The sequence below is a fragment of the Sorex fumeus genome, unplaced genomic scaffold (genome assembly GCF_029834395.1).
Source record: "Sorex fumeus unplaced genomic scaffold, SorFum_2.1 ptg000063l, whole genome shotgun sequence".
Classification (NCBI taxonomy): domain Eukaryota; kingdom Metazoa; phylum Chordata; class Mammalia; order Eulipotyphla; family Soricidae; genus Sorex; species Sorex fumeus.
In genome coordinates this window covers 43722123-43848531 of record NW_026606120.1, presented here as the reverse complement: position 1 = coordinate 43848531, position 126409 = coordinate 43722123, and the positions used below count along the sequence as shown (strand labels likewise).

The window sequence follows — 126409 nt, the reverse complement described above, 5'->3', positions numbered from 1 at the left end:
ATGCCCTGTAGATACCAGGCCCTACAAAGTCACCTTTAAAGGAAGGAGGGAGAGAAGGGTTCTCTTAGGGGTGGGGTCCATTGACCTACTCCAAGAAGCATCCTCTTGGTGCAGCAGGGAGGGAGGGAACTCAGTATCAGGAGCACATATACACTGACAGTCTTGTATCTCAGAGATGCTCTCTCTGCACCCCAGACACACATTTGTCCTAGCCCAGGAGAGCTGAGTAGCTGCCCTGTCAGAGACGCTGTGGTGGGGCCTTCCTGCCTCCAGGAGAGACATGAAACAATGGGCTCCTTCCAGTTAACCAACTATAGATCAGTTAGGTCAGTGGTTTCTACCCTTTTCCACCCACCAACCAATAGTAGTCAAGTTGAAAATCACTGCTCTAGTCCAGAGTTTTTTATTATTACTGCTGTGGTTTTGGTTTGGGGGGGTCACACTTCATGATGCACAGGACTTACTCTTGGTTCTCTGCTCATAAATCTCTCCTGAAGTGCTCAGGGGATCATATGTGGTGTCAGGGATCAAACTGGGGTTGGCCAGATACAAAGTAAGTATCCTTAACCCCTCCCACTTCAGAGTTCTTAAATTTTTACTCCAATGGTGACTCCTATTCACCTGAGAAATGCAACATGAACCAACACTGCCAGAAAGGCCTCAGATTCATTACATGGTTGATTTTAAATTAACTTTTGGTTGTTGCATGTTCAGAAAACTCATTGTTGAGTCTTTTCGAATACACACCCCTCCCATTCTGTTACATGACCCCAAATGAGGTCACATAAATTTTTAAAAAATTATTATTAGTGAAACACCAGGAGGTACAGTTGTAGACTTACAAATTTTTGTGCTTGGGTTTCAATTACACAATTATCAAGTACCCATCCCTCCACCAGTGCCCATTCTCCATCACCACTGATCCCAGTATCCCTCCCACCCTCCATTCCCCCATCCCACCCTGCCACTGTGGCAGGGCATTCCCTTTTGTTCTCTCTCTCTCCTTTTAGGTGCTGTGGTTTTCAAAAGAGGCATTGAGAGGCAATCATGTTTGGTCTATAGTCTACTTTCAGCATGCATCTCCCATCCTGGGAGGATCCTCCCAACACCCTTTATTTGGTGCTCCCTTCTCTAGCTGAGCTACCTTTTCCCCTAATATGGGTCATGTAACTTTTTTAAAATCTTTTAAAATAAATGTTCTAAGCTAGAGCATGGGGAGAGGGTATGGGAGGGAACCTGGGAACATTTGGTGGAGGGTTGCTGATGCTGATGCTGACCAGTGCTAAGACATTGTATGCCTAAAAATAACTTTGTAAATCATAGTGCTATAATAAAATTGTTTTAATTTAATAAAAATAAAATAAATTTGTCTATAACTTATTATCAAGTATACTTGTGTAGCTAGGGTCATGTAAATATTTCTTGGTTGAAAAGAGGTGGTGAAAATCTTTAAAGAGGACTTACTCCCAATCCTCTTTAAGCTTTTCCATGAAATTGAAATATCAAAAACACTTCAAAAGAGTTTCTATGAAGCAAATATTACCCTGATACCAAAAGCAGACAGAGATACCACAAAGAAAGAGAATTACAGGCCGATATCCCTGATGAACACAGATGCAAAGATCCTCAACAAACTACTAGCAAATAGAATCCAACTACTCATCAAAAAGATCATACACCATGACCAAGTAGGATTCATCCCATGGATGCAAAGATGGTTTAACGTTCAGAAATCAATCAACATAATTCATCATATCAACAAAAGAAAAGATAAAAACCATATGATCATACCAATAGATGCAGAGAAAACATTTGACAATATCCAGCACTCCTTTATGATGAAAACTCTAGCCAAAATGGGTATAGAGGGGACTTTCCTCAACATAGTTAAAGCCATCTACCACAAGCCTACAGCCAGTATCATCCTCAATGGGGAAAAACTGAGAGCCTTCCCTCTAAGATCAGGGATGAGACAAGGATGCCCACTCTCTCCATTGCTGTTTAATATAGTACTGGAAGTACTTGCAATAGCAATTAGACAAGAAAAAGATATTAAGGGCATTCAGGTAGGAAAGGGAGAAATCAAGCTCTCACTATTTGCAGATGATATGATACTATACTTAGAGGACCCTATAACCTCCACCAAGAAACTCCTAGAAACAATAGACTTGTATAGTAAAGTTACTGGCTATAAAATCAATACCCAAAAGTCCATGGCTTTCCTATACGCAAACAGTAAGAGAGAAGAAAGCTACATGAAAAAAACAATCCCGTTCACAATTGTGCCCCAGAAAATCAAGTACCTAGGAATCAGCTTAACTAAGGAAGTAAAGGACCTGTACAAAGAAAACTACTTCAGGAAATAAAAGAGGACATGAGGAAATGGAAAGATATCCCCTGCTCATGGGTCGGGAGAGTTAACATTGTCAAAATGGCAATACTTCCCAAAGCATTGTACAAATTCAATGCAATCCCTATAAGGATACCCATGACATTCTTCAAAGAAATGGAGCAAACACTCCTGAAATTCATATGGAACAATAAGCCCCCACGAATAACTAAAGCAATTCTTGGGAAAAAGAAAATGGGAGGAATCAACCTCCCTAACTTCAAACTCTACTACAAAGCAGTAATAATTAAAACAGCATGGTATTGGAACAAAGGCAGAGTTGCAGACCAATGGAACAGGATTGAATACACTGACATCTCCCCTCAATCATATGATCATCTAATCTTTGATAAAGGTGCAAGAAATGTGAAGTGGAGTAAGGAACTCTTTAACAAATGGTGCTGGCAAAACTGGATGGCTACATGCAAAAAATGGGCTCAGAACTCTGCCTAACTCCATGTACAAAAGTAAGATCAAAATGGATTAAAGACCTCAACATCAGACCGGAAACCATAAGGTACATTGAAGACAAAGTTGGCAAAACCCTCCATGATGTTGAAGCTAAGGATATCTTCAAAGATGTCACACCACTGGCCGAGCAAGTGAAAACAGAGATAGATAAATGGAACTATCTTAAACTAAGAAGCTTCTGCACCTCCAAAGAAACAGTGACCAAAATACAAAGACAGTCTACAGAATTGGAAAGGATATTCACCGAATACACATCTAACAAGGGGTTGTTATCAAGGATATACAAAATACTGGTTGAACTTCACAAGAAGAAAACATCCAACCCCATCAAAAAATGGGTCAATGAAATGAACAGAAACTTTCTCAAAGAAGAAATCCGAATGGCAAAAAAAGCACATGAGAAAATGCTCTACATCATTAATCATCAGGGAGATGCAGATCAAAACCACAATGAGATATCATCTCACACCTCAGAGACTGGCCCACATCCAAAAGAACAAAAGCAATCGATGCTGGCGCGGATGTGGCGAGAAAGGGATACTCCTTCACTGTTGGTGGGAATGCCGACTGGTTCAGCCCTTTTGGAAAACAGTATGGACCATTCTTAAGAAATTAGAAATTGAGCTCCCATTTGACCCAGCAATACCACTCCTGGGAATATATCCCAGAGAGGCAAAAATGTATAGTCAAAGTGACATCTGCATTTGTTTGTTCATTGCAGCACTCTTTACAATAGCCAGAATCTGGAAAAAACCTGAGTGCGCAAGAACAGATGACTGGTTAAAGAAACTTTGGTACATTTACACAATGGCGTACTATGTAGCTGTTAGAAAAGATGAAGTCATGAATTTTACATACAAATGGTACCACATGGAAAGTATCATGCTAAGCGAAATGAGTCAGAATGAGGGGGATAGACATAAACGATTTCATTCATCTGGGGGACATAAAATAACAAAATAGGAGATTAATACCCAAGAATAGCTGAGATCAACACCAGGAGGATTACTCCATAGCTTAGAGGCCAGCCGGGTATTCTAGGGGAAAGAGCAGTTCAGATAGAGAAGGGAGCACCAAATAAAGGGTGTTTGGAGGATCCTCCCAGGAGGGGAGATGCATGTTGAAAGTAGACTATGAACTGAACATGTTTGCCACTCAATGCCTCTTTTGCTGACCACAACACCCAAAAGGAGAGAGAGAACAAAAGGGAATACCCTGCCACAGAGGCAGGGTGGGGGTGGGGTGGGGGGGATATTATCCATGGTGGTGGAAAATGGGCACTGGTGGAGGGATGGGTATTTGATCATTGTATGACCGAAACCCAAGCACAAAGATTTGTAAATCTACAACTCTACCCCATGGTGCTTCACTAATAATAAAAAAAAAAGAAAGTAGACTATGGACTGAACATGATTGCCACTCAATGCCTCTTTTGCAGACCACAACACCCAAAAGGAGAGAGAGACCAAAAGGGAATACCCTGCCACAGAGGCAGGGTGGGATGGGGGGATGGGTGTGGGAGGGATACGGGGATCCATGGTGGTGGAAAATGGGCACTGGTGGAGGGATGGGTACTTGATCAGTGTATAATCAAAACCCAAGCACAAAAATTTGCAAATCTACAACTGTACCTCATGGTGTTTCACTAATAAAAATTAATAAAAAAAAAAAAGAAAAGAAAAGAAAAGAGGTGGTGACTGTATAGGACAATAGAAAGCAAGGACAATAAGAAACAAGAGCCAGGAGGGCTGGTCCATAGTTGGAAACTTGCTGCAGTGGGGTGGGGGTAGGGGGCAGTTAGGATAGATAAGGAACCACTATGAAATGATAGTTGGAAATGATCACTCTGGACAAGAAATGAATGGTGAAAGGAGGTAAAGGGACAAACATAATAACCTCTCAGTACCTGTAATGCAAACCATTCCAAAAGGAAAGAGAGAGAGAGAGAGAGAGAGAGAGAGAGAGAGTCTGCTACAGAGGCAGGCTGGAGAGGGCAGGGGCGGGGGGGGGTGGTCAGGGGGCCTAGAAGGGATACTGGGGACATTGGTGATAGGACATGTACACTAGTGAAGAGAAGAGTTTGGAACATGGTATAATCATAAGCAACTTTATAACTATATATCACTGTGACTCAATTAAAAATTTAAAAATAAAAGTGGTAGCAAGTGGGCAGTTTGAGGAGATCTATCTCAGACCACACTTCCTGAGGAAGATCTCCAAGGAAAGCAAGAAGCCTTGAATTCAGGACTCTTTCTGGCCCAGGAATGGGTTACCCTGCTCCCAAATTTTATTCTGCCATGCAACCTGGCTCCAATGTGAAGTTTGGGCCTTTGGAGTCAGACTGAGGTGAGACCCAAGCAATACTTTTATTGGCTGTGTGCCATTGTCCTAGACTCAGTTATCTTATCTATAGAGTTAATAATAGCTTTTCATAGGCTGTTAGGAAGCTTATAGCATAACACACATCAAGAACTTTAGATAAATACTCAATATTTCCTACTGGTAGTATTTCTCCTCTATATCCACTTGCTGTGGTCTGACCATGGCTTACTTCACATTTAGCCATCTGGTCAACCAGCCCTTGGGCTCTTCTACTGGGACTGTCTCATAAAAGGACCAAATCCCTGGCCTTGATAACAAAGACCCAATAGTTCCATGACTCAGCATCTCATTCTACACTCCACAGACATTAACATTAACACAAACTGGCTTAACTTGGGAATTGAGCCCTCTTCTGATCATTGTTCTTGAGCTCTGTCATAATGCAGAGAATAGAAAACTTTTGTAAAGGGCCAACTAGTACATATTTGAGGCTATTCCGACTACTTGGTCTCTGTTGTAGCCACTCAACTCCACACTACAATATAAAGGCATCCCTGGACAACAGCACAATGAATGGCCATGTTGAGGTCCAATAAAGAGATGTTTACAAAAACAGGTACCAGGTCAAATTTGGATCATGGCCCATAGTTTTCTGAGTATGATAGGTATATAAATATACAAAGGAATACCCTTACCATGATAAAGGGTGACCAGAGGCTCTTAGTGCACACACACACACACACATACACACACTCATGTGCATTCATATGCATGTACATACTCACAGATCACACAGAACTAAATAGCTATGACAGCACACTGATTAGCATAGAGTTCACATTTAATATTATTTATTTATTTATTTGATGAATGACATGACAGATGGAACATGAAAGCAGGAATACTGCAGGGGAGCAGAACTACGAGTCACTACAGGATTATGTCTTCATTACAAATGAAAGATGATTTTAAAAATTCTTGCCATATGTCTTAGGGACATGCTTCTATGCTTTAATTGGAACAATAATGGAGGATAATATTTTTGTAGCTTTGATGTATCATACTAAATGATGCAGTCATTCTGGTAAAACCGGGTTCTGGAAGAGTTGGGATTGAAGTCCACCACCCCATTTGATGAAGAACAAATGACACCTCCTGCTCCAGACCACCCTGGACAGGTTAACAAAGCTAAAAGGGTTTCAGCAATTTATGCCAAAAGAAGTGTTTTGTTTTTAAAAGTGTTCTCTTACTGTCATTTGCCTTTACTGCCAGTAATACAAAACCAAAGAAAATGCAACAATATCATGTCTATGTCCTACTAGAGATATCACACAGTATTTGATAAAGTGAGTAGGAACATAAAAGCAAGGTCATTTTCTCGGAGGAAATTGCCCTGGGGACAGTGTGACTGGGTGAACCCCTCTCCTCATTCACCAAATGAGGCTCCCCCGATCACACACATACATCTGCCCACTATAATCTAGGGGAGTGCTGGCAGCGGAGGGCACTGGGCTTCCCAGCACTAGACCCTAGGAACATGGTATATCATAAGACCCAATAGAGCTGAGAGCCCCCTAAATGAGGCGGTGTCCTTCACTTCTCCCCTAAGGTAGCAGGGTCCTTGAAGAGCTCAGCATCTTCTGGCTTGAGGGACCCTGCAAAGTGCCTCATCTGAACTTCCTCCGGCTGAGCAGGTTGTCTTTCTCGGGCACTCGTATCTCTTAAAAGAGGAACGAGGGCAAAGTTCTTCCAGTTTCTCCCTGAAACTGAAAAGTAAAGCATCATTACTCCATGTAGGTATCAAAACAAACATACTAATTCAATGTTCCTATCAATCTCTAGAGAAAAGGAGACCTCAGAAGGCTCCTTTCCTGAGGCACACAGATGTGTACCATCTCTTCCCTCGTCTGCTCAAGAAGCCTCATCTACATCTACTATGTTCTCCTCTTGCCCAACCTGACTTTTGATTTGATGTTGGCCTCTCAGCCTTCATTTCCTTCTTGCCCACAGACCCACACTGTGTCATGTGAGTGACACCACCTCAACTTAGCTCTAGTGTGACCAACTCTAACCCTAGATTTAGGATTTGTGGTCCAGGTTCCATCAAGAGAAGCATGCTTTGAGAACAATGCCAAGGAACAAGGATGACACCAAAGGAAGTCTTCAAATGTGAGCAAAAACACTAGAAAGACTTTGAGATGACTTGTTTGTCTCCCTGATAGCCACCGCTAGTCTCCTGGTTAAATGACCTCTAGATAAATGACAGAGAACAGGGAAAGCTAAGCCTGCTTTCCTCTCACTTTCCAGAGCCCCAGTTAGTCAGGCCCTCAGACCTTACATCTATATTTCCGAGAAATACACACCTCTCACCCCCAGGCAACAATTCTAGCCCCTCTGCTGTGTCCAACACTGAATACATCTCAAAGGTGTCAGGAATACTCAAAGCTGTCCCCCCTGGGGCTTTTACAGCAGAACACTGCAAGTTCTCAGCTTTTCCCAGGTGGAAGGCTGCTATTGGCCTATCTCCCAGCCCAAGTCTGATACCAGGCACCAAAAGCTGAAGAAGAATCCCTTGGGGAGCCTGGAATTAGAAGTTTCCCGGAGGATTCCATGGGGACACAGGTCAGGTTCTCACTGAGATATCATTCTGGCTAGCTGAATGGTTGGAACACCCATCCTCTGCTCTGCCTGATCCGGTGCCTCCAACCCAGGAGGAACATGCAATCAATATCCACTGCCCACAGTCTCAATGCCAGTGCTCTACCTGGCTGTTTACTGACCACTTTTCTCCTATTTTTCTCATGCATTCTCTCACCCCTCCCCATCACATGCACATGGTTATGGGAATTACCTGTCTATACATCACTCAAGTTTCCACTGATACAAAATTGTAGAAAATAATAAAAATTCTTGGAAAGATACACTGTGTAATTATAAATGTGAAGTCAGAAAACCTCTGATCATCTCCTACCCTCAGCCTAAGTAATATGAAATTATGCATCCCTATCATTGGTGCAATTAATTCATCTTTATTAATAATTATCCTTTACAAATGTCACAGCGAATGTGCAATGTTGTAAATAGCCAACAATGCCATGAAAAAACATAGTATAAATCAAATTCAAAATGAAACAGCAAATCCTCTGGAAAATGGAAGATTTCATGAAATCAGTAAGAGTGATGGTGGAAAGCTGCTCAAATCATATACAAAGCCATCTTCACCTGGCTCTAAGGTGACCTTAGGCCAGGCAGTCCTTGAACATATAATATTGCACAAAGAGCGCTTCCAAGGACACACATGGTGAAATCACAAAATGGCAGGAGGCCCATGGGAAACTGATAAGGCCTTTGAATTTTTTTCCAAAAATAAAATCTCTTGATGAAATAGATTTCTACTTTCTGATGAACTCAGTACTGGGCTAGTTATCCTCCTGTAAATAACCATACAACTGAACAAAATACATGCAGCAGTGTTTGGGGGCATAACAGCAAACAAATATGCAACTTATTTAGATAAGTGACAAATTGCAAAGTGAGCTTATTACAAATTACAGAATCGCCCTACTTGTTTTGTTTAGGGACAATTTCTCTAACTGCAGCACAGTGTGGAGCTACACAGAGTTGGAGTCCAAGCAGAGCAAGCCGATGTATCTGAGATAAGGAAGACAATATTAGACTTAGGGGAAGCTGAAGTAGCTAGAGTCATTGGGACAGTGTCTGAGTCAGAGGCACCATTTCATGGTAATGGGAGTTCCTGCTGCATTTGGTGGCCATACAAATGTGTGTTCCTCAGCTGATAGACAGGGAACGAGTTTCAAACAGATGACCGGACAATAATCAACAGTCTTTATTTCCAATTCCATAGACTAGATAGAGGGAACCGCTATGGACCTCCACCAGAGTTTCCTCTGGCTTCACCCTGCCCAGGCATAGCCATAGCACAGCAGGTAAGGTGTTTATTTACCTTACATACGGCTGACCGGGGTTTGAGTCCTTCATCCCTCTCAGAGAGCCTGGCAAGCTACCGAGAGTATCCCACCTGCATGGCAGAGCCTGGCAAACTCCCCATGGTGCATTTGATATGCCAAAAACAGTAACAACAAGTCTCATAAGTTGTTGTGAGACGTTACTGGTGCCCAGTCGAGCAAATTGATGAGCAACAGGAGGACAGTGCTACAGTGCTACAGATATAGGGGAGAGCAACCACTAGAGAGTGTAGGGGGGAGGGGAGAAAGGGGACAATGCTAGGCTGGGAAATAAAGCAGGGGAAGTGTGGCACAAAGGAAAAGTTTAATAGAGGCACAGGGACTTGTGAGTATTGATAGGGAGTCCATGAGCCATGGAATGGGTGAAACAAAGGGTGGCAGGTAATTCAATTAACATAACCTCCTAATAAGGGGAACAGACCTGAGCCAAGCCAAACTGCTCATCAGAGAGGAGCACTGTAGCACTGTAGCACTGTCTTCCCGTTGTTCATCGACTTTCTCGAGAGGGCACCAGTAACATCTCCATTGTGAGATTTGTTACTGTTTTTGGAATATCGAATACGCCATGGGTAGCTTGCTAGGCTTTGCCATGCAGGCGGAATACTCTCAGTAGCTTGCCGGGCTCTCTGAGAGGGGCAGAGGAATCAAACCTAGGTCGACCATGTGCAAGGGCAAACACCCTACCTGCTATGCTATCGCTCCGGCCCATAGAGGTGCAATGATCACAAATTAAGAGGAGCTGGACCCCCTTTTGGTACTGTTCTTTGTCTCTAAAGCAATGTCTCCAGAACTCTCTCATCTCCAAGGAGAACCCCCAGGTGTATAATCAACAGGGCAGCATTGCACAGATGGTTTGAGAGCAGTACCAGCAGGGAATAGCAATAGGACAGGGCACAGGGAAGGAAGGAAGGAAGGAAGGAAGGAAGGAAGGAAGGAAGGAAGGAAGGAAGGAAGGAAGGAAGGAAGGAAGGAAGGTAGTTACCCAGGTAAAGGGCCCAGGATGCTCCATGCCCTAGGCTGAGCTGGGCTCTGTGTGCACAGGGGAAGACTACAGAGGCTTACCAGAGAGTAGCTACAATGGGTGTTGGACAGAGATCTTATAAGTTTAACAATATTTGAAGATACTGGAGGAATATTGGAGGTTCAGCTCAGTTAGAAAGGAGAGTCCCTAACACCCTCTTTCAACTCTGAAGATCGAGCTAAAATGTCAGTTACTTTACACACCCTCAAGTCAGGTGTATTCAGGTCTCACTTTGACAAAGCCTAAAATCCAATCCTGTAAAACACTCAAAGGAAGGGCTGGAGAGACAGTACAATGGTAAGGCATTTGCCTTGCACATGGTGGACCCCGGGTTTTGATCCCCAGTATCCCATATGCTTCCCTGAGCAACGTCAGCAGTAATTTCTGAGTGTACAGCCAAGAGTAATCCCTGAGCATTTTGCCAGGTGTGGCCCTCCCCATGGGGGAAAAAATGGAAACACTTTGAAGGTTAATTCCCATAAATCTGGTGGGATTTGGCAACTGCCTCAGTGTTTCTGCACATCAACCATTAAAGATTTACAAGTACAGGCCTGAGAGTTGGATCAATAAGCTGAGGCCATGGTGTGCATGCAGGAGGCCTGGGTTCAGTCCTAAGCACATCATTATCCCCTGAGCACAGAACTGGAAGTACTCCCTGAGCACCACCAGCTGTGACCCAAAATAAAAAAAAAATTACAACTAAGCTTATACAAATTCAAGGTGATTCATCAGTAACTAGGCTGCCAATTAGGACAGAGACTCTCAACAGATTATCTATAATGCTCAGAATACAATTAAAAGTTATTAAGCATGCCAAGAAACAGGGAAATGTTACTCACAGTCAATTAAAAAAAAAGCAGGGATGTGGGATGTGGATCAACAGTAGATGTGGATCAACAGTAGATGTGGATCAACAGGGATGTGGGATGTGGATCAACAGCCTTGCATGCGTGAGGCCCTGGGTTTGATCCCCAGAGCTGCAAAAAGAAAGGGAACGGGGTGGGGGGAAGCGGAAGGCTAAAAGCAACAGACTCCAAGATAAAACCAGACATTGGATTTATCAAGCAGGAAATTTAAAGAATTATTTATAAATTATTATAATAGACTGAAGAAGCCAAAGGCAAAAGTGATTTGAATGAGGGAACAACTAAGGAATCATGGGAGGGAAATAAAATCTGGGTTTTTTTATAATTTCTAAGTGTTTTTAAAAATTCTTCAAACACAATTTTTGAAATGTAATATTCTCTTGGTGCACTTGCTAACAGTTTAGAGATGAACTTAGAAAGGATCAGTAAAATGAAGAGATATCAGGAGTAGAAATTATCAAATTTGAAAAACTCTGAGGAAAAAATAACAAAACCTCAAAAACCTGTGTAATGATATTAAATGGAATGGTATAGCAAGTGTAGCTCTAAAAGGAAAAGCAAACTTAATGGTCAAAAAAACGAACAGTCTTCCCCATGAGATCAGGCAGCAGGCACAGATAAACAATTTCACCACTCTTGTTCAATTTAGTCAATATAGTTCAATATAGTCTTAGAAATTCTCAACATAGCAGTTAGGCAAGTAAACATAAATCAAAAGGATCCAAACTGGAAAGGAAGAAGTCAAACAAGCACTATTTGCAGATGACCTAATATTAAGTATAGAAGACTCTAAAAACTTCACTATAGAACTCTTTAAAAAAAATAAAACAGTACAGCAAAGTATCAGGCTACAAAAATAATGAATAAAAATATGTTTCACTTATGTATGCTCATAATTAAATAGAAGAGATAGAGATTTTAAAGTCAATATCATTTAAAATGATAAAATAACAAATTTCTGGGAATCTACAAAGGGTGTGAAAAACCAATAATATAAAAACTTCAACTTCCTTGTGAAAGAAATAGCAGAGGATTCCAGGAAATGGAAAAATTCTATGTTCATGGATTAGAAGAATCAATATTGTCAAAATGTCTATCCTACTCAAAGCATTATAAGGATGCAATGCAATTCCCATAAAAATTCCAACGACATTCTTCAAGGAACTAGAATGAACATTAAAATTTTTATGGAAGCATAAAATCCTACAAATAGCCAAAGCCATTCTGAAAAAAAAAATGAAGAAGTTGGGGTGTATCGCGTTTCCTGACTTTAAACTATATTATAAGGCAATAGTAATCAAAAAAGTATGGTATTGGGCTAAGAATAGGCTGACAGACCAATGAATTAGAAATGAAATCACAGTGATATGTCCTCAGGTACATGGAAAGTTAATCTATGACAAAAGAATTGGGTCTATGAAATAAAACAAGGAAAGCCTCTTGAACAAAAGGTGCTGGGAAAACTGTACAACTAGTTAGAAAAATAAAATTGGATTCATATCTCACACCACATACAAAAATGAATTAAAAATAGATCAAAGACCTGGAGGTTATACCAGCAATCATAAAATCGAGGAAAACATAGGCAGAGCTCTCCAAAAGTGTTTTCTATGACCTGAGTTCACTGGCAAAGGGAACAAAAACAAATATAAGCAAGTGGTCTATATGAAGTTGAAAAATTTCTGCATGGAAAAATAAATAAGCCAGCGTGATAGTACCAGCAGGTAAGGTGTTTGTCTTTTAGGGGCCAACCCAGGTTCAATCCCCAGCATCCCATATGGTCCCCCAAGTTCCTCCAGGAGTACTCTCTGAGTACAGGTACATGAGTAAGCCCTGAGTACTGCCAGGTGTGGTCCAAAAACAAAACAAAACTGAAAACAACAAGTGTTTGTGGGGATGTGACCAAAAAAGGAACTCTCATTCACTGCTGATGGGAATGTAACCTGGACCAGCCTCAAAATCTTTTTTGGAGATTCCTCAAAAAAGTAGGTAAAGAGCTCCCATTTGACCCACTTCTCTCATATGTAGATATCTACTTCCAAAACACAAAAGCATTGATTCAAAAAGCTCTATGCACACCTATATTCACTGCAGCTCTTAGTTCAATAGCCAGGATATGGAAGCAACCCAAATGTACAAAAACCGATGCATGGATGTGGCAGTTATATACAATGCAATACTATGCAACCACAGATATGCCAAACACAGTAACAACAAGTCTCACAATGGAGATGTTACTGGGCCCCCTAGAGCAAATCGATGAAAAACGGGAGGACAGTGCTATTATTTATTGGATGTGACACCAAAGAACAGGCAACAAAATGTAAAGAAATGATATATCAGGCTTTATCAAAATTTAAAAGTTTTGTACAAATGGACTTTATGGAAAGAGTAAAAAACAACTCACAGAAGAATATACTTACAAACCATATATCTGATATAGAATTAGAGTCTAAAATATATAAAGAACTATTACAGCAAAAAATGTAATGAACAAATGATCTGAAGAGGTATTTCTCCAAAATACATCTATAAATGGCTGTTCAGGAAGCGTGAACTCTGACATTACGTGGTATCCAGAGCACTGCCTGGTATTAGCCTGGAGCACCACCAGATTGTATTTCAAAAGTGGTTCAAATGGGTCTGGAAAGGTGTTTCGAGTGCTAGAGCAAATGTCTCCCAGAGGAAAAGGTATCTCAGATAGAGAAGGGAACACCAAGTAAAGGGTGTTGGGAGGATCTGCCCAGGATGGGAGATGCATGCTGAAAGTAGACTATAGACCGAACATGATTGTCATCCAATACCTCTTTTGCAAATCACAACGCTCAAAAGGAGAGAGAGAACAAAAGGGAATTCCCTGCGACAGAGGCGGGGCGGGATGGCGGGGATAGGAGGGGTGGTGGAAGGGGGGTGGTGGGAGGGATACTGGAATCATTGGTGGTGGACAATGGGCACTGGTGGAGGGATGGGTACTCAATCGTTGCATAACTGAAACCCAAGCACAAAAAATTTATGTCTACAACTGTACCTCATGGTTTTTCACTAATGAAAAATAAAAAAAATAAAATTAAAAAATGTCTCCCAGATATGAGATCCTAGGTTTGATCCCTATGCTGCCAGGTGTGGTCCTGGTAGCCCAAAGCACCACACTACTAGGTGTGGGCCCATAACAACCTAAAAGATGGTCAAAATAGCAAATTTTATGTTCAGTACACTCTACCATATTTTTTGTTTTTATTTTTGTTTGGGGGCCACACTTGGCAATGCTCAGGACTTACTACTAGCTCTGTGTTCAGGGATCAATCCTGATGGGTTCAGGAGACCCATGCAGGGTGCCAGGAATCAAACTCGGGTCAACAACATGCAAGGCAAGCACCCTTCTTGAGATTAGCACCAGGCTTCACTCTATCACATTTTAAAAAGAAACAAAAACAAAGACAGTGCAGGAATATAACTACAGCTCAGGACACAGTCAATATCCACTAGGTTTGTTTCCTTTATAAGTAAATGTAGTCAGGTAGACCTTTAATCTGATAACTCCTGCTGATTGATTGCCAGTAACCTTTTATTGTGGGGGGTAGGGGAAGGGTGGGCACACCTGGTGTGCTCAGGGCTTACTCCTGGCTCTGCACTCAGGAATCACTCCTGGTGGGCTCAGGGAACCGTATGGGTTGCCGAGATCAAACCCAGGTGCGCTTTGTGCAAGGCAAGCGCCCTACCTGTTTTACGATCACTCTGACCCCAATTGCCAGTAACTGTTAACGAACTCTTGTCTGTAGTGGTTTTTCACGGGGCTTTTCTGCTGTAACTCTCTCACCCATCCTTCCTCTGCCTGTCCATGCGCCCACACAACTGAGGGTCATGTGACCCTATTTGTGTCCGTGATGTAAGGAATAGGACAGAGACACAGGACTGCTGCCCAGGTGGCAAATGTGGGCTGAGTTGCCTCCTCTAGGGCACTGCAGACAGGTGCCTGGACCAGGACACTGGCAGGCAGCAGCTATGAGCACATACAAGCATGCAGGAGATTGTGGGGGTGGGTGGGGGAGAGACACTTCCAGCACCCAGGCTGTGGGGACAGAAAGGTCTGCAAGAAGCCGGGGACCCCAAGGCTTCACTAGCCCAACATCATGTCACCTCCATGTCATGGTCCCCTTCCCTCACAACTCACCTCTGCCTGAGCGTAGGGAGAAGCTCAGGGTGCGCTTGACGCCCTCACAGTTGCCTGGGTCTTCATTGATGATGCCCACATTGTTGTTCCAGGTAGTCCAGTTCACCTCGTCCACCCTGCAGGGCAAGGCAGAGTGGGAGCAGGCAGCAGGCCACAAAGGTGCCATGGCCTGCTTCCAGGTCCAGGGCTTGGCCCCACTGAAGGGGAGATAAGGACGAAGGCCACAGTGGTAAGGAAGAGACAGAGGGCGGCCTGCTTAGGGGGTACTGGCCCCTGCAGGCTGTTCTTGAATCAGACTGTGGTGCCCCAAGCCTTTCGATATGAATCTTTGGTTCTGACCTGGAGAACTGGAAGATCATTCTGGAGAGCTCAATTCCTAGTGGTTCCCCTGTGTCTGCAATCAAGCCTGCCACTACAGCTGGCTCCAGGCAGGTCTCCAGTTCCATGTTAAGCCCTGCCATTGCCCCTGAATTTAGAGCTGGCTCTAGAGCTCTGAAGTGAGTTCTCTGTACCCACAAGCAGCTCCGGGGTGTTCCCAATGCTCACAATTAGCTCTGCACTGGATTCTGAAACCCACAGCTGGCCGGAGGTAGGTCCCTGGGCCTGGAGTTGAACCCCAGAGCTCCCCAAGCTTGTACTCCCTCATGGAGGTTACCTGAAGCACCACCGGTAGTCATCCTTGCCGTCAGGTGTGTATCCCACCTGCAACAGCTTGCCTGAGCGGAAGGCCCGCCTCATGCTCTTAAGGAAGCTCTTCTCCGTGTCCAGGATGGTGATGGCTCTCTGTGGAAGGCAGGGGGTGCCTTCACTGACTGGCTCTGGCTGCCAGAATGCCCCTCTCCAAGCTCTTCCACCCCTAGCACCTCTGAGCTGATCCCGCGGTTTCATTACGCTGCTGGTTGCTGAATGCAGCTCTCAGGGCCTGCCTCATAGTAGCTGATCCCTTAAATCTAGGGTAAGAGTCCCATCCCAGATCAAAGTTCTCTGAGGTAGGCATTCCCTGGAGTTGAGCTCTCTGCCTCCTGCCTCAGACCAGCCCCAGTCAAAATTAGTGGCTCTGAACATTAATTGATGGTGAAACCCCATCAGAAGGGTCAGAAAAGTGTCAACAAAAGGAGAGGCTGGTGCCCAACCCCCCAAGCTCATAGTGCTTCCTGCCCCGTCCCCCTATCCTTCCAGGTTGCCCGTACCCAACTGGGTAAGGCAGTAACAGAGCAACTCAAGCCTCCTGCCGCTCAGCCCCCAGCAACTGACCCACCTGCAGCTTCCATATGTTCTTGCTTTCCTGCGCAATCTTGTTGACAGTTTCGCCCATGAGGGCAATGAGCATGTTGAGCAGGAGAATGTAAGTGAGGATCACGTAAGCCAGCAGCAAGATGATGAAAACAGCCTTGAAGTTATAGTTCTCGGTGAACTCCAGGTCCCCCATGCCAATGGTGAACTTGAAAAGCTCCAGGCATGTGAAGTACAGGCTGTTGTAGTTGCTGTCGGGGGGCCGGCATCCTCGCCTGGGCAACGGGAAGTCTGACACCACTGAGGTATTCTTCCCATCTTCAATCAGCGTCACCACAGCTGCAGAGCAGGGGGTGGAGGAGAGCCACAGGGGATCCAAGACCCTCTCCCAAACACCCTCCCACCTACTCCCCCTGACCCCACAAGATGGGTCTTAGCAGGAAAGCTCAACCAGGAGGTGCCTTTGCAGAAATTTTTATTTAATATGTTGACAATACTACTAACAGTCACGGTCACGGTCACGGTCCTCCTGTTGTTCATCCATTTGCTCGAGCGGGCCCAGTAACGTCTCCATTGGAGACTTTGTTGTTACTATGTTTGGCATATCGAATAGGTCACGGGGAGCTTACCAGGCTCTGCCGTGCAGGCGAGATACTCTCGGTAGCTTGCCGGGCTCTCCAAGAGGGGCGGAGGAATCAAACTCGGGTCGGCCAAGTTGGCTGCGTGCAAGGCAAACGCCCTACCGCTGTGCTATCTCTCGAGCCCAATACTACTAACATTTGTATTAATTGAGCCAGATCCACGGGGCAGGAGAGAAAGTATGGATAACATACAGCTGACCCGGGTGCGATCATATGGCCCCAAAGCCTGCTAGAAGTGAGCCCTCAGCACAGAGCCACAAATAAGTCCTGAGCACTTCCAGGGTGTGGCTCAAAATCAAAACAAAAAGGCCACCTCCAATGTGAGCCACTGATGGTACATACCCCCATCAACATTTGAAGAGGCATTGCCTTATCAAACTATCAGGATCATCAGAAGATACTTTGGTACAACATAAACTTTACCATTAAAAAATTAAAATGAATATAAATGTGCAATGTGAATGCAGGCTTGGTATAGTACGTGATGTGCCTAAACTTGCTTGTCAGTCCTGGACAAGGGCCACACTTGCTGAGAAGCTCAGAGCAAAGGGGCCTCTCCCCAAATTCCACACCCTTCTTTGGACAAGCGGTCTGATGCCCAAAAGCTTCCATAGAAATTGTGCCTCCCTAGTTCTCCCTAGTGCCTCCTAGTTTACATCCAGAAAATGGCATAACCCTCTTGGTCTAACCCCTTCCTTCAGACCAGGTGCCAGAGCTGTGTGGAAACAGTAATAATGAGCTGATCGTGTTTGCAACTTACTCCCAAACTGTTGCTTATTTGTTTTGAAGAATGGGGTTGGCAAGCGCCCAGTGACAGATGAGTGAATAAAGAAACTATGGTACATATAAACAGAATGGAATAGAGTTCAGCTCAAAGAGAAGATGAACTCTTTCAGTTCACTGCAACTTGTATGGAACTAGACAGTGTCATATTAAATGGGGTGAATCAGAAGGAGGAAGTCAAATACCTGATGATCTCACTCACACATGGAGTATAAAGAAACAAGTAAGGGAATGGACAATGGCCAATGAAAGCAAACCCCAAACTGTTGCCAACAGAACTCACTGCCAAGCAGTGGGGGGAGGGGCGGAGACGATGGGTGAGGGTGGCAGCCAAAAAGATCCCTCAGGACAATGGAAATGTGTATTGGCACTCTGGTGGTGAGTGTAGTACAGTAATATTGAAGGCCTAAGACAAATGAATAATACTATTTCAAACCATAACATCGAAATTTAAATTTTTTATTTAATTTTTAATAATTTTTTAATTAAAATATGGGGGTGATGTTGAGGGAACATGTTTTTAAAACACAAAATTAGGGATCTGGGCAATAGCTCAAAAGACTGGAGAACATGCTTTAGATGCAGGAGACCTGGCTTAATCCACTGCCCTGCAGGACACCCCCAGCATTGCTAAGTGCCACCAACCCAGAAGTACCTTTTAAGCACTGCTGGGGATGGGATAACAATACATACATAATTAGGGTCCAGGGATAGCTCAGAAGGAGAATACCTGCCTACAAACAGAAGACCAAGACTTCAATACCCAGCCCCACCTCACATGCACCCAGCATGATCCTAGCAGCTCTGCCATTTGGGATTCCAAGAACCATAACCAAGTATTGGTGTAATCCCCAGTACCCTGCAGCCAAAGGTTTGCTGAAGTATGAGAAGTCTGGCAAGCAGCACAACTAAAGCATGCAAATACCACAACCGAGTGTACAACCTGAACTAGCAATGTGTCTGTGAGAAACGTCACAACTCAAGAGTCATGAGCACACATGCAGTTGCCACAACTACATGGGCATCCCCTGGCATGCCCACAAACTAGTGTGTGCAAGCCCCAATCATAACAACAACAAAAGTCAGAAAGGAAGGCCTAATTTCATTTAAATGTAAAAATTAGGGAGTGTGACTATAGAGGAGTTACCTAGACTATTCCTGAAACCTTTATGAAAGTCTGAAATTATGTCCAAATTCAAAGTTAAAAATAAATGATCCAGGGACCAGAGAGAAAGGTAAATGCCTAAGGAGCTTGCCTTGTACACGGCTGGTCCAGGTTCCATCTCAGAATCCCATTTGGTCCCCCAAGCCCCACCAGGAATGATCCTTAAGCACATTGCCAGGAGAAAACCCTGAGCACATCTGGGCATGGCCCAAAAACAGAATAAATAAGTAAATTATAAATTTAAATAAATGGCCTAAAATGTCACTATCCTACAAGCAAAGTGTACTTTGTCCCTCAAAAATTACTCCAACATTTTCTGAGTCACATTTCCAGGTTCCCTTACTCTCTCCAGTGTGTCCCTTGTCCATCTTCTCTTTCACCTCAGACGACCCCCACCCCACCCCCAATCCCTGCAGAGACCTCTGGAAGCTGAAGTTAACAGAAAGTCAGCCTTCCACCAGTCCCAAAAGTTCATTACCTGTGGAAAACCCGAACAAGAATACGAGGTAGACAAACATGAAGCGACACAGGTCTCTCAGGATCATCTGCAAGGGAGAGCAGGCCTATGAGAACCAAGGCTAGGCCCAGGAGGGCCATAAGGCAATCCAGCATTGCTGACCTTAGCAGTCCCTCTAGAGCCCAAGTAGAATCAGAGAGCATGCACAGGGTCTTGGCTCCTTGGCTCTCAATGTCCTGTGGGAGTAACTGTTCAGTTCCCCACCCAGCCTTTGTTCTGATGGGTGAGAAGGGCCTGTATGTAGACAGGGAGTCAAGTTTCAGGTGAGCCCTCAAGCCTGGCTCAAGGCCAGGTTGTCCTATTCATGGGAGATTCACTGGGAAAGTGGGTGATGAATGAAGTCTGCACCTATCCAGACAATTCTGAGGATGGACAGAAGTTATGCGACCCTGACCCCATGCAGACATAAGTCAACAGACTGGAATCCACATGGAACCCACCTTCTCAATCATGACAGCATAGATGCCCATCTGCTGGAAGCCACGGGTGTAGTAGAGCATGTTGGTCCAGCCCATGGCCAGGGAGAACACCATGGAGGCCACATACTCCTTGCAGCGGCTGAAGTACAGTACCACAGTTCCCAGCATAAACAGTGACTGCACAAAGCTGAAGGTGGAAGGACAGGAAGCTTAGTGTAAGGGCATGTCGGAGCCAGGCACCCCTTCAGAAATGGAGGCCCCACCCAGCTGCCTGGATCTGTCCTCAGAAGCCCCAAGCCAGGGTAGGTGCTGGGTCAGCATGGGAGCAACGTCACTCCCAAGATTGGAGGGTAGGAGTGCAAAATCTTATTCTTTACACATCACAGGTATAAATATCAGGCAAGAACAGCTAGACCACATATATGTGTATTATATTTCATGCATGGAAGAGTTAGAGGGGAAAACAGGAGGAACGCTGACACTGGTGTTGGGATTGGAATTGTAACATTGTATTACTGAAATTTTACTGTCAAAAACTTTGAAAATCACAGTGCCTAAAATGTAAATTTAAATAAAAGTGTAAATAATAATAATTATAATGGAAAAAATCAGAAATGAAATACTGAAGAACAGGTGCTGTAACCCCAATAACCTCTCTGCCTTGTCTCCAGAAATGGCCTCATTGGACAAAAGAAATTCTAGGAGACCAAGAAAGTCTAGGAGATCAAGCTGTGAGAAGGGACAGGTCATGCTCCCTAAAAATCAACAGGTAGGCCTGCAGCTCATACCCTCAAACTAGGACCACAGCCTTGGGGAAATGTGCCTCAGTGTCTGAGTCCATTGGGGCTGCCTGAGAGGAAGGCCTAAGCAGAGTGGAGGAAATTGGCACCATCCTAGCAAGGGGCCTGCTCAGTGCTCCCCTCTTTACCCATTCACCTCACATCATTTGTTCATCAAAGCCTCCTCCTCAGGGAACCCAGCTGTGTTCCCACCACAGGCCCTGCCTACCACCTCTCCTCCTCTCTGCATGAGGAGCCACGTGCTGACATGAGTCTATCAATGAAGCGGCCCATTAACTGAGTTCTGTGGCCAAGGAAAAGTCTTCCTCTGCCTTTGTAGAATCTCGGACCAAACAAGAACTGATGGTAGCTGACGTAGGTAAAAGGTTGCTGGGTGGCAAATAAAGTCCCCTGGAATCTGGAGAGCAGGGGAAACAGAGACTATGTTAGCAGACACAAAAAAGTCAAATCTGAAGCCAGCAGAGGGGAAAGTTTAGAGCTAACTCTGCATCAAGAGGTTTCCAAATGCTCCGCGATGCTTGAGGGCAGGTGAAGGACCAAAAAATATGGCAGAGTGGAGGTTTTACCTCTGAAAAAGATCAAATACAGGCATTTGGACCCAACGAAAGTGTCGCTGCATGATTTAAAAAGTAATTATGTTGAGGAGGTATGGTGCCGCCAGCAGGTCAGTCTGTACCTGTGAGGCGAGTGCATCAGCAGCCTCATGGCACCTTCAGACTTCCAGATACCCCAAAATTGCTGCTTTGCCTTTGGCCAGACCCCAAAAACTTGGAGCAAAGTTTACCAAGAAAGTAAACGGCCAAAAGTTAAGTATGTGGGAAACACACCCACAAACCACCTCCGGCTCAGCTTTATAATTAGAGGCATGGCCTCTCTTGTTCCTGATTGAACTGCTTAATGGCCATGATCCCAGAGACTCAGAAACAAATCTCGAAACCCAGCGGCTTTTGGCAGAAATGCGTCCGGTCCCTGCAGTAGGTTACCGGTGATGGGCCACTCAAGGTGGGAATAGATTTCACGCCTTGGCCTGTTCCCCTGGGCGGCCCGGTGGCCGCCATCCTTCAGAAGCCACTGGACAGTCAGGTTTGGGCCTCCAGTGACAAGACACGCAGGGCCTCACGGGATGTGGGGGGAGCCGGACCCGTCCTCTCCACCCCAACGAGACCCCACGTCATCGCCCATGAACGGCCTCTCTGGCTCCTAATCAAGCTGCTTAATGGCCATGATCCCAGATACTCAGAAACAAATCTCGAAATTCAGCAGCTTTTGGCAGAAATGCAGCCAGACCCCGCAGTAGGTTACTGTTGCTGGGCCACCCCAGGGGGGAAAGGGTGCTATCCCTCCACCTGCTTCCCCCTGGCGGCTCGGTGGCCATCATCCTCCAGAGGCCATTGGGCAGTCAGGCTTGGGCCCGCAGTAGCGAAATTGGTTGAGCCTTACGGGATGGGGGTGGAGCCGGGCCTGTACTCCCCACCCCAATGAGACCCCAAGTCATCGCCCACGAACAACCTCTCTGGCTTCTGATCAAGCTGCTTAATGACCATGATCCCAGAGACTCAGAAACAAATCTTGAAACCCAGCGGCTTTTGGCAGAAATGCGGCCGGACCCCACAGTAGGTTACTGTCGCTGGGCCACCCCAGGGAGGAAAGGGTGTTGTCCCTCCACCTGCTCCCCATTGGAGGCTTGGTGGCCGTCATCCTCCAGAGGCCACTGGACAGTCAGGTCTGGGCCCGCAGTGATGAAACTTGTTGGGCCTCACAGGATGGGGGTGAGGCCAGTCCTGGTCTCCCCGTCCCAACAAGACCCCAAGTCATTGCCCACGATTGGCCTCTCTGGCTCCTGATCAAGCTGCTCAAGGGCCATGATCCCAGAGACTCAGGAGCAAATCTCGAAACCCAGTGGCTTTTGGCAGAAATCCCTCCAGATTTAGTGTTAAAATTTGGAATTTCAAAATCACTGGCTCTACTGCAGCCACGGGACATCATATGTTATTCATAACCAGCAATAGAACACAAATTGTCTACTGTTGCCTTTTCAGCAGATCTAAGTGTTGGGCTAAAATCTCAAATAATAATGGTGGGTCTGGTGACAAAATATTGAATGTGATCAAAGTAGAGAGAGAGTAATGTGGAAATAATCTGCCCCACAGGTAGGGGGAGGGCGTGGGATGGGGGTATACTGGGGTTTTTGGTGGTGGAGAATGGGCACTGGTGAAGGTACGGGTGTTTCATTGTATGACCAAGACTTAGACCCGAAAGCTTTGTAACTGCTCTCACGGTGATTCAATAAATAAAATTATAAAAAATGAAAAAAAGTAAGGTGGAGCTCATGCACAATTCAATCAGCTAATCAGTGGCTGAATAAATAGCAGTACTCCTACATTAAAAAAAGAAAAAAATAATAATTATGTTGTTAATGTGCTATATAGATTACAGAAAGTCCTCTTCTCTATTTAGTTCTCAGAAACTAGAGGACAGACTGCTTCCCTCCAGTGAAAAATTGTTCTCCCTGATATCTCACAAAAGCAGGAAGAATTCATTAGATTGACTTTAGATAGTCTCTAATGAACAACTTGTCTAGGCCAGCCTATAGTAAAGTTCAATATTTAAAAACCTCATTCACACACTAAAAGCTTCCAAGCAGCTTTTCAGCTCATCACTATTAATTAGACTTCAGAGATTTCCAGTTATCCTGAAAATAACCTCTTACATGAAAGAGAGAAAAACAAAGGGGGAAACAATACCTTGAAAAGAAAGTCTATGCAAAAAAAAAAAAAAAAAAGTCACGGTCCTCCCGTTGTTCATCGATTTGCTCAAGCAGGCCCAGTAACGCCTCCATCGTGAGACTTGTTGTTACTGTGTTTGGCATATCCAATACGTCACGGGTAGCTTGCCAGGCTCTGCAGTGCGGGCGAGATATTCTCAGTAGCTTGCTGGGCTCTCCGAGATGGGCAGAGGAATCGAACTCGGGTCGGCCATATTGGCTGCGTGCAAGGCAAATGCCCTACTGCTGTGCTATCACTCCAGCCCCAGTGGGTAGGGCGTTTGCCTTGCACACGGCCTACCCGGGTTCAATTCCCAGCATCCCATATGGTCCCCTGAGCACCACCAGAAGTGATTTCTGAGTGCATAAGCCAGGAGTGACCCCTGTGCATCGCCAGGTGTGACCCCAAAAGCAAAAAAAAAAAAAACTTATAAATTATGTAATTAAAAAAAAACTTCAAAAAAAGTCTATGCAAAATTATCTTAATGGCTTAGAGGGACATGGGGCTGGAGCGATAGCACAGCAGGTAGGGCGTTTGCCTTGCACGCAGCCAACATGGTCGACACGGGTTTGATTCCCAGCATCCCATATGGTCCCCTGAGCACTGACAGGAGCAATTTCTGAGTGCATGAGCCAGGAGTAACCCCTGAGCATCGCCAGGTGTGACCCAAAAAGAAAAAAAATAGCTTAGAGGGACAAAAGAAAATATTACATCCATGAGCCAACAATGGGAGGCTAGTGACAAGGAATAGACAGAATTTTCAAAAGAACATTTAAAAACATGATATCAGACCCAAGAGATAGCTCAATTAATTGAGGACAGGGTTTGTATGCAGGAGGCCAGGGTTTGATCCCTGGCATCAAACCCTGGCCTCCTGTAATCCCCTGAGCACCACCAGGAGCATTTCCAAGCACAGAACCAGAAGTCATCCCCAAGATGTGTTCCCCCAAAAAATAAAATATCAGAAATAATAAACTAGAGGAGCTGGAGAGATAATACAACAGATAGGATGTTTGCCTTGCATGCAACCAATTTAGGATTGATCCCCAGCACCGCATATGGTCTCCTGAGCTCTGCCAGGAGTAATTCCTGAGCACAGAGCCAGGAATAAGTCCTGAGCACCACTAGATGTGGCCCAAAAACTAATAATAATAATAACAACAAATAATAATAATAACCAACTAGGGGGCAAGGAGGTATCTCGGTGGCAGAGCAAACATTTTGCAGGTATGAAACCCTGGGTTTTATCCCCTAAAACAAAAAAGTATCAATATCAATGAAATAATAATAATTTAAAAGGTTATAACTAAAGTTAATTTAAACCTCTCATAAAAAAATCCAGTGTTAAAGAAATAGATCAAGGGCTGGAGCAATAGTACAGCTGGTGAGCATTTGCTTTGCATGCAGCTTCCCCAGAACTCCATATGGTCCCTCGAGCCCCACCAAGAGTGATCCCTCCATGCAGAACAAGGAGTAAGCCCTAAAAACTGCCACATGTCCAGGTATGGCTCAAAAACCAATAGATAAAAAGATAGATTACATGTGAGAAAAATACAAGAACTTGTTTAAGACTAGCTCAGAGATCAACACATAAATCCACAGAGACCCAGAAGAGATAGCAAAAAAAAAAAAATTCAAGGGAAAAAAAATTTCAAGCAAACACTCCAAAATTAAAGGACATAAATTTTCATACTAGAAAAGCCCGCTAAATCCCCAGAATATTCTGGGCAGAGCACTGAAGTGGTAGAATTCACACTCTGCATTCATGTGTTCCCAAGTTTGATCCCTTATATACACATGTACCCCAACCCTCAGCACCTCTTGGGCTGAAACCACCAGGCCCAAACCACCACACTGAATATGACAATGACAGCCTAGGCCTCTGAGCACTGGAGAGGTTCCTATTTTACAATTTACATCAAGCAGGACACATTATTACATTTTAGGAAAGCAGGAACAAAAAGAAGAAACTATAGATAACCAACAGAAAAATAAAAACATAACTTAAGAGAGGATGGATCTATCCTCATGGATCTATCACATCTTCCAGAAGGGCAATGGAGAAGATTATCCATGACTTCTACTCGGATCTCTTCGATAGCCACTTCCACCTGCCCACGTACCAATTTTCACAGGATGGATATGTCATTCCCAACTTTCTCCCTTCCAAAATCTGACACACCATTTCATCGGTAAAGAAGTAAACAGCACCCGGCCCAGACAGGATCAGACCTAAACACCTGAAGAACCTGCCATCAGTACTCATCAATACACTGGCTCGGCTCTTCACACGCTACCTGTCTGAATGCAAGGTTCCGTCCCAGTGGAAAATTAGCAGGACTGTTCTACTGTACAAGAAGGAAGACATCCATGACATTGGCAACTATCACCCGATCTGCCTGTTGTCTGTAAGCTATTCACTCGAGTCATCCTGAATAGGATTGGCAGAACACTAGATGAAGGACAACCATGCAAGCAACCATGCCGAGTTCCAAAAAGGATTCAGAACAATCGACAATATCCACATAGTAACCAAGCTCATTGAGGTTTCTCGGGAGTTCAAGATGCCACTCTAGCGTTCATTGATTTAAAGGCCTTTGATTCTGTTGAGACTGAAGCAGTCATCGAAGGCCTAGCAAAACAGGGTGTTCAAACTCAATACATCAGGATCCTCCGTGAGCTTTATTATGGATTCACTACCAGGATCTCACTATTCTACAAGAAAGTGATCATCATCGACGTCAAGGGAGGGGTTCAGCAGGGTGATACCATTTCACCGAAACTCTTCAGTGCCACCCTCAAGAACTTCATGCGACGACTGGAATGGGAAGGAATAGGAGTGAAGTTAGACGGTCGGCAACTACACCACCTCCACTTCGCTGATGACATCGTTCTTATAACACCAAACATCAGCCAAGCGGCACAAATGCTGGCTGACTTCGACTGTGAGTGTGGAAAGGTCGGACTGCAGCTGAATCTCACGAAGACAATGTTCATGAGAAACGGACTTGTTCCTGACGTTCCATTCGCACTCAATGGAATGAACATCTCTGAATGCAACAGTTATGTGTACCTAGGTCGAGAACTCAACATGATGAATGACCTGGCACCTAAAATGTGCAGGAGGAAGAGAGTGACTTGGAATGCCTTCAGGAGCATCAAAGAAATAGCTAAGAGAACGAAGAAGCTCCGGCTCTGGACACATCTCTTCGATTCCACTGTTCTTCCTGCATTAACATACGCCTCAGAGACCTGGGCCCTACGAAAACAGGATGAGAACTCTATTCAGGTCTCCCAAAGAGGAATCGAAAGAGCTATGCTTGGAGTATCACACCTCACTCAAGTGAGAGAAAGAATCCAGAGTTCCAATCTCTGTCAACGATCAAGAATCAGGGACGCTGTCTCATTTGCCAAGGCATCAAAAATCAGATGGGCTGGACACGTAATGTGATTTGGAGATGACCACTGGACTAGAGCCGTTACCTACTGGATTCCACGGGACGTCAAAAGATCGCCTGGCCGCCTACCTACAAGATAGTCAGACTTCTTTGTCAAGACCCTGAACAATCGATTTGATGCTCTTTGTGTTCCTGGAACGAGCAGATGCCATTGGGCTACACTAGCATGCAACAGGGACAAGTGGAGACATTACTGGCACCCTCTCAAGCAAATTGATGAGTAATGGGATGTCAAGTGATCGAGTGAACTTAAAAGAGGATATAAAATAAGAATGGCTTTGGACTTGCCATATTTAATACTAGAACCAAGGCAATAATGGAGAAATAACTTCAAATTTTTTCTTTGGTCATTTTGAGGGTCACATCCAGAAGTGCTCTAGGCTTATTTTCAGCTCTAAACTCACTTCTGGTGGGAATAGGGGGATCATATGCGATGTTGAGCTCAAAACACAGATTGGTCACATGCAAAGCAAATGCTCTACCCAATACACTATTACTCCAGGCCCATATATCTTAAAATTTTTTAAAGAATTGTCCACCCAGGTTGGAGCTATAGTACAGCAGCTAGGGCATTTTGCCTTGCACACGCTTGACCCAGGTTCAATCCCTAACATCCTGTATGGTCCCCTGAGCATCACCAGGAGTAATTCCTGAGTACAGAGCCAGGAGTAACTCCTGAGTATCACTGGGTGTGACCCAAAAAGCCAAAAAAAGAAAAAAGAATTGTCTACCCAACCAAACTCAATCAAAATATTAAGTTATGGTACATCTTTCAGAGATACCAGAATCTAAAGAAAATTAATTTCACTTTTCCCTACTATGTACTTCCTTTTGGGGGGTGAGAATGCCCCCAGTTTAAAAGAGGAGGAGGAGAGATAGAGAGAGAGAGAGAGAGAGAGAGAGTAAACCAGAAAAAGAAGAGATGATGATAGTGTTCAAAAAAAAGAGTCCATTTAAGTGCATTAATGGCCATGATCCAGAGACTCACAAATGAATCTCGGAACCAAGAAGCTTGATGCAGAGTTTTCTTTGGACCCCAATTATTTAAAATTTTATTTTATTTTATTTTATTTTTATGTAGGAGTACTGCTATTTATTCAGCCACTGATTAGCTGATTGAATTGGACATGAACTCCACCTTACTTTTTTTCATAATTTTATTTATTTTTTTTTCTTCTTATATTTATTTGTTGAATCACTGTGGGAAAAGTTACTAAGCTTTCAGGTTTAAGTCTCGGTCATACAATGATCAAACAAACACCTTTCCCTTCACCAGTACTCATTTTTCACCACCAAGAAACCCAATATACCCCCCTCCCACCCCTCCCAAAGCCTGTGAGGCAGATGATTTCTACTAAACTCTTCTCTACATTGATTACATTCATTATTTCAAACAAAAGATGCAGCATTATTGTTTAGAATTCCCCCACCACAATAAAAATGGCAGAAAAGGCATTGTGAAATACTTTGTTTTCTATAGCTGGTTATAAGAATCATATAATGTCACACGGCCGCGATTTTGAATTTCTGCAAAGAGCCAGATAATTACGAGATTGGTTTCTGTGCGTCTGGTATTATGGCTGTGCCGGAGAGCCGCTCGTGGGGGGCAACTTGTGACCTCGGTAGGGCATGAAGGACGAGCCGGAACCACCCCCCTTCCCATGAGACTGCAGTTGCCCCATCACTGCTGGCTCATACCTGGCTTTCCAATAAGCTGAGGTGGTGGCTACCTTGCTGCGGGGGGAGGAGGGGAGGCAGAAGGGAGCAACACCCTTTCCCTCCCGGGGAGGTATGGCACCGTAGTTTAATGCATGGTCCATTCACTTTTCTGCTGCAATTGCCGGGCTCTGGATTAAGTCCTTTTGCCTCTTGAGCCATGGCCGTGCTGGAGAGCCGCTTGTGGGGGGGCAACTCGTGACCTCGGTAGGGCATGAAGGATGAGCCGGTACTGCCCCCCTTCCAATGAGACTGCAGTTGCCCCATCACCGCCGGCTCATACCTGGCTTTTCAATAAGCTCTGAGACGGTGGCCACCATGTATGCAGTCCAGATGCATTTCTGCCAAAAGTCGCTGGGTTTTGAGATTTGTTTCTGAGTCTCTGGGGTCGTGACGTTAAGCAGCTTGATCAGGAGCCAGAGAGGCATTTTGTATGCAGCGACTCAGGGTCTCGTTGAGATGGGGAGGAAAGGGCCAGTTCCAACCCCATCTGGTGAGGTCCCATGTGTCTCGTCACTGCAGGCCCAAACCTGACTGTCCAGTGGCCTCTGGAGGATGGCGGTCACCAGGCCACCAGGGGGAACAGGCCAAGGCACGAAATCTATTCCCACCTGGAGTGGTCCAGTGCCAGTAGCCTACTGCAGGAACAGGACGCATTTCTGCCAAAAGCCTTTGGGTTCTGAGATTCGTTTCTGAGTCTCTGGGATCATGGCTGTTAAACAGTTCGATCAGGAACCAAAGAGGTCATGCCTCCAATTATATAGCTGAGCCAGAGGTGGTTTGTGGGTGTGTCTCCCACATACCTAACTTTTGGTTATTTACCTTCTTAGTAAACTTTGCCCCAAGTTTTTGGGGTCTGGCCAAAGGCACAGCAGCAATTTTGGGGTATCTGAAAGTCTGACGGTGCCATCAGGCTGCTGATGCACTCACCTCACAGGTAGAGATTGACCTGCTGGTGGCACCATACTCCCTCAATTATTTAAAATTTTAGAATTCCAGGAGCGTGTGGCAGCTTTCACAGCTGCGTGACATCTCATGCTATTCATAACAAGAAATACAAAATAAATTATCTAGCATCTTACTGTGAGGCAGGTTTTAGTGGTGATGGAAAAATTTGAAATAATGGTGAAAATTTGAAATATCGAATATAGCCTGCCCACAGGGCAGAGTCTGGCAAACTCCCCGTGGCGCACCAAATATGCCAAATACCAGTAACAATGATGGGTCTCATTCTCCTAAAAAGCCTTGAATATAATCTCAGGGCTAGGATGAAAGAGACGTTACTGGGGCCTGCTCGAGGCAATCGACGATTAACAGGATGATGAATGAAATGAATGAATGAATGGTGGTAGGAAGATGTAATGGTGGTGGGATTGGTGTTGAAATATTGAATGTAATCAATTATTGTGAATAACTTTATGAAAATAAAATTTTTTTAAAAAAGTAAAAAAAGAGCTAACCCAAAAGAGAAGAGAAAAAGGGCTGGAGAGATAGTACAGTGGTTAGGATATTTGCTTTATATGTGGTCAATCTGGGTTGCTCTCCAGTACCCAATATAGTCCCCTGGACCCCATTAGGACTGTTCCCTGAGTGCAGAGCCAGAAGTAAGTCCTAGAACACTAGGTGTGGCCCAAAAACCAGAGAGAGAGAGAGAGAGAGATTCTAAGGAGCAAGAGAAGGATGGCATTTAGAGTGTAGGAGAAACAGAAAGCAAGACAATTTATTAAAAAGCTTGATTATAAATAATTCATAGGTATCCAGAATATAAATCCTGAATCCTTAATAAAACAAAAATTATTTAAGGGAGGGGTTTGGATCACACCCAGTGGATCTCAGGGACATTCCTGGTTCTGTGCTCAGGAGTGTCTTCTGGTGGTGCTCGAAGGATGATGCTAGGGATTTATATGAACCAAGGTCAGCTACATAAAAGGCAACTGACTTAACCCTTGTACTATCCAGCACACAAAAATAATTTGAAACCATGTTGAAAGACGAAAGGATGGGAAGCAAAGGAAAGTCAGTTAAAAGGTGTTAAATCTTCATCAACCACACAAATGTCAGAAGAAATAGCTAGAAGAGCAGATAGACAGCAGTTGTCCCTAAGAAGGGACATAGGGAATGGGAAGAGATGACCAGGGAGCTCTAAGCCTTTTATTACTCCTAAATTTTTAATCCAAAAGACATTGTGAGAATGTTAAAAAGAAATTTAACATTTAAGCATATTGGCATAGCACTATATTGGAGAACAATGCTTTCTTATAAAACAAATCAGCAAACCTTATCAATATGTGCTTGACTCAACCCTTTGGGGATAATAGGTTAATATCTCAATATTATAGTGAAATGATGGGGATTGTTAGTTTTAGGAACACACTAACCACAGTAGAATAAGAAAGTAACTCCAGTTCCATTTCCCGGGAAAGAAGAGCAAGGCCTAAGTATAAAGAAGATTGAGAATCAGAGCAAGGACCATGAGTACAGGTTTCAGGAGAAGGATCCTGTCTCATCTGAAAGCCAGTTGGAACTCTTTGCCCTGACTAATTTTATGCAGAAAGGAAATACCTGTGATATCCATGTTATCTTTAAGTTGTGTGAGTTGGGAGGGGTTACATTAAAATTGTTTAATATTAAGGCACCATGAGTTATAAAGTTATTCATCATTCAGTTTTAGGTGTACAGTGTTCTAATCACAACCATTAGGGTTGACTTCCCTCCACTAATGTCCCTTTGTTCCTTCACAGCCCCAGAAGTTGTGTTTTGGCTTGTCTGTCTTCCCTGAAAGTAGAGATTTCTAAGATTTTGAATACACACCCTCAAGCAGGGGGATAATGAGGTAATGGGGGTATCAATTCAGCTAATATCTGGAGCTATTTTTAATTGTTAGTGTGGAAAGGTCGGACTACAGCTGAATCTCACGAAGACAATGTTCATGAGAAACGGTCTCGTTCCTGGTGTTCCATCCGCTCTCAATGGAATGAACATCTCCGAATGCAACAGTTATGTGTACCTAGGTCTAGAACTCAACATGACGAATGACCTGGCACCTAAAATGCGCAGGAGGAAGAGAGTGGCTTGGAATGCCTTCAGGAGCATCAAAGAAATAGCTAAGAGGACAAAGAAGCTCTGGCTCTGGCACAACTCTTTGATTCCACTGTTCTTCCTGAATTAACATACTCTTCAGAGACCTGGGCCCTACAAAAACAGGATGAGAATGCTATTCGGGTCTCCCAAAGAGGAATCAAAAGAGCTATGCTTGGAGTATCACTCTTCACTCAAGTGAGAGAAAGATCCAGAGTTCTCTGTTGATGATCTCTGTTGACGATCAAGAATCAGGGACGCTGTCTCGTTTGCCAAGGCATCAAAAATCAGATGGGCCGGACACGTAATGTGATTTGGAGACGACCACTGGACTAGAGCTGTTACCTACTGGATTCCATGGGACGTCAAAAGATCGCCTGGCCGCCCACCTACGAGATAGTCAGACTTCTTTGTCAAGACCCTGAACAATTGGTTTGAGGCTCTTTGTGTTCCTGGAGCGAGTAGATGCCATTGGGCTATACTAGCACATGACAGGGATGAATGGGGACATTACTGGCACCCACTCGAGCAAGTCAATGAGTAAGGGGATGTCAACTGAAGTGATCAAGTGATTTTAATTGTTAAGTCAGGAAAATAGGGAAAGGGCAATTGGTATCTAGTGAGTAGAGATAAGAAATTCTGCTAAACATTTAACAATGTACAAGACAGCATCCCTCCATCAAAGATTTATGCAGTCCAGGATCTGGAACAATAGACAGTGGGTCTCGTCTTACATGCACCTTAAGTGGGTTTGATCCCCAACATCCCATATGGTCCCCCAAGCCCCATCAGGAATGATCTCTGAACATAGAGCTAGGAGTAAGTCCTAAGCTCTGGGTGTGACCCCAAAACAATAACAAAAAAAAAATCATGCAGTCCAAAATGCCCATAAAGCTGAAAAAACCTCTGCTCTAAGATTGAAAATTTCTTTAAGACAGGAACCAAGTCTATTTTATTTCAATATTCCAGTGCCAACTCAGTGAATTGCAGATGGATAAGGAAAATGAATGAGGAATATATAACTCAGACTCAACACCCCAAGAGTCTGGGAATGGGTCTGTCATTCCCCAATATCTAGTGAATATCTGGCACAAGGTGAACCCTCTGTGTCCATTTACCCACCAAACTCTTAATGAACAATTAACAACTAATCACATGTCTGTTAGGCCTAGACCATGCTAAAAGATGCTCTCTACTACTGAGGCAGAAAAGTCCAAACATCACTTACAATAGAATCTCACTGTAGCTGTCCACAAACAAGGATTTCAGTGACGGCCGCCTCTGCAGAAAATACTGAATCTGCAGGTAAAGAGAGTAAAAGGAAAAATAATTAAGAGTGGTTAATGGTGAGCAAGCACACAGAATGCTTTCTAAACAGCAGCACTACAGCATGAATGCCCAGATGCTTATGAGGATGAGCAGGGGACTGGCTAGTGGGGAAATGCTATGTAACTGAGTCAGGAGAAATTCTGTAAACTACAAAGTGGAAAGACATACCTAGAAGCAAAAACAGAAAAGGAAATCCAAAACATTTATCAATTGTTTGGTTTGAATGATGGGATTGGGCTATTTTTTCTTCTTTTTAATTTGTGCTTTTATCCCTCATTTCCTTCAAGCACGGATTACAGTAAAAACCAATAGGCACTCTCCATGATAGGAACTTACCAGATGAACATTCTGGGACCCACTGAATTCTCCTAGACACACACTTCTTCCTCTCCCTCCCTCTGGTTAATCCTGTGTTGACCAGGCTTGCTTTCTGCATCCTGCCCTACCTGCTGTGACTTTGGACTTTGTGATATCATCACTGTGCATGCAAAAATAAAGAGAATTGTTTATGTGAAGAAAGTCTGACCATCTGAAAAAAAACTCCATAAAGGGAAGATAGTGAGAAAAAATCATGGTGGGGTATAGTTCAGATCAAAAAGATTTGGAAGGAAAGCACAATAATCTCAAAATCTGCGCTCAGATTTCTAACTCATCTATTGATAGTTGGTCCCCTATGCGAAGAGACTGACTGGGAATGTAGTTCAGATGTGGGAGGATTTGTGTTCAATCCCTAGGGTCACAAAAATTATATAGCTGGGTCCTTTGAACTCGCTCCAGGAACAGCATTTTAGCTGGGAATGTAGCTCCACAGTAGAGCCCAGGCTTTACACGTCTAAGGCTCTGCATTAGATCTCTGGCACCTGCTGATCTATTTGAAGACTAGCCTAGGAATATGTATTATGAGTTTTCTGTTAAAATTGTTCCAATATATGCAGATTTATTTTATTATTCTTTTTTCCAACTTAATAAATATTTATCTTTATTTGGTAGAATAGATATATAACTTCTACCATTTTAACCATTTTTTTAAAATTTTTATTAGTGAAACACCATGAAGTACAGTTGTAGATTTACAAATTTTTGTGCTTAGGTTTCAATTATACAATGATCAAACACCCATCCCTCCACCAGTGCCCATTTTCCACCACCACGGGTCCCAGTATCCCTCCCACCCCCCACCCCCCCCCCCATTCCACCCTGCCTCTGTGGCAGGTATTCCCTTTTGTTCTCTCTCCCAGGATGGGAGAAGCATGCTGAAAGTAGACTATAGACCAAATATTTTATTATTCTTAACTGCAATGAATTATTTCCATTTATTAATCAGTCATGGGTCAAGATCCAGTCCCTTAATAGGCATCCCCTCTTCTTCTGTAATGAGTTGTCATGTATAAACCCTGACTCTGGGCCTGTGGGAATCCACTAAGCAGGACCGCCACCCCCAATCTCTGAAAGTCTGAGAAAGCCTGAGATCCCGCCTCCTCACCTGTACCCTCTCCACCACTGAGCAGGGCCACTGCCTGTCCAGTGAGTTCAGGTGTGAGGGCGCACCCAGTTAGCCTCATGACTTCTTCATACAATGGCAGCAGAAACTCACAACATGGAAAGAAGTGCTTACCCCTCGGAAAAAAAAGTAGACTCCCCCCAACACTGAAAGAATCTCTCCAACGACTCGGAAATAGTCTTCAACGGTGTGTTTCAGTTCAAAGGGAGGCTGCAAGGTGCAGAGAAGTTAGTGATGCTGCTCCTTAGTTCCAGCATTGGTTTGACAAGCACTGAGCAGGTACGCAGCCCTGAGAGGGAGTCCCAACTCCTGTCTGGGAGGCTCCGCCTCAGTCCAGGGAGACACAAATAAAGACAAGACATTACTAGAGGGATACCTGCCAGGAGGCCACATTGTGGGAGCTGGTTCCCAAAGTGGCAGCCTCCAGGGCCAAACAGAGCATCCTTCCAGCATCATGCTGTCTCCATGCTGCAGGGAGCATGAGGGCAGAAGTGCGGGCACACTAACAACCCCAAACCATGAGTTTCCTACTGCTTCCATAGTCCCTGCCTAGCCTAGCCTCCCAAGGCTGTCAAGGTTTCTACAAATGTGGAGGGAGAAACATTACACACACACACACACACACACACACACACACACACACACACACACTTTCAGCCATCATCAACTGGATTCCTTCAAGCTGACATTTGACACTGCATGAGCTCTACTGTACCAGCTTCTCTTCTTAGCGCTTTTCTTGTTTATCTTAAAACCAAGTTGCTAAATAACCTTACTAGGTGAATAGAAATCATGTTTCACCTTGGAAAGTTGAATTTTTTTAAAACTCAATTTGATGCACAAGGCACCCTGGAAATAAAGGCAGCATATTCACTGTTTGGGTATTGAATGGAAAAAAAAATTTGGGAAACTCATGCATGGTTCATGACTCCTGGCAGAGGAAAAATCTGGTCTCAAGTTTATCTGATGGCTGACCCAGGGTCTGACCCAGAAGAAGCATTCCAAACTTTATGTCCTTGATAACCTTTCGGTATCTGTATTGCAAACCATAATGCTCAAAAGCAGAAAGAGAGTTTGGGGGAAATTGTCTGCCATGGAGGCAGGGGGAGGATGGGAAAAGGGGGTATACTGGGGAGATTAGTAGTGGGGAATGTGCACTGGCAGAGGGATGGGTGTTTGATCATTGTATGATTGTAACTCAAACATAAAACCTTGTAACTGTACCTCACAGTGATTTAATAAAAAATTTTAATATATAAATAAATAAATAAAACTTTTTGTCCAGACTTGGAGAGGTAGTACAGTGGGAAAGTCACTTGCCTTTCATGTGGTTGACCTGGGTTTGATCCACAGCACTACATATGGCCCCCTGAGCACTGCCAGGAGTGATCTCTGAGCACAGACCCAGAGGAAAGCCCTGAGCACCACCTGATGCAGCCAAAACAATAAAAACATCTTTATGGCCAGGATAGAAATTAGGAGCAAATGAGAGAACCAATAGGGGACAGGCACGATTTCCTACTGTCCCATGATGCTCTGGACATCTGGTGCAGGGGACAGTTGCATCGTGACCTCTCATTCCCTAGTCCTCTCTGACCTAATGCTTCCCCTTTTCATTCAGTGACTGAATACACTTAGCCTAACACAATCCTGAGGCTGAGGGACTAGCTAATGGGGAAATGAGAACTGGACTGAGAACAGCAGAGACATCGGTCACTGGGGTGACCTGAGGAAAGGCCAGTGCTGGGCAGACTGGGACCTCCTGAGGACCCTTCCTTGTCTCCAGAGAGTTGGAGGTCCAGGGCTCAGCCTAAATCTGGAGACTCAGGTCCTTCACCTCTTCCCTATTCCTCCAAGCCCTGAGCCCAGAACCTCACCAAGCCTTCCACAGGCCTGTAGTAGGCTGCTGTGGTGAAGATGATCATGTACAAGCAGTAGACAAAAAAGTTGAAGTAGAAGATGCGCTTGACAAATCGGTCCCATTTGTCCTGTAGGAGTCGGTTCAGTGGCTCCACCAAGAGCATGTCATGGCGATTCTGAGGGGAGCAAACAGAAGTATTTAAAAAAAAATGCTTTAAAAGTAGGGCCAGATGGGACTGGAGCAATAGCACAGCAGGTAGGGCGTTTGCCTTGCATGCGGCCAACCCGGGTTCGATTCCCAGCATCCCATATGGTCCCCTGAGCACCGTGAGGGGTAATCCCTGAGCGCAGAGCCAGGAGTAACCCCAGTGCATTGCCGGGTATGACCCAAAAGGCAAAAAAAAGAAAAAAGTAGGGCCAGAGTGATAGCACAGTGGATAGGGCACTTGCCTTGCATGTGGCTGACCTGAATTCGATCTCTGGCACAACATATGATCTCTCCGAGCCTCACCAAGAGTGATCTCTAATCACAGAGTCAGGAGTAAGCCCTGAGCGCTGCCAGGTGTGTCCCCACTCCCACCCTCCTCACCCAAAAGAAAAATAGAATTTAAAACAATAAGATTAAATAATTGGTTTGGGAAAGGGAGAGGTGAGTCTCACTTCCCCACTAGGAACCAGCTTGCATGCCCACACTCACACCCTCATATTCACCCACCATACCTGGTCCAGGCTTGGGGGGTCGCAGGCCCAAAGCGCAGGCCCAGGCTCTTACAGAGAACAGACAAGGAATGAAAGTGGACCAGCAACCATGAGTGCCTGCTGACTCTTAGGGGCTCACAACTCTTGCCCAACACTCTATGCCCATTATCTCTAACACCTGTCCCAAGAGCCTCATCCTTTTTATTCCCTCAATAATGGAAGGAGGCCAATCTAGGCACAGCCAGCCAGGCATGAGGCCACTCGAGAGAAGATGGAGGCAGGCAGAGAAGGGTTCTTGGGATCCTAATATCTCCCATTTCCAGCTCTCATCCTTCCGGCAAGGTAGATGATTACCTACACAAGAGTTAAGAGAATCAAGAAGTCTTTTTGGAGTGGGCGAACAGAGTGCCTGGAATAGCACCATTTCGTGTACGGTTTAGGGTCAAAGGAGATCTTAGTTAAAATTCAAGCATCTCTTGGGGCTGGAGCAATAGCACAGCGGGTAGGGCATTTGCCTTGCATGCATCCGACCCAGGTTCCATTCCCAGCATCCCATTTGGTCCCCCAAGCACCGCCAGGAGTAATTCCTGAGTGCAGAGCCAGGAGTAACCCCTGAGGTTTGCTGGGTGTGATCCAAAAAGCAAAAAAATAATAATAATAATAATAATAAAATAAAATTCAAGCATCTCTTGGGTGGATGAACCCAAATCATGTCATTTAGCTTTTCTAGGCCAGTGAACCCAAGCCACACCTGCAGCCCAATCTACCCCAGCAATGCCTCTGCTGAGTGTCTTGGGGGGAGGGGCGTGGGGGGCAGGAGTTGGGGGCAGTGCCATATCCAGTGATGCTCAGGGGTTACTCCTGGATCTGTGCTCAGGGATTGTTCCTGGCACTGCTTAGATGGACCATATGGGATGCAGGGATGGATCCCCGGTCAGCCATGTATAAGGCAAAAGCCTCCCCACTATACTATTGCACTGGTCCTTCAGTGTCTTCTTGAATACCTTCAGGAATGAAAAACTCCCTGATGCCTCAAGAAACCTATAGAGAAACTCTAACTGTGGGGAAGACTTACTCTCTGGAGAAGATTTGTTCTTCTTTCTGCCAGGCATGTGGCTCTTACTCAGGGCCCCCAAACTGCACCCTAGCCCCCTGAGAGCCTTCAGAGATGCAACAATGGCAGCCATGAACCAAGGCCTTTTTCTTGCCTCAAGTACCTCAGTTCTTTTTGAGGCCATTTCCTATCTGGACCTACCTGGCTCCCTACTCTAAGCCAGAGGTCTGGATTCAGCACAGCAGCCAGATGGGTACAGACAAGGAAAAGCACAGCAAGGCCCTCCCACCCCTGGACTCTGTGTGGGACACAGCACAGAAGCTCCTTATCACCCAGAGCACAGACTCAAGGTCCCAGGTTGATCTCAGGGACTCAGAGCATCACTTTAGAAAAAGAACAAGAGGGAACCAGAGAGATAGTACAGCAGGTAGGGAGTTTGCCTTGTACACAGCTAATCCAGGTTCAATCCCTGGCACCCCTTTTGGTCCCCTGAGCCCACTAGGAGTGATCCGTGAGCACAAAACCCAGAGTAAGCCCTGAGCATTGCAGGATGTGGCCCAAAAATAAGAAAAAGAAAGGGAGGGAGGGAGGCAGAGAGAGAGGAAGGAAGGAAGGAAGGAAGGAAGGAAGGAAGGAAGGAAGGAAGGAAGGAAGGACAAGAGGAACAGGGGATGAGGCTTTGTCATGACACAGTCTCCTATGTGTCCCATGTATGAGGTCCTGATTCTCAGGGACTGCTTCTGGCTCAGTGCTCAGGGGTCACTCCTGGTGTTGTTCAGGACACCGTAATGGTGCCAGGAATTGAATCTAGGGCTAAACATGCAAAGAACGTGCTCTGGCCCTTTGGGTCATCTCTCTGGTCCTGGGGACATCATTTGATACCTATTGTGTGACTAAAGTATTCAGAGAGAATAAATGAGATATGAGCCATCAGGCCTCAGCGCCAGGCAGCAAGTTTTCATTGACAAAAGGACAGACACTCTGACAAAGATAGTTGGAAAGTTGGAAATGATCACTCTGGATAAGAACTGTTGCTGAAAAGAGGTAAAGGAACAAACATGATAACCTGTCTGTACATATATTGCAAACCATAATGCCCAAAAGGGGGGAGAGGAGAGAGAGAGAGAGAGAGAGAGAGAGAGAGAGAGAGAGAGAAGAAAAGTGCCTGCCACAGAGGCAGTCTGAGGGGACGGGGGTGGCAGTAGCAGTAGGGAAACGAGGCACATTGGTGGTGGGAAAGGGACACTGGTGGGGGAATGGGTGTTGGAGCATTGTATGACTGAAACCCAACCATGAACCACTTTGTAACTGTGGGTCTCACGGTGATTCAATAAAAACAAATAAATTTGAAATTTTTTTAAAAGGATAGGGGGTGGGGGCACTGGGGTACAGAGGAACAGGAACCCTCCTGAGCCCAGCGTACTCACAGGTGTGTCGCTGCTGCTGTAGGCAATCACCTCCAACACCGAGTTGTTCTCACAAGTGTCAATACAGGACAGGTCGTAGAGCGAGGAATGGACAGGCCCGTAGGCCCACTCGGTAAACTTCCTGGACAGGTGCCTACACTCTGGCTCCCGGATCTCCCTCTGCAGAATGTAAGCCAGAACCTGCCCGGGGTGGGGGTGGAGGTCAGTCCTGAGCCCAGTCACAGGCTTAGTACTCACCCAGCAAACACCACCCCCCTCCCAACACCTCGGCTCAGGGAATACCTCTGCTTCCCAGACCAGGAGAAAGCCCACCCAGGTATCCAGGGGGCCCACCCCACGCAGGTGCATTCGGATCTAGCTGCTCACTTCCTCAAACCCCAGCTACACCCCCATCAGATCCCTGATAGATCATCCCCGTGCCCCTGCTCCCCATCCTCGTGGTAAGGGACTGCAGTGATTTATTCTAGAAAACCTCAAGTCAGACGAAAATGAAAAAGGAAATCCAAGAAAAAAGCAAACAAAAGTCCCAGGCTCCTCATCCTCAGAGGTTCAGTAGGAACAGACACAAGCTTTCAAAATCCCCCCCCCCCTCGGAAGAAGACATCTCCGGCCCTCCATTTCCCACTGCCTCACCCACCAGAAACCTTCTGTGGCTGGACATCAGCCACGGGCTGTGTTTGGGCGTGAGCTGGCCCTACCCAGACTCTCCCCTCAGTAGAAAGCAGACCACAGGGGAAGGGCTGGGACAAGGAAGGATACACTGTGACAATGGTGAGGGAGATGGTCATTCTGGGCAGGGTGTGGAGCTTGAATGTGCTATGAATCCTATCAGTAACAGAACCATAAACGACAGTGCCTAAATATTTGTTAAGTGTGGTGTTTGAATTGTGTCCATGAGAAACCATTTTAATAGTACTATAAACCCCCCCAAATTCTTTTAATTTAAAAAGTGTCTGTCCCACAACACCCAAAAGGAGAGAGAACAAAAGGGAATGCCCTGCCACAGAGGCAGGGTGGGATGGGGGGATGGGTGTGGGAGGGATACTGGGATCCAGGGTGGTGGAAAATGGGCACTGGTGGAGGGATGGGTGTACTTGATCATTGTATAATTGAAACCCAAGCACAAAAAATTGTACCTCATGGTGTTTCACTAATAATAAGTGTCTGTCAGAGAGAGAGAGAGAGAGAGAGAGAGAGAGAGAAAGAGAGAAGTGTCTGCCATAGAGGCAGGCAGTGGGTGGAGGTTGGGGGGTGATGGGAGGGAACCTGGGGCACTGGCGCTGGGAAATGTACCCTGGTGGAGGGGATGGGTGCTGGAATACTGTATGACTAAAATCCAATCACGAACAGCTTTGTAAGCATCTATCTCATAGTGATTCAATTTAAAAAAGTTCTAAAAGAAAATCTCTGTCGTAGAGGCAGACAGGGGGGTGGGGGGAAGGAAACTGTGGACATTGGCGATGAAAGCAGACTCTAATGAAGGGATAGGTGTAGAAACTCTGTATGCCTGAAACTCACTTATGAATAACTTTGTAATCACAGTGTCTTACGAATTTTTTTAAAAAACAGGGGCCATAGAGCTAAGACCGTGGGTAGGACACTGGCTTTGTACGTGGCCAACCTGGGTTCATCCCCAGCATCCCATACGGTCCCCTGAGCCCACCAGGAGTAATTCCTAAGTGCAGAGCCAAGAGTAACCCCTGAACACCATTGGGTGTGACCCAAAACATATGAACCAGAAAAAAATATTTTGATAAGATTAAACTAAAAGATTTTCAAGGCAAACAAAACTCTCCCCTTTGGGAGCCTTGGAGCCTCCCTAGACCCCGAAGCCCCCTCATACCCCAATCTTCCCGCTCCTGGCAGCCAGAGACAGCGGCGTCAGCCCCTTCTTGTTGGTGAGCTCCTCCAGCTTCAGCGTAGGGTGGAGCTTGGCCCCCAGGATCAAGATCTCGTTGTACATGCTCGTCACAAACTTGGTGTTGTCGGCCGTGTTGTCAGCCACCTCCACCAGCGCGTGCAGCACTGTGTTGCCCACAGAGTCCTTGGCACTGATGTCTGCCCGCTGCCAGGAGTTCTGCAGCAGGAACTTCACGATGCCCAGCTGGTTGGTGCATGCAGCCAGGGAGAGAGGCAGCTCACCTGCGGCATAGGGTGGGCCTCAGGCAGCAACTGTGCAGATCACCCACCCACCCCCACCAGCTCCTTCTGTCTCTGTCCCACACTGCCACCTTCAGACTCATCGAAGAGCTGCACAGGAGGCCTGAGGGATGATTCGAAGGGCTGGAGGCCCCGGTTCCATCTCCAGGCCAACATGGTCCCTCAGCACTGCCGAGAGCCGCCCCAGCCGTAACCCGGAGCACCACCAGGTGTGATCCCCAAAGAAACAAAGAAAGGCTGAGGGACTGCCTCCACATTGTCTCCTACCAAAATAGAAGCCAGGTCGCCCTTTGGTTTGCTTGAAGAAGTCACCGTTGGCTGCAGCCTGGACATCTGCCCCGTTCTCCACCAGGAGTGTCACCAGAGCCATGTTCCGCCGTTCGATGGCAATGTGCAGCGCCGTCTGGCCTGTGGGGATGCATGTTGTGGGCCTGGTGCTCCCAGGCCCGCGGGGGTCCCACATGGAAGGTGCTAGATCATCCCCCAGGAGGCCAAGTCAGGATTCTCAAAGGAAGCCTGGCAGGTCCAGACACCCCTGGGAACAAACTGAGAACTTGAAGGGATCAAACTCACCCAAAGGCAAGAGCAGAGAAAGAGCCCAGACTTTAAGGGGTAAAGGACACCATGGCAGCAGAGGGTGGACCCAGGGGAAACTGAGCCAGCAGGGGGTGGCTAGACCCTGGGACCAGGGGCTTCACCCAGAGGCGCCAGTGTCCTCCTGGTGGTGGGCCCTGGCAAGCCGCCCCCTCACCCCTGTAGTAGCTATCCGTGTAGCTGGCGTTGACAAACTCCTTCAGACTGTTGGTCTGCCGGGCGATCTCCAGGAGCAGGGGGATGGTGTCGTTCTGCCCATCGTGCAGGTTTAGCATGGCTTTCAGCAGACAGGTCTTCCCCGTCTCCGGGTCTGCAACATAAAAGGGGTCAGAGCCGGTGCCAGAGCCCAGCCATCCCAGGGAGCCACTCTCTCGAGGCCACCTTTGAACTCGCTGTCCATGAGGTGCTTCTTGCTCCTCTGCAGGAAGAGCAGCAGGTTCTCCAGCTCCTCACAGTTATTCTGGGCCACCGCTTCAAAGATCTTCCTGCGATCATAGAGCTGGAAGTTCTTGGTCCCCGCGTGGATCGAATTCTGGGGCAGCAGCCTGTGGGCCAGAAAACACCTTCATCTCACACTCTGCTCTTCCCACCAGCCCCCAGGTCTTCAGAACTCATCAGTGAGTGTAAACCTCAAGGCAAAGCAAAAAAAAAAAAAGAAAGAAAGAAAGAAAAAGCAGGATGCAAAAGTTACCTCTCCATCCAGCTGAGCATCTGGGCATCTGATGTAACAGGATGGTGAATGTACCACCATTATGGCCCCACCCTTTATGGGGACCCCTTGCCACCACCATTTCCTCTGTTACCCAGCCTGCTCTTGACTCAGGACCTATCTCAGGCCCTGGGACTGCAGAAACAGCAGCTGGGAGCAGACACAGTCTGAGCACTGGATAGCCTCTGCTAAATAAAAGGCTCCTGAGGACAGGGAGATGCTCAAAGGACTAGACCAGCCGACTCAGATGCTCTCTGGCTCCTGGGCTTCAGGACTGTCAGGCACCACAGGGATTGCCGTGGCTGGAATCTTAACCAACTGAACTAGAGATAGCAGTCCAGCTCCAGACATGCTTACCTGGAGTAGGTGGGGCCATCTGTAGACCTCTGGATGATGATAGCAGGACTGATTCTTATGGTCGGGCAGGATGCCAACTTGCCTTCTTCAGGTGAACAGTCCATGGCAGAAGCCCCCTCCCAGTCACATTTCCCAAATCGCTGGCTCTGGTTCTTGGGGAAGATGTGGGGATTGTTTGTAGCTGGCCTGGAGTTGGGGTCTCCATCCATAGAGTCTGGGCAGGAGTCCTCTTGGGGCTGGTCCTCAGATTCTTCAAAGTCTGAACTCTCCCATTTCTTCATCCTTGCAAGACCCTCGATGGCCCAAGAGACAGCCTGCAGGTAGCCACGAAGATGAGGTTCATTCCCAGTTAGAACCCTGCTTGACCTGAACCCCTGTCTGTTCTCAGGCAAAGAGCCCTGTAAACAAGACACCTCAGAGCATCTACTGCTGCTTCCCCTAGCTCTCCAGAATAGAACTTTTTAGAGGCGCTGTTCCTTCAACCCAAGAGACCCAGGAAACTGGAGAGATAGAGCAGGATTAAGGCATTTGCCTTGCACATGCCACCCTTGTTCGATCCTTGCATCACACATGGTCCTCCAAGCACCGCCAGGAGTGATCCCTGAGCACAGTGCCAGGAGTAAGCCCTGAGCACTGCTGGGTGTGACCCACAGTCACAAATTCAAAAAACAAACAAGAGATCCCGGAAGTTAACAGGTTTAGCAGCCCCTCTGGGCATCAACCTCCAGGCAGGGGCAGTAGTCTGATTTCAAGAGATTCAAATGGATTGCTTCCATCCTTTCTTCCTTCTTTCCTTCCTTCCTTCCTTCCATCCTTTCTTTCTTTCCCTTTATTTCTTTTTTCTCTTTCTTCCTTCCTTTCTTTCTTTCTTTCTTTCTTTTGTTTCTTGGTTGGGGAGAGGTGGGGGGAGTGGAGACACACTTGGCAATGCTCAGAGGTTCCTTAGGTACTCAGGAATCATTCCTGGCAGTGCTCAGGGGACCATATGGAATTCTGGAGATCCATCCCCCCGGTGAGTTGCATGCAAAGCAAGTGCCCTACCTGCTGTGCTATCACTCTGGCCCCTGATTGCTTCTTTTCATGGACCTAAGTAATTTCATTTGCAGAGTGGAATGAAAGCCCTTCTTGAAATGAGAACAAGAGAAACAGTGGGAGTGGCAGTTGTTGGTTATGCACGCAGGAAGGAACCCAGAGAACAGCTCAGCCCCAAGAGCCAGCAGTGAACACCCTCAGCAGGATGGCTGGCAGAGACCAGCTCGCTTACAGCCCACACTTCCCAGGCCAACTGTGAACCAGGAATTCCTTGTCAGCCATAAGCCAGAGGCCTTTGCCTTCAACCTGACTGCTGCAACCACTAGAGCTAAGAGGATATTTCTTTTTTTCTTTTGCACATTTTTCAGTTTTGTGACATTTTACATATCTTTATGGTTTTGTGGAATTAGTATATTCCAAGCATCTCTTAAATTTTGAAGTGATTTGGGGCTGCTAGACCTTCGTGGCCAGCACATGGGGAGATAGGAGGAAGCTAGCGCTAGCAATCTGGTGTTGATACTATTTCCACTCCCTTCCTAATCTCACCTCCTACCCTTCCCACCATATGTGGGGAAGTATCCATCTGTCCCACACTTCAGGGGCTATTGCCTCCTTATGATCTCCACCTGGGGTGCCTTTCTTCCTTCTGCTCTAACCCAAATCCTACCACCTCTCACATGTCCCTCTTCCACAAATCTTCCCATGACCCTAACTCTCGGAGTGGCCCCAATTAACGTTCCCCACCCCCATCCCTGATGCCATCAGAGCACAGTGTACATTGTACAAGGCTAAACTCTTTCCTCTCTTTCTTTTTTCTCTCTCTTCTCTCTCTCTCTCTCTCTCTCTCTCTCTCTCTCTCTCTCTCTCTCTCTCTCTCTCTCTTTCCTTCATGTGCTATTCCTTCCTCCTGGATCCAAGTCTGATTCATCTCTTTATGGATTAAAGTATGTTTTCTTTTTATAGTAAAATAACCCCACCCATCTCCCATCTGAAGAGGCAAGTGACTGTCAGGTATAGGATATTTGCACATCATTTGCCTGAGAAGGGGGTAATGTCAAGAATATATAAAGAACTGTGGAGCTAGAGAGATAGTATATAGCAGGTAGAGAGCTTACCTTATATGCAGCCAACCTAGGTTCAATGCCGACAGCCTGTATGGTCCCCAAGCACCACCAGGAGTAATTTGAGTGCAGGGTCAAAAGTAACCAATGAGCATCACCAAGTGTGACCCAAAAACAATACAAAACAAAAGAATATACAACAAACTCCTACAAGTCAACAACAAAAACAAATAACACTGTCCAAAAATAGGCAGAAGATCTCAACAGGCAAATTTTTCCAAAGAAGGGGATAAGGCACACTAACAAATATTTGCCATCTCTTATTATTAGGGAAATGCCAGTCAAAGCCACCAGAGATACCACCTCACACCTAAGAGAATGAACTGGGTGTGGAGGGATAGAGGTCCTGGACATTACTGGTGGAAATGTAGATATATGGAGCTCTATGAAAAACAGTATGGAGATTGTTTGAAAAAAACTAGCAGAGAAATGCCATATGATCCTAAAGCCAGAGAGATAGTACAGCGAGTAGGCAGTTTGCCTTGCGCACAGCTGACCTGGATTCAATCCCCAGCATCCCATATGGTCCCCTCCAAGATCTGCCAGGGGTAATTCCTCAATGCAGGGTCAGGAGTAACCCCTGAGCACACCATATGATTCAGCAAATACCTCTCCTAGGTATTAACTGAAGAATAGGAAAATACTAGCTTTTTTAAAAAGATGTTTGCACCTCTATGTTCATAGCTGCATTATTTACAACCAGCCAAGACATGGAATGCCCTTCACCAAATGACTAGACAAGGACACTGTGATATATATCCTTTGTGGAATGGTACTTGAATTGTTGAAAGGTTAAATCATGCTTTATTCAACAACAGGGATAGAACATGAAGTGGTTGTGCTCAGAGAACTAAGTCAGACTGTGAAAGCATCAGGTGGTTTTACTTATATGTAGACTATAAATGAAGTCAACCCCCCCATAACAAATCATGCTCAGATGTCAAGAAAAATGTGGAGGTCATGAGAGAAGAGAGTTGCAGGTGAAAGGGATGAACACGGGAGATCAATTGAACATTGAGCATTAGAACATTGGTGGAGGGTGCAGCAAGAACAAACACACAGATAGGGCTCTAAAGCTGGACTCCTGAAATCCACAAAGTATTGCAAACCAATCTTAAATCAATACAATTTGATCTATCAAAAAATGCTAATTATTTTGTGAGGAATGAGAGAAATCAGATACAGACCCTCCTCATTCCTATTTCTGAAGGAAATTGAGGACATTAATGTTCTAGCCCTGGCTGACTTCCAGAAAACAGCCTTCCGTAGTGCTGGAGGCCTTTCTTTCAAGGCACATCTGTTTCGTGAGAAAGGTCAAGCAGTGAACACTCAGAGCACATGGCCAGGGTACAATATGCCCCAGATCCCTGGAACATAGATGAGGCAGCCCCAACGCTCCTGGCCCTGTGAACAGGACTGAGAAACCAACCATCAGCCTTCCAGCTCCCTTCCTCTTCTGTTTTCATAAGCCTGAGTCTAGCTCTGCTGTGTCTATCAGTGTGAAGTCTTTCTGGAAACCTAGACACTCCCCACCCACTCATCCCATCAACCAACACCTATCCACTGGGTCCACTAAGGGCCCAGTGCCATGCTGGGGACACAGAGAGGGCCCAAAACCCACCCGAGACAGAAATCAGGTGTTGGCTGGGGCTGAGGCTTCAGGAGGTGGCAAATGCTAAAGAAGATGATGACTGTCAGCCTCCAGTGCCAAGGAGCAGACTTGCGGGCATCATGGCATGGACACTAGAACGCCATAAGGAGCATCAGAAGTAGTCTGGCCACTAGAGTGGTCTGCACTGGGATGAGGACTTCCTGTGCAGGACTGTTCCTAGCCTGGGAAGCCTGTGGGCATTTGAAAGGAGGTTGCGAAGGGCACAATTCATTGACCTATTAGAATCTGTGCTGTGCAAAGGCCTTTCAAGCATTCACTCCTTTCGTTTTCATAATCAGGAAGGAGACAATGAGCAATGACATGGCTTGCAGAGGCCACAAGATTTTTTTTTTATTTGTTTGGGGACCACACCAGGTGATGCCCGGGGATTACTCCTGGCTCTACACTTAGGATCACTTCTGGCAGTGCTTGGGGTACCATATGGGATGCTGGGGATCAATTCCAGGTTGGCTACATGCAAAGCCACAGGTTGCTCAGAAGTGGTCCCTGGGCTGGCTCTCAGGCGTCCTGTTCCATTGCACCCCCAGTAGTCAGCCATCTCTCTAAAGGCTCAGCACTTCTCAGTGAAATCAACACCAGGCCTCACACCAGCCTCAGACTGGGCCTTCCTAGCTCTTGGGCTTGGCAGGTGGGGGCAATCTTTTTCTGATCAGAAGCCCCAGCTCTGGGAGACAAGGCAGTGTGACGACTCAGTAGTAGAACATTTGCTTTGCACATGTAAGGCCCTGGATCCAATCCTTGGCGCTGCAAAGATCATTAATTTTATAAAATGGAAAACAGAAGCTAGAAGCTCCAGTCCTATAAGACACTCCCGAAACAAGCATACTAGGAAGCTCAAAATCCACCATAAAAATAAGACCTGTTCTTAGCCCAACAAGAGGGCACTGATGTATCAGAAATCATCAGTGGTATTCTTTCTTGGCAGCCTTGCCTCCTGCTCTTTGGTCAGATTTGACGTAACCCAGTCAGGATGAAACAGCCCACACAGTATCTTCATACATTCAATCAACAAATCCTAATCCGGGGCTGGAGCAATAGCACAGCAGATAGGGCTTTTGCCTTGCATGCAGCTGATCTGGGTTCGATTCCCAGCATCCCACATGGTCCCCTGAGCACCACCAGGAGTAATTCCTGAGTGCAGAGCCATGAGTAACCCCTGTGTATTGCCAGGTATGACCCCCCCCAAAAAAAACCCTAATCCGTACTGCATGCCCTGCACCTAACTCTACTGAAACCCAACTTTCAAAGGTGAAAGTCCTGGGAAGGTGGGGTTGGCAGAGCAGCATAGTTAGTTCATCTCTGCCAGACCTGGGCTATGCCCAGTGTGTGAGTCTGAGAGCAATGCAACTGCCACAGGGGAACATTTGGCAGTGCTGGGCAATCCATGGTTGGGTATCTGATGGAGACAGTGATTTTGGCTTATCCAAGAGACATAAGCTCATCAATCTAGGGAGAAGGACAGTCTTGAGGAAATGACTCTGTCCAGCAATGACCTGGTTTGACCCATGGGTCCCATTCAACCCCAGAGTCAGAAGAGACACTGCCCATGCCCTTAGAGAAGGCACATCTTCACCCCAACACACAGGCGAAACACCCTGTCCCACTCTGTCCAAAGTAACCAGCCTTGTTGCCTGACCCAGCCCTGATCATTCTCATACCCTAGCAGCAGTAAAAAGCTGGGAGGCTCCCCGCCTAGGAATGAAAAAGCCACTTGAACTCCACGGAGAATGGAGTGCGGACAAGAACTGAGCACTCCTGCCCCAACCCACTGCTCCTTTACTCCAGAGACCAACATGCTCCATCCTCCATAGCAGTCACAGCCTCTTCACCCCAGACCAACTCTGTGCAAGGCATTATCACCAGTAAGAGCAGCCTCCACCATCACCTCCCAAGTGGGTCCCATCAGCCAGGTGTGGCGCTTCCCCAGAACGGTGAGGCAGACACTGCTCTCCATACTCCCAGTTTTCTGATGGGATAACTGAGGGTCTGAGAGGTGAGTTGAATCGCCACCTCCGGAATGAAGCTGGACCCTAGCTTGACCGGTTCACTCTGCCATTCTAAAAGCTCGTCTGCTCTGGCCACCCGGAAATAAAAGCGAACTCACCAGCAAGCAGCAGGGACAAACCCCAGACCCAGCAGGAGCCTGTGCACTTGAAAGCTGTTGGACTTGAAGGCAGAGTTGGGCTGGTGCAGGGAGAAGAGGGACCCCAGGCTCCGTGAGGGTCCTCGGCCCCTCCTGGCCGGCCACTGGGCAGCGTCAGGGCAGGGCTGTGGGCATAGCAGCACTGAAGGAAAATGCCTTCAGCAAAGGAAGCAGCTGCTAACGCTGCGGCTCTGATTCCCAAAGGATCCCAAAGCTTTTCCCATCATTTTTGCCCTTTTTCAGAAACCACTTAGCCAACTGCCCCTCCTCCACCCGTGCCAGGGCCACAAGGCACTTAGCCAGACACAGCCCACAGCCAGCCCACTCTGGTACCTCATCTCTGTGAGTAGGAGCGTGCCTCTCAGACCTCCCAAACCCACCACCCCAGAGACAGGGCGGGCTGGAGAAGTCACTCAACGAAAAGCACTTCCACAACCAGAGAGGCAAACCCCAGTGCCCTGAAACCGCGGCTTTCCAAATGCAGAAGACTCTGGAATCACAGGTCACCCCCTCACTCAGCTCTGCTCTGGCTTCTTGGGACTGGCGTGGTCACCAGTTCTGTGCAGCCTCGAGAACCAGTTCTCTTGGACCTCGCCTTCCTGGTGTGCCCAAAACTGGGGGGGGTGGGTAGGGGGCTGGGACTGGGCCAAGAGATTTCTGCCAATCCCAGCCTTTCTCAAACTGGGGTTCCTCATGGAATCAGAACACAGAAAATTATAAGCGGCCGTTTCCTTCCCTCTACTGCCTTGAGCCTAATGCACAGGAGAAAAACCTACTTTTTCACAAGGCCTAATCCACCCCACCCCCCAGAACACTTGGCTAAGAAAAGCTGCCAGGTGTTTGTGGATACGCATTCAGGCTGCAGCCCCAACGGCCCCACAGGATCCACTCCAGAGCCACCCACGAGAACCCCCCAAAACTCCAACAGGCCCCAGAGCAGACAGCAGCCCCAAGCCAGGAAAGCCGATCAGAGCCCTGCCTGGTACCACTGACAAGCTCCGACCCCCAGGTCAGGCACGGACTCAGCAGTTCACAGACCCACTCTTCCGGCCATACGAGCAGGCCGGGCAGTGAGACAGAGACTGTCAGTCATGGATGTGGAAAAGGACACCGAGGAATGAGAGGAAGGCAGGGTCAGGCCTGGTGTGGCAAGGAAGTCAGGCCCATCCCATCCTGCCACACCACACCCCTGCTTGCTCGGCTTGTTTCCTTCCCTTCCCTTCCCTTCCCTTCCCTTCCCTTCCCTTCCCTTCCCTTCCCTTCCCTTCCCTTCCCTTCCCATTCCCTTCCCATTCCCTTCCCATTCCCTTCCCATTCCCTCCCCTACACTCCTCCTCTCTCCCTATCTCTCACTCTCCCTTTCATGGTGGGGTCACTATTGCTATGATCAGAGGTCACACACTTGGCTGTGGTACCTGCTCATTTGGAGAGGACACACGTGTCATCGTGGTGATGGGGATCCCAAACAAGAGAGCCCATGTGGCCATGGGAATCACATTTGACATGTGGTGGGGTGTGGGGGGTTGAAGTCACAGTCTCATGCTAGCAAGGCAAGTGCTCCACCACTGAGCCCTCCCGGGTCTTTGAGCAGCATTTTATTTTATTTTGTTTGAAGAGGAAAAGGTTTGGGGCCACACCCAGCTATGCTTAGGGTTTACTCTTTTTTTTTTTTTTTGCTTTTTGGGTCACACCCAGTGAAACTCGGGGGTTACTCCTGGCTCTGTACTCAGGAATTACTCCTGGTGGTGCTGGGGGACCATATGGGATGCTGGGGATCAAACCCAGATTGGCCGCGTGCAAGACAAACACCCTACCCGCTGTACTGTCACTCTAGCCCCTTAGGGTTTACTCATGACTCAGCTCAGGAATCACTCCTAGAGGGTTTGGGGAACCATATAGGGTACCAGGAATCGAATCTGGGTTGGCCACATGCAAGGTAAGTGCCTTGCTGCACTGCTGCTCTGGTCCCAGGACAACTTTTTATACATGTGCCATTTTATATGTGCCATTTTAGTTTTCATTCATGTGCAATTTGAAATTATTCTTCAATTTTGTTACAGAGATATAAAACTTATAACTTAAACTTTATTGCTTGAACCATTATTTAAGTGCCAGGTTCAAGAGCATCAAGTCCATTCACAAGCCTGTGCACCCAGTACTACCATCCACTGCCAGAACGCTTTCCATTGTGCAGGTGTGAACCTCTGTGTCCATTAAACACAAAATCTCCAATCTCAATCTTCTTTTGTCTCTCTGAATTTGACTATTCTCAGAACATGATATTAGTGTAATCCTACAGGGTCAATACACAGCCTCGTGTCTTCCAACTCATCCACCCTGTAGCATATGTCAGAATCCTCCTTTCGAATGCAAATACTATCACATTGCACACACGCACCACATTCTCCTTCTCCATTTATCCACTGAAAGATACTTCCACGGCTTCCAGCTTTGGGCCACTACAAATATTGCTGCAATAAACCTGGGTACACAAAGGAGTTCCTGCTTTCAATTCCCTTGGATACCTACCCCGAATGGGATTGCTGGCTTATGGAATGCTTTCTTCTTCATTATGCAGCAATCTGTTTGCTCTATATTTTTTAACTCAGCAGTAGTAATTTCTCCACTAACAGGCCCCTTCCAACCCTGTGGGCTAAGGCTGCCTTAGAGAGCATCTGGGTCTGAAGTCTGTGACCTGCAGCCACCAGCCCAGGGACAGCCCTTCACTCACACAGGCCTGGACCAGCCCCACTCTCACTGAGGGCAGTGCTCAGACAGAGGCAGGAAATCTCTGAGAAAGACATGGAGAGAAGGAGCTGGACCAGGAGCAACATCCAGAAAAGGGGAGGGCTGCTCCTCCGCACCCGTAGCCTCCCTTCCAGGTGCTTTCTGCTTCCAGCAAGCAACACGTAGTACCTTGAGTCAAAAGAACCATCGGGTGCTGGTAGCACTGCAAGAGCCTTCAATGCACTGTAGGAAGAATCCTAACGCATCTCCTCTGATAGCTCCTTCCCACACTGCCTCTCCCCCCAGGCCTCCCCTACATAAAGGGGCTCCCCAGGACCAGGCTGTGGGCCTGACCTCCACCTGCCCCTCTCAGTAACTCTCACCCCTTCTAGGATCCATCTGATATTTCCAAGCCAACTCAGGTGTCCAGTACAGCCCCCTCTCCATGAACTCCTTCCCTGCTTCCCTGAACCTCAAAGCGAAAGGCACACCGTCCTTCCTCCTAGCACCCTCAGATCATCCCCTCTTCGTCTCTGCCTATGAAGAGATCCACTTCCTTCTAGTCACCAGAGTAGCTGATTCTGTCATCCGCACCTTCACCACTGTCATTGCTTTCTGGTCTAAATTTCTGAGGCTCAGAGCCAGACTTCCTTGCAGTTGGCAGCCACGGATGGCCCCTGAAAAGTTCAGCACCTGCCAAAAGCCCACCGCCTCCCAAATCACAATCCCAGACACCATCCGTGATCAGGTACCAAATGAGGTATAATCTTGGCCTGGACCCCAAGTTCACAGCTCCAGTTCCCCATTACCTAGGCCACGGCTTTTTCTACTTTTTTGCATTCATGACTGATGCCATTTCTCATGGGAAATTTTTATGCAAACCCAGGAACATCAAATAGATTTTACAACTCAAGTATTTACCAGTAAGTCAAAAATGTATCAAATTTTTCTCGCTGGAGTGATAGCACAGTGAGTAGGGCGTTTGCCTTGCATGCTGCCGACCAAGTTTCGATTTCCAGCATCCCGTATGGTCCCCCGAGCACTGCCAGGAGCGATTCCTGAGTGCAGAGCCAGGAATAAACCCTGCACATCGCAGGGTGTGACCCAAAAAGAAAAACAAATTCTCAACCCCATATTTAGTTACATGTCCCCAATTTGGGGTTGCCACCCCCAGTTTAAGCAGCTTAGATTTGGGGCTGGAGAGATAGCACAGCGGGTAGGGCATTTGCCTTGCACGCGGCCGACTCGGGTTCGATTCCCAGCATCCCATATGGTCCCCCAAGCACCGCCATGAGTAACTCCTGAGTGCAGAGCCAGGAGTAACCCCTGTGCATCGCCAGGTGTGACTCAAAAAGAAAAAAAAAGCTTAGATTTGGGGTTAGGGCTCAATGATACAGACCTTAACTTAGGATATATGTGAGGTCCTGGGTTTCAATAGAAGAATTCAATAGAGGAGAAAAAAAGGCAGCTCAGACCTTAACAGGCTCATAGAACCTGCCTCCACTTCCCCCTCTACCCTCGGGGCCTGCACCATTCACCTCATTAACCTCTTTCAGACCCCAGTGAGGATCCTGTGGATGCTGAGATTCTAGCTTTCAAAACATTTTTGTTATTGTTGTTGCATGGGTTTTTATTTGGGGGATTTTTGGAGCCACAACTAGTGGTGATCAGGGCTTACTACTGGCTGTACTCAGGAATCACTCCTGATAGTACTTAGGATGCCGGAGATTGAACCTGGGTTGGCCACATGCAAAGCAAGCACTGTCCACTGTAATCTCTCTCTGGACCCAGATGTCCGTTTCAAATTCTCCCTCCTCACACAGCCCCCCTGCCTCAGTCCCTGTGGCCTGACAAATATTCTTTACAACAGAAGCAGCAGCAGATGTCACACTAGCTAAAACTTGCTGCTGTCCTCAGGCTGGAACAATAGTACAACAGGTAGGACAACCTTGCACATGGCCAACCAAGCCAGGTTCAATCCCCAACCAAGCCAGGTTTAATCCCATATGTCCCCTGCACAGAGCCAGGAGAAAGTCCTAAGCATTGCCAGTTTTGGCCCCAAAACCAAAAGAAAATAATAACGTATAAAAATTGCCATCTTATAACTTGAATCAGCAGAGGAACACAGGCATGAGGGTCCTGGGGCTGAGATCTCCAAGCCTGCTTGGATCAGGACTGGGCCTCCTCCACCCAGATCCCCCATCTTCTAGTAGGTAAGGTGTCACACCCACCAACTTCCCCCAGCACCAGGTAATCCCATCAATGTCCAAGACCCAGAGACTATAAAACCCAGCTCCCAGAAGCGAATGCAGCTGTGTGACATCTTATTATCTAGTTCTTACTCTGGAGAACCCGGCAGGCTACTGAAAGCATTCTGCCCACACAGCAGAGTCTGGCAAACTCCCCGTGGTGTACTCAATATGCCAAAAGCCAGTAACAATGATGGGTCTCATTCTCCTGACCCTGAAAGAACCTTGAATATGGCACTTTTTTAAAAAAATCTCAGGGCTAGGACAAAGGAGACATTACTGGGGCCTGCTTGAGGCAATCGATGAACAACAGGATGGTCGTGATCGTAATCTTATAACTTTGGATTTAATAAATAAAATACTATCTGTATCGATATTTGTCTCTGTCTTAGGCTTCAGCCAGTCCACAAAATATTTCTCCTGTTTCCCGTCAGCAGAGCTAACAAATTTTCCTGAAAGCAGCTGCTCTAAGCTACAGAAATTTCAACCTGTTTCTTCCTGTGGCGACTAGTACATGTGACCACAATGACAGTATGGAAGTGGTATTTGTGGAGCACACACAAGGTAGCAGGTTCTGACATAGCAACCTTAAATATGTTCTCTCATCTTTTGTTGTTGTTGTTGTTGTTGTTGCTTTTTGGGTCACACCTGGCGATGCACAGGGGCTACTGCTGGCTCATGCACTCAAGAATTACTCCTGGCGGTGCTCAGGGGACCATATGGGAAGCAGGGAATCAAATCTGGGTTGGCAACGTGCAAGGCAAACACCCTACCCGCTGTGCTATCATCACTCCAGCCCCATGTTCTCCCATCTGAGTGCTACTTTGTCCCCATTTCTCAGTGAAAGTAAAGCCTCAGCAGGCTACATGACCTGCGAGCCTCATCGGAGCTTCTCAAACTCGGCTTGACTACCCAGTGTTGTATCTTGTTTTGGAGGTTTCCATGGCCCTGGGGTGACTGGGGGTTCCCCTGCCCTATCCTGGCAGGGTAAATACTGATGGGTCTGGCTTTCTCTGCACAGCCAGTTTCTCCTCCAGCTTACCTTACAGAAACGGGGCTGGGGGACGAGACTGCAGCTTTGGGCATCGCTGACATCAATGTGATATTGAAACAGGCTGCTCCGTGCTGTGCTCATTATCATTCCTTGTAAGTAGATGGTGCTGTAAAGATGATTTCTGCGATGGGTGCCTCTCCGAGCTCAGCTCTGACAGCATAAGCAGAAGAGGGTGGGCCAAGTGTGAGCAGGAACACACAGTATCACTCATGGCCACAGTTCCAGTCACCACCAGGGGGCACAGTAACTTAACCTGAGCCCTTGACCCGGCAAACAGAGCCCAATTTATTATTTTCATCCACCTGGGCTCCTCACAGATTTGAAGTTAAACATCCCAGCATAGCTAAAGTCCAGCAGACTCCTGTTGATATCGGTGGACCCCACGGATGGCTTATGTGAGGCGGGGAGGAGAGAGACAATCACTTTCCCCCGATCCACCTCTGCCACCCGGAGACCCAACTGGGAAGACTAAGACTGATAGAGTCTGCGATGAGCCCCTGCTCCACATGGGCCCGAGCCCTCCCTGCCCCCCCCCCCAGCCCCACCAGGTGGCCATCAAGCCACATTTGATATTCACTCAGTGTTCGTGCTACCTGATTTCTCAGGGAGCCACAGACTCAGGTTGAAATGAGAAATTACTCTTTGCAAGAAAGGAAAGTCAGTCCCAGACCAAATCCAAGGTTACCGGGTTACCAGGTTCTTGTCTCACCTTGCAGAAAAGAATTTCAGGAGTAGACGAGCAGTGAAGTAGAACAGATTTTATTTGGAGGTTTTTGAAGGTGAGGAGGGAGGGAAAGCGAGAGAGTAACAAGCTCAAGGGAGAATGTGGGCTTCTCCAAAAGTGGAGAGAGCCCCTACATACATCCCAGCATTAGATATGAAAGCATGAAAGTGCACATCTCAAGAAGGGAGATGCAGGGCTGGAGCAATAGCACAGCAGGTAGGGCATTTGCCTTGCATGCGGCCAACCCAGGTTCGATTCCCAGCATCCCATGTGGTCCCCTAAGCACCGCCAGGGGTAATTCCTGAGTGCAGAGTCAGGAGTAACCCCTGAGCATCGCTAGGTGTGACCCAAAAAGCAAAATAAATAAATAAACATTGCAATTTAAAAAAAGAGAGATGCAAGCAATACATGAGCTTGGCCACGTGGACTCATATGCGTGCCCTCCCTTTGTTCAAGGTGACTTTTATAGGGTTTTCCCAAGCTGCCCCCACATGGGGCTTTCTAGCTAGATAAGAGTCCTTTGCTAGAGCTGTTGCTAAGCGGGTAGAGTTGGGAGTGGTTGTCTTTGAAACTCCTTTTCTTGACCTTTGCTCCTTAAGGATCTTTCTTGGAGGGTTGGTCCATCCTTCTCTGGTCTGGGCTAGCTGAGGGTTAATCAGATTAAAGGAAAGAATTGAGGGTCCTCCAGTAATTTCCTTCAGGCCCTTTCTGTAGGGAGGGGTCCAGTCTCCTCAAGGTCGGCTGCTGGAGGTCTTTCAGGTCTTCCTTTATGTATCTACAAGGTGGGTCAGACTTAGGACTGGTGATTTTATTACTTCCAGAAGTTTCACTGCTATGATGTGTGTGTGGGGAGAGGGGGCTTCCCTAACCTACCTGCCTATATTACCGTGTGCTGAAAAGACCTGATTACCAAAGTCAGGAACCGTCAGCCTGGAACATCTGGAGGAACGAGGGGTGTCAGGCTCGGTGGTGCCAGCCCCAGGACGAGCAGTTCAGCTCTCAAGTGTCTACAACTCATCCAAAGACAGTGACAACTTGTCTTGAGCTTTTTTGGGTTTTGGTTGTTGGGCCACACCTGGCTATGCTCAGTGCTTTCTCCTGGCCCTGTGCTCAGGGATCACTCACGGCAAGACTCAGGGGACCATATGCAGGTCCAGGGGTGGAACACGGGTTGGCCATGTGCAAGGCAAGTGCCTTACCCACATCTCCCCTCTTGAGATGTGTACTTTCATGCTTTCATATCTATGTTGGGATGTGTGTAGAAGCTCTCTCTCTCCACCCTTGGTGAAGTCCGCGTTCTCTCTTGTGCATGTCACTCACTTTCCCTTCCTCCTTCTCTTCATAGCTTCCAAATAAAATCTGTTTCCTTCATTGTCTGTCTACTCCTAAAATTCCTTTCTGCAAGGAGAGACAAGAACCCAGTAATCCTGGGTCCTGGGTGGTAGAGGCGGATTGGGAGAAAGTGACCGTCTTTCTCCTCCCTGCTTCACATAAGTCATCCGTGGGGCCCACTGACATCAGGTAGAGCAGACTGTCTGAGGCAGGAGGGATGGGGCATCCACTCTGCTCCAGACCGCTGAGTTCTGCTCTGCAGAGCTTGGCCAGAGCGGGGACAGGGAGCGGAGAAGCAGTGGGAAGTCAAGGTCTGTAGTCAAAGTGGCAGGACAGATCAGGCGCTGGCTGCCTGCCTTTGGGTGGATCTCTGAAGCTCTAGGCCTGCCTTTATCCACCAAATAGTCGAGACACTGGCCCTGCCTGCTCTGCAGGGCTTTTCTGGGGATTAGAAAGGTTAGGGCAGAACGATAGCACAGCCGGTACGGCCTTTGCCTTGCACACGTCCGACCCGGGTTCAATACCTTTGTCCCTCTCAGGGAGCTCGACAAGCTTCTGAGACTCTCCCGCCCGCATGGCCTGGCAAGCTATCCATGACGTATTCTATATGCCAAAAACAGTAACAACAAGTCTCACAATGGAGACGTTACTGGTGCCCGCTTGAGCAACTTGATGAACAACAGGAGGACAGTACTACAGTGCTACAGTGGGAGTGAATGTGAGCCAGTAAAGCTTCAGGCCAGCATAAGAGATCATTGTTCTTGCTGTTATTATGTCAGGATAAGAATCACTTTTGCAGACTACTGAGCTGCATCCGGCCATTAGCTGGAGGGTCTAATTGTTTTTTTAATGGAAAAAAAAGCAAGATTTGCTTAATGTTTCATAAGTCATGAGTCATGCAAGTGCGCGTCTCTGTACTAAAAAACTCTCGCTCTCACAAATGTGGTGTGTGCACGGAATTGTGGCTGAGGGCAGAGACCAAGCATGCCCCTCGAGGCACTTCTCAAACTCACAGGAACTCTACTGCACTTCACCATACCCAGCAGCCACCTGCCGGGCACACATGAAACCTCTTGGGCACAGTATCAATTGTGGCTGCAGTGAACAGGATAAACTGTTTTATTTGTATTTTTATGGGGGAGGAAAGTTGAGCCACACCCCGCCCTTCATGCTCAGCGACAATTCCTGGCTCTGAGGTCAGGTCTGTATACCTGGCAATACTCAGGGGACCATATGTGGTGTCAGGGGTTAAAACCTGCTCGCTCTTGGGGCTGAAGCGATAGCACAGCGGGTAGGGTGTTTGCCTCGCATGTGGCCGACCCGGGTTCGAATCCCAGCATCCCATATGGTCCCCTGAGCACCGCCAGGAGTCAGGAGTAATTCCTGAGTGCAGAGCCAGGAGTAACCCCTGAGCATCGCTGGGTGTGACCCAAAACGCAAACAAAACAAAACAAAACAAAAAAATCCTGCTCGCGCTCTCTCTCTCTTCCCTCTCCTTCCCTCTCTCTCCTCTCTCCCCTCTCTCTCTGAGTCTGAACCTAGCATGGAAACAAACCACCTCCAAATCTCAGTGGCTTTAGCTATATCTAGCAGTGTTACTCTGTTGCACTCTGTAAGGCTCTCTGGTGAGGGGCTGCATTACTTCGCCCTCATGGGGAACCCCTACTGACAGGGTCTGTACTCTCAGACATCACAAGTCACTGTGCAAAGGAAAGAGAGGATGGTAAATCTCTCACTAGCACCCCCAAAGTCTTCTACACATCCATGAAACACACTTTTGTTTGCATTTAGGCCAAATCTGGTGAGAAAATACAAGCGTGCCTCATGCTTATGAGATCAGGACATTGGGACTGTCCCTAGTGCTAGTGGGCATAGATAGTACAATGGCCAAATACAACAGGAGTCCCTTGATGTGCATGCTGGTCTCAAGCTCTCTCTTTTTTTCTTTTTCTGTGTTTTGGGTGACCCCGGCAGTGCTCAGGACTGACTCCTGGCTCTGTGCTCAAAGATCAGTGCTCAGGGGAAACTTATGGGATCCTGGGAATCAAACCTGGAGTGGCTTCAAGCGAAGCAAGTGCCCTCTATGCTGTACTATTGCTCCAGCCCCTCAGACTCTTATTGGAACCCCTGCTCTAAGTGGTTTGTGGCTAAAGGCTGGGAAATGCAGCCCTACAGCTTCAAGTTCCTGCAACCCATGCATACTAGAAACTGCAGCAGAATTGTGCCCTGACAAGCCCACAAAAGGTGAGGGAGGCTCCAGCACTGGAGGCTGAAAGGACTTCTGGTCTGGAGAGAGAGCAGAGAGCCCTGATGCACTGTCTGGGCTGCCCAGGTTTGCAGGGACTAACCACCAGTTCCTAATCCTTTACCCTATAGACTCCAAACACTGCATCAGAGAGTGCAGCACGCACAGCCTCATGAATTCAAACCGGGGTCAGCGATATGCAAGGATTTAAACCTTGGTTTCTGCAGGCCACTTCCTCCTGATGGACTGAGCTGTTAGCAGTTTTTCAGGGGGTGAAAGAGGTACAGGAGTGGGGGCTGTTCTTCCATCAAGCCTTCCTCAACTCTTCTGAAACAGTGTATTTTAACTCATTCTGACCCAGAGAAAAATTCTGTAATTTCCCTGAATGATCTGTCACTTGTCCCCATGTGACTGCCAGGGGCAAGGCTCTCCCACTGAATAACTTACAATCTATCCTCCCAGCCCTCCCTCTCTCTACAGCTGTGCTGTAACCTGTAGTCTTCTGGGAACAGAGAGGCTCTGACTTACTAAAAAGACACTCAGCTGCTCTTTAAGCCTGGAGTCCCCCTTGGACACTATCTAGCTTGCTTGTCTTTATGTTTCTTTGGGTTTTTTCCACTCTGGAGAAGCCATTGTGCAACACAATTTTTTTTTTCACTCTTTCTAAGTAAGCTCCATTCAATAAAAATGACCTTGCTTCCCTAGAAAATAAAACTTTTTAAAGAAAAAGAATTAAGTAAAGGAACATAATCTGGAAACAACAGCTTTATGATCTGAAGTCAATCAGCATAGTCAAGAAGATATATTTAAGAATTTTCAACAATCACATAATTGATAAAGTGACCACAGACAAAGAGACAAAATGTCAGTTTCCCAAACAATCCTCCTACTTCCCAGTTGCCTCCAAGTCAGGCCTGCCTGGCCTGGGGTGAGGGTAGGTCCTCCCTGTCCTTGGACATCCCTAACAAGGTGCCCTGAGATGTCATCTCAAATAGGAAGTTTTCACAAGCCCGAGACAAGGAGTCTATAAGGCCTGCCCCAGAGAAAGAGCTGGAGATTAAGGGTTCTGGGGAATTCAGTTGGCCACACCGTCTGGCAGGAGCATGCCCTGTAGCAAAGCTTCACATGAACCTGCAGGAACAAAAGCCCACTTCTGCACAGACACACTCCGGGAAAAGGGTCCTACTGGACACGGGGCAGGCAGCATCCCTCCCCCTTTGCTGGCCACACCTTCCTTCACTGCTTTGTGCCTTCAAGTGAGCTATATTATAAGGATCAAGAGCAGCCAGAGTACTGCTGGGTTTCCTTGGGTGGGGGACAGGGAAGTACACACATGAGGTTGCATCTTTTTTTTTCTTTTGGGTCACACCCGGAGATTCACAGGGGCTACTCCTGGCTCATGTACTCAGGAATTACTCCTGGCAGTGCTCGGGGGACCATATGGGATGCTGGGAATCGAACCCAGGTCAGCCGCATGCAAGGTAAATACCCTGCCCACTGTGCTATTGCTCCAGCACTGAGGTTGCATCTTTGTGGGCCCATACAAGCCAGCCTGTTTCATGGGCCTTGGGTCATCTGCTGTCCGAGCTATCTGGAAGGGGAGAATGAGATGGCAAAGGGCTACATACTCCCACCCAGGTTGGAAGAAATTTTCCAACAGTCCTAAGTATAAGATTCATGTCCTAAAAATAACAATTGATGCAAAGTCTAGCTATAGAGGAAGGAATGGCTGAGATTTTTTTTTCCTTCACTTGGAGCCTTACAACCACCAGATATTGGTGTCTAGAATCCCTCCTTTTCTTCATTTTGTCTGTAGGAGAATCACCGGATAGCCTGCTGACTGAGACGCTGGGAACCAGAACCCCTCTTCTTTTTTTCCACTCTATCTTCTTCCTACAACTACACTAGCAACCAGCTCCAAAGTGAGTGTCTTTCAGGAGGTAATGATATAAGATCTGATTGGTGTTTCCTGGCTGCAAAATTAAAGTCTTCTCTCAGAATGGGTTCTTGTTCAAGAGGGCACGCCATTGGAAACAGGCATTTAAAGCTGTCCACAGAGCCAGCTACGAGGTTGATCCCAAATCATGTCAGGAATGTTCATTTCATAAACATGTTCATTTGATAAAAATCTGCATCAATCCTTTGGCCAAAGAATCTATTGTCTAAATCTTTTCCTGCTTGTGGTTTCTTTGGAGCATGGTCAGAGCTGCCCCCGTGGCTGCATCCACATCCTGCCCAAAAGACACTGGGATAGGGAAAGCTCTCTGCACCTCCTGCTTCAGCACCTCGTTCCGAGATAGTGCACTTCCACTCCCAATAACCCGTTCCACACCCCACTCTTTGAGCTGCTGAAAGGGAAGCATTGAGTGCAGGTTCTGGATGATGCCTCGGCACAGCGCCCGGGTCACGTGCCCCAGGGAGAGGTCAGAGGAGGAGATTCTGGTCACAGAGGCCAGCTGGTCAGGCAGATGCCTCTCACCCAGCACTGTCGGGGTGATGGTTAGGTGGGTATCTCTCTGCTGTGCAGCCGCCTGGATCATGCGTGAATACACAGTGGACTCTTCAACATGCAGACCTGCCAGGGACACAGACATGTGTCAGCTCATGCAACCCCGTGAAGCTGGGTGAGGCAGTACAGAACTCCCAAGGAGTGGGGAAAGGTGTCTTTGCTCTTCTTTCTGTTTAGGGTGGAGCAATCCTTTCTGGTAGCTGGCTGCTTCCAGGTTCAGGGTCTTGTACAGTCTGGCTGGCTAGCCATGCTCTGCCCCAGAGCCCAGCCAGCTCTCTCGATGCAGGCCCTTATCCAGACATCTGGAGAGATGTAAAAACTGTTATACTGAAGGGACGGGATGGTTGGGTTTATAGAATGGTAGCACTCTGACCATACCACTGCAACACTGCAAAGGAACCTGTGGTCCTGAAAGAGCCAAATGCAACACACTGATCAATATATATCATGACTTAATGATCAATGCACATCAGTACAATACATACTTATTAGATGTGTCATAGAAATCCCAGGACTACAGGACTGCCCACTCCTGTGGCAGAGGCTGACAACCACCAATCCAAATGCTTTTCACATTTGAAAACAAACCACTTAGTGATCTTAATAAAATTCAGCTGAGAAAGATCCTGAACTTCCATAACTGTTATCGGCTCCAGAGGAAGTCACTCTGCTGACTTAAGGTCCATCGTTTTAAGAAGGGTCTAGATCAGTACTTACCAACACCAAAAAGTATCAGAGTCACCTGAGGAACCAGAAAGACAGTGCAAAAGACCAGTTGTATACTTTGCATGCAGGAGATCTGGGTTTGAGTCCAAAACACAGTCCCTCGGGCTGTGGGTAGGACTGAAAAAGTTGCAGCACAAGGTGCAACCCCCAAGCACTGAGAAGGGAGCAGCCCCACTGAGAACCCCTGAGTACATCCCCCAAACACAAAAGATCAAAAATGACACCTAGGTATATATCTGAAGAACATGAAAACACTAACTCAAAAAGATATATGCACCTCTGAAGTTGATGGGTCCCCGTAGGTGGCTTATGTGAAGCAGAGAGGAAAGAGATGGTCATTTTCCCCTGATCCACCTGTGCCACCCCAGGACTAGCTGGGACTGATAAATCCTGTGGATGAGCCCCAGGAAGCACAGGCCAGAGCCCTGCCAGCCCCGCTAGGTGGCCATCGAGCCACACCTGATGCCCTCTTGACCTCTAGGCGTAGGAGCTGATCCCCACCATCTGATTTCTCCATGGATTCAGGCTGGAGTGAGGAATTGTTCTTGCAGGAAAGGAAAGACAGATCTAGCTCTTACCCAGGTCTTCCAGGTCATCGTCCTATCTCACAGAAAAGAAAAGGAGATAAACAGTGAAGTAAAAATAAGATTTTATTTGGAGGGTTTTAGGAACAGGAATGGAGAGAAAAGGGAGGGGAATAACACGTTCAAGAGAGAATGTGGGCTTTTCCAGAGATGGAGAGAGGTTCAGTACACTCTCAAGAGGGGATATGCAGGCAATACATGTGCTCAGGCAACACATGTGCTCAGTCACATGAGTACAAGCAGCACATGGGCTCGGGCAGCAGATGTAGGCACTTCCTTTGTTCAAGGTGACTTGTGTTGGGGTTTTCCCAAGCTGCCCCATATGGTGCGTCTATCTAAGTAAGAGTCCATTGCTAGGGTGAATGCCAAGGGGTAGAGTTGGGAGTGGTTGATCGTCCTCTGAAATTCCTTTCCTAGCCTTTGTTTCTGCCTGAGCTTCTCTCCAAGGGGAGTCCACCCTTCTCTGGGCCCATGAGGTGAAGTCTCATCAGGCTCTTGAGCTCTTTGTACCTTAGAGGCTATTGGTTTTATTACTCACCAAGAATTTCATTACCCTAGGGGCCCTTTTCTATCCACCCACCTACATCAAAACCAAATACTTTACTGCCCTCAGTAGGATGTTATAAGTTGCCAAGGATCCATTCCATGGACTTAGAACCACAGACAATCAGAGTTTGGGGAACATGGAAGTGAAAGGTTAAAGAACAGTGGAGGAATATAGCTGGGAAGCAGGTTGCTCTCCTGGGGTGGACTCACCACATTCTGCAATGCAGCCCTTACATGGCACTTAGTATGGACTGGACACTATCCTAAGTGCTTCACTGTGTTAAGTCATTTAATCTTCACAGTCCTTCAAAGTAAGACGGGGGGCTGGAGTGATAGTACAGCAGGTAGGGCACTTGCCTTGCACATGGCCGACCAGGGTTCAATATTCAGCATTCCATCTGGTCCCTCAAGCGCGCCAAAAGTGATCCCTGTGCACAGAGCCAGGAGGAAGCCCTGAGCACTGTGGGCTATGATCCCAAAAACCAAACATAAATAAATAAGTGATATAGGACAATTTCTCCTTCCAGATGAGAGAAGAGATGTTAAGGAATCTGCCCAAAGTGTCAAAGAAGCAACAGAAAACCTAAGCAGCCAGATGGGACTCCCTACTCTGATCTACTACAGGAAGATGGAAATTGTTTTCAAACCTGAGGAAGACAAAGCAAACCTTAGGGACCCTGAGTGGAACAAGTTTTAGGGGGGGTGTTTTGAAGGGGTTGTCCTGTTTTCTGGGGTGCTACACCCAGCAGTTTTCAAAGGCCACTCCATGCTTGGTGCTGGAGAATCGCTTCTGGTGCTCAGGGGACTATGAGAAGCCTGGGATCAAATCCAGGCCTCCCTCATGCGGAGCACGCACACTAGCCTTCTGAGTGAGTGCTCAGGCCCCAGGAGGCTTGTTATACTTTAATATTTTCATATCTGATTGTTAAATGGAATATTTTTATCTAAGTAAATTTTATTCTACTTATATCTAGCTATTTTTTCAAATGACATTTCATAATAGGTTGTCACATGAAATATTAACCTTCAAGATTGTGTTTCATAGAAATCAAAGCAATGGAAAATGCAAAAGCCTTTTCTTTTAGAAAGGATATTCCAGAGAAACGTCTCTCAAAGTTAAGAGACTTCGGTTGCTTTAGTTTCTTCAAAGCACTGGCCAATTCTGTAAACAATGGATAGACCTAATCTCCACAAGAGGATTGCCTGGAAGTTCTTGGAATTGGTTGTGCATCTTGGAAACCTTTTCTGATGCAAGGCAACAATATAAGAGTTCCCTTTTTCCACTAGCGTGTTCCAAGATTCCAGCCAGAGACAGAATGCCTCTCAAATCCCAACATCTGGGGCTGGAGCGGGTAGGGCATTTGCCTTACATGTGGCCGACTCGGGTTCCATTCCCAGGATCCCATATGGTCCCCCAAGCATTGCCAGAAGTAATTCCTGAGTGCATGAGCCAGGAGTAACCCCGAGCATCGCTGGGTGTGAGTCAAAAAGAAAAAAAAAATCCTAACATCTGAATGACCAACATTGATCTGCAACTCTCGGCCTACACCACCAGCGTGAGCATCCCACATGACTTGTGCTGCCTGTGCTGAACCACTTGACTATGTTGGACTCTTTCTGGAAAAGTCTGATTCTGAGCTGCTACAGGGTGACCAGCATATATACAGGGTGAAGGTCCATAATTTCTCTGGTCCTCTATGGCTGAGAAACTTCATATCTACCTTCCGGATGTGGAAAAGGACCCTCACCTGGAAGGATGATTCACGTTTCCTTCTAACTGCAGAACAGAAGTGGCCTGACCCCTCTCCCCGGGGTTAATGGAGAGAGCATTCAGGCACTGCAGTTTCTAGGCACCAAGAAAGAGAATCAGGAACTACTTGCCAATATATGCCTTAAGGATTTCTAAACACTGTGAAAGTACCCAGGAGTCTTATTACTCATTTATGCTTGATCATTTTTATTTTTAGCTGTCTGTGGTCACCAGAAGGAAACCTCAAATGCAAGGGACTCAGGAATATATCAACAAAGAAAGAAAGAAAGAGGGCTGGAGAAATAGTATAGAGGACTGGACATTTGCATCGCACACAGCGAACTTGGGTTCAGTCCCTGTCAATCCATAGGGTCCCCAAGGCCTGCCAGGAGTGATCCCAGAGCAAAGAGCCAGGAGGAAGCCCTGAGCATGCACAGTTAAGGTGAGGGAGAAAGCTACCCCTTTGGAGGAGGAGGAGGAGGAGAGAGAGAGAGAAAGAGAGAGAAAGAGAGAGAGAGAGAGAGAGAGAGAGAGAGAGAGAAGGCAGCTCTTAAGATGAGAGGGAAGTCTTTAAGCTCAGATCCCAAAGGAAGGAAGGAATATGCTGAAACTGGCTGGGGCTGTAATATGAATCTAAAAGCTGCAACACTGGGGCCTGAGCGATAGCATAGCCTGGGTAGGGCGTTTGCCTTGCACGCAGCCAACCTGGGTTTGATCCCCGGCATCCCATGTGGTCCCCCAAGTACCGCCAGGAGTAATTCCTGAGTGCAGAGCCAGGAATAACCCGTGAGCATCGCTGGGTGTAACCCAAAAAGAAAAAAAAATAGCTGCAACACTGTATTCAACTCCAAGATACTGTCAGGTAGGCGGGGAAGGGTGGGAGGGCAGAGGGCATGGGTGCTCTTCTCTTTATACTTACCCAGATCTGCCATCCACTCAACCAGCATGTGGACAAAAGTGGCCAGCACATTGCCCCCATTGAGTGATGCTGCCACTGCCAGGTAGGTTCTGTTGAAGTACGGGAAATAGGCAACAGGAGAAGCAGGGTCTGGAGTCTGCGCTGGCTGGAATCCTGGTGGCATGGAGGCCGCTAGCTGCACTGAGGTGCTGATGTTGAGAACTGCAGTCGAGGGAAGGCAGAGGTTAGTTAGGTTTGTTGGGGTGACTTGGAGGTCACAGGTCACCACCAGTCAGGGGGAAGAGTGTGCTTGTTTTGAGTATGTGCCCACAAATACCTTGCCACTATTGCCAAGAGATGGAATTTAACTCCCTTTGTCTCATGGAACCTTCCTCCCCTTTCCTCTGTGAGCAGGCCATGACCTGCTCTAACAGAGAAAACACAGCAGAAGAGACAGTGTGTGGCTTTGGAAACCAGGTCAGAAATGCAGCACAGCTTCTCTTGGGTCACATACGGGGTAAAGTGGGGACAACAGCGAGGAGGGATGGCAGGTGGCAGCCTCAAGCCACCCTATGGAAAAGCCCATGCCCAAGGAGCTAAGGCTTCCTGAGAGAGGCAGTCAAATTCCCAGATGAGGGAAGGCCGGGAATGGTCAACAATCTCCTGAGGGGCCTTGGGCCAGACTATCACACCCAGATTCCTGACTCTCAGAGATTGTATGGGAAAAACAAAAAGCGGGAAGGTCATGGTGTGAGATAATGAGCATTTGTTGTTTGGAGCTACCAAGTGTTAGGGTGATTTGCTCTAAAAAACTATTGACAGAGTTAAGACCTCAGCCATGGTGTTAAATTCACTGAGGAGGTTTCATTGGTTCAGCACAGTCCCACCTCGTCACACCCAAGGTGTTCCTGACCTCCCCCCAGACCTATACACCAGGCTGATTTTCCTCCTCGGGACAGAGGCTAGGGCCTTCCAACTGTTCCAGGAGTCCTTTCGCCACTGCTCACAGGATCTGACCCAAAAGTCTGCTCTCGCAATTCACTTGGGCCAAACTGAGGCCGCCGTTCTCTTTCCTTCCTATGGGAGAGCAAAAGCAAGTCTCAGAAGGCCCATAACCTCTTCTCCTTGCCCCACCGAGCCTGTCACCACAACTAAGACAATGACAAGAGCTAATGAGTACCATCAGGTGTGCTCCCCACCCACCAAAGTTTTTATTTAAGAGCCAGGAAGTTAATCCAGTGGTGAGAGCTGCATGCTTCACCCACATGGGACCCAAGTTCAATCCCCAGCACCGCACGGCCCCCAAGTACCACAGGATGTGGTACTGTTGGCCCCAACACAGCTGGGCTCAAGCAGCACTGCCACTGACCATAGCACTGAAACGTGCAGTCCCGCTGTCCAAGCATCTCCAGGAATAGCTCTCAGGGTCCCTGAGCATGGCTACGAGACACTCCCCTCAAGTCTTTTTATTATATATGTACAAACAATATTGGCAGAAATTCACCTTTCCCCGCCTTATCTTGAATTAAGAGGAATTACTATCAACAATCAAAAAAGCAGGTCCTTGGGGCTGGAGCAATAGCACAGTGGGTAGGGTGTTTGCCTTGCACGCGGCCGACCCGGGTTCGATTCCCAGCATCCCATATGGTCCCCTGAGCACCACCAGGGGTAATTCCTGAGTGCAGAGCCAGGAGTAACCCCTGTGTGTCGTCAGGTGTGACTCAAAAAATCCAAAAAAAAAAAAAAGCAGGTCCTTGAGATAGCTCAAAAAGAAAACTCCAGCTTCACATGCTGGAGTCTCTAGAGAATAGCCACCAAGCACCACTAAATGTGGCAAAAAAAAAAAAAAAAACTAAACTGAACAACAAAAACAAAATAAAACCTAGAATTGCAACACTGCAAATCTTAATTTTTAATATAGCGATTATTTTGTTTATTCACTTATTTATCTGAATTATTGCCAGTGGTGCTTGGGGGACGCTGTGATGCTGAAGATCAAACCTGGGGCTCCCACATGCAAAGTGTGTGCTCAGTCCTTTGAGCCAGATTCAAATTTTTTAACTCAAGGCTGAACTGTGATAATTCTAAGGGATGCAATGAATTCTTGGAATCTTTGATAACAAGGAGGAGGTCTCCCAAAGTGGATTCTTTCCAGAGCCGGAGAGATAGTACAGCAGGTAGAGTACACATCTTGCACATGGCCATCTCAAGTCTAATCCCCGGCACGACATACAGTCACCCAAACCTTTCCAGGAGTGATTCTTGAGCATAGGGCCAGGAGTAAGCCATGAGGACTGCTGGGTGTGGCCCCCCAAATCAAAAATATGGGGTAGCAGGGGGCAGGTAGGGGACAGGAGTCCTGGACACATGGGCAGTGTAGAGCTGTGGCATGTCTATAGATCTGAGTCACAGAACCAATACGACTGAACGCAGAAGATCCAAACTTCAAATAAAAATGCCTGTCAAGGAGGAGGGCTAGTGTGTAGGGGGGAACCTGGGGACATTGGTAGAGGGAAGTTGAAATTGGTGATGGGATTAGTGCTGGAACATTTTATGCCTGAAACTCTGCTGTGAATAACAATAAGTCATTTTACCTCAATAAAAGAAAAAAAATTTAAAAACAAGAAGCAAACTTTCTCAGCCAGGCTGCCTTCAGAGTCAGCTGGAGATGTATCCTGCAAATGCCCTGCCCAGGCAGGCAAGCCCAGATCCTTCCAGGTGCCAGACCACATGACACCCCGCCCACAGGGCATGTCCAGCCTGCCATCTGTTTCTATCCAGCCGGTCTCTAAAAATGGCTTTTATATTTTCAAATAATTGTATTGCTAAGATACAGTTCACATAAATTCACCATAAAATACAGTGCATTAAAGTGCACAGCTATTGACCGGAGAGATAGTACAGTAGGTAGGGCGCTTACCTTGCACACAGCAGCCCCATGTTCTGATCCCTGCCATCCCGGACAGTCCCCTGAGCCTTCCAGGAGTGATTCCTAATTAAAGAGTCAGGAGCAACCCCCTCAACACCGCTGGGTGTGTGGCCCCTTAAACACTAACTAAATAAATAATAAAAAGTACGATAAAGTGCATGGCTCAGAGACCAGAGAGATAGCACAGTGGGTAGGGCACTTGCCTTACAGGAAACTGACCAGGTTTGATTCTCAGCATTCCATATAGTCCCCTGAACTCCACCAGGAATGATCCCTGAGCGCAGAGCTGGGAATAAGTCCTGAGTGACCACCAAACTCAAAATAATAATAATAATAATAATAATAATAATAATAATAATAAAGTGCACAGCTCAGGGGTTTTCAGTCTGGAATGGGCATCCATCACCATCCTCTATATCAAGAACATGTTCGAGCTCCAGAAAGAAACTACACTGTCCAACTACAACACCCAAAAGGAGAGAGAGAACAAAAGGGAATACCCTGCCACAGAGGCAGGATGGAATGGGGAGATGGGGGGTGGGAGGGATACTGGGACCCGTGGTGATGTAAAATGGGCACTGGGGGAGGGATGGGTTTTTGATCGTTGTATAATCGAAACCCAAGCACAAAAATTTGTAAGTCTACAACTGTACCTCATGGTGTTTCACTAATAAAAATAAATAAATAAATAATAAAAGAAACTACACTGAGCTCCACTCCTGAGCTCTAAGAACCATTCATTTGCTCCTTATTCTAGACATTTCACAGAAGCGGAATCCAATCTGTGGCACTTTTGCAACAAGACTGTTTCTGCTTTCATTCTTGCTCACACAGTGTGGCATTTACTAGTAATTTGTTCCTTTGTGGCTAAACTTTGATAAACATTTCCTTCATTGCTAGGAATTTAGGTTGTTTCCACTTCCTGACAATTATAAAAAATGCTGCTGGAAATTTTTGTGTGAACATGTTTTGGGTTGTTTTTTTTTTCTCGGTTATCTCGAGCAGGATTGAGAGAACTGAAAAACCTCTGAGTGGGATTGTTGGATATGGTAACTCCGTGGTTAATATTTGAGGAAAGGCCAAAAGACAAGGCACTGTGCATGTCCTGTAGCATGTTCTTATGTCTTCTGCAGGAGTGTCTTGGGGGCTGGATACATCTGGCAGCACTGAGGACTGCTCTAAGCTCTGTGCTCGAGACTGGCTCCTGGCAACCTTTGGGGGCCAGACAACACCTGGGATTGCCAAACCCAGGGCCCCCACATGCAAAGCACGTGCTGTAGTCCAGTGTTCTTCAACCTTTGCACCTGTCTGCAGACTGGTCTGTAGACAGGCGGTTAGAACCACTGCAGCAGACTGGTCGTTTGCAACTCTCTACACCTGTACACCACCACCAGTAGATAGGCTGGTGGTTGAGGACCACTGCTCTAACCCTTGAGCTGTCTCCCAGTCCATCTTATATCTTTATCTTATCTAAAAATAAGCTATATTTTATGTTACATTTCAAAACATGAAAATTATGTGAATTTTACATGGTTAGGTCCATAAAGTTGCCTTAGGACACAGCCCTGGCCATTCATTCATGTACTGGCTTTGGTTGCTTCCATGTTCCATCCTAGTTAAGCAGTTTCAACTGAAATCATACCGTCAACAAAACCTAAACCAGCTGACCCTTTATAGGATGTTTGCCATGTCCTGTCCTGTACTGTTGCCTCAGCCTAGCTAGAACGCTTCCCACAAACACAGAAGACAGTCTATATTTGTAATAAGATCTGATGAAATTTTCATTGACACCCTATAATAATGCATACCTTATTTCACTTATTAACTTGGCCACAGAATTACACAAAACCCAGCCTACTAAAGAGCCATTCCTCCACCTGACCCCGACCCTAGAAAAAACATAAACCTCGATGAAGGACAGAATATGCCCTCAAGAATTATAAACTCCTGGGGACGAGAGCAATAGTATAGCAGGTAAAGGTGCCTGCCTTGCATGTGGTAGACCAGGTTCAATCCCCAACATCCCATATGGTCCCTCCAACACCGCCAGGAGTAATTCCTGAGCACAGAGTGAGGAGTAACCCTAACAATCACTGGGTGTAGGCTAAAACCGAAAAAAAAATTTACTTTGTAAACTCCTGGAGCAGAGGATGAGGTTATATTTCATCTTCATAAAATAACTGTATACAGATTGCTACAGCTATTGTCTGTGCCCTCAGCCCCTCACACAGAGTTGGAGCTTAAGGGGCTCTGGTAAACATCTCAGGAGTGAACAAAGATTTACCTGCATCTGTCCTACAGGTCATACAGGAATAGACGGAGGCCTGGAGATCACCCAGGGCCACACCCACTGGAGTGCCCTGGGGGATTTCAAACCAGGTGCTGGAAGTTCTGCCTGCAACACTGCCGGGCTCAGAGATGTCAGGGAGCAGGTGGACAGGAAAGCCTGAGGCCCTCAGTCTGAAAGGCAGAAATGGACACCACATTTAGCCCCTGCTGGGGTTTCCGCTCTTTGTCATTTCCAGAAAACACAGCAAAAGAGAAGTTCTCAAGGATGCACAGAGAAAGGGGAAACCAACTTTAGTATTTCCACTGAGGGATCTCTTGGATACTTTTAAAATCAAGAACCATAGGCATGAATTGGTCTGGGATTTTAGGGGCCAAGGGAGCCCACAGGCCAAAGAGGGCAGAGGGTGGGCACTGTGGTGTCAGGGATTTCCCAGGCCAACCTGCATATCCCCAATCCCAGGAGATGCAGGACTTCTAGGGCTGTTCCCAGGGATGCTTGGAAGACCATATGTGCGGGAATCAAATCAGGATCAGCAGCAGTCACCTTAAGGCATGCACTATCTCTCCAGCCCTGCAGGCTTAGATTATTTAAAAGAGAGAAAACTGACTTTCAAACATTTGAGATTGACCTGACAGGGAAGAAAACAAGCAGCTTAAGCAAGGGTCATTGGAAAGGATTAGGTAAAAGGGAGATATCAGCATTCAGCTTCTGGTGTTCCAAGGAAAATATTTTTCAAAGGGAGACAGTGGGCATTTCAGTGCAAACTTACTATTGGTTAGTACAAAACAAACCAAAGTTAAACTCTAGCTTTGGGACAAATACCAAATACCTTGACCACTCAGAGTTAGTGAACAATGGGCTACCAATTTTATAAAACATGCTAGAAAGTCCTTTACCTGAACTACCAGGAGTTTATTACACAACTCAGAATTTAGGCCCTGAAGGAAGTGAACTTATAGGACACCAGACTCTGGACCTGAAAAGGTAAATGATTATTTAAAAAGTACTTCAAAGACATCCTTCAGCCTACACCTTGCATTCCTTACTCTTACTTTAAAATATATTAAAGAACAAGAGTCCTTCTTTGAAGTCCATCGACTGGACCTGGGGCCACAGAGGCCGAGGGAGACTGCTCCGAGGGTGGCCGGCTGTGGCAGTGGAGTAGGATGGCATGAAGTGGGTGGTGGCACCCCTCCCCAGGGGCTGCCCAGCAAGAACAACTGGAACAGACAGGACACAATTAGAAGCTGATCCCTGACCTCTGGGGGATCCTCTCTGATCCCTACTAGGAAAGCCTGCCTGAAGCTCTCATTCAGAGATTCTGCTCTTCAACCGGAGCCTGCCTGTATGCTCATACTTACATCTCCAGGTTCCAGCTCTGCGTCTGAGTGTTGAAATAGCCCCAGCTAGCGGCGTTCTGGTCGGACATCAGAGGTTTTGGCAAGCCACAGAGCATGGCAACCACGTAGTCATGGATGGTGCCAGCTGCATCATAAGACTTCAGGAACTCTGGGCTGTTTTTCATACCAAAAAGAGTTCAACAGGATCTAATATAGACTTCAAAGCATTGCTACTGCTAGTGATAGTGGACACTAGACATGACACAGGTAGGTGGGACCCAGATTGCCACATACGTGGTTTCCCCATTGCTAGACTTCCTGGGACAACAGTCTCATTGCTACTCCAGGCAAGGCTGACCACGGTCAGTCTTTAAGAAAGAAGGACCAGTGGAGGAAGCATAGTGCCTGGGAAAGCAGAATGGCAGTCATTCTCAGACCTGACCCCCACCATGAATTCACCATGTGAACCTTTAGAAGGCCCCTGCTCTCTCTGGTCCCTCCTTTCTCCCTCTGGGGTAGAATCTGCCAGCCAATGGCAAGCCCTGAGTGACAGGAAGCAGTTCCACACCAAGTCTAGAGCTAATGACCACACCCTGTGCTCAGCCACATTGACTGAGGGACAGTATCATGCATGTGCTGAGCTGTGAGAGGTCCAGCCCCATCTACTCCATCCCCTGGAAATCCAGCAGCTGGCTCAAGAATAGTCATCCATACCTTTTTTTCAAAAGCCAGAATATGGTGGCACAGCCAAACCCTGTGGCCACACTGAGGTGGGACTCTGGCTGTGGCAGTGAAGCCAGGAACCCACTGCTGCACCGGCCATCCTGCCATGTCACCAGGTGGCTCACAGCTCTGGGTTCAAACACAGGACTGGGTCCTCCCGTGGTCCAGTCACAGCCTGCAAAAAATCAAAATAAATTACCAAAACTAGAGGAAAGGGCACCCGAGCAGCACAAGGCTCACGGCTCCACCCCTGAGGGTCTAGCTCAGACTTTAACACCCACCCAGGATGGTGCATCATTCCCACAGACACACAGACTCTGATATCAGAACATCTGCATTGATTTCCACTTGGCTCCCCCACCCACAGTCGTGTGACCCTGGGCACATTGCTCATGCCTCCCACTTCTGTGTTTTCTTCTCTTTATTTGAAGATAAGAGTATTTTCTTCCTCTACGGTATAAGATAAAGAAATTCAGCACCACACTCCCAAGTTCACTGGTCTCTATCCGTCCAACCCTCATCTTAGTGATATTATTTAGACTGGATTCTGGATGATTATGACTGTATTTTAACTTCTCCTTTGGTTTGAGGAGGGCTTTACCACTCCTGACTCAATTCTCAGAGGTCACTCTCAGTGGTGCTCAAGGGACTATGCAGTGCTGGGCCTAAAACCCAGGGCTCCCATCTTTCTATGGCAAAGCACCAATAGGCCTCAGAACATTCTTCCTAGCCTCAATTTGAACAGTTTGATCAGTAACACTATTTTAGATTCTAAGTTCCTCTTCTTTAATACTAATGTAATAGCAGTATTTGTGTAATTGTGGTAGATTACCACAAATTCCTTCCTACTCCTCCCAAGAAAAGTTGAATCTAAATTATCCCCTTTCCCGCGGCCAGAGCAAGAGTAGAATGGGTAGGGCATTTGCTTTGTACATGGCCAACCCAAGTTTAATACCCAGAACCCCATATGATCCTGAGACTGCCAGGAGTGATCCCTGAGCACAGAACCAGGAGTAAACCCTGTGTACTACTGGTGTGCGGCCTAAAACCAAATAAATTTTTTAATTAGCTTCTTTCCTTATTAGGACTGGCTACAGTGAATCCCTTGACCAAGAGAACATGATGGCAGTGTCATCCTGGAGTTCCCCAGGCTAGGGACACCCTTTGCTGCTTCTACCAGTGCTTCTCAGAAGACATCAATGCCCTTAAGCCAACAGACACCAGCATGTATAGAATTCACATGCAAGTGTCTGGCAGACAGTTTCCAGCTCAGTCGAGATTTCTGGTCTTGCCCAACAAAGCAACAGGCAGTTCACCAAATAAATATTTCCAAACAATATTTATCATCCCTATGCAGAGTAGAACTATCTGCTGTTCCCTGCCCTATTTCCTTCCCTACAAATCCTAAGATATGATAAAATAGTTATTATTTGAGATCACTGAGTTTGGAAGTAATCTGCCATACAGCACTAAAAACTGAAAATCCATTCTTCCAACACAGAAGACTAAGTTAAAAATATAATGGCAATTTGTTTCTTACACTCTTGTGTATGATCTAATATTCTGTTCTGTCAACTTTTGGAGTTTTATCTAAGTCTTTACAAGCCCTAAAAGTTCACTAGTTGGTATATATATATACATATACAATGGAATACTACGCAGCTACAAGGAATGATGAAATCATGCAATTTACTACAACATGCATGGAACTGGAAGTTATCGTGTTGAATGAAGTAAGTCAAAAGAAGAAAGACAAACAAAGGATGATCTCACTTATCTGTAGAATACAGAATGTTGGATGAGAAACTATATTGTAGCATAAGGGGATGCCTAGATCATCCTTGACGACAATGTTTAGAGAGGAGACAGAGAAAGAAAGATATCAAGGGGAGGAGAAGAGAACAAGTAATGGGTTAACAGGTGTCAGTGCTTCAGTTATCAGTTATCCAAGTGACATGAGTGAGGGGTATAGTCACATACCCAAAACATAGATTCAACAGGACTGAAAACATGAGATCTAAGTGGCAACCACTGAAACTTTGTCATATGCCTGTCAAGTTGACAGGGGTTGGGAGGTGGTAGAGTAAGGGACAGGATGGGGAGGGAATCTGAGAACACTGGTGGAGGGAAGTTGACACTGGTGAAGGGATTGGCGTTAAATTATTATATGCCTATAATTTAATCATCAGTAACTTTGTAAATCACGGTTCTTTTATAAAATTGAAAAAGAAAACATTCACTAGAGGGAAACGAGCGGCAGGGTTTTCCTTCTCTGTTGTCTTTGACACAATCGCTTTCAGATTGGGCCATTTCATATTATTTTGTCAAGTGTAAGAAAATTTTCTCCATTAATTCTTCAAAAATTTACTCCCACTACCACTTGTATTTTCTCCTTTCTGGGTCTCCTATAATTCAGATGCTAAAGCTTCTATTTGAATCTTCAGAATCTCAACTCTGTTTTCCAGGCCTGAGTATTCTGCTCTTGACTCCCTATATTTAGTTATTTATTTAAACTAGTGTATGTTTTCATACCTATTATTTGTGTTTGGTTCTTTTTATGTTTTCTTCTTATTGCTTTCTTATGAATATCCTCCTTTGATATCTTTTAGTATATATATATATACATATATATACATATATATTTAGTCTATTTAAAAGTTGTTTAAAGGGGCTAGAACGATAGCACAGTGGGTAGGGCGTTTGCCTTGGATGCAGCCAACCCGGGTTCGATTCCCAGCATCCCATATGGTTCCCTGAGCAACGCCAGGAGTAATTCCTGAGTGCAGAGCCAGGAGTAACCCCTGTGTATCACCAGGTGTGACCCAAAAAGCAAAAAAAAAAAAATTGTTCAAAAAATATCTTTCCACGTCTGACAGGATCTGCAAATAGCCCAGCAAAACATTGCTCTTATGAAACAGTTGTGCTTTTCAAATGTCTTTCTGTCCTGGCCTGTGAATTCATTTGTCTCTGAGAATATACTCTAGCAGGCAATGGAAATGGGTCAGACCTCAAACCCTGCCATCTCCAGCAGGCAGGCAAGATGGATGAATTCTGGGCCAAATCGCAAATAAATCCACAGGTAAGCAATCCCCACCCCACAAAGCAGGTGAAAGATTTTTTCTGCTCACCAAAAAGTAACAGTGTTAAAAGTATCCTTAGATCATAGGTCACCAGCCCTTTGAGGAGGAAACACCAAGACCTTGTTTTGATTTCTGAAGACACTTGAGTTCAGGTGTGCTGTGTGTTGTACGCATAGGGTTATAGACATTAAGTGAGTTAAAACACACAGGGCCAAAGAGGCGGTTCAAAGAGCTCATGTTTATGTTTTGACTGTGGGAGACCCAGGTTCTATTTCTTACACTGCATGGTGCCCCAAGTACCATCAGGACTAAAATGACCCCTGAGCAGTGTTTTAGGTGAAGCTCTTGAGCACCACCAAGTGTGGCCCAAAACAAACAGAAACGTACATGTGCTAGCTGTCCCAGACCAAGACGCCAAGAATCCAAGGAACCTGCAGTTCACCTCCAGACTTTTCCTTCCATAGCCAAAGCGGGCTATCTTGTCCCTGACAAATACTGTCAAAGCACACTTAAACTCAAAGCAAGCCTCTTACACCAGGCTTTCTCAAACTGTTCTCCCCTTATCTTCATGTTTTTCTTTTAAGTTTCTGAAACCTGTAACGGTGGAAACAGCCATCAGGCAAACCCATTCAGGATCTCAGTGACAATCCTACCCGGGAGTCTAGAAGCAGAGGATGCGTGTAACTGTTTCCCAGGTCCTGGCAACCTTTCCTTCCTGTGTGCCTACTTCACTCTTGGAGTAGTAGCCAGGGAAGAGTTAGAGCTGGGGGTTGGGTTGTACACATGTGTGTTGTGTGGAGCTGTGTGCACTGAGTTCCCTCATGTAAAGCATTTACAATAGTACGTGACACAAAGTGAAAGCTCTACATGTTAGGAACAAGAGGGATGGAACTTTACCGTCTCTGTTCTGTTCATGGTCCTAACACTTTTCCAATAGTCTTTGAGAAAGATAAAATACCTCTTTACATATCTTTTGTTCTCTCTTCTCCTAGTCAACACCTGGATATTTTCCATATCTCCCTATAATATAAGCACAATCACTGAAGTGGAATGGGGAAAGAATGTCGACATTGGGCCGGGGAGATAACTCAAAGGGCTTTGCACACTGGAAACCCAGATTCAATCTCTGCCACCATATGGTACCCTAAACATAGCCAGCAGCAACACCAAAGCATAAGCCCAGAGAAGGCCCTGGGCACCACCAAGTGTGACCGGAGAAGACAAGGACAAAGAAAAATGCTGACATTAAGAAAAGTTATTAGAAAGTTTTTAAAAATCTATTTATTAGTTTTTTGGCCACACCCAGCAGTGTTCAGGACTTGCTCCTGGCTCTGCACTCAGGGATCATTCCTGATGGTACTCAGGGAAAGATATGGGAGGTCAGGGACTGAATCCAGGGCCAGCAGTGTGCAAAGCAAGCACCTGATCTGCTGTGCTGTCTCAGGCCCTGTATCAGGAACTTTGTATCAGAGAAAAATTCGATCAGCAAAGTTATCAAAGAACATGAGATAAGAATCTGACCAGAGAGAGTTCAAAGGGCTGAGCAACTGCTTTCCAAGGACAGTCCACTGCCCAGGAGGCCTGAGAGCTCTAAGCACAAGAAGAACCAAAAACACAGACTTAGCTGACCTTCCTGCTTAGTTCCAGGTCATGAAACATCCACTTGTTCTTTAATGGATGAATCATTGAACTATTTACTAAGAGTCTAATATATTTTAGTCATTTAGTCTAGAAAAGCCTAGTAAGAAAAAGTCACTGCCTCCATGAAAGCTATATACTAGGGATAAAGATATAATGTAAACAAGCAAATACACAACTGTAATGAAGAAACTTGGGGCCTGAGCTATATAGTACAGTGGGCTGGGCAGTTCCCTTGCACGCGGCCAACACAAATTCAATTGCCAGCATCCCATAACGTCCCCCAAGCACCACCAGGAATGATTCCTGAGTGCAGATCCAGGAGAAACTCCTGAGCATCACAGGAGTTACCCAAAAGTAAGAAAGAAAGAAAGAAAGAAAGAAAGAAAGAAAGAAAGAAAACTTTTGTAAGGGAAAAGGAAAGAATGTGAGACTGTTGGAAGGAGGTCAAGGGTAACAAGAGAAGTTCTGAGAAAGTCCGAATGAAAACAACTAGACAACATGAGAAATCATGCCTCTCCAGATATTTGGCCCATTTTCCCACAAGGTCATTTGTCCTTTTGTTATTCACTCTTTAAATGTACCTATATTCATCAGCAACTACTCTCCCTAGTTTGATTCTTCTTTGAATCTTGCTTTACAATCACCACTTCCCTTCTACCATAACTAAGTCCAAAACTGGAGTTTGAAAACCTGCATAAATCACAGGTTTTGGACAATGTGAAGAGAGACTATATGGAGTCTGGGGAGATAGTTCTGAGGACTCACATTGCAGACCCACAAACAGGGCAGACTCACATACAGGGCAAAGGGCAAAGGACAAAGGTTTCATGGGACTTTTTTAGATTTATAAATTCCCATTAAAAGCGGGCTAGGCACAACCCGCCCCCCAGCGCCATCTTTACAGCACACAGCCACAGAGACAAAAGACCGCGGGGGGGTGGGGAAGGGGGCTCCACAGCTCCCACAGAATGCTCCAGGTCTCGAAGAGAGCCGAGATCACTGGGAAGTCCCAGATGGGGTAGGTGCCGCATCCCGCCTCCTCCAGAGGGAACCCTGGTGACCATGAGCCTCTACAAGCATAGCTCGCTTATGCAGGAACCAGGACTCTTACTGCAAATCACGCGGCTGTGTAAGTGCAATATCTTCTTATATATAGAGGTCAATGGAAAGTAAATTCTCCAACGTTTCTTCCTGAAAATCAGGCTTAACTCTTTTACAAACCACAACACCCAATAGGAAAGAGAAAACAAAAGGGAATGCCCTGTCACAGAGACAGGGTGGGATGGGGATGGAATGGGGGTGGGAGGGTTACTGGGGTCCGTGGTGGTGGGAAATGGTTACTGGTGGAGGGATGGGTATTCAAAATAAATAAATAAATTTAAATAATAAAAAAAAGATAAAAGCAGGCTAGGGGGTAGAAGTGGGGAGGTGGGCAGGAACCTGGGGACACTGGTAGAAGGAATTTGACACTGATGATTCATACTATCAGAACATAGTATGTCTAAAACTTAACTATGAATAACTTTGCAACTTGTGGTATCTTAATTTAAAAACTAATATTAAAAATAATATTTTAATCTATTTATAGAGATTGGGCTGGAGAGATAGCACCGCAGTAGGGCATTTGCCTTGCACGCAGTCAACCTGACCGACCCGGGTTCAATTCCTCCGCCCCTCTCAGAGAGCCCAGCAAGCTACCGAGAGTATCTCACCTGCACGGCAAAGCCTGGCAAGCTACCCATGACGTATTCAATATGCCAAACACAGTAACAACAAGTCTCAAAATGGAGACATTACTGGGCCCGCTTGAGCAAATTGATGAACAACGGGAGGACAGTGACAGGTTTATAGAGATTAATAGTATTCCTCAACTTGATTTTTTTTTGGTCAATTTTTGGGCCATATTTGGTGGTGCTCAGGGCTTACTCCTGGTTCTGTGCTCAGGGATCACTTCTGGAGGGGTTCAGGGGACCATATGAGGTGCTGGGGAACTGAACTAGTATCTTTGCATGCAGTTTTCCAACCTTTTTACACCTGCCTAGACTGGAAAAATAAAACTATTTGTCAGATCAGCTGACAACTAAGTCAGAAAAGAGAACCAGGGCAGATCCCCTCTTAATCCCCACTGGAAGCCCCTGACTGCCACAAGTCAGAGCAAGGGAGCAGAGTGGGGTACCTGCTGTGAGCAAAGCAAGGAGGCACATTACAAATGCAGGAAACTCAAGCACAGCAGAGTTCCCCTGGAAGGGGCTGTGGGGGCTGTGCATAGGAAAGGAGGGGGATTGAGCCTGGGTCTGCTGCATGCCTTACCTGCTATTCTCTCTCTCTGGTACGAATATGATCACTTTGGAAACAGGAAACACTCAGTCATAAGAAGTGATGAGTCTTTGTTGGGGAAGACCAGGCAGACCTTTTGCTTTATCTGTAACAGTTGAACATCCTATATGCAAATCACATTTACTGTCTAATTTTTTTTTCTTTTTGGATCACACCCAGCGATACACAGGGATTACTCCTGACTCTGCACTCAGGAATTACTCCTGGTGGTGCTGGCGGGGGGAGGGGGGTGCGGGGGGACATATGGGATGCTGGGCATCGAACCGGGGTCGGTGTGCAAGCAAATACCCTACCCGCTGTACTATAGCTCCAGCCCCCTACTGTATAATTTTTTTAAATTAAAATATACCAATTTTTGCTGAATGCAGAGTAATAGCAGGAGTGCACTTCAGTACTACCATCACCACTACTTTTCGGCTAAAGCTGGGAGTCTTTAGTTTGTTCTTGGTTTGGAGGACACACCTGGTAGTGCTCAAGGCCAATCCCTGCTCTGTGCAGGAGGGGAACCATGCTGTGGCAGGAATGAACCTGGGCCTCCTCTGCAGGGGTTAAGCACCCTGAGATATCTTGATGACTCTACAGCCTGAATTCTTTTTGGTTTGCAGCTACAACTGGAGGTGCTGAGGTACCCTGCATGCTGCAGACAAAGCCTGAGCTCCACCCTCTGCCCCCTAAAGCTGGAATTCTTATCCCAGCCTTTAAACTGGATCTCTGAAGCTTTTTTACCCTTTTTATATGCTTCAAAAATTCTTTTGATCCAGTTAAAAAAATATTAGACCATCATTGTCTCCACACAGACACACACACACACACACACACACACACACACTTGGATATTATTCTTTTAAGGGGGGGGTCTTTACTATATATTGGGTACTATATATCAGGCATATACCTTTAAAATGTTAATTCATTTAATCTCCCTGATCTCTCTGTATTCTGGTTGTGATCTTTATCCCTAATTATGAATAAGAAAACTGAAGTACTAAGTAAGAAACTTCTGCCTAAGGTCACACAGCTAGTAGAACCAGGATTCAAATTCAGGTAGTCTATTTCAAATAATGATTTTTTTTAACTTTTTTTTCTTTCACTACTCTCCTGCTGTTACTGAGTCTAAATTTAGAAAAAATTTGTGTATATATATTTTTAAATTTCACAGTAAATGTAATTTGCATATAAGATGTTCAACTATTACAGATAAAGCAAAAGATCTGCCTGGTTGTCCCCAATAAAGACTCATCACCTCTCATCACTGAGCATATTTTGGGTCTAAAGTGATCATATTGAGACCAGAGAGATAGTATAGCAGGTAAGGTGCTTGCCTTGCATGCGACAGACACAGTCTCAATTCCCAGCACCCATATGGTCCCCAGACCCACCAGGAGTGATCCCTGAGCATAGACAGGAGTAAGCACCACTGAATGTGGCCCGAACCATCGCCCCCAATAAATAAAATTAGATACTTATAATAAATACATTCACACTTTCAACACTTTATTACATTTTTTTAATTTATTCCAGTAGTCATAGTCTCGTCTGTTTTTGAAAAAACAAAGAGGACTGTGCTGTCATTAGTTTTCTTGGGGTTGTTTTTAGCACTCAAAAACATGTTCTGAGTTTTTCTATGTCAATATGCATGAACCTTATTCTTTTTAAAAATTACTATTTCTCATTCTACAGCATGGGTATATCAACATTTATTCAACCCCCTACAGTTAAATGTCACTGTTCCATTACACTAAGCAAGCACGCCGTAAAGGAGTTCATTTCATTTCATTTCATCATCCTGTTAATCGTCGATTGCCTCGAGCAGGCCCCAGTAACGTCTCTTTCATCCTAGCCCTGAGATTATATTCACGGCTCTTTAGGAGAATGAGACCCATCATTGTTACTGGTATTTGGCATATTTGGTAGGCCACGGGGAGTTTGCCAGACTCTGCCCTGTGGGCAGGCTACATTCGATAGCCTGCAAGTTTGTCCAAAGTAGGAATGAGATAATAAGATGCCGCGCGGCCGCAAATGCGGCCGCGCGGTTCCGGAATCTGGATTTTATAGTCTCTGAGTCTTGGCCGCTGATGGGATTACACGGCGCCAGGGGGCCAGGTGGTGGGTGTGACCCCCGCCTACTGGAATTTGGAGGATCTGGGTGGAAGATGCTCGACTCCAAATCGAGTAGGCTTGGAGGTCTCGGCCCCGGAACCCGCGTGGCTTTGTCCCTCTGCCAGTACCTTCATGTGTGCGGAGAGTGGTCTCAGCATGGTGGTGGCTGGTCCTGGAGGTCTTCGGCTGCCGTAGCCCTGGTCGGGGCGGGGAGGAAAGCTCAACCCGCTCCCCTCCAAGGGACTCCGGGAAGGAACACCCAGGCACGGGGGCAGAGACTGCACTGTTCTCGTCCGGGGGTCACACCCACCACCTGGCCCCCTGGCGCCGTGTAATCCCATCAGCGGCCAAGACTCAGAGACTATAAAATCCAGATCCCGGACGAGAACAGTGCAGTCTCTGCCCCCGCGCCTGGGTGTTCCTTCCCGGAGTCCCTTGGAGGGGAGCGGGTTGAGCTTTCCTCCCCGCCCCGACCAGGGCTACGGCAGCCGAAGACCTCCAGGACCAGCCACCACCATGCTGAGACCACTCTCCGCACACATGAAGGTACTGGCAGAGGGACAAAGCCACGCGGGTTCCGGGGCCGAGACCTCCAAGCCTACTCGAATTGGAGTCGAGCATCTTCCACCCAGATCCTCCAAATTCCAGTAGGCGGGGGTCACACCCACCACCTGGCCCCCTGGCGCCGTGTAATCCCATCAGCGGCCAAGACTCAGAGACTATAAAATCCAGATCCCGGACGAGAACAGTGCAGCCGTAAAGGAGTATGCCTTCTTAAACACACATGTCAAAGTATTTTTCCTAAACAGATTCCAAGTAGTAGAGCTGCCGAGTCATAGCAGCAAACTTATTTTTAATAAGACCCAACAAATTGCTCTCCAAATTGGCTATGCTAATTCATGCTAGCAGCAGCAACATTAAAAATAATCAATTTTTCTGTCCCCTTTGCCAAGTCTTGACATCATCAAAGCTGATTTCTTAGAATCTAGTGATGAGAAAATTGCTTCTCCTTGTTTTCATCTGCATTTCCCTAATCCTTAATGCCACTGAGCATCTTCTCATATTCTTATTAGTCATTTATATTTCCTCCTCTAGGAACTGTCTGCCTCTCCAAGCCGATTTTTCCCACAGGGCCATTTGCCCTTTCTTTGTTATTGGGTCTTTATTTGTACCCAAGTTCATCCTTTGTCTACTGCACACTACAAAAGCCTTTTCGCTCATCTACTGCTGGCCTTTTAGCTTGCTTTATGATCCCCACTGCTCTCCTGCTAATACTGAGCCTGAAAATGGAATATGGAAACAAGAGTGACCACAGGCCTCTCAAAAGACACTAGTCACTCCTCCACCTCTCCTCCAATTGGCTCCCCTGAACACTCGCTGAAGCACTTAGCTCTCCACTCCGGTTACTGGTGCCTGGTCATGCCAACTGCCATAAGTATGTCCTGGAAAATGGGGGATTCATCTGCTAGTCTCTATGTCTCCCATGGGGCACAGCACAGCCTTGCATCTTTGTAAATACTGAAACCAAACTGAATTAAGACCACCATTAAAAATCAGAACAACTTGATCTCGAAGATGACTTTACTCGACTCTGCTAGGCTGGTATCATCATCATCAAACGATGGCTTCCTTCCATTCCCAGAAACAGAAAACGAAAAAAGACAGCAGACGGGCTGACACAATGAAATATTAAGCAGCTCTCTCCAATGATGTAGAGATGGTTTGTGTGGTTGCTACAAGGTCCAGGAGACAGGCAGATAGGAAGGCATTCAACCAAACCACAATCATTAGATCTCTGCTGTCCTCTCTGGGAAAGGTTTTAGTATTAAAAGGACATTTATTCTCATTAAAGCAAAATTAAGAAGTTTAAAAAGCATATAACAACCTAGACTCTGCCAACAGGTCAACTCTAACACTCCAACTGACCTTCTGCTCCAGCTGCTTGGAGTCAAGTGGCTCCTGAGGTCCCAATCAGCCTGATAACAGACAGACAAGAGGAAAGACCATGCCAGGATGTGGCTGAGCAGAAGAGCACTGGCCTTGCATGAGTGAAGTGCCTGGGCTCAATCCCCACTGAGAGAGACAGACACACTGAGAGACACAGAAAGAGAGAGATAGAGAAAGAAATACAGAGAGAGACAAAAAGAGACACACAGAGACACAGAGAGAAACACTGAGAGAGACAAACAGAAAGACAGAGACAGACAGAGAGGCTATTTAAAAAAATTTTTTTTTGTTTGTTCTTGGGTCACACCCAGCAGTGCTTAGGACTTACTCCTGGCTCTGTTCTTAGGGATAACTCCTGGTGGTATTCGAGGGACCATATGTGGTGCCAGGGATTGAACCCAGGTCAGCTGCATGTAAGGCAAGCACCTTACACACTATATTTTTAATATATTTTTTGGTAGTTGTAAGGTTCAGGTCACACCTAACTGTATCTGGGGCTACTCCTGGCAGTGCTTGAGGGACCATATGTGGTACCAGGTATCAAAGTTGAATCAGGTACATGGAAGGCAGGAAAGTGCCTTCCTTCTATAATGTCTCCCTGGCAACCAAATGATACTTGTATTTGGAGTTTTTTCCCTTTGCATTTTGTTTTGTTGTTTGTTTGTTTGTTTGGGTGCTCAGGGCTTACTCCTAGCTCTGCATCCAACAATCACTCCTGGCAATGCTTAGGATTAAAGACAGCCTGTTTCTACAGTTGTCCAGGTCCATCCTAGGGAGAATCAAAGAATTCAGCACTAGTCCTTGCCCCAATACTTAGAGGCAAATCACCACTCAACTGGCACCAGGGATTCAAAAGCATTGAGTTTCCAGAAAAAAAGGGGTAAATCTAATGTTCAGATCTTCTAACTGGAAGCCTCCACCCTCCTAGGAAATCATCCAATTTCGGCTTAAAACACCGAGGGAGGCTGGAGAACAGTGAGTAGGGCATCTGCCTCACAAGCATTCTATATGGGTTCAATCTTCAGCACTCCATATGGTCCCCCAAGCCTCTCCAGGAATGATCCCTGAGCAGAGCCAGGAATAAGCCCTGAGCACCTCCAAGGTGTAGCCCTAAACTAAAACAAACAAACAAACACTGTCCTCCCATTGTGCATTGATTTGCTTGAGCGGGCCCAGTAACAGCTCCATTTTGAGACTAGTTGTTACTGTGTTTGGCATATTGAATACATCAAAGGTAGCTTGCCAGGCTCTCCGAGAGGGGCAGAGGAATCAAACTCAGGTCAGCCATGCTGGCCACATGCAAGGCAAATGCCCTAACCACTATGCTATCACTCCAGCCCTAAATATAATAATCACGATCATGATCACGATAACCCTGTTGTTCGTCGATTTCCTCAAGCAGGCACCAGTAACGTCTCCTTCTTCCTAGCCCTGAGATTTTAAAAGAGCCATTTCAATGCTCTTTCAGGATTAGGAGAAAGCGACCCATCATTGTTACTGGTATTTGGCATATTGAGTACGACACGGGAAGTTTGCCAGACTCTGCCGTGCAGGCAGAATACTTTTGCCAGGTTCTCCAAAGGAAAAATAAGAAATATAATAATTTAAAAAACTGCAGTCAAATGCTGATATTACTAAAGCTGGAACATGGGTTTATGCTGGTTCATAAGACTCCCTACTTTTATGTCTATAGTTTTGCTCGTGTTGGGGGGGTGGGGGTTGGTTTGGTTTATATCACTTATCACTTAACTTCCCGTTAGTCGTCGATTTGCTCAAGCGGGCGCCAGTAACGTCTCCATTTGTCCCTGTCGCGTGCTAGTGTAGCCCAATGGCATCTGTTCGCTCCGGGAACATGAAGGGCTTCAAACCGATCGTTCATGATCTTGACGAAGAAGTCTGACCATCTGGTAGGTGGGCGGCCACGCGGTCTCTTGACATCCCGTGGAATCCAATCAGTAACAGCTCTAGTCCAGCGGTCGTCTTTAAATCTCATTACGTGACCAGCCCATCTGATTTTCGACACCTTGGCAAATGAGACAGCGTCCCTGATCCTTGATCTTCGACCGATGTCAGAACTCCGGATTCGTTCTCTCATTTGAGTGAAACGTGATATTCCAAGCATAGCTCTTTCTATTCTTCTTTGGGAGACCTGAATAGCGTTCTCATCTTGTTTGCGTAGGGCCCAGGTCTCTGAGGCATATGTTAATGCAGGAAGAACAGTGGAATCAAAGAGATGTGCCCGGAGCCGGAGGTTCTTCGTCCTCTTAGCTATTGCTTCGACGTTCTTGAAGGCGTTCCAAGCCGCTCTCTTCCTCCTGCGCAGCTCGGGTGCCAGGTCATTTGTCATGTTGACCTCTCGACCTAGGTACACATAGCTGTTGCATTCGGAGATGGTCGTTCCATTGGTTTAATTTTGATTTATGCCATGCTCGGGACTTACTCAAGACTCTGTGTATAGGGATTTCACACCTGGAAGGAGGACACATACAGTTCTGGGAACTGAACCAGGGTTAGCATGCAAGACAAGAGCCCCACCTACTATAGAGATTTCATAATTTTTTAAAAGTTGTAATGCTCAGGGCTAGAGCAATAGCACAGCAGGTAGGGCATTTGCCTTGCACGCGGCCGACCCGGGTTCGATTCCCAGCATCCCATATGGTCCCCCAAGCACCGCCAGGAGTGATTCCTGAGTGTAGAGCCAGGAGTAACCCCTGAGCATTGGCTGGGTGTGACCCAAAAAGAAAAAAAAAGTTGTAATGCTCATCATCACAGGGAACTCACAATTCTGCACAGGAACCCAATCGTTCTTTGGATACCGTGAGCAAGTTGCTCCTTTCAGAGAGTCATTATGTCCTCTTGCAGCACTGGCCTGCCCAGAGGCCTCTGAAAGCTCAGAATCTGAAGTCAGACAACCCTGTGGTTCAAAACTGGAGTTACCACTTCCTGCCATCTTCCCTGAGCATATTATTCCAACCTCTCTGAACCTCCACTTCTCTGCACTGTGGGGACAGCTATGTAACCTACATCATAAAGCTGTTGGGAAAGTTCTGATGAGCTCACACAGGTAATGTCCCTGGCCCAGCATCTGGCATATTAAAGTGTTCATTGCTCTTTTCCTGGCTGCATTCTCCACCTGGAGCCCAAACAAAGCAGGTCACCTGTGAACTGACAGAAGCTCAGCAAATGGTGCTGAGCACCAGATCCCATGAGAAAACGATGCCTTGGAGTTTAAAAATTGCAAACATTTGTGGCTGAAGCAATAGTATAGCAGGTAGGTAGGGCATTTACTTACACTCAGCCAACCCGGGTCCAATTCCTGGCATCCCATAAAGTTCCCTAAGCACCACTAGGAGTAATTTCTGAGCACAGAGCCAGGAATAACCCCAGAGCATTGCCAGGTGTGCCCTCCCCGCCAAAAAAAATTAATACAAACATCTGTGATGATCTTAAACACATAGTTGCTGCTCAAATTCAAGTTTCCTGGTATCTCCTTCAGCTACACTAATCTCTTGGTGGTCACTGGTATTGCTGCTCTGAGTTACTGACCTGATAAAGAGAAAACTGGTAAAGCCACAAAAACTGAAAAAACTGAATACCACAGAGAATCAAAAACCACTCACTCTTTCCCAAAAACATGTGAGTAAAATCATCCCATGAGGCACAAGTCATGCATGCAATACAAGAGGCAGACAGGCCCTTCTGTTCTCCCACAGGACAATGTGACCCTCCCCAGGGTCCGGCAGCACTATTCTAGTTCCACAGTGACAAGAAACGTCATGTGATCATCTCAGAGCCCAACATACCTTGTCCTGTTTTCCAAAACATGATTCCATGCATCTGGCCTGACACACCGATGCCACAGACTTTCTGGAGCTGCTTCCGGGGAAGGGCATGCAGGCATTCATTTAGGGCTTGGATGATTCGACTCACATCCTGCTCCCGGCCCTGGAACCAGAAAAAGACACATTAGCAGGGGCATACAATCGGGGGAGCCGAGAGGCATCAAGGGATTTTCTGGGTGCTAGCCAAGCAACCAAATCTTCCTCCACCCCCAGCCACTTTCTGGGACCTGCTGGCTGACCTGGACAGAAACAGCATTGAGGATTCTTCCCTACTCCCAGCAGGACCAGAGGAGGGGATGTGGCAGCACATCCCACTCTCCAGGTTGATGCTGCAGGGATGGCCCAGGCTCTGCCCCCTACTGCATGAGCTGAGAAAACTATCACCTGTGACCTCACGAACCGTCAGTAACTTCAGCAGGAGGCAAACAAAAACTTTTCAACTTGGGGCCAAGGAATCAATCCAGCAGTTGCTAAAGCATCTGTCTTGGAGGAACACTGGTGGAGGGTGTGGTGTTGGAAGATTGTGTGCAAGACACCCTTTCATGAACAATATTACAAATCACAATGCCAAATTTTTTAAATTTTTAATAATTTTTAAGTGTTTGATTTTTTTAAGCCTGGGACTGTGAGACACCCACCCCCCGCCGCCCCCCCACTCCCCCAGTGAGCTCTAGGTGCACTGAGCTTAGTCCTAGTAGCTCTCGAGCACCCTGAGATGGGAATGAACACCATACTCATGGGATGTTCAAGCAGCACAATGCGCCCCCTAGTGGGCAGGTTAGAGCACTAAGGTCAGGAATGAGGCCCTTGGCAAACACATGTATGATTGCTGTACTGAAAGAGCACAATACAGAGATTGCCAAACCTGGTGGGCACATGTGCGATTCTCCTCATCCCCCAGTCACTGAGCTCCACAACTAAACATGTGAGCACCACAGTCACATGGGTGTTCGACGCACCCACACATGCACATTATGAGAGTAATAACAAAGGAAGGGAAGGGGGAGAAAATAGTTTTTAAAATAGAAATTCAGGTTTGATAACCACCTCTTTAGATCTATGAAATTCCTGTAAGAGACTCGGAATATGATGCCCAAATCACATCCTATCCCAGTGGATGTCTCTAAGTTTGGTACCCTGACAAAATCAGTACCAAAAACAGAAACTGAGAAGTAACCCAAAAGACATCACTGTTTTCTTGATGGAAAGTGAATTTTAAAGCGGAAAGATAATAGCACAGTGGGTCGGGCATTTGCCTTGCCTGCAGCCGACCCGGGTTCAATTCCTCTGTCCCTCTAGGAGAGCCTGGCAAGCTACCAAGAGTATTCCACCCACACAGCGGGGGCTGGCAAACTCCTCATGGTGTGTTAGGTACGCCAAAAACAGTAACAACAAGTCTCACAATGGAGACGTTTCTGGTGCCTGCTCGAGTAAATCGATGAACAATGGGAGGACAGTGCTACAGTGCATGTATTTCTAAAAGAGTCATCCTTGTGTAATATTTATTTGATTTGGTTTTAATTAGTGCAAGGGGGGGGGGTGGCGCACCTGGTGGTGCTGGGGGATTATGCAGTGGCAGATATGAGACCCCAAAAACAGATAGTGTTTAACATGTGAAGGGTACCCTCCAGCCCTTTGAATCATCTCCCCTGCCCCAGTGTAAGTAATATTTGTCCCTAAGTAATTTGGAGATATTTGGTAATTTAAGTAAATTTGTACGTTTAAGACAAGTTGGGGGATTAGAAAGAGTACAGCAGGTATGGCGCTTGCCTTCATGCGGCCGACCCAGGTTCGATCCTCAGCACCCCACATGATGCCCTGAGCACTGCCAAGCGTGAATCCTGAGCACAGAGCCAGCAATAAGCCTTGAGCACTGCTCAGTGTGGCCCAATCCTCCAAAGAAGAAAGAGAAATTGGCCTAGGTTACTTTTATAATGCCAAATTAGCATGAAAAATTGAGTCATCCATCTCTGTTTCTGCCTCTCCCTCACCCCAAAGTCAGACCCGACTTCGCCTTCATTCCACCTTCATTTCATCCACAACAACATGAAATAATCATTCTCATGTACCCTTATGCCCCAATCGAGTACTAAAATCCTCTGGAAAATTCGACGCTTCGACGCTCCAGAAATCTTTTTTTTTTTGCTTTCTGTGTCACAGCCGGTGATGCACAGGGGTTACTCCTGGCTCAGGCACTCAGGAATTACTCCTGGCAGTGTTCAGGGGACCATATGGGACGTTGGGAATTGAACCCAGGTTGGCCATGTGCAAGGCAAACGCCCTGCCCACTGTGTATTACTCCAGCCCCTCCAGAAATCCTTATCCCCTGCAATGCAAGGACTCTAAACCCTAAAGCACTGAATCCAGATTATGTTGACTTGTAAACAACAAAGTTCTGGAGAGTGGAGCTCACCTCAGAACATCAAGGTCTGTGGCTGAAAGGGCCTTAGAGGACCACCTACTTCACCTATAACAAATTAAGGCTCAGAAGCATGTACCCCAATCCTTTGAGCTCTGTCCCCGCCACCCCATAATTTCTGTTTTCAATTAACTGAGCATAGAGCTGCCTTTTTTCAGGAAATGTGTAACAGACTCCAGTTCACAGGATCAATAACCTTTTCAAAAAGCACTTGTCACAAAAGAACCCACTGTGGTGTAACTCTCCATTCCCAGCACTCACAAGACACAAAATGATTCTTTCATCTCTTTTCTAACATGTCAATTGCCTTTCTCTCCCAAAGACTGTCTGTCCTGGTGTCTTTATTCTGCAGCTTCTTAGCCTTTGGGGCAGGGGGACAACGCTCCCCAAGTGTTTAAGATCCCCAGTCCATATTCTGGCCCCTAGAGAATGAGAGTGGAGCAGTTAGACCTGGTTCTGCCTTTTAATTTCCACCCTGCCCCGAGAACAGAGCAAATTCAGAACTTTCTGGGCATGCTATGGAGCAAAGAAAACAAAGGGAAAAGCAGCTGAAGCCCAATTCTGGCGGGGCTTTCCCGGGGAAAACCCAGACTCTTCCTGAGAAGAAACTGAACCCTAACTTTGAGGCCAGGTGTGAGGAGCCGGGTGGCCTGAATGTGCGTGTACACGGGCCGCAGGTCCTGCAGACCAGGGTACAGAAACCCAAGGGCAGAGTTCTGGCACACAGCGCCGCGATCAAGGTCCCCGAAGAGGCCTGAAAGTGGGGTGATGGGTGTCAGGGAGTAAGCTAGCTCCTGGGTGGAAGGGGAAGCTGCAGCAGACCGCAGCAGGCAGCTGCAGGCCGGGAGCTTCTCTAAGGGGGACCGGGGGGGCTCCTGGAGGCGGCGCGGCTCTGGGGCGCTGCCTCACCTGGGGCCCGGCCGCCGCGCTCTGGGCTGCCGTCTCGGCCCGCGCTGCTCGAGTGCAGCTCGCCAGTACCACGAACCCGGATGGGTCATCCGGCGCGGCCTCCACCAGCGCCGCCTTCACAGACGTAGTGCCCAGGTCGATGCCGAGAGTGACAGAACGCGAAGTCATGACAGCGGGGACCCTCGCAGCTTGCCTCTGAGACCGAAACGCCCACTCCCGCGTCCTTCACCGGGCCGGAGGCGGGGCCTCGTCGGACTCGCCGTCAGCCACACTCAATATGGCGGCTCTCGTCTTTGCATTGGTGGAGGGAAGCAGAGTCCCGCCCCGTGAGAGGCCGGGGAAGGCGGGTCCTGGAGATCCCGCCCCGTAGATCATTAAGTCGAGCAAGGACACCTGCGCACAGGTCCTAGGATGTCCCAGAGCCTCCGTGTCCTTAAAAGTGACCTAGTCCCAGCACACTCCCGAGTGCCCTCTTCCTTGCCAAGGCTCCTGTGTCCGACAGCCTCAACCAAATTGTACCGCAAGACCCGTGAAAACTACAACTCCCACAGTGCATCGCGCCGCGGTCTCCGCTGGGCGAATCAGGTGCTCAGGTCAGGTGGCTCCCGGCCCGCCCTCCCTCAAATCTGCCTGCCACAGCGGCACCTTCGGCGAGACCCGGGGCGACCGAGAGCGGCTGAGCTCGAGAGCTTTCGAGGTAGGTCGGAGACGACGCGGACGCGACAGCTTCCTCCTGCCCCCTTTCGCGGTCGCCTGTGAGGCCGAGAGACGGGTCCAGCCAATGGACCGGGAAAGCTGCCGCTCTTGACGCCTCTGTAGCCGCGCTAGGTCCCAGCCCCTGCCACCAGCCCCCTCCTGACAGCCCGACGGGTTGACGGATCCGGGACTGGGACACTGGGATCCCGAGAGGCGATGTGGTTGTTGCGTAGCTTGCATCCGTGTCGGAGCCCCTCTGGCGCTGCAGTTGCTGCCGAGTCTAGGCTGGGTCACGGAGTTTGCAGTTTGCTTTGGGGCGGGAGGACGGTTGCGAGAGGACTGTTCTAGGAACCAGGACTCCTGTTGGTTTTCAGGAGACTCGACAGTCTTAAGACCCCGCCTTGCCGCCCTCGATTTTCTGACCCGAGGTAGAAAAGACTACTGCACCCTGCTTTCCTTCAGGGTGTTGAGAAAAATAAGCTTCTTTAAAAAATAAAAAACTTAAGATAGTTCGACGTGAGTCCTGACTCTGTAAGGGTTGTGGGGGTAGGATCAGCCAACCCAGGCCATCGAACTGGGGAGCAAGGCATTCCACCACGGAGCTCCATCCCTGGCCCCTCAATTTGCGTTATTTCTCAACCTTTTTATCACCTCATCATCACCACCACAACCGTGAAATTTTGATAGACTCCTGTATCCCATTCTGTTGCATTTCAGATCCTTGAGATCAGGGGGTGTTTTACTATTCCTCTTTGCACATTGGACATTTGAAGCACAAGGCAGAGTAAATAGCACGAGGAATCACTCAACTAAAAAATGAGGATTCCGGGCTTAATCTTCTGTAGCAAGTCATAGGCACACATATTTCTTTTGGGGGGTTGGCAGGTTTGCTTTTTGGGTAACTGCCGTGTAATCCCATCAACAGCCAGGATCCAGAGACTATAAAACCAAGCTCCTGGAAGTGCGCAGCTGCTGGACCGCTTGTTCTCTAATTCTCACTCTCAGAGAACCTGGCAGGCTACCGAGAGTATCCCGCCCGCATATATGCTTGACTAGGAACGCCTGTAAAGTGGTTAGAGGCTGCCCCCAAAGCCTCCATCCCTCTCGGAGAGCCCCGCTACCGAGAGTATCCTGCCCACACAGCAGGGCCTGGCAAGCTACCTGTGGTGTACTCAATATGCCAAAAACAGTAACAGTGATGGTCCTCATTCCCCTGGCCCTGAAAGAGCCCCCAGTATGCCATCGGGCTAGACTAACACGTGACAGGGACTAATGGAGACACTACTGGCACCCGCTCAAGCAAATCGATGAACAACAGGGTGATAGTGATAACGTTTTGGGTGTTTTTGTTTGGAGGAGGGTTATTTTTTGTTTTGGCTTGTTGCCACACGCAGTATTGCCCAGGAATAACTCTTGGCTCTGCACTCAAGGATCACTCCTGGCAGGGTCAGGAAACCATATGGGGTGCCAGGATCTAACCGGGTGGGGCCGTGTGCAAGGCAAGTGCAAGGAGCTGTACTACTGCTTCTGCCTGGGACACTCATCACTTGCCACTCTTTGTATCACTTCCTCAAAAGAAAGAGTTGCAGGGAGTTCCAAGTTATGGGACAGTTAACATAATTAATTGGGCTTCCTGACAAAGGAACTGCTGCAATAGACGCCTGGCCCCAGCTTGCTCCTAGGAGGGAACAGGAATGGGCCACTCTTCCTAAAGTGTGTGTTCTGTAGCACTGTCCTCACAGAATTGTTCCCTGTTCCACTGTTCATCACAAAATTCTCCCTTTCTGTCTTGTAGCTTTCATGAGATACTAGTTGCAGTCTATAATTCTCCATGTTATCTTTGTTATCTTTCCCTTTCTATTTTATATGGAGCCACACCCCACTATATTCGGGGCCCTGGACCACTCCTAGTAGTGTTCAGGAATTTGGGGAAGGGAAGCGTGCAATGCAGGGGTCAAACTCACAGCCTCGAACAGGCTGTGCATGTGCTCAACCACTTTAGGTTCTCTCTATCCCAGACTGATATTTTTTGAAGGTGGGGGAGGGGGGAAACACTCTGCAGTGCTCAGAGATTACTCCTGGCTCTGAAATCAAGAATCACTCCTGGCAAAAAAAAAAAAAAAAAGAATCACCCCTGGCTGTGCTCAGGAGAGTGTATGGAATGCCAGGGATCTAACCCAGGTGGGCTGTGTGCAAGCATCTTTCCTGCTGTACCATCTCTCTGGCCCCCAGAATGATCTTTTCATTTTACTGGACTCTCAGACTCTGGATCTGCCCTAACAACTTTCCTCCAAGATTTTTTTTTTCTTTTTTGGGTCACACCCGGCAATGCACAGGAGTTACTCCTGGTTCATACACTTAGAAATCACTCCTGGCGGTGCTCGGGGGACCATATGGGATGCTGGGAATCGAACCCAGGTTGGCCGTGTGCAAGGTAAATGCCCTACCTGCTGTGCTATTGCTCCAGCCCCGATGTTTTCATTTTTTAGGGCATTTTGTTGACCTCATATTTTCACTCCTCAGACTAGATTGCTCATCCTATGGAATGAGAGAGGAGATGATTAGGTCTCATTCTACATCTGATTTTTCAAGGACATTTCTGCATATTCTGCCCCAGGGGGGAAAAACAAACCCCCTGACTCAGGCATGTGTGAGAAGTAGGAGTGGCAAGAGTGAAAAGGAGTCTTTACATAGATACAGAACAGTTCTGGTAGGGCAAAGCCTTGGAAATACAGCATGAGGGACACACCCCCAGAGGAAGCCAGAGAGTGGGGAGGTCAGTGCCAGCAGAGAGTAGGAAGAGACCTGACAGACCAGCATGCAGGAAGACTAACTGTTGGAGAAGGGGGGCAGCTGGAGTGTTTTGAGGAGATTTCTCTGAGGGAGGAGAATGTTAGAAGTCTTTCTGACTTTATTTTGTTTTTTTTTTCTTTTGGGGTCACACCCAGCGATGCACAGGGGTTACTCCTGGCTCATCCACTCAGGAATTATTCCTGGCAGTGCTCAGGAGACCATATGGGATGCTGAGAATTGAACCCGGTCGGCCACGTGCAAGGCAAACACCCTACCCACTGTGCTATCACTCCAGCCCCCTCACTTTATTTTTAGTTTAGTTTTTTTTTTTGAGGAAGTTAGTTTTGGAGCCACACCCATCAATGTTTAGGGGTCACTCCTGACTCTGCACTCAGGAATTATTCCTAGTGGTACTTTGGCAACCATAGGTGATGCTGAAGATCAAACCCAGGTCAGCCGCATGCAAGGAAAACAACCTACCCAATGTTCTATCTCTCCAACCACCCTCTCAGGCCTTTTGAGAAAATGAAGTGGAAGGAGCTGGAGTGATAGTACAGCAGGAAAGGCACTTGCCTTGTACGTGGATGACCCTGTTCAATCCCCGGGCTCCCAGTGTTCAATCCCTGAACACTACTAGGAGTGGTTGCAAAGTGCAGAGTCAGAAGTATCGCCAGGTGAGGACAAAAATAAAATAAAAGCAGAGTGGGAGCAGGGGTGTTTTACATAGAGCTTTCTTAGCTCTCCTTGAGCTCATAGGAATCCTCAAGGGCTGGTAGGCCTGGGCGGCTCTGAGCACTGTAATATCTGCAGAACAAGTTACAGAATGCTCACTGCCCGCTCTGGCTCCACAGGTCACCTACTGTGTGTGGGGGTTAGAGATAGGCAGCAGTCAGCCTTCCTGACTAACGCAATAAGCTAAGCCTTGGATGACTGGGCCTTGTCTTTTACTGGATCCCCTCTTGTCCTTTTATCACCTCTTTGCCAGTCCTGAAGAGGTGACACTTGTCGAAAGAAAAAGTCTTGAGGGCCTGGAGAGATAGTACAGCAGGTATGTTGCTTTTCACATGGCTGGCCTGGGTTCAATCCTGGCACCCCATATGGTCCCCCAAGCTTGCCAGGACTGATCCCTGAATTCAGAGCCAGGAGGAAGCCCTGAGTACCATCAGGTATGGCAAAAAAAAAAAGGAGAAAAAAAAAAGCCTTGGGTCAGAGAGACCACACAGCGGGTAGGGCAATAACCTTATACATAGCCTATCCTGATTCAATCCCCAAATCCCCAGCACCATATATGGTCCCCCAGCACTACCAGGAGTGATCCCTGAGTCCTGAGCATACCCAGAGTTTGGCCTCAAAACAAACAAAAAACAATTAAGGTTCAGTTGTTGATTTTAACTGTTAGACTCATCCCAGCTCAGGAAATGAAATTTGTTTTCTTTTGGGAGAGGTTTTGGTCCACACCATTCACCAGTGCTCCGGCTCTGCTTATGGTAGTTCTCATGAAACCCAGCCTCCAGCACACACTCCAGCCTGGCGAGCTAGTTTGTTGGCCCAAACTAACTTTCCTAAAGGCTTGTAGGTTTGCAAAGTCAAATATTCGATCGCAGGACCAAGGATGTAACTCTTGCTGAACACTTACCTTGTCTCTGTGAGGCCCTGGATTCAATGAGTGGTGCCACAAAGGGGGAAAAAACTGATTAGAGTTTTACTAACTCTCTTTGTCCAAAACGAGACCCTAGCTAATCAAACTGCATTCCTTCTTTCTCTTAACTAGGGATCAAGGAGCAGTTGAAAAGAGAAAAAACAGTATTTGTCCACTTCTTTAGTATGGAAGTGGACAGCTTACACAACCCACTTAGCTTCTCTGATCCCATTTCCCCATGTTGCCAAGGCAGATGAGTGCTCCCTAGGACCCCTCTCTAGGCTGGTGATGCAGAGCCCATGAGGTCACAGGTGACAAGGAAATGCTTTATGAAATGTAGTGCCCTCCCCACAGATGGTTCAACCTAAACTTTGCTTGCTGTTTTCTTTTCTTCCTAGTTCTTTGAAGTTGAGAACATGATAAGGAGTTGGCTGATTATTTTCATCCTTTTTCCCCTGATGCTCATAGAGAAATGTGGTAAGTTTTTGAAATGAGTTATCAGAGCCAGAAAGATGGCTCAATGGACTGGCGTGCATCTCTGCTTGCAGGAGGTTTGATGCCTGACACCTCCTGGTTCCCCCCAAGGTACCAGCAGGAATAGCCCCTGAGCACTATTAAATAGGACCCAAAAAAATGAAAAGAAAAATCAAAAGAAGCAGAAGTAGAGAGTCATTCTTGTTGAGCAATGAGCTACCGTAAAATCAATGGTCAGTCTGACCTCTTGGCACTCAAGAGTTCTTGTCTCTCCAGACCCACCATTATTATTTGAGATTTTACCCCACAACACTCAGATTTTCTGAAAAGGCAACAGTAGACAATTTGTTTTCTATTGCTGGTTATGAATAACATATGATGTCATGTGGCTGCAGTAGTGGCCACGTGATTTTGAAATTCCAAAATTTTAGCACTTAAATCTGGAGGGATTTCTGCCAAAACCTGCTGGGTTCCGAGATTTGCTCCTGAGTCTCTGGGATCATGGCTGTTAAGCTGCTTAATCAGGAGCCAGAAAGGCCGTTCGTGGGTGATGACTTGGGGTCTCGTTGGGGTGGTGAGGACAGGACTGGCTTCACCCCCATCCCATGAGACCCAAAATGTCTTGTCACTGCGGGACCAAACCTGACTATCCAGTGGCCTCTGGAGGATGACGGCCACCGAGCTGCCAGGGCAGTACTCCTACATTAAAAAAAAAAAGAGTTCTTGTCTCTTGTGCAACTGGTACAGCATTAACCATGCACACACTTAGCTGAACTAAGTTCAATCCCCAGCACTTCATATGGTCCCGAGCCCCCTGGGAGTGATCCCTGAGCACAGAGCCAAGAGTAAACCCTGAGTATAGCCAGGTAGAGCCAAAAATAAAAATTAAAAAAAGAACTTTTGGGGGCCAGAGAGATAGTACAACAAGTAGGGCACTTGCCTTACCTGTGACTGAACTGGATTTGATCCCCAGTATCACCACCAGGAGTAATTCCTGAGTGCAGAGCCAGGAGTAACTCCTGGGTATCTCCAGGCATAACCCCTACTCCCAACACCACCACCACCAAAAAAAAAAAAAAAAAAAAGAGTTTATGCCTGGGGCCAGAGATAGTGCAGCAAACAAGGCATTTGCCTTACATGCAGCCTGCCCTGGTTCAATCCCTGACACCCCATGGTTCCTTGAACCTTGCCAGGAGTGATCCTTGAGCACTACAGGGTGTAGCCAAAAAAACCAAAAGTTGGGAATTGTCCAAACCACATGTACCTGCCTGTTGGGGGACCTGAGGGTGTGGGGGCTAGAAGCTTTCTCTCCAGCCCTATATCACCACCTTGAGTGTATCTGCCTGAGGAGCTCCGATGGTCTGGGATTGTAGCAATAAAGAAGAGAAGTGTCCCAGCCCTGGAACCCACAGATGAGCTCTGAGTCCTGGGAGTCCCTTCTGGGGAGGGGAGGTGGCACCTTCTGGCTGTTCTGCCAGGCCCAGACCCCTTCCTCAGAGAGGGATGAAGGAATAGGGTGCGGCAGCCTAAACAGGACTTAGGGGCCTCACACACACAAGTTGTCAGAAAGTGCCTCAGGGCTTCTGCATCCTTGTGAGACCTGACCTTCAGAGCAGAGCCCGCCAAGGCCTGGGTCATTCCAGCTGTTCTCCCCCTACCCAAAACATTGCTCAAATTCCTTCCACAAAATGCTTCTCTGCCTCACACTCTAGGACAACTGGGATTTTGATCATTGGCTTGCCCTTGTCAAAAATCAACCACACCTTGAAATCCCTTTCTCAGTGTTTCACTTGGCTCTGTCTATAAAATGACAAACAGGTCCTGTGAAAGTGGCCCAAGAGCCATATACACAATGCTGCCTGGGGTCAGTTATAGGCACTCTCTTGAGAGAGCAGTGGTCATTGGATGGGTCCCTCCAAGCTTGTGAAGCAGTCACTGTTTGCTTTACACCACACCTGGAAGTGATTTCTGAGAAAGGAAAGGTACTCTGGGATGTGAACCCCTGTGTTTGCCAATACAGAAGACAGATCCCACGCAAACTCGCCGTGTTGAATTTTGGGACCAAGGTATAAGTGTGCAAGGATCGCAAACATACATTGGCAGATTTTTTAAAAAGCTGGAACCAGAGAGTTTAGTGAGAGTTTAGAGTTTAGAGTTCTGCTTTGCACACAGCTGGCCTGGGTTCAGTTCCTGACATCTCCACAGTAGCGATCCCTGAGTGCAAGGCCAGGTGCAAGCCTTGAGCACCGCCTGGGTGAGGCCACAAAACAAAACAACAACCTTCCTTAGTAACACTAATGTTTAGTTCTAGAGAAGAACAGATCCAGCCACCACTAACTCAATTATTAAGGTCAAAATCTGCCCCCAAGGGGCTGGAGTGATAGCACAGCGGGAAGGGCTTTTGCCTTGCACGCAGCCGACCTGGGTTCAATTCCCAGCATCCCATATGGTCCTTTGAGTACCACCAGGAGTAATTCCTGAGTTCAGAGCCAGGAGTAACCCCTGTGCATTGCAGGGTGTGACCCAAAAATAAAAATAAATAAATAAATAAAAGCCCCAAAATCACCAGGCTAGAAAGTAAAAGATGAGGCCTAAGTGCTGCTCAGTTCCCTGCTTGACCTCCTGTCCTTATTGAAGAGGAAGAGGAAATGCCAGTGAAGTCACTCAGTTTCCACTCTCCCTGTCTTCTGGGTCGTGATCTGCAAGGACTGTGGCTCTGGTGATAGGCCTCCAGAGCCTTTGTTTGGGTGCTTTGGGGTGCGGGGAGAGGAAGCCATGCCTCCTGCTTGCAAGGCATGTGCTGTGTCCCTGGGCCACGTCCCTGGTTCCCACTTTCAGAATCTTGTCCTGTCTTCTTTGGGTGAAACTTTCAGAACAGGCAAGCTGAGGTTTGAATTCTGCCACCATTGTGTCTAAGCTGTGTGTGCAAGACACTTTCCTCTTAGAATTCTATTTGAAATTCTATTTGAAATATTTGAAATTCTATTTGAAATATCTGAAATAGGAATCGTAAGACCCACTTCTCACAACTGTGACAATCAAAGAATGGGACTTGGCAGTTGAGTGCAAAGATCAAGATGGCACAGAGTGGAAGGTGCCAATAAGTAGTAAATGAAAAACCAGACTTCCCTGAAGAAAAACTGGAGGTGGTTCTCATTAGAATTTGTTGGGGTGGGTGGGGGGAGAGGCGGGTGGTGAAGATATAGCCCAGCAGCCTCACCTCAGCCGGCGCCTAGCAGCCGACTTAGAACTGGTGCGGACCAGGGGAATCCAAGGTACAGTTGTAGACTTACAAATTTTTGTACTTGGGTTTCAATTATACAATGATCGAGCACCCATCCCTCCACCAGTGCCCATTGTCCACCACCAATGATCCCAGTATCCCTTCCCCACCCCCATCCCCCCCATCCCACCCCGCCTCTGTGGTAGGACATTCCCTTTTGTTCTCTCTCTCCTTTTGGGTGTTGTGGTTTGCAATAGAGGTATTGAGTGGCAATCATGTTCGGTCTATAGTCTACTTTCAGCATGCATCTCCCATCCTGGGCAGATCCTCCTAACACCCTTTACTTGGTGTTCCCTTCTCTATCTGAGCTGCCTTTTCCCCCAGGATGTGCAGCTGGCCTCGAAGCCATGGAGCAAACTTCCTGGTACTTATCTCAACTATTCTTGGGTGTTAGTCTCCTATTCTGTTACTTTATATTCCACAGATGAATGCAGTCTTTCTATGTCTGTCCCTCTCTTTCTGACTCATTTCACTTAGCATGATACTTTCCAAACCACTTGTGTGTAAATTTCATGACTTCATCTTTTTCTAACAGCTGCATAGTATTCCATTGTGTAGATGTACCAATGTTTCTTTAACCAGTCATCTGTTCTTGGGCACTCAGGTTTTTTCCAGATTCTGGCTATTGTAAAGAGTGCTGCAATGAACAAACAAGTGCAGATGTCACTTCAACTATACTTTTTTGCATCTCTGGGATATAATCACAGGAGTGGTATTGCTGGGTCAAATGGGAGCTCAATTTCTAATTTTTTGACAAGTGTACATACAGTTTTCCAAAAGGGTTGAACCAGTCTGCATTTCCACCTGCAGTGTAAGAGGGTCCCTTTTTCCCCACATCCATGCCAACACCAGTTGCTTGTTCTTTTGGATGTGTTCCAGTCTCTGTGGTGTGAGGTGGTATCTCATAGTTGTTTTGATCTGCATCTCCCTGATGATTAGTGATGAAGAGCATTTTTTCATGTGCCTTTTTGCCATTGAAAAAGTTTCTGTTCATTTAATCACCCCATTTTCTGATGGGGTTGACCAGTGCCTTATATATTCTTGATATCAACCGCATGTCTAATGGGTATTGGATGAATATCCTTTCCCATTCTGTTGATTGTCTTTGCATTTTGATCACTGTATCCTTTTTTTTTTAATTTTTGTTAGTGAAACACCATGAGGTCACTTAGTTTAAGATAGTCCCATTTGTTTATCTCTGTTTCCACACAAAGGGAACTTTAAATATATAGTTTAAACTTTTCCAGGGTATAATGGCAGCTTCCTGATTGCCTCCCATTGTGGGCTAAACAGTGGCTGGCAGTTTCACACCCTGAAAGAATGGTTACCAGAGTTAGGTTGTTGTGTGAAGAGACCCAGCTTCTTTTTCTCTCTCTTTTTTTTTTTTTTTTTTGGATTTTTTGGTTTTTGTTTTCATTTTTGTTGTATTTTTTTGTTTGTTTTTTACATGTTTTTTTTTAGGCCACACCCAGCAATACTCAGGACTTACTCTTGGCTTTGCAATTAGGGACCACTCCTAACAGTGCTGGGTCTCCTGGGTCTGTCACATTGCAAGGCAAGCACCCTACCTGCTATACTATCTCTGCAGCCCCCAACTTCCTTTCTTTCAAGATGCAAATACAGTGTTGACAAGCTCATTTCCTGGTAGGACAATAAGTTTACTCCAGCCAAACCCGAGGGTGCTGCACCATCCATCTAACAAGAGTGAGCAGCCAGAGGCCCAGCAGTCCCCCTGAGAGCACTCACCCAACAGAGTCTCCTGACCTCAGTCGTTTCCATCCCAGACTCCATGAAGAAGGGGTTGGGGCGGGGGACAGAGGGGTGGCACTTAGGGTGTCCTGTCTTGTCATATAGCATCAATGAAGAACATTGTGCCCTGGAGGAAAAAAGAAAACCAGGGGAGTAGCTCCTGAACATAGAACCAGGAGTAGCAGAGAGCTGACCTCCACTGGGTATGCCCCCATCAAAATTTATATAGCTATAGACAGAAATATATAGATAAATATAAAGATGACATATATAGATGTATATAAAAAGAATGGGAAAGCCGGGGCTGGAGAGATAGCACAGCGGGTAGGGTGTTTGCCTTGCACACAGCTGACCCGGGTTCGATTTCCAGCATCCCATATGGTCCCCTGAGCACTGCCAGGAGTAACCCCTGTGCATTGCTGGGTGTGACCCAAAAAGCAAAAAAAAAGAATGGGAAAGCAAAGGGCACATGGATGGTGCACTGTCCCAACTACAGCTTCAGCAGGACCTGGGGATCCCGAGGTGCAGGTGGCCACTGGCTGCACTTTCATTTTCCCTGTCCGACCTTTGTTGTAATAGGGTCATGCTTGCTTCCCTGGTGAGCCCTTTGTTCAGTTCTAGGTCAAGAGCAGCTGTAGGGACCCTGAGCTGTGCTTACTCTTAGCAGAGTCTCAGAATGGTACATCTGAAAACGGGAATAAGGGGGTGGGAGAGTGGGAGGAGGTGTGCAGGGAGGGCAATGCATTATCCAAGATGTCGGCAAGGCCTGAGACCAACCACACAATCTACTTTGCACTGAGCCAGCTGGGACCATGCCCCTCAGAGAGACCTAGATTGATTGAAGACTTGCAGATGCAGCACAGTCAGCCTGTGTCTGCACATGAGGAGGTGGCAGGTAGGGTGTGGGAGGCTTCTGCCAGCCCAACCAGCCCAAGAGCACAATTCCTGAGCCTGCGCTCCTTGGCAGGGGCTGGACAGAGGAAAAGAAGGGCCAAGGAGCACCTGACGGTGGATTTCAGTTCTACTGCTTCTGCTTCAGGGGAGGAGGGAGGGTCTTGGAGAGAGAGACCTGGGCAGGCCCATGGCCGCCCCCGACCCAAGACCGTCTGCATCAAGTCCTGGGCCAATTCTCCCCCACGGGTCCCCTGCCTACTTCATACTAACATCCTGAGTGTGCTGCAGGTGTGTGGAACCCTGAAGGCCAGGAAGTGAAGGGAGGAAGGTGGACAGGTGTGTGGGCCTCTGAGCACACCTGGGAGCAGGAGTGGAGACAGCGTGAGCTGCCCACAGGACACAGAAGAGGTCAGAGAGAGGCTGACGCTTGCAGGTATTTGGTCTCCCAAGCTGCCTTCCTCCCTCACTCCAGAGGCCTCTTTGTCTTCGCCCAAGTTACCACCTGATGCTTCTAAGAAATTCCCAGCACCCAGTATGTGCGCTTCTCAACCGGATCCCCAGTCTCCAGCACACTCAGCTCAGGAAAGGGCCCAGAGAATGGTCTGTGCTGGGTTAGCTCAGAAGCCCAAAGGTTTTTTAAAGGTGAGCTGGGCCCCAGGTATTTTCCCAGAGTTCAAAACAGGACTGAACAGACTCTGCAGGACCATTTCAGCTCCACAAACAGAGGACACCTGCACTTTTCATCAGAAATGCTGCTTCAGAGCCAGAGAGACAGTATAGTGGATAGGGCACTTGCCTTGCCACTGACCCAGCTTCAATCCCCAGCATCCCATATGGCCCCTAAAGCCCCACCAGTAACCTCTGATCACATCACCGTGTATGGCCCCAAACCAAAAAACAAGAACCAAGAAACAGAACTGCTATTTCAAGTTCCTTTATGTGAGTCCCAGATGTGGCTTACATTCCTTCATGGCACCTTTTGAGCTTGTTGGTCGTAAAAGCTTTGCTGTGCTACTCGATCCCAGATGGTCAGAGGCTGCTGGTATGGGAGAGGAGGAAGCATCAGAGTTTCTGCTCGGGCTTAGCCTATGGCAACAGGACGGAAATGAGTGGAAGGAGGGCTCCGTGCCCTGAGCCTTTCCGCACTGCCTTGTGCACCCCTAGAAAACCGCGCTTGGCATGAGTCAGGGCTAAGCTGAGATGGAACACTTCCTTGTCCCTGTATCTCCCCATGGTCCTGAGTTTTCTGACCTAGTGACTCACACTGTTGTTTTGGGTTTTTCTAGGGTCCACAGTCAGCTTCACTGCTCCTTCCACCGTGACGCTGGAAGAAAGAAGATCAGCCAATGTCAGCATTGATCTTCAGTAAGTTCTCAGGCCCGCCCGCTCCTCCCCATTGTGGGCTCCGGGCTGATCTGTGGCTTACCAATAGGTATTTCCAGTGTGATGCTCGGGAACAGAGGCACTGGCCCTCAGCTACCAGCAGATCTCAGTCTCTCTCCCTCCAACCTCTGAATCCTTAGTTTGGGCAGGAGGAACTCAGGCATTGGGGACAGGTTCCTAAGAGAGAGGAGTCTTTTCTCCATCTTATGATAAAGGTCCTTAAGTAACCAGCAGTTTGATGTCAGATTTCAGAGTGGTCCTTCTCAAAGTACTGAATATTTGAGGTGAGCCCTGAAAGTCAGAGAGCAAGATACTGAGGAAATCACCAGTTCTGAGAGCAGATCCAGTTGCAGTAGACGGGTCCCCATGGGTCCCCTTCCTGTGGCCTTCATCCTCGGCCTTGTCTGCTTATGCTGACTGCTGGTTTGGCTGTGAGGGTGCAGCCCTAGAACAGGCCACACAAGAACACCTGCCTGGCTCCTCGGCTGCTTGCTTCTCCCTGTCAGCCATGCAGATTCCCCTAATGAAGAGCTGCAATCCGAGTCTTTGCTCTTTTCAGTTTTGTTTTGGGGGCACACCCACCTGTGCTCAGAGCTGACCCCTGGCTCTGCACTAAGGGATTGCTCCTGGCAGGCTCAGGGAACCCTATGTGATTCCGGGTATTAAACCCTCTGGTCCAAGTCCTTTTCTGTTTACGTTTCTTTCTTCACTTCTGGGAAATCTGATCTCTGGTCTAAGCTTTGATACCAACGCTCCTGGGCAGACCTTTGTTCCATTTCCTGTTCCTGCCCTATTATCCCCTCTCAGCTCCCCACTCCTCAGAATCCTTGAGGGTTTCTGCATTGACTTGATATGACCAAGACCTTGAGGTCACCTGGGCTGCCAGACACCTCGCCTAGCTTTCCTGGAACCTGGTCAATCCTGAGCCCTGTGGGAAGCCAGAGCAGAAGCCAAGGTGCCGTTGGCCTCCAGACTCCTCACCTGCCTTCCCCGTCCATTGCCCACTTTTCATGTTCTAAGACAGGAAGTCTTAGCCCAGGCTAAAGAGACAGAAGCATGAAGGAACAGGGGCCCTCCTCTCTAGCTACTTCCAAGTCCTTATTGCTTGGGAAATGACTATGCCTGTATGGGACATGGAGGGATGGGGAGAAGGGGGATGGGAGCCAGGATGTCAAAATCTGAGGGTCCAGCTTCTCAGGAGTTAATCAGACTCTTCTTTCCAACAGGCACCCGTTAAATGAAACCTTGGTGATCACTCTTGAAATCACATTTTGTTCCAAAAATGTTACTATCCTTACACTCCCCAATGAAGTAAGTAATAATCACTGGTGGCTGGAGAACTGCTGGGTAACAGTTTTTTGTGAAGAACTTGTGGAAATGGGTCTCTTGCCCCCTGGTTTTTATACTTTGGAATACCTTCCACCCCCTGACACCTGCTATCATCCTAGAAATTCTTGGGTTTGGCTTTGATGGATGAATGTTTATCAAATATTTGAGATGGATGTTTTCTGCATTGTCAGTGAATTAGGAAGGTGATGATAAGAAATCTGAGGCAAAGCTAGAACTGAGACTGTAAAAGAAATTCTTCAGATGGTTTGCTAACACCTGGCTATCCCAAGAACAGCCATGGAATAAGCCCCATTTGTTCCTTTGAGAAAGACATAATCCAGGGTCCCACACCCCTGAATCAGGGTCCCTACGTGAGCAAGATCCCAGATGATTTGAAATTTCTGAAGCATTTCTTTGTTATTTGCAAAACCCAGGGACAGAGGCTATCTGGTCTAAGAGCCCTAACTGCTCATCACCTCTATACATTTATCTATTAATATATCTTTGCTTACATCTTCCAAAGATTTGAACCAATTGCTAGATCAACTCAGCTTTAAAACATCAACAGAGGAGGCAGTAATAGAGTAGAGTAAACAGGGTTTAAAATCAAACAAACAAGGATTGGGGAGATGGCTCAAAGGTTAGGAGTATATGCTTTACATGTTGGAACCCCAGCACTAGCTGGTCCCTGGAGCACTGCCATGGGTAGCCTAAATGACCAATCAAATAAGTAGAATTAATAGTAATGTAATTGTAATGCACTACTGGGCTGAAATGATAGTACAGCTATAGGACATTCACGTAGCACTCAGCCAACCTGAGTTCTATCCCCAGCATCTCATATGGTTCCCTGAGCACTATCAGGAGTAATCCCAGAGTGCAGAGCCCAGAGTAACCCCTCATCACCGGATGTGGCCCAAAAAACAAACAAATGAAAAAGTAGTTTCAGTGGGCTACAAACAGACTGTGAGCACCTAGCAAGCAGAGGAAGCATAACCAGAGAGTGTCTCCATAACAGAAACTCTGTGAGAGGGGAGCTTCGTCCCCTGCGGGAGTGCACACCTCATTACTCGTGAATGGCCTCTCCATTTCTGCCTCAGGTATAAGAAAAGCGCTGGGTTCTAACGGCAAGTTATGGCATTCAGCTCTCTGAGGTCTGACCTAACCCACAGATCGGCAGGAATGAGCTTAGGGCCTGCATCAGACTCAAAGTAGCCTTCTTGGAATAGGTGAAAGTCAGGTGGAATGTTGAGCCTAAGCTGTTTGTTCACTGTGCCTGAATCTACCACGCTGGTCAGGGAAGCAATTTCCCTCAGGCTCAGAGGGAGCAGAACAGAGCTTATTTTTGCTTTTAGCTTTTTTTTCATTGATTTAGGTACTGTGGTTTTCAGTGCTGTTAATGATAGCTTCCAGCACCACACCCATCACCTGTTTCTCATGCACTTAATTCCAGCACCATACCCATCACCTCTCTCCCCCAGCATCCCCAGTGCTCCCCCCTTTCAACCCACCACCCCAAAACTCAGTTCTATGGATCAAGTCTCCTATTGCTGCTACCTTACCTTACTTTATATGGAAACTTGAAGTCCCATATATGACAGAGATGATTCTGTGTCTATCCCTTTTATCCCACTGACTTCACTATCATGACAGCCTCTAGGTCTCTCCATGTAGCAACAAATTGCATGAACTTGTTCTTCCTTAGAGCTGCATTGTATTCCATCATATATATATATATATATATATAGACACACACATGTTCCATCATATATATATATCATAACTTCTTAATTCATTCATTTGTAGTTGCACACTTGGGTTGTTTCCATATTTGGCTATTTTACCAGGCACTCTGAGGAACATAATTGTGCATATATTCTTTCAAAGTAATGTTTTTATGTTTCAGAAGTAGATGCCCAAAAGTGGTATTGTTAAGTCATATGGAAGTTCTGTTTTACTTTTTTTTTTTGCCTATTTACTTTTTACAAAGTTATTCATGATGATTTTTTACACCCAATATTCCAACATCAATCCCACCACCATTGCACCTTCCCACCATCCTTATTTCCAATTTTCCCAGCCACCCCTCAAGCCTGCCCCTATAATGGGCCCTGAACTTTTGTTTTTTTAAAGAAATATCCATATTTCTTTTCATAGAGGCAGAACTCAACATTCCCACCAACGCTGGATGAGGGCTCCTTTCTCACAACATCCCTGCCAATCCCTGGCTGTTTCCAAACTTTTTGATATGTGCCATTCTCACTGATGTGAGATATATCTCAGTGTTGTTTTGATTTGCATTTTTCTAATCATAAGTTACAAAGAGCACTTTTTCATATGCCCATTATCTATGCATATGTCTTCTTTGGAAATAGTTTTGGAGGAACTGAAATGACCTTGGTGCTGGGGGTGCTTGTCTGCACTGTAGATTTTGCTTGTTTTTTAATGGTGAGAGATTTATTCCATTGGCCCCACCCAGTCTAACCTTCCTACTTCAGCTGTGCCTTTGAAAACCATTTTTAGAAATTGGGGTCAGAAGCCTGAGTGATAGTACAACGGGTAGGGTGTTTTGCCTTGCATGCAGTCAGCCCGGGTTTGATCCCCAGCATCCCATATGGTCCCCCAGCACTGCCAGGAGTAACCCCTGAGCATCATAGAGTGTGACCCAAAAAAAGCAAAAACAAAAAAATAAATAAATTGGGGGCCAATCAGTCCATCAACCTGACCTGTAATCTTTGGTCAAGGTACTTCACCCTAATACATCACACTTTTTTCATGTGACCATGAAATGTCCATTTGATGGAGTTGTAAGGATTAAAAGCAATAGGAAGTTTGAAATGTGTAAGGCTGGGGTAGGAGCAGTCGCACAGCAGATAAGGTGCTTGCCTTGCACCTTACTTACCCAGGTTTGATCCCCAACATCCCATATGGGGGAGCATCACCAGGAGTAATTCCTGAGTCCAGAGCCAGGAGTAATCCCTTAGCATAGCCAGGTGTGATCCAAAAAGCAAAAAAAAAAAAAAAAAAAAATTTAAAAGTAGGACTATACCAAGTACTCAGTAAAATATAATGATAAATTTTGCTGAGCTAAAATATGATCCCTTAAAATAATCACTAATCAAAAGATTGTGATACCCATATTTTCATTTGCCTTGTAGTTCATTTCAGATTAATCAGTTTTCCTACGTAGTTCAGAGGGAACTTAGCAGCCACTTAGAGATATAAAGACATGGCCAGAAAAATCCGCTTAAAAAAGTCATGAACCAAAAAAAGACAGGTCTTTGTACTAGCATAAGTTGAAGTCATCGGCATGTAGTTGATGGTAAATGCTTCACAGCTCACTCTGTGCCAGGTTTAGAACAACCTTAAGCTTTGTGAGCATTATGTCATTCGTAGCAGCCTGCGAGGGTAGATATTTTCTTGACCCCATTTTATATGTAAGCAGGCTGCGACTGAGCTTGAATGACTTGCCTTGACAGGCAGAGCTGGTGGGAGGAAGAAAGCCCAGCCTGCCTTCTCAGGGAGATAAGCCTGTCAGGGCCTCAGGGCAGGGCCATTGCTGGTGGATTGGTCCAACGTCTCTCACTCCAAGCTTCTGGGAGGCTGGGATGGAGAGTTGCCGTGTCTCTGGGTTGCTGGAGTCAAGGCTTGAAGAGCTAGGGCACCCAGTGAGGTACGAGTTAACTACAGGCTTTTCCTAACAGGTGGTGGTGCCTCCCGGAGTGACACACTCCTCTTTCCAAGTGACATCTGAAAATGTTGGACAGGTTACCATTTATCTACATGGAAACCATTCCAACCAGACCAGGTAAGCTGACATCATCCACATGGATGTTCAGTGACAAGAAAGAAGGAGAGCTGGATGCCTGCCAAAGCCCAACTCATCCCTGTCCCAAATTCCTTCCAGCACTAGGATAATCTTCTTGGTGATCCACAGTCACACTGTGAGCATCATCAACCAGGTGATTGGCTGGATCTACTTTGTCGCCTGGTCTGTCTCCTTCTACCCTCAGGTGATCAAAAACTGGAGGCGGAAGAGGTAACCTGCGAGGCTACGGGTGGGATGGTGGGATTCACCCGAGGGTGGCTGAGGTGGGCGCCCAGCAGGCTGGAGAGGGACTGGGTACAAACGCTTCCCCCTCTGTATCTCTCTCTTTGGGCCCTTGCTAGAAAGATGTCCTGTGTGAAAGTCCCTCTACACCTCTGTGGGACTTGGATTGCTGGGCATTTTGTCTCTTGCCCAGCTCAGCAACTCCCTGTGAAAGCAAAAAGATGGGGCTTCTCTGAGGTGTGCAGAATAAGCTGGGACACCAGAGGAGACTCCACCAAATCTGCCTCACTCTTGGTCCATCCAGCCATGGGGAGTCCGTGTCCAGACATGGGATGGGGCCAGAGAGATGGAGCCCTCAGCCTGGGACCTTCGGCTCTGCTTGCCCGCACTGTAAAGATAAGCAGATCTGAGGTTGTGTCCTGGCCCAGCAAGGACACAAAACCCCTGTAGTCACCCTCTTGGAAGCTACTCTGCTTCATCCCTCCAGACCCCAAGGAGGCATAAGTCTCCAGAGGGAGGAAGGGGAAAACCAGTTCATAAGAGGTTTTTAATTGCTGGACTTGTTGGCACCAGTTGTGGGGGAGAAAGAGCCAGAAGCCAGCGCTGCCCTTGGGGAATGCAGACCGTCCCTCCTGGGCTCCCTAGCCTCCTATCACCACAGTGGCTGCTTTCACCCTCTGCTCTACTTTTTTGTTTGGGTTTGGTTTTAAACCATGCCCGGCTGTACTCAGTCAGGGGTGATTCCTGGCAGTCTGAACTCAGGAATCACTCCTGGTGGACTCGGGCAACCATATGGGATGCTGGGGATTGAACCTGGGTCGGGCACATGCAAGGCAAGAACCTTACCCACTGTACCATCTCTCTGGCCCTCTATTTTGCTTCTCTGTCCTGCTGCTCCCCAGCGTCATTGGCCTGAGCTTCGATTTTGTGGCCCTGAACCTAATGGGCTTCGTGGCGTACAGTGTGTTCAATATCGGCCTTCTCTGGGTGCCCTACATCCAGGTATGGCACTGCCCACCTATCACAAGCTGTTCCGTGGCCTGGCCGGCCACCCCTCAGCCCTCAGCTTCTCCCCCCCACCCCACCCCCATAGGAGCAGTTTCTCCTCCAGCACCCCAACGGAGTGAACCCCGTTGACAACAATGATGTCTTCTTCAGCCTGCATGCCATGGTCCTCACGCTGGTGGTGCTGGTGCAGTGCTTCATATATGAGGTGAGACAGCACCTGGCACCCACCCCGCTGTACATGCCCAGGCCCACACTCACCACCACACACCACCCACACCTGCTGTTGCACAGAAACCAGAAAGCCTCAGAGGGACGTGTGCTCACTCATTAGCCAGCCTCATGTGGGGCAGCCTCATGGGTCATGCCCTGTGCTAGGCACAGGGACACCCAGGCCCCAGCTGCAGGCATGAGGGCATGAAGGAAACGGGACAGCTGTGGTCAGAATAGTGAAATTCCGGGGCTCGAGCTATAGCAAAGCGGGTAGGGCGTACGCCTTGCACATGGCCAACCTGGGTTCAATTCCCAGCATCCCATATGGTCCCCTGAGCACCGCCAGGAGTAACCCCTGAGAGTCGCCAGGTGTGACCCAATAAAAAATCAAAAACAAACTTCCTGAGTGCAGAGCCAGGAGTAACCCCTGAGAGTTGCCAGGTGTGACCCAATAAAAAATCAAAAACAAACAAACATATAAAAAAGCAAAGTGAAGTTCCTAGGGCAAGGGAGAAGAGACCAGGGAGGGGCCTCATAGTGACAGCGGCAGTAGAGGGGGCACTGGAGAAGATTAGTCAACAGGAGGGGTTGGAGGCTTAGGGTCTGGGTATAATAGGCTGGTAGGGGCTGGAGTGCCCAGTTTATGAGTCTGTTGCAGGAGGTTCATTGGTGACTCATCAGGAGAGGGGAATCGCTAGGTGCCCCTTGCTGGTTTTTCTTCACTTCCACTGTGAGGCATGGATGCAGGAGGCTTGCTCCAGGGAACAGGAGGAGGTGAAAAGCCAAATCCAGAGGTTATGGGCCACCAGTGGGTTCCAGGAGCAGCCTGGCCTGAGAGGAGGCACGGGCCTCTGGCCTGGGTGTGACCCTTTGCTCATGAGCTAGAGACCCTAAGAGTGAAGAGTGTGGTGGGTGCTGAGAGCCCTTGCTCCCAGCCCATCTCCCCTCCTTTGCCTCTCCCCACTTCCTCCTCAGCGGGGCCAGCAGCGCGTGTCCCGGCCTGCCATCTGCTTCCTGGTGCTCTCATGCCTCTTCACACTCATCACCTTGATTTTGGCAGCAGTTGGGGTCACCACCTGGCTGCAGTTTCTCTTCTGCTTCTCCTACATCAAGCTTGCCGTGACACTGATCAAGTATTTTCCACAGGTACTTCCAGGGTTGGCCTGCCTATTACGTGCATGTCGGCATGAGGGGGTTGGGATATAGTCCCTGGGTGCTGCTCCCCTAAGGGCTGGTGCGAGGAGAGATGGCTGGAGAGCCGAGCAGAAGTCAGAAGCCGAAGGGAGCAGAGCCAGACTGCACATCAGCTACCAGCCAGGCCTGCCCTCCAGGAGCCGGGTTCACAGCATGGTGGGCAGAGGCGGCTCACAGCCCACTGAGCTAGGTCAGCGACCCAGCAGCAACCACCCTGTCGCTGTCCCACTCCTTCCTAGTGATGTCAGCTCAGGCCCTGCCCCCAGCCTCTGTTTCCATTGAGAGGAGGGAGCCCCCCTCCGTAGCCTCCACTGCCTGTCTAGAGGTGTTTTGTGGGGTCCTCCCGTGGGAGGCCCTTGGCACTCTGCTCTGGTGCTCAAATGCTCTGATTCAGATCCAGGAGCTGAGTCAAACATCCTCCCCCAAACCCAGAATGGGCAACCAGGGCAGGAGCAGGGATGAAAGTTCTGTCACTCACAGACTCCCCCGGGAACCTAGAGCCTCATCAACTGTCTTTGGCCTTGGTGAAGAAGGCCAAGAAAGTCCCCTCTGCTATGTCCCTGGCACAGGGAACCTGGTGTTCCCAGGCTCCTGGTGTTCCCCCCCCCCCCCCAGATGCAGGCCAATCAGAGGATGAAGAGCACCTCATCCTGTCTCAGGAGGGGTGGGGGTACCAGAGTGGGGGAAGTCTGTGTAGGGCCAGGCGGAAAGGTGCAGGAGATCCTGCTGACTAGGGCCAGCCCCAGGAGGTTGAGGAGGCTCCAGAGCCCTGTTGAGCCCACTGAGGCCCGAGAACTCACTAACTCGTGACTGGGATTCCAAGCCAGGCTGCCAGATGACCAGTCAGCGCACTAAAGCTCCTGGATTCTAGGCAGTTTGGGGAGAGGCTTCACTGGAGAAGAAACATCCTTGTTGTGGGCCAGCCATCCAGGAAAGACTTCATCCCCAAGCAGGGCGGGCTGCAGACGAAGGAGCCACATCTCACTGCGAGAGGGGGCAGGGGTGACCCTGTGGGCTGAGCCTGCAGATGAGATCCCAGAACCCAGCCAAATTGCTCTTTGCTCAGTGGCCTGTCAGAGTCCAAAGGACACAGAGTTCCTTGGCACTGAGACCCACGCCCCTGGCTGCTCTCGTACAGAATAGCAGCCTCAGCCCCCTCACTGCCTCCCTCTGTCCCTCTGTCCCAGGCCTACATGAACTTTAGCCTCAAAAGCACTGAGGGCTGGAGCATTGGCAATGTGCTTCTGGACTTCACCGGGGGCAGCTTCAGCCTCCTCCAGATGTTCCTCCAGTCCTACAACAATGGTGAGTCAGCCAGCTAGCCGCTGCCGCCCAGCAGGGTGGGAGGGACAGGGCAGGGCTAGGCTTCCAGCCCTGCGCCTGGAAATTCACAGTCATCCCAGCCTCTCCCTCCCCACTGAGGCGGAAGAAGTGGTCCGGAGTCCCACCCCAGATGAGACCCACTGAGGCTCTGTGGTTTCCTAGGGACCAGACCCCCAGGACCCCCCCTACCCCTGCTCCAACTGCTGAGGGAGCAGCCAATTTTTTGTTTGCTTTTTGGGTCATACCTGGCGATGCACAGGGGTTACTCCTGGTTCATGCACTCAGGTATTACTCCTGGCGGTGCTCAAGGGATCATATGGGATGCTGGGAATCAAATCCGGGTTGACTGCATGCAAGGCAAACGCCCTACCTGCTGTGCTCTCACTCCAGCCCCAGGAGCAGCCACTTTAAAGCCCAGTTCAATTCCCTCTGCCTGTTCACAGACCAGTGGACACTGATCTTTGGAGACCCAACCAAGTTCGGACTCGGAGTCTTCTCCATCTTCTTCGACGTTGTCTTCTTCGTCCAGCACTTCTGCTTGTACAGAAAGAAACCAGGGTATGAGCAGTTGAACTAGCACCCAGAGACCCTGTGTCCAGTCCTGTGTCCAGTCCTGTGCCCTGGTGGGTAAGGCTGTAGTAGGAAGGCGGAAGAAGTGGTCCGGAGCCCTGGGCTGGCTAGGGTGCGGACACTGGAGTAGCACCCTATTCCTCAGAGCCAAGGCCTTAAACACACATCAGCCTGTCTTCCTCCAGGACACTCCCGGCCAGGGAGGAGCCTCCCTCCGGGACAGACAGCTAACACCGTTGCTCCAAGATAAAGCCAGATGGCCGCAGTCCCTCCCAACCTCCCCAGACGTCTGAGCCCTTGCTGGCCCTCACTGCTCAGGCTTCTGGGCCCTCCTGCATCTTGATGCCTCATCTCTGTCTTCTTTAAGGCATCAGAAAGCACGCACAAGTTGCCAGCCATCCCAGGCAGGACTGGAAGCTGAGTTTGGAGCCAAAGGCCTTGCCCTAAGTGACCACTGCTCCTGGCAGCAACCTGAGAGACTGACCCTGAAGCTGGGAGAGTCAAAGGTGTTTGCTACTGTTACTGCTGTATTCCCAGAGACCAAGCAGCCAGGTGCTGTGACTGATAGACTCGGAGGTGCTGGTGCTGGTGGCGGGGTACTAGGATATGGGGGTTAGACCTTGGACTCCTGCCTCTGCAACCCACATTCCCTGAGCTATCGGCTCACTCCTGACACTCACTACCTAACAGCTTCCATGACTGCAAGCCCAGGTGGGCAGTGCAGGGCACGATATAAGCAGTATTGAGACTAGAGGTACTCAATGGATGGATTTTGAACTATACTCATGCCCAGCACCCTCTGGACCTTTAGCACACTAACCCTTTATGGATTTTCTGGAATTGGTTTGGTTTGGTATAGTTTGTTTTTTCTGTTTTGGGGTGTTTTTGTTTGTTTCTTGTTTTTTGGCCATACCCAGCAGTGCTGGGAGACAAGGATGGAACCCAGGGCTCCCAGGAGCACAGGATGCACTTCAGCCCTTTGAGCTACCGGATCTCCCCAACCTGTGAGTGCCTCATTTTCTGCCTTCTGTGTCCCTTCACTTACCCAGAATCCAGGATACTATGTGAACCTCTCCAGATGTTCCTTCCACTGTGCTCCGGTATAGGACATGCAAACATGCCCCATCCATGCCTTAAAGGCCTGTCCTGCCGCTGGCAAGAAGCTCCCCTGGAGTTGCAGGCCCATCTCTCACTTCCCCAGAACCCCTGCATGAAACTCACCTGTCAGATCAGGAGGCTTAAATAAGGACTTGAGACCACCTTGCAGAGTTCTCTTGGGCTGAACCTGGATCCCTAGTCCTTCCCTCCCACCCAGTCATCCTTGCAGGGGCAGGAATGGATCCCAGGATGTGCCTTGAACCAGCCTCGATTGAGTGGGTCCCCAACAGTTTGTATGAGATCAGTGTGAGGGGGCACTCGGTCTTTTTGTTTTCTGCTCACATCCAGCAGTGCTCAGGGGTTTCTCCTGGCTCTACACTCAGGGATCATTCCTAGCAGGGATCAGGGGACCATCTGGGGTGCCAGGGCTCAAGCCCAGGTCAACCACATGCTGTTTAAAACCACTCTGGTCCCAGGGCCACTGGGTTTTAAACCTGGATTTCCTTCCCTTCTTCACACTCTGAGCATTTGTGGGCTACAGGACATAGCAGCAAGAGCTTGGGAACATGAGACACGTGAGCAGATGCAAGGGGCTGTGAAGCCCACTGATGCCAGCTGCCCCAGCACTTTGACAAGGAGCCTTCTTAGGTTGTACAAGATGCTCAAGACCAGGGAGGCCCCACAGGTCACATCTCAGTACTTCCGAGGGCACCCACTGTGGCTGTGCACACGGATTAGGTGGCCTTTAAGGGCACGCCATCCCTGGGGAGCAGGGAAGAATATCTTAATTTCCAGATTTTTCATCCAGTTGCAATTGATTTTTTTTGTTTGTTTGTTCGCAATTGATGGACAAAAAGCTTAGGCTATTATTTTTCTGAAACAGGAACTTCAGCCTAAGCCCACTGACCTATTTTTGAGGAGCCTGAGGGTAGGGCCACACCCTGTGGTGCTCAAGGTTTACTCTTGGCTCTATGCTCAGGGTGACCATGAGTCCTGGAGATCTAACCAGGGTAGGACATGTGCAAAACAAGTGCCTTAACCCTGTTCTTAAGAGTATAGGGAGTGGGTATTCCCCATGAGCCCATTAGGGTCCATGAAGCTCATTCTGTTGCAAGCTATACTTGGTTACACTGAAGACAGAGGCTCCCGGACCCAGTTCCAGTGAAGCTGGACGTTCCTAAGATGTGGCTGTAGCCAAGCAGTATCAGGCTGACCTAGAAACAGCCGTCTTTGTCCCAGAGTGGCAGGGGCCACATCAGCCAGTCATACCAATGCTCTCTGCAGCCCCCCTCCCCCCAAATATCCCTACCCCGGGCCTACCACAAACCCCTTGTGAATTCCAGCACTATTTATTCAATGCAAGATTTTAGGTGTGGGGCTCCACAGCTCCATCTCCATGGGCTCTAAAATAAGGCTTGTCCATTTGCTTGTGAAATAAGAGATATTCAAAAACAGAACTGGCATCTCCAAACAGTCGAATAAAAACACTTTGTATCAAAGTTGTGATTACAAAAATACAAAAGTTAAACCAACAGGCTTAGAGGAAAACGGGGCAATCCTAAGACCACCCTGACATGGCAGCCTCCAGCCTCGTCTAATGCTGGAAGCGGTGAATCTTGGGGAGACCAGCGCCCCTTGAGGGAGTGTGGATGTGATGGAGAGAACTGTGTGCCTGCCTGGTGTCCATCCAGGCAAGCTTTTGGTAGTGTGTCGAGTCTCCTCTGGGCAATGTCGAGAAACACAGGGCGTGCAGAACTGGGGCACCTGGACACAGTGTGGGTGAGGCCAGTTCACTGCCCTTGCCCAGCTCCACAGCAGATCTAGGCTTGTGGGGCTTCCTGCTTGCCTGGGTGGGCACTGCCGGGGGTTGGGAAGGTTGTGAGCCTGTAGTCACTACAAACTGACTAGAACTCAGCTGCAGGTGCTAGTTTCCACTCGGTGTTTAAGGGAGAGAGCTGGCCCCGGAGCCTAGGGCCAGTAGGTACAAGAAAGGAAGAAGAGCTGGTCAGGCCTGGGGATAAACGCTGGACCTTCTGTGCTGGGACCCGCAGTCAGCAGAAGTCAGGACGAGGCGCAGAGCCCATGGAAGTGGGGTGACTGCACACAGAGGTGGCAGGCACACTGGGACCGGGCCAGCAGGCTGCTAGGAGAGCATGGACTGCTGCATGGACTGCTGCACGGCCTTCTGTAGTGACTGCCGCGTCACCAGCAGGCGCACCACCTCCTCCGAGCGCTTGGTGAGCCGCTTCCGGGCCTGATCGTGTGTGACCATGGTCATGTCCCAGCCGTTCACCTGGCCCAGAAAGAGAACACAGCCCACCTCAGCACTCCACCTCTATGATCTGCAAGCAGGTGAGACTTTGGGGACCCAAGTCATCTGAAGAGCTGCGGGCCCCCGGTCCCCCTCCCCCATCCTGCCCAGGCTGATGTCCCAGTGGGGGGCTGGAAACACCACAGATGAGATATCCAAAGGAGAGAATCCGCTCCCTCTGCAGGCCAAGTCAGCCCTGTGGTAAGTCTCCCAGGGACCCCAGGAGGCAAGACCCAAGCCTCCTTATCCCCTCTGGGGTATATTACCTGCATGATCTTGTCTCCTATCTGCAGCCCTGCAATTTCAGCTGGGCCTCCTTCAGACACCCGTGTGACATAAATGCCCTGGAAAGAGACGGCCCACGTCACTCAAGCCCTGGAGACACAAGACCAGACTTAAGCACAAAGTAAAGCCCGGTCACCTGTCCTTCCCTACACCTGCCTCCCCCTAGCACAGGCAGTGCCAAGAGGGCCAAGGAAATATGGCGAACCTTGCTCCAGTTGCCACCTGGGTTCAGTGTGAGCAGGCCTTCCCAAGGCTAAGACCCCCCACCCTACTGCCACCCCTAACCCTAATCATCCCACCAGATTGTTCCTTGGACTTTAGGATTGAGAGAGATGGAATGCCAGGGATTCAACCTGAGTCAGCCCCACCTGCTATACTACTGCTCCAGTCCAGCGCTGGATTCTTTAGAGGATCCAGCAGATAGTACAGCAGGTAGAGCGCTGGAGTACAGCAGGTAGACCAGGAAGCAGATCTCGGGGAGATCTCAGGAGACTGCCCCCCCCCCGCCCCCCACCTCACCTTGTCCGTCTTGTCTTCTGAGAAAGGATTCTGGGAAGGATCCTGGTCAATTCCACCTCCAATGCTGAAGCCCAGGATCAAGTTCTCACCTTGGCGCAGCTTGTGAATTTCAACTCTTTGCTGACAAAAAAAAGAAGTTGGGGTTGGCTAAGTATGTTAAGAATAATCTTAATCAGGGAGCCAGCACAATAGGACAGCGGCTAGAGCATTTGCCTTGCACGCATCTGACCCAGGCTCAATCCCTGGCATCCCATATGGTCCCCCAAGCGCTGCCAAGAGTAATTTCTGAGCACAGAGCCAGGAGTAACCTCTGAGTATTGCCTGGTGTGACAAGCCCCCCACCTCCCCCCGGCAAAAAAGCCAAAGAATAATCCCATCAGTCTATCTGTAATAGCAACTTCAGGCCACTAGGGGTCCAGTCAGGGTCATGCCAAGGAGCCAGACCCTGGACACTTGTTTAGTTTTAGGGCTGCTAAAATACAACTAGTGACGCCCAGAGCTTACTCTTGGCTCTACACTCAGGGATTTCTCCTGGTGGAATAAGGAACCATATGTGGTGCTGGGGATCCAACCCAGGTCAGGTGCATGCAAGGAAAGCAACCTTACCGGTTGTAATATGTACTGGACCCTCCTAAGAATCCAGCTCTTGGCTGGAGCAATAGTACAGCAGGTAGGCTGACTCAGGTTGAATCCCTGGCATCCCACCTGGTACCCCAAGCCCAGGCAGGCTCCCATATGATCCCTGAGTGCAAAGCCAGGAGTAAGCCCAGAGAATCATCAGGTATAGCCCCCAAGTCCAGCTGGTCACCAGCCTGGAAGGCTGAGAGGTTGAGACTCAGTACCACCTTTTGTCAATTTGTCCTCCAAACCACTTCTGGCCCAAGAACCAGCTGCTGTGACTGCCATGGACCAAGGGAGAAGAGTCCACCCAGTTTAGGAAGGGTCAGGTTGGTCCTCAGACCAGGCACCTGCTGAGTCCAATAAGATTGTTGAGCCAGCCCCATTGAGGACAAAACCAGAGACACTTAGACAAAGTGGAGATGAAACTCTCACAGGAAGTAGACAGAGGCTGTCCTGGCAGAAGACAGAACAAGCAGAGGTTTGAAGATGCTTGGCTGCACATCCTAGACACAAGCATAGGATCAGAGGGGCTGTTGCAATGAGGCTGAGAGTATGAGGTACTTGGCAGGACGGGGATTCACCAGGACTACCCAGGTGATGCTCAGAGAGGCCACACTCCAGGGGTCACTGAGGGCCTCATACATAACTAGGTATATATTCTATCACGGGAACCACTCCCACATCCCTCAAAGTTGAGTGTTTTTAACTGATTCACTGAATCACCACAAATTACAAGCTTACAATTGGGGTACAATGTTTGAGTACCAGTCCCTTCACCAATGTCCCCAACTTCCTTCCTACCCCCCTACTCCCCATTCTGCCTCTCTGGCAGGCAAAAAATTGAGTTTTAACAAGAAAAAGTGACCTGACCTGAACCTGAGGGGCTTCACAAGGTGGAATCATCTGTACCGGTTCTTAAGGGAAGAGGAGAAGGGAACTGGGTGCTTGGTCACCTGACCTTGATTCTAGGCCCACTGGAGGTCAGAAGTTGGGGACAAGGGGTGATCATGGCCAAGTCTGATGTCAGAAAGACTCCTCAGGCACTCAGTTGGGAAAGTTCATCTCAAATGAGGGTTGTGGAGGTCAAAGGCAGCACTATGCGGAAAGTAGATTGGCAACCTGGGAACTGCTCATGAATGGTGGAGAGCATTCAAGGGCCATACAACCACCACTTGGACAGAGACCTTGAAGGAGGAGGAGCATTTTGAGTGGAGTTCCAGGAGCCATACAGGCACATGGGCAATTGGCTGGATGCGGCCCGAGTTCAGAGAATGATTTCATCTTCAGTAGCTGGGAGAGAGCAGGAGCTCTGGAGGAAAATAACCCCATACCCAATTGACTCCAGGGGGAGAGGCCAGACCATGCCCATGTTCAGACTGAATCCTACTCGGAGAAGAATTGAGAGATCAGAGTTCTCTGGTCATGACAGGCTGCACAGGTCAGCCATGAGATGCGAGGAGAGAAAGGGACCCCAAGGCTCAATGTCCCTCGACCCAAAGTGTGGGCTCCTCCAGTCCTCCCCTTCTGTAACACAGCCCTTCCACTCCCTCTGCCCCACCCTCAAGGTCACAGAGTTCAGGCCTTAGGGAGCAGGCAAGGTCCTATCACTGCCTCATGCATTAAGTCCTGGTATCCCTCTGATTCTCCAACTAAAGACCCCGCTCCCTTTTTACTGTTAAGGAGCAAATCTGGCCCTCCTCTCTGGGGAGGCCAGGAATCTGGAAAGGCCAGGCTCAGACAGCCAGGGTAAAACCTGACAGATGTCAGCAGGTCCAGCAACGAATGCCCGCCCAGGCGTGAGCTGTTGCTGCAAGCACGCCCTCACATGCCGCCTTTATCAGTGCCTGGCACCACCTCCACCCACTGCAGGAGTGCCTGGCTGACATCCTGCCAACCCAGCACTGCCATCTCAACACTGCCTGCCCCACAGGCATTTCTTTTTCCTTTTCCTTATTACCCAGCTACGCCCAGTGGTGCTTGGGGACACCTGGGATCAAACCCAGTGTTTCCCACAGGAAAGCCATGTCCAGCAGGCATTTCTTCCCAAGGACTAGGACTTCGTGGAGGTGCTCTTTGAGACTCAGTTTTCCTACTTCCAACAAGGAAATTTTCCTGCTGGGCCCATCCAGCTGTGCCACTGGTATCCAGGTCTAATGTCCCTGCCGTCCTATAACCTGGACAGGGATATGGCTCCCTTGCCTTGCATGTGTGAGATCCTGATTAGGTTCCCAACACCAGCACCGCACACAAAAAAGAAATTCCCGTTATCTATTGCATCTGCAAGCCAGAGTGGCACCAAAGGGGCCCAAGTATCAGACGGGGAACCTGAACTTTGCCTGAAAGGCTGGGGGAAAGAAAAAGTTTGGAGCAGAACCGAGTCAGCTATTCTAGCCTTTACTCTGAACCAGGCGGCGGGAAGGAGGAGGGAGAGGGGGGAGGGGAAAGGTCCGAAGAGGCAAGACTGGACAAGAATGGTGAGCGGCTGCTCGACGGGACCCCGGGCCACGGCCACCCCTCAAATCTCGCTCGGGGCGGCGGCGGCCGAAGCGAGGAAGCACTTCCTCATTCCTGAAGCGGCGACTCACCGGCGGCCGCGGGGCCGGCGCCCACCCCCCGCGGCTGCCCAGCCGGGAACACAGGCCAGGAAGGGGGCGCTGGCCCCGACTCCCGCGGCCCGGCCTTCCTCCGCAGTCCGCCGCGCCCCACCCCGCCGACAGCAGCTGAGAGCGGCGGCAGGGCGAGAGTGCACGGTCGCGGGAGGTTCCGGAGAGTCGCGGCCATCTGTTGATTCTTCGGGGGAGACCGCGGCCTCGCTCCCGCAGAACCGGACCGGGCGAGCCCGGGATGCCGCGTCGCGGGAGCGCCAGGTGCTGCACTTAATCAACCTGCTTCGGGTGTCAGTGTGCAAAGTGGAAGCAAGTCTAGAAGGGGAGCCCGCGCGAGCGCACTCACCACCACGGCGGTGACAGGCTGGCCCGGGATGTAGGACATCTCGACCCCAAGCTGGTGAGCTAGCAGAGCCTGCGAAGCCCGCAACGAAGATCCCCCCGGCCGCGCCCTCCCCGGTTAACAAAGGCTGTCCGGCTCGGCCCGCCCCTTCATGAATAAGTAAATGCTTCCAGCCAATCAGCGGCCGGAGCGCCGGCCGGCTTTCGGAAGTCTCCGTGCGTGCGTCCGAGCGCGGGGAGGGCGTGGCGTCTCGCTCGGCGGGCCGACAGCGCGTGCGCCGCTCTGCGGGAGCGCGAGCTCGGCGCCTGCGCAGCCGCGCGCCTCCCAGCAGCCTCCAGTGCAAGATGGCGCCGCAGGTTTCTCCGCGCCGGGCTGCGTGAGGGGACGCGAGCGACCGGCCGCCGCCGAGCTCCAGGTAACCGGGCGGCGTGGCGCGGAATGCCCGAGTCCTCCTCGGCGTCTCTTTGAAGGTCCCGGAGCGGCGCGAGGTCGCGGCAGCGCCAGGGAGGGTCAGCGTGGAGCCGGCTGGCCGGGCGCCGCGGGTGACTCGCCTCTCTCCGCAGCTTCGCGTGGTTCCGCGCCGACGCCGAGCGCGAGCCCAGCGGGGGCCATGGCCGCGGTGGCGGCCAAGCGGGAAGGGCCGCCGTTCATCAGCGAGCCGGCCGTGCGCGGCAACGCCGCCGTCCTGGATTACTGCCGGACCTCCGTGTCGGCGCTGTCGGGGGCCACGGCCGGCATCCTGGGCCTCACGGGCCTGTACGGCTTCATCTTCTACCTGCTCGCCTCCATCCTGCTCTCCCTGCTCCTCGTGCTCAAGGCGGGCAGGAGGTGGAACAAGTATTTCAAGTCTCGGAGGCCGCTCTTCACCGGGGGACTCGTCGGCGGCCTCTTCACCTACGTCCTCTTCTGGACCTTCCTCTACGGCATGGTGCACGTCTACTGACCGGCTGCGCCCGCCCAGGGAGCCCCCGTGCCCTCGGAGTCTTCAGGCCCCGCCTCGCCGCTCCACCCGGCACCTCGTCAGTTCTGCCAGAGGACGACGATTCTGTGATCGGCTTCGGATTAACCGAAGCGTCGGGCGCTGTGGGAGGGTCTTCCTACTTAATGCATTGACCGCCCCTTCTGCCCCCCCGCCCCCCATCCGTTGGCAGGAGGGCAGTATCGCCACGTCTTTGACCCCTGGGGTGCTGGGACTGGGTCTCCGAGGGATTTTTCCCTGGGATTTACGTAGAGGTCAGCCAGGAAGGGCTTCCTAAGCCGACATGGCCTGGTGTGGCGCTTCTGGCTCCCGTCTGGTAGGCAGTGCGCCTTGTCCTTCTCACCCTTTTGTCCTTCCATTCCAGGAGTTGGGATTCTTGGTTGGGAGTGTCCTTTTGTAGCCTTGCCTTTCCTCCCACTAACCATGACTTTCAGGTCCGAAAGGTGCGACTTCAAGTCTTTTTCCACTATTTACTGCTGTCTTCCATTAAAAAAAAAAATCCTATTGAAGATGAACCCCACAGGATGTTAAATTGGGGGGTATGTATACAAAAACATCCTTCAAAAAGCTATGTATCCACCCGTAATTCATGACAGCGCTTATTGCAATAACCAGGATACGTGGCCAGTGACAGATGGACAGATCAAGAAGTTGTGGTATGTTTACAGGTATCATACATGCACTGTGAAATGCCATGCAACGGTAAGAAAAAAAATAGATCTTCTAGTTCCCAGCAATTTGGAGGGAGCTGGAAGGTATCGTGTCGAATAAAATAAGAGGGAGAAGAGCAAATGCCAAATGATCTCACTCATCTGTGGTATAGAAAGAAAATGAGAGTAGAGAGTATCAAATGATAACACACCCTTGACCCTGGATTACGGGACTGAGATCGCCAAGCAAGGCCCCCTGTGGAATGGGTAGGAATGGAATGAAGAAGTGGACTTGAAGTAGCGTAGGTACATTGGTGGAGGGTCATTTGCACTTTGGTGGGCATGAGGTGTGAAAACTATATCAAAATCATAATTGTTAATACTGTTATAAAAATATAATCTAAACTATACATTTTTTTATTTCAATCTTTGAAAATATCACACCAAGAAAAAAAATTGGGCTTGTATAGAGAGCAAATGCCTCTGTTGATTGGCTAATCTTAGATCCTTTCTCGTGAGGGATTACTTAAGAAATAAAAATGCTTTAGAATTGCTGTGATGAACGTGTTGCTTATAGAATTTGCGGTCTAATTGGGTAGAATAGAATTGTGTAATTTTACAAATATTTTAAATTAAGGGGAATGCTTTAAGGAAAGTATATAGAGTCCTAAATCTAGCTCAGTTTTGGCAGTGGGATAAAGGAGACTTTCTTTGACAGAATAACACTTGAGACCCAGAGACTGAGGAGGGGAAAGAGGTTACCTGCAGAAGATAACCTGTGTGAGAACCACTGGCAGGAAAGAGTTTGATCTGTTTTTTGGAGCATTAAGAGTTCCTGGTGTCAGGAGGATTACTCCATAGCTTAGACGCCAGCCGGGTATTCTAGGGGAAAGGACAGTTCAGATAGACAAGGGAGCACCAAATGGAGGGTATTTGGAGGATCCTCCCAGGAGGGGAGATGCAGGTTGAAAGTAGACTGGACTGAACATGTTTGCCACTCAATGCCTCTTTTGCTGAACACAACACCCAAAAGGAGAGAGAGAACAAAAGGGAATGCCCTGCCACAGTGGCAGGGGGGGTTGGGGGGGAGGGATATTATCCTGGTGGTGGAAAATGGGCACTGGTGGAGGGATGGGTATTTGATCATGGTATAACCGAAATCCAAGCACAAAAATTTGTAAATCTACAACTGTACCTCATGGTGTTTCACTAATTTAGAAAAAAAATCATAAAACTTCTAGAAGAAATGTACATAATTTTTCATTTGATGGTGAGTTTTAAGATATAACTAAAAATATAATCCATGAAAGAAAAAAAAAAAGAGTTCCTGGTGTCAACCTACACACAATCATGAAGGGCCTCAGAGGGCAATTTGTCCTTGGTTCTAAGAGCAACTGGAGGAAACCTTGAGAAGTTTTAGGAGTTAGGTGATCAAATTTAGTTGTTTGGTTTGGTTTTTGTTTTTTGATTTTTTTAAATTTTTAAGCTTTGAAGGGTTTTATCAGATTACATTTCTTTCATTCTTGTTATTTCTAAGTAAAGTACCACTATAGTAATAGCACTGTAGCTCTGTCCTGTTGTTCATCGATTTGCTCGAGCGGGCACCAGTAACATCTCCATTGTGAGACTTGTTACTGTTTTTGGCATGTTGACTACGTCATGGGTAGCTTGCCAGGCTTTGCCGTGCGGGCAGGATACTCTCGGTAGCTTGCCGGGCTCTCCAAGAGGGACAGAGGAATCAAACCCTGGTCAGCCGCGTGCGAGGCAAACGCCCTACCTGCTGTGCTATCTCTCCAGCCCAGATTACATTTACTTAATGAAAATGAGTTTAAAACTAGAGAGGTAGTACAGTGGGTATGGCACTTGTCTTGCATGTACCCAATCCATATTCAATCCCTGGCACCACATATGATCTCCAAACACTGCCAAGAGTGATTCCAGAGCAGAGCCAGGGGCAAACCCTGAGCATATCTGGGTTGTTGACTAAAACACAGAAAAGTATTATCCATGCTTTCCTAGTCTTTCGTGAAAGTGTTTGCTT

General features: G+C 47.8%; 5 protein-coding genes across 5 annotated transcripts; 2 read left to right on the top strand and 3 right to left on the bottom strand.

The window, feature by feature from the left end:
• Window positions 1-6775: 6775 nt before the first annotated feature.
• On the bottom strand, window positions 6776-43772 carry TRPV1 (transient receptor potential cation channel subfamily V member 1). The gene is made up of 15 exons (XM_056127724.1): window positions 43492-43772; window positions 42807-42970; window positions 42583-42735; window positions 42099-42239; window positions 41515-41813; window positions 39672-39851; window positions 36509-36667; window positions 34746-34841; window positions 33030-33100; window positions 20006-20171; window positions 19527-19593; window positions 16485-16798; window positions 15882-16009; window positions 15227-15342; window positions 6776-6948 (listed from the first exon to the last, which is right to left on the bottom strand). The coding sequence occupies exons 1-15, from the start codon at window positions 43770-43772 to the stop codon at window positions 6776-6778; spliced, it is 2508 nt and encodes an 835-aa protein (XP_055983699.1).
• Window positions 43773-60524: 16752 nt separating this feature from the next.
• On the bottom strand, window positions 60525-92595 carry SHPK (sedoheptulokinase). The gene is made up of 7 exons (XM_056127438.1): window positions 92361-92595; window positions 88994-89135; window positions 74077-74260; window positions 73384-73536; window positions 72017-72192; window positions 66825-67025; window positions 60525-62365 (listed from the first exon to the last, which is right to left on the bottom strand). The coding sequence occupies exons 1-7, from the start codon at window positions 92526-92528 to the stop codon at window positions 61953-61955; spliced, it is 1437 nt and encodes a 478-aa protein (XP_055983413.1). The 5' UTR covers window positions 92529-92595; the 3' UTR covers window positions 60525-61952.
• Window positions 92596-93004: 409 nt separating this feature from the next.
• CTNS (cystinosin, lysosomal cystine transporter) lies at window positions 93005-115831 on the top strand. The gene is made up of 11 exons (XM_056127311.1): window positions 93005-93057; window positions 97887-97965; window positions 105175-105253; window positions 106498-106582; window positions 110305-110408; window positions 110508-110639; window positions 111554-111653; window positions 111745-111864; window positions 112845-113015; window positions 114251-114368; window positions 114830-115831. The coding sequence occupies exons 2-11, from the start codon at window positions 97905-97907 to the stop codon at window positions 114961-114963; spliced, it is 1104 nt and encodes a 367-aa protein (XP_055983286.1). The 5' UTR covers window positions 93005-93057; window positions 97887-97904; the 3' UTR covers window positions 114964-115831.
• A 1697-nt stretch (window positions 115832-117528) lies between these two features.
• On the bottom strand, window positions 117529-123263 carry TAX1BP3 (Tax1 binding protein 3). The gene is made up of 4 exons (XM_056127313.1): window positions 122743-123263; window positions 119170-119289; window positions 118632-118709; window positions 117529-118347 (listed from the first exon to the last, which is right to left on the bottom strand). The coding sequence occupies exons 1-4, from the start codon at window positions 122779-122781 to the stop codon at window positions 118198-118200; spliced, it is 387 nt and encodes a 128-aa protein (XP_055983288.1). The 5' UTR covers window positions 122782-123263; the 3' UTR covers window positions 117529-118197.
• EMC6 (ER membrane protein complex subunit 6) lies at window positions 123021-124927 on the top strand. The gene is made up of 2 exons (XM_056127314.1): window positions 123021-123154; window positions 123303-124927. Exon 2 carries the CDS (start codon window positions 123350-123352, stop codon window positions 123680-123682), a length of 333 nt encoding a protein of 110 aa, XP_055983289.1. The 5' UTR covers window positions 123021-123154; window positions 123303-123349; the 3' UTR covers window positions 123683-124927.
• The last annotated feature ends 1482 nt before the right edge of the window (window positions 124928-126409 follow it).

Bases quoted from the DNA above. Each gene is read 5' to 3' on its own strand.
- TAX1BP3 (XM_056127313.1), bottom strand. From the start codon at position 122,781: ATGTCCTACATCCCGGGCCAGCCTGTCACCGCCGTGGTG. The intron at 118,710-119,169 runs GTGAGGTGGGGG...GTCTCTTTCCAG, and splicing joins CAGAAGACAAGACGGACAAG to GGCATTTATGTCACACGGGT. The intron at 118,348-118,631 runs GTAATATACCCC...TTTCTGGGCCAG, and splicing joins TAGGAGACAAGATCATGCAG to GTGAACGGCTGGGACATGAC.
- CTNS (XM_056127311.1), top strand. From the start codon at position 97,905: ATGATAAGGAGTTGGCTGATTATTTTCATCCTTTTTCCCCTGATGCTC. The intron at 105,254-106,497 runs GTAAGTTCTCAG...TCTTTCCAACAG, and splicing joins AATGTCAGCATTGATCTTCA to GCACCCGTTAAATGAAACCT. The intron at 113,016-114,250 runs GTACTTCCAGGG...CCTCTGTCCCAG, and splicing joins TGATCAAGTATTTTCCACAG to GCCTACATGAACTTTAGCCT.
- SHPK (XM_056127438.1), bottom strand. From the start codon at position 92,528: ATGACTTCGCGTTCTGTCACTCTCGGCATCGACCTGGGCACTACGTCT. The intron at 72,193-73,383 runs GTAAGTATGAGC...TCTGCCTTTCAG, and splicing joins CAGAGCTGGAACCTGGAGAT to ACTGAGGGCCTCAGGCTTTC. The intron at 67,026-72,016 runs GTAAATCTTTGT...CCTCGACTGCAG, and splicing joins GACCTGTAGGACAGATGCAG to TTCTCAACATCAGCACCTCA.
- TRPV1 (XM_056127724.1), bottom strand. From the start codon at position 43,772: ATGAAGAAATGGGAGAGTTCAGACTTTGAAGAATCTGAGGACCAGCCC. The intron at 42,240-42,582 runs GTGAGGGGGCGG...GCATCCCCACAG, and splicing joins CACGGATAGCTACTACAGGG to GCCAGACGGCGCTGCACATT. The intron at 20,172-33,029 runs GTAAGTGATGTT...TTCCACCTTCAG, and splicing joins AGCTACAGTGAGATTCTATT to CTTTGTGCAGTCACTGTTTA.
- EMC6 (XM_056127314.1), top strand. From the start codon at position 123,350: ATGGCCGCGGTGGCGGCCAAGCGGGAAGGGCCGCCGTTCATCAGCGAG.